General features: G+C 41.1%; 1 protein-coding gene across 1 annotated transcript; it reads left to right on the top strand.

Annotated features, from left to right (window-relative positions):
- Positions 1 to 27862: 27862 nt before the first annotated feature.
- LOC124777824 lies at positions 27863 to 107089 on the top strand. Its single transcript, XM_047253347.1, has 3 exons — positions 27863 to 28649; positions 61727 to 62087; positions 106742 to 107089. The coding sequence occupies exons 1-3, from the start codon at positions 27883 to 27885 to the stop codon at positions 106892 to 106894; spliced, it is 1281 nt and encodes a 426-aa protein (XP_047109303.1). The 5' UTR covers positions 27863 to 27882; the 3' UTR covers positions 106895 to 107089.
- Positions 107090 to 144179: the final 37090 nt, after the last annotated feature.

Here is a 144179-nt window from a genome sequence, read left to right as displayed (position 1 = left end):
TACTTTATTTTCTGTTTCATCTACCAAGTAGAGGATGTTAAAAGTATACCTCCACCAACACCGTATACCGTATTTTTCCGGTACTCTTTTCTGGAAAATTCTTTCTTCTGTTTTATTCATGAAGAAATTTGCAAACTTTTCTGAATTTGGGGATTCTATTGGCAATCCTTCTTCATGTAGGTAGAATTCTTTGCTGAATTCAAAGTAATTTTGCTCAGTAATGAGATACTTGTGTGTTCTTACCTCTGTTATACGTTCCTGGGGTAACTGGTTGTAAGTATCTAGGTCTTGGTCTATTATCTTGGTTGTTTATTTGACTGGGATTGTGAAGTACATGTTTTCTACGTCAAATCAGACCAACACAGCTGTATCTGAAATGTATAACTCTTTTATGTGGTTTATTAGTTCTTCTGTGGTCTTCATTGTTATGTCATCTTGTTTGTTGTGGTGCTGTGTGAGTACGTTTAGCATATGTCTAGCGAGGTGTTCATGCGTGCTTTTCTGTAACTTTACAGCCCTCCCAGGAGTATATACTTTACGGAGCTTTGGTTGGCTCCAGAATTTTGGGACATTAGGTTCCATACATGTCATATGAGCTTTATGGATGTCACCCACTGTGTGTTCAGTTGTCTTTAGTACAATTTTCATTTTTGTGTGGAACCTGTTTGTTGGGTCTGACTTTAGTTGTGTGATTTTATTCTGTGAAATGAATTCTTGCCTCTTGTTATTATGTTGTTATTTATTCCAAGAACAATTGTATCCCCTCATCTGCCTTCGTTATGATTATGTTCTACTGTGTAGCTTTTTACTTTTTTTATTGTAAGCATCTAGTTCCTTAGGACCAAATTGAGAAGCAAATATCCAAGGTCATGGAATGTATCAGTACACAAAATTACAACATGAAGTAACAACAGATAAAATAAAATGTTTATGAACCCAAAAAAAGGCAATCCATAATTTTATGTAAATGCAATCAACAATATAACACACTAATCAGCCTAATTTTTCAAGGAAGTCCTCAATAGAGTAGGAGGAGTGACCCATGAGGAAACTCTTTGTTTTCTATTTGATAGCTCGTGGATTACTACTAAGATTTTTTTAAATTCTTGTGGTAGTTTATTGAAAATAGACTTCAGATCGATTCCGTGTTACTGGATTTCCGGAAGGCCTTTGACACTGTACCACACAAGCGGCTTGTAGTGAAATGGTGTGCTTGTGGAATATCGTCTCAGTTATGTGACTGGATTTATGATTTCCTGTCAGAGAGGACACAGTTCGTAGTAATTGACGTAAAGTCATCGAGTAAAACGGAAGTGATTTCTGGCGTTCCCCAAGGTAGTGTTATACGCCCTTTGCTGTTCCTTACCTATATAAAGGATTTGGGAGACAATCTGAGCACCTGTGTTCGGTTTTTTGCAGATGATGCTGTCGTGTATCGACAAGTTAAGTCATCAGAAAATAAAAAAAATTGCAAAACGATTTAGAAAAGATATCTGAATGGTGCGAAAATTGGCAGTTGACCCTAAATAACGAAAAGTGTGAGGTCATCCACATGAGTGCTAAAAGGGACGCGTTAAACTTCGGTTACACGATAAATTAGTCTAATCTAAAAGCCGTAAATGCTACTAAATACCTAGGTATTAGGTATTACTAATACGAACAACTTAAATTGGAAGGAACACACAGAAAATGTTGTGGGTAAGGCTAACCAAATACTGCGTTTTATTGTCAGGACACTTAGAAAATGTAACAGATTTACTAAGGAGACTGCCTACACTCCGTTTGTTCGTCCTCTTTTAGAATACTGCTGCGCCGTGTGGGATCCTTACCAAACAGGACTGACGGAGTACATCGAAAAAGTTCAAACAAGGGCAGCACGTTTTGTATTATCGCGAAATATGGGGGAGAGTGTCACAGAAATGATACAGAATTTGGGCTGGATTTCATTAAGAGAAAAGCGATTATCGTTGTGACGGAATCTTCTCACGAAATTCCAATCACCAACTTTCTCCTCCGAATGCGAAAATATTTTGTTGACACCGACCTACATAGGGAGAAACGATCACCACGATAAAACAAGGGAAATCAGAGCTCGTACGGAAAGATATAGGTGTTCATTCTTTCCACGCGCTATGCGAGATAGAGAATTGTGAGGGTGGTTCGATGAACCCTCTGCCAGGCACTTTAATGTCATTTGCAAAGTATCCATGTAGATGTAGATGTCCTGTCTCTCTGTACTGCACGACCTGGTGTTTTATCTGTATTTTGCTTTGATTCCCACTGTTTCCTTTTATTAATTGTAGGCGAGTTCCTTGTATTAGTTGAAACGTTATACGGCACATATCATCGTCATTGTCCATTTCGTTGGTTATCATTTCTGTTTGGTCCATCAGTCCGTCGATTACCATGATTACGGTTTTGACTGTCATTGTCATTTTCATTGCTAACTATTTCGGCTATTATTACTTCCATTGTAGCCAGGATGAAATCTATTTCCATTCTTTCTTTTGTGGTTAACTGAATTCTGACCATAATTTCGCAGTGCCGAATTCGCTTGCCTCGGTTGATTCGACAGCGCCACGTAATTGACAAAATTCTATCAACGCGAGTTGTGTTAGTCATACTGGCGCGGCGGGGTCGCATGGCTGGCTGGCCGCTATTGTTATTCCGCGAGCCGTGCACATCTTCCTGTATCAAATCTAACGAAACGAAAATAGACATGAAGTACTCAATATCGTCTCGGTACTTGCACCAGCTTTTTGTGTATCCCGTATTGCAATTTTAAGATGCCCAAAATGTCTCGTTTCGATACTCGGCCGTCCCAGTAATGAGAGATCTACATCTACGTGATTACTCTGCTATTCACAATAAAGTGTTGCCAGACGGCTCAATGAACCACCTTCATGCCGTCTCTCTACCGTTCCACTCTCGAACGGCACGGGGGAAATACGAGGACTTAAATTATTCTGTGCGAGCCCTGACTTCTCTTATTTTATCGTGATGATCATTGCTCCCTTTGTAGGTGGGTGCCAACGGAATGTTTTCGCAATCCGAGGAGAAAACTGATGATTGAAATTTCATGAGAAGATCCCGTCGCAACGAAAAACGTCTTTGTTTTAACGATTGCCACTCCAATCCACGTATCATGCCTGTGACACTATCTCCCCTATTTCGCGAGAGCACAAAACGAGCTGCCCTTCTTTGTACATTTTCGATGTCATCCGCCAATCCCACCTGATGGGGATCCCACACCGCACAGCAATACTCCAGAATAGGGCGGAAAAGCGTGGTGTAAGCAGTCTCTTTAGTAGACCTGCTGCACCTTCTAAGTGTTCTGCCAATGAATCGCAGTCTTTGGTTTGCTCTACCTACAACATTATCTCTGTGATCGTTCCAATTTAGGTTATTTGTAATAACAATCCCTAAGTATTTAGTTGATTTTACAGCCTTCAGATTTGTGTGACTTATCGCGGAATCGAAATTTAGCTGATTTCTTTTAGTACTCATGTAAATAACTTCACACTTTTCCTTATTCACTTTTCACACCATACAGATATCTTACCTAATCATTTTGCAAGTCGTTTTGATCATCTGATGACTTTATAAGACGGTAAATGGCAGCATCATCTGCAAACAATCTAAGACAGCTACTCAGATTGTCTCCTATGCCGTTAATATAGATGAGGAACAATAGAGGGCCTATAACACTTCCTTGGGGAACGCCGGATATTACTTCTGTTTTACTCGATGACTTTCCGTCTATTACTACGAACTGTGACCTTTCTGACAGGAAATCACGAATCCAGTCGCACAACTGAGGCGATACTCCGTAGGCACGCAGTTTGTTTAGAAGACGCTTGTGAGGAACAGTGTAGAAAGCCTTCTGGAAATCTAAAAATATGGAATCAATTTGACATCCCCTGTCAATAGCACTTATTACTTCATGCGCATAAAGAGCTAGCTGTGTTTCACAAGAACGATATTTTCTGAATCTGTGCTGACAATGTGCCAATAAATCGTTTTCTTCGCGTGATGTATGCCTGTAATTCAGCGGATTACTCCTATTTGCCTTTTTGGGTATTGGTGTGACTTGAGCAATTTTCCAGTCTTTAGGTACGGATCTTTCTGTGAGCGAGTGGTTGCATATAACTGCTAAATATGGAGCTATTTTATCAGCATACTCTAAGAGGATCCTGACTGGTATACAATGTGGATCAGAGGCCTTGCCTTTATTAAGTGATTTAAGCTGCTTCGTTACTCCTAGGATGCCTGCTTCTATGTTTCTCATCTTGGCAGTTGTTCTTGATTGGAATTCAGGAATATTTACTTCGTCGTCTTTGGTGAAGGAGTTTCGGAAAACCGTGTTTAATAACTCTGCTTTGGTGGCACTGTCATCAGTGACTTCACCATTGCTATCGCGCAGTGAAGGTATTTACTGCGTCTTGTCACTGCTGTGTTTTATGTATGACCAGAATCTCTTATGGTTTTCTGCCAGATTTCGAGACAGAATTTCGTTGTGGAAATTATTGAAAGCACCTCGCATTGAAGTACGCGCCATATTACGAACTTCTGTAAAACTTTGCCAGTCTTGTGGATTTTGTGTTCTTTTAAATTTGGCATGCATTTCTCACTGCTTCTGCAACAGTGATCTGACCCGTTTTGTATACCATGGGGGATCAGTAGCATCACTTATTAATTTATGTGGTATATATCTCTCAATTGCTGTCGATACTATCTCTTTGAAAACATTCCACGACTTTTCTACACTTACATGATCTGATCGTAAGGAGTGAAGACTATCTCTTAAAAAGGGGTTAAGAGAATTTTTATCAGCTTTTTTAAATAGATATACTTTGCGTTTCTTTTTGATGGCTGTAGGTGTTACGGTATTCAGCCTACTAGCAACTGCTTTGTGGTCGCTAATCCCTGTATTCGTCACAATACTCACTATTTGTCCAGGATTATTTGTTGCTAAAAGGTTAAGTATGCTTTCGCAACCATTTACGCTTCGAGTGGGCTCATGAACTAATTGTTAAAAATAATTTTCTGAGAAAGCATTCAGTACAATTTCGGATGACGTTTTATGCCTCCCGCCGGCTTTAAGCGTATAATTTTTCCAGCATATCGAGGGTAGATTAAAGTCACCACCGACTGTAATTGTATGAGCGGGGTACTTATTTGAAATGAGACTCAAGTTATCTTTGAACTGTTCAGCAACTATATCTTCTGAGTAGGGGGGGGGGGGGGTCGGTAAAACGATCCAATTAATAGTTTAGTCCGATTGTCAGGTATAACCTCTACCCATACTCTTTCACACAAACTATCTACTTCAGTTTCGCTACAAGGCAAACGACTTCTGACAGCAATAAATACTCCACCATCAACTGTATTTAATCTATCCTTTCTGAACACTGTTAGATCGTCTGAAAAAATTTCGCTTAACTTATTTCCGGCTTTAGCCAGCTCTCTGTACCTACAACTATTTAAGCTTCAGTGCTTTCTATTAGGGCTTGGAGCTCTGGTTCTTTCCCAACACAGCTACGACAATTTACAACTACAATTCCAATCGTTTCTACAACTACCTTACCGTGTTTTACCTGCCCACTTTTAGACGGACGTCCCTTCTGTGGTTCCCTGAGACCCTCTAACCTAAAAAACCGCCCAGTCCCTTTCACACAGCTCCCGCTACCCGTGTAGCCGCCTCCTGCGTGCAGTGGACTCCTGACCTGTTAAAGGGAACCCGGAAACCCACCACCCGATGGCGCAAGTCAAAGAATCTGCAGCCTACACGGTCACAGAACTGCCTGACCCTCTGATTCAGACCCTCCACTCGGCTCTGCAACAAAGGACAACAGTCGGTTCTATCGACGATGCAGCAGATGGTGAGCTCCGCCTTAATCTCGGAAGCAAGACTGGCAGTCTTTACCATCTCCGCTAGCCGCCCGAAACCGGACAGAATCTTCTCCGATCCAAAGAGGCACACGTCATAGATACCGACATGAGCAACCACCTGCAGTTGGCTGCACCCTGTACTCTTCATGGCATCTGGAAGCACCCTTTCCACATCCGGAATGACTCCCACTGGAATGCACACGGAGTGCACACTGGCTTCCTTTCCCCTCCTCGGCAGCCATGTTCCTAAAAGGCCCCATTACGCGCCTAACGTTGGAGCTCCCAACTACCAGCAAACCCACCCTCTGTGAATTCCCAGACCTCGCAGGCAGAGAAGCTTCCTCTGGAACAGGGTGGACGATTGCATCCGGCTGAGGGACATCGTCAGACACAGATAACGCCCGAAACCTGTTCGTCAGACAAACTGGGGAGGCCCTACGATCGGCCCCTCGGAAAGTTTTTCGCTGCCTGCCAGACTTTGGAATGATCTCCCACTCGACCACTGGTGAGGGCTCAACCTTAGTGCAGGCAGTACCCTGGGCGGCCACAGCAGTGGGCTGATCGGAGGACACGTGGGACATGCTCGACGTCCCTCGCATCCACGCATTCGATAAAACAAGTAGTGATGCCCCAAGGCAGCAGCCTCAAGCTGTGTGACAGAAGACAAAGCAACCTGGAGCTGTGAGCGAGGACGTGTTAAGGTGTTTCTCAAAATAACGCCGCAAGCTCAGTTAGAAAATTCTGGGTCGAAAATTTATTTTCTAAGTCCCTCTTGGAATGCTCTTGACAAAAACACGTTTAAAAATGTAATTCCAAATTGCTGATAATCATTGGAGTTACCTGCTGGCTCAGTTGCTTATAGAAGCTTCACCTTGAATGTAATCTACAATGTAGTTGATGTATTGTCTATTGGTCCCAGTTATTGGTAAAGCAGTCTTAAACGACTTGAGAAAAACAATGGGGTGTAATGTTTTCTTTTTCTGGATGGATAGTTGGAACTGATGGTGTTGAAGTTGACTTTCATCTAATAGGACTCTAGATAGATTTGGTATGCCCCTGTGTTGTACATCAGATCATGGGTAAGGCTCTGAGTTACATAATTATTCTAATTCCTATAATTGTTTGCAGTTTGCATATGATTAGTATTTTCTGGTGTTCACCATAGGTGATCAGTATACTGTGGCCTCTCTTACTTCCTTTAATTCAATTTTCTGATACGATAGTTGCATCGACACACTCCATTGAGATTTTAGGAAGTCTTTGTCTACAGTTTGTTTAAGTTGTTTAAATTTACTTGACTGTTCTGGCTTTACGATTTCATTATTACTGAGACACTCATTCATCAACCACTGCACTGCATGCAGCAGCTCTTCACTGATACATCACTCAATATGTTTGTCTTTCTCACTTATCCATTCTGATAAATTACTATTAAATGTATTCATCTGTTCATTCGAACTGTGCATTTGGTCGGTAGTAAAATGTCCAGCTTTTGACTGATCTGCATCACTAACGGTGGAATTTTCTGTAGTAAGCTTATCTACTTTACTTGACAGATTCTCACAAACATCAGACAAATTGGACACATTGTTAGTCAATGCCTGCTGTTGTTTCTTTAGAGTGTCATTTTCCAGAATTAACAGATTTACATTTTTCGAAATACTTTCGTACTGTACGCATAGGTTAGATGCGGAAGTTGTTAAGTCAGAGAGTTATGTTGTTAACTTAGTGTTTCTATCATTAAGTTCATCCGATATTTTATTTTTATAAATATTCATTTGAGTTTTACGCACGTCCCGGTCAGCTTTCGTTTCATCTAAAAGGCCTTTAAGCATATTTTGCAAACTAAACTCATCGGAATCCTGTGTTTTTGTGTTCACAAGGTCAGCTGAAGGTCATAGACTTGCACTCGACATTTGATAATCTCTTGTGTATTTGATTTTGGTTCTGTGTGAATATCAGATGAAACTGCAATGTTTTCAATTTGTGTAACGTTTACTGATAAAGCAGCATTAACATCTCACTTCTCGCTATCTGTTATGTATTCATCATCTTCTTCACTCAGAACTATATTGTTTTGATCTGCACAAGCCATATTTGCCTTTTTACGTATTTTTAACATAATATTACGAATTGAATGATTGCAATAAAATGTTTCTTTGAAAAAGTGCTGTAAATAAGAATGGTAGACGTTACTGCTGCAGTTAGCTGTTTATAACACTGGTGTCTTCCGTGTTAATAATTACGACAGGCCATTTTGCTCAAAAAGCAGAAAGATCAGACATTTTGGTCTAGCTAAGTCGCGTATTGTTGGCTTCATTAATATTAATTGTACTATATTCCAAAAAAATATGTAACTATCTATGGCAGGAAAGTAATGTACTGCTGATTTAAACAAATAAGCGTAGGAAAGCAGAAAGGCGCAATCATTAATTTCTCTTACCTTCTTCTGTCTTCAGTCTCCGTCAATTTAAAATTTTCTTTCATGAATGTTCCTTGCTATTTCATTTATTCTCTCCTTTATAACTTCAGTTTAATATGATTACGTCCTTCATATTTGTGTTGCGTCGCCAGTGTTTGTTACCTTTCAATAAAATACAATAATTATCCCTTTCTGATGGAGATGCATATGAAAGTTTTACCTTTTCACTAGTGGTTGTTCCAAGCAGCTGTTCGAAAACACCAAAGCTCCTGATGCGGTCTATCATAATTTAGAAGGCTATTAACAGAAACAATCATTCACTGCTGTAATAATCGTGATATGTTTTCGAGCTTCGTCATTTAAGATGGAGGTACAGCTGTACAACGAAAATAGAATTTTAAGCAAGTTAACAAATGTTGCCAATGGCGGATGAGAGGCCACATCAGTCCTTTGCGTATGCTTCACAACTGATCTGAAAAATATTCTGAAACTGACGAGTAAATTCATCAAAATTGAGAAAACAATGACTGGATCACTACCGAAATGAGTACAGTAAAAATTGTCTTTAAATATCATTATTAATCATGAAGTCACGACGGCACTAGAAAGAGAGGCTTACCTATGGTTGATCAGGTGCAAAAGAGGAAGGAGGAGAGCAAGTACACTCTTTTATTTATTAAGACACAAACTAAAACCTTGAAATTCATTTTAAAAACGTTTTAAATCAAAACTTAAAGGATTTTTCCTTTTTTTGTTAAGAGGTCTCTCAGTTTTCGTCAATGACGCATTCGTATGCAGGGAAGTAGCAATACTAGGAAATTATAGCGAAATGATTATCAGATGACCATCACATAAACAAGTGCGCATAAATAACCATAACTGACAGCAAGCAGTTTCTAAGATTATGCTTATGGGTGATTTAAACTGGAACAATAACACCAAAATTAATCGCAGTTAAGGCAAACGCCAGACTGATTCATAGGAAGAATTCCTCATCTGACTGCTGTTTGAATACTGGTTGTCACTCTGGGTGCGTAGCAGATGGTGTTGACAAAGGAAACAGAGAAGATCTGGTACTCAGATGGAAAAAATTCTTCTTCTTGTTTAGAGATCCAGTCTTCAGATATTAATGAAACTGACTTACTTTCCACTTCATTCCTACTCCAGTGTCATTGAAATTCAAAACGGCTTTATATTTGTTTAGAAAATCTACTCCTAATGTTATTTCAGTGGACAATAAAGGAACGATCAAGAAATTGATCGGAAACTTACAGCCTTGACCCAAAAAGTCTAAATAGGTCTGATGCTTCACATCAATACTTTTTCCAGAAATTGTATCTTAAGTAAAGGAAAAATCTGACAATTTGTTGTTGTCATGCATTTGTCAAATACAGTTTCACTGACCACATAAATAGGGCTACCTGTATCAAGGAAAGTGAAAAGAATGGTCTTGCCTACTGAAATATTTGTTATTGGACGTACTACGGCGTTTTGTTTGTCGTCAGTCTCTTCCACTAAAATGTCTCTAATGTCTTCAAAACGCACAAAATTCAAAGTTTGGGCAGAGGCGTGTTTTGTGTGATTGACAGTATTGTTTGCTACCGGAGTCGGGAGTCATTGTCCTGTTTTGGTTCCTCGTCGTTGATTATTTCGTGAATTTCGTGATCTGATTTTAATTACCTCTGTCTGTCGTTGGGCTTGCCCTTGAAGAATTTTGACGCTGTGAATTACGATGTTCATTACCATTCCTGTGTTGGTTTTGACTGTGTTGTTTGCTGTTTGCATAATTTTTGTTGTGCCATGTATTTTGCGGATTTTGTCTATCTGTTTTGTGCCCATGAGAATTTTCATGATCACCATCTGAGTTAGAGAACTGTCTGTGATTGTTTTGATTCTTATGATAATTATGATCACGCCTGTTCTCATTACCGTAGTTCCTGCGATGCCTGTTATTATGTTCATAATCAGAAATGCGAAAATTACTACTATCACAATAACCATTTTCAAGTGCGAGAACTGTGCGTCATATGAAAGATGTCGGTTACCCAGTCTGTAATCGTTTCTGTGATTGTGCTCGTTATGCGAGTTCCCATTGGTTTCACGCGGTACAAAACCATCCAGCGTGTCACAGTTTCTGTTTTGATTGTTATTGTATCTTCTCTTTAGGTTGCTGTCACTGGCCAATTCCATTGCTGAAGTAATGTTTGGAAGGCTCTTAAACCATATTTACGTCTGCCGGTCGAAATTATGTGTCTCAAATGTATAGGTGACTTTGTTAAACAAGTACGAAGTAGCTCTGACGAACTGCATGGGTTTGATAAGTACTGATTTCTGCGTACCATGTCTTCAAAGTTTGTACTTGGTTAGAGAAGTCAAGCTGTTCGAAGTTTCGTAACATTGGAATGCTATGTTTTATCCGAGCTTGTGTAGCCTGCGACGAGTAGGCTCACAAAAATGCTCGGTAGAAATCATCAACGTATTGTCAACCTCTCGCTATCGGAGCACATTCTTGCTGCATGTTCATTCTCTAATCAACCGCAGCGAAATTCTGATTTGTGTTCATGCTGCCAGTTTGGTGGCAAAGAATATAGGAAGTGATCAGTGGGGGAGGCGGTGTGAATTCCCTTACTGCGTACTGTCAAAAAGAGTTTGTAGTCGAAGTTGCCACTTTTGTGTGAGCTAGGTTGTTCTCTATTGCAACACGTCGGCGATGCATTGTCGTATCTGGATGTGTGGTACTGTTCTCGTGGAAAATCATCTGAACGCCTTAAATTTGTATGGTCACCAAAGTTTTCGTTGGTTGGTTGGTGTGGAAGACGGGACCAAACAGCGAGGTCATCAGTCCCATTAGACTATGGAAGGATGGGAAATGAAATCGACTGTGCCCTTTCATTGGAACCATCCCGGTATTTGCCTAAGGCGATTTAGGGAAACACGGAAAACCTAAATCAGGATGGCAGGACGCGTGTTTGAACCGTCATCCTCCCGAATGATAGTCAAGTGTGCTAACCTCGCTCGGTCACCAAAGTTTTCTGAATATAATGTAAACGGTCAAATTCGTCCTTTTCGTCTTCGAAGTTAAGCTTTCTTCCAAAACACCCAACTTTTTCATTCATAGTATTCCTGCAGCGCTTATTTCCCGGATTAATTTCCACCTCGTTGTCTTGAAAAGTGATTAATGACTGATAATCTACTGTGTCTAATAATTGTACTGGCATTGCGTCATCTGAATCTCTGTCTCCACTGGTTAATGAATTTTCGAGTTTTGTGATCAAGTCATCCATCCTTTCTTTAACTGTGCTTTTTGTTCTGCGCAATTAAGTGTTAAGGTTTCCATACGTTCGCTAATTTCATTAAATTTTGTGTCAATCTGTTTGCACTGTTCGCACACCCGTGTCACTATCGCACTCGGAACCACAGTGTTAATCAGCATTCCGCTGATTTATTTTCAAATTTTGCGCATTAAGTTTCCAGGTTAAGTAATCTGTCATCAATACTGCTAATAATTGGTTCACCATCATTATTCATTTCTTCTCTAAGCACTATTCTGTTCTCTTCCTGCAATTTCCTATTTTCATTCTGTGATTCTTTTATTTCTTTCCTAAGTGAATTACTATTTTCCTCCAGAAATTTTTCTAATATTTTTTCTATTTCATTCTGTGGTTTTTCAAACCTCTGACAAATTGATTCTAACAAATTTACCAGACTCACATTTGTGATACCGTATTATTGCACACTGCAGGTGCTGTGTGTCCTGTTGTTCAAAAGGAATAGACGCAAAACCTGATTCTGACGTATCTCCTACCAGTTATTGCAAAATTTCCCACGACTGTGGTTACTTTTGTAAGCCTTCGCTAGATTGTAGCGACTTACAGCCGACCGACTCAGCATCAGAATTTGCGTTTCATTACCATTGTTTATTCTGTTCCATTGTTGTTCGCTAAATTGTTTAATAATTGAGTATCCGTGCAGTTTCCTGCAGTCTCATGTAAACTATTGGTAGTTGCTAATTGCTCAAGGTGGTTTACCTCATCCCGTAGCGACTCGTTATTTTGTAACACCCTCTGTTGTCTTGTGCTACGACGGACTTCCATATTGTCTTCTGTTGTACCAAACATTATGAAATACTATTTCTTGCAAAAACAGAATTCTACAATGACCAAACAAACAAATAAATGTACTACCGTGTACGCAAACACTCAACCGTGAATGAAATCCACACAGAACTTGTAGTACTGTGCCAACTGTTTAATGTAATAAAGCAATCGACAATCGTCACACGTCACATAATGTCACAAACTGAACACAACATTTTAAATGAACTGTCTGAAAAAGAAGAACAACATTAATAAAATAGGCACAGCGATATTTTTTTGTTTTCGAGAACTCCATATTGTCCAACTGCGCATTACCAAAAGAACCAACGAACTATCCTGGCAGAAGAGGTCGACATATGCATGTTTCCCATTTTCCGTTTGTGTAGGAAATTTAGCCCAAACGTAAGTCCCACTCTGTAAAAGTCTACGTATAACCAAAAGTATGTACCCACAAACTGCTATCCATCTTAAACTCGTATGCTAACCTTTGACTAACCGAACCTGATTTTAATTGAACTGTAACTGGTCTGAATACAGCTTTTCTTTATATTACATGCGCAACTGGAGTAAAACAATTTTCTGGTATTAATCAAATTTTCCACTTACCTCGCGTCTTCACAGCATCCTTGCAGATTTCTGGAAAGCACAACAGAAAAAAGTAAGCCGGCAGTGGCTAAGCTAGATTTCTATCTTAAAATAAACTTTCCAAACAATATTCACTGTTGCATACCACATGGTGCAATGTGGTAATCCGAAATGATGAACCTTCTTTAAACAGTGGGATGTGGAGAGTGACTATTCCTATAAAATGATATTCTAAACAATGATTTAGAATGAAGTATGTATTCAAAAACACGGAGCAAAACTTCACGTATAACACTGGTCTGAACAATACTATGCTTAACAAACCGAACAGTGATTTAAAAAGGGTATAATGTTAACAAAGAAATTCTATAAAAACCAAATAGTTTAATTAATTGATATGTTAATGCAAGGAAGAAGGGCGGTCTTTCTCTCACTTCTGAGCACGTGTACAAAGATAGTAAATTAGAATAAAAAAAGAAAAAAACATTATTCAAAATTCATATTCTTTTCACCTTTCAATTCAATATTTCACATTCATCCTTGCTGTCCTTTACAATATGTCTTTCTTCATCTAACAGATATATTCATAAGTAAACAGAGCACTACTGAGTAGGTCCATCACCTACCGCACTTCTACTAAGAATGAACCAAACTGTACAGAGGCAAGGACTGTGCCACAACAAGAGCAAAGATTGTTTGACAGTAACATAACCTTCTCTCTCTCTCTCTGACGTGTACATCGATAACTTACAAAAATCAAAATGACATGCCCACCTTACAATTTTTCCGAAAGTCTGCTGGTACGTCGCTAGTCTCACAGATTCTAAACACCAGGCTCAATATTCGTTTGGGGTTTGGGTTGAATATTAGTTTGGTTGCCATCCCCCCCCCCCCCCCATGGTTTTAGTAATTATGACGGAGTTTTATATAACCTTTCTACCTCATTTGATCTCACGTCTTCCAGAACTCTTCCAAATTATGACTCTACTACTGGATTCCCTATCTCTTCCTTTTCGTCTCTTGTTTTTCTTCTATCACGTCGTCAATCAAGTGCTCCCTTCCACCTATCCGCTCTCTCCTCTGCATTAACAATGGAATTCCCATCGCACTCTTTGAAGTTACCGTCATTGCTTTTAATTTCACTGAACGCATTTTGACTTTTCTATATGCTATCAGTCCTCCCGACAATCATATCTTTTTCGGTTTCTTCACAGTTTTCATGCAGCCATTTCGCCGTGGCTGTCCTGCACTTCCTATTTATTTCATTCCTAAGTCATTTATATTGCTGTAATCCTGCCTTACACCGAACATTTTTGTAATTATTCATTTCACTATTAAATGCATCAAAATTTCTACGCGATTTTCTAAGAGTGTCGTTGCATGCCTTCTCTATGCAACCAGTGTGTACCGCTTACAGCAACGAACAATGAAACGCCCAGTTTCAGGTATTTCAGAGTACCTGAATTATTTCTGTAATCATTTGGATTTGGAGACTAAAGGCGTAATATGATGTGGAGAATCGTGATTGAAGGTGATTAGAGCAGGACATCAAATCGTGCTATCTTTCTTCGGTGGTCTGCCAACAGATTCTAATCGTACACTCTCGTCGTAACCTCCAGGAACGTGTACGACACGTCATAAATGAGGTCCTGCCACAGTAGTACTAAAAAAGAAGAAGAAGCGTCCTTCCAGAGTGTCAGAGTGCCAGGTGCTGTGTGGCACGAACTTTGGAGTTAAGGTGTTGTATAATGTTTCACTGATAACAAGCACACGTGTAAGTAAAGCCAAGGCCATCTGCTGGATGATTCATATCGTTCTGTTCCAACGTGAGTGCATTTTTTCAGTTTGATTGCTGAATATTTTAGTTTAGCATGACGGATATTGCTTTCGTCGTGACCATAACAGAATTATCCTGGCATGAATATTTTAAAATTTAACGAGACGTAATTCCTTTATTCTCTCTCTCCCTCTCTTTCTCCCTCAACACACGCAACATGTGAATAAGTTATTAGAATAGGTACCTCTGACAGCAATATCCTACTATTAGTAAAGAAACCTCTCTGTTACATTGTGGTGCAGCGAGACTGGCATAAAATTTTACCTTAAAATGAGTTCTCCTGTAGCTCCGCTAAGACACAGACCAGGAAGAAGATGCTCATGCTGCACTGATCATAGTCTTTCAGCATATATCATACGCTGTGTTACGGTACTCACATCTCAGTATGACGCAAAGATAGTCACAGCCTCTGCTACTGACTGTTCGCTTCACTGTAGATTACTGTAATGTGTAGCTGCAGCATGTAGGGGCACAATAACTCCTACCAAGCTAAAAGCTGCATTTTCATGTTTAATTTGTTCTGACTGAGAACCATTCATTTAGATTTACCCAATTATTTTTCCGTTCGAGTAAGAAATTCTAAAATATGCGTGCAGTACGAAGGTAACAGATGAGCAATTTCATCCCTTGTTAACATGTGGTCACTACAGCTTCTTAGGTTTCCAGAAGTTATATTCAACTACATACAATTACAAGCGATTCTGAGCGTAATTAATGGACTACCGAATAGTCAAACACTGTACTATCCAATCCCACTCCCACTGATACGTCGCACTAGCGCACAAACAGAAGATCGAAAAACTCATTCGAAATACTTAAAAAATGTCAACTTCGAAATGTGACATAAAATGCTGAGAGACAGTTAAATAGAGATCCGTTTAATCGTTGAAATGAAGCGACTTATCTCCCTGACGTTGGACCTCAGCTCCACCAAAGTCACTGTTTTTGAGGTTTTTTTTTCCTCGTCAACACAAAATATATGGGGATGACTGGAAGAAATTTTAGTATCAGGTAAAAATGAAACATAAGGGCATTGAAGACTACCCACTCCCCTTACACAGAACATCTAAGAACAGAAAATCACCATCACACTGGAATAAAACGAACGTCGCAATCTTACGTCATAACAACATAAAAGGGAATATTCACTCTCCAGGAAGAGAATTTCTTACAGAAGGCCAGAAAGAACAGTGCACACGTACACAAAGACCACTCTGCAGTGGCGCCATTGGGACACCCAGGCGGGAAGGTGACAGCATGGCCGCGAACTCACTTAGCATGAAACAGCTCTTATCTTTGACAATTTACGCCATCTGGGCGAATATTAAAATTACTTTGACCTCAGCATCCGATGATCGTCTGCACACATAGCTGGTCCAGAATACGGAGGAGCGTTATTACAGTGGAAATTTTCATGTTAAGTTTTCTGACTTTTTAAACATTCACACAATCGGTTCCTGATTGCAGTCGGCAGATTTGTAATTTCGTCTCATATATGAATCTGTGATTGGATTTATAGTTAATGGGCCTCTCGATACGTGTGGGGAAACATTGAGAATCTCCGTTTACAAACTTTCTTAACAGTAACATGACGTGAGGAAACAATACGCAGAACTTCTGGCAATGACACGACACCCTTGGCACTGTGTGTGAGCAACAAATATAGCACTACAACAAATATTACGTAACTTGTCGCAATAAAGATACTAGTTGCTTAGCAACAAGGCATTTCTACGTCCAACTCACTTTTGACATGCTCTGGAGCTTTGTTTTCCATCTTTTGACAGTGTGACTATCGAGTGGAAGAAAATATGGATGTGTCTCAGATTTTGAAGATAATCTTGTGTTTTGTGAATTTTAATTGATAAAAAACTTACATGAATTAATTGTGCAGCAAGATTCGTGTCACTTTGTGGAATAAAAATTTACCATATATATTTCTAAGTCTGGAAGGGCGTGTCGATAAGTGAAACTAACTGTTTCGGAAGAAAATATTGTTCAGTTTCGACGAATTAAGAGGAACATGGAGCAAATGTGACCTGGAGATCTACATCCATATCATTGCATATTGCTTTTATTGTACAGTAAATTAATTACCGCGCTCCACAAAATTACTTTACCCAGCCTGTGTAATTATGTGTGGAACTTTCAGCTTCCTACCTGTAACGATTTAGAGTCTATGACAAAAATTGACAGATTCTGTCACCACCATGTACAAATTTCTCAAGCCATTTGTTTGTCAATTATTGTAAGAGATCAGGAGAAATGAGTTTCCTGTTCTTGTTCACAGCGTTGGTATTTTAGTTGCAGCATACTGTCCAGTTCAGACCTGAGACGCTTCTGATTCCTTACCTACTTCCTGTAGCATATTGGAGGTTTAGACGGCTATATTTCTACATCACTAATAATAGTACTTTGTTTTCTACAGCGTGTGACAGACACAGCCTAGTATTATTTTTCTAAATGCCTTCCTTTTATTACGCTTTTATTGGAACAGCATGAATTATATATGGTGAGGCAGCTAAGACAAGCCACCCCAAATCTATCCAGACTGTATAAATACGTCGATTTTCGGTTTTCGCCAAGTAATAGTGGACAATGTGATAAATTTCCAGAGGTTCGGAAGTAAATTTTATCATCTGTAGTCGCTGAATTTCGACATCGACTTGGTTTTTTTCTAGCAGTGCTACGTAACTCTTTTCTGTCGCATTTGAAAGAAGTTTCTAAGAGAAATTCAAGGACACAACATGCTTGGGACCTGATGAAATAGTATGAAATTCCATCGTCGAAAACCACTGCCCCGCTAACAGGGGAAGTGGTTCCAGAAACGTCTGCCCTGTTATTCCAAGTATAAGCAGTCGTGTGTTTATTATCATGGCTGTCACATCAAGTGCTCAAAATGTTGATGTAGAGCATTGCTGTGCCCTATAAACTGACGGCACAGAAACAGTACTCCACGTTCAGTTTCATGTGGAGTCATCGGCAGCACAGACCTGTGTTACAAGGCATGTCATGCCTCCCGAAGTCGAGGGTCTTTTCCTAACAGGTGTCTTGTTTTAATTTTCGCCACAGATAAAAGTACAGAAGTATTAAGTTGGTGAGTGCGTAGACCATTCTGCGTTTCGTCGACGACCGTTCAACGATTGCCAAATGTTGTGTTAAGTGGGGCGGTCGTTAGATGTGTGCAATGGGAGGAACATTCGTCATGTTGGTACCACAAAGACTGCCTTATGTCCACTAGGATGTTTCCCACTAACTGCGGCAGCAGAGTATCTTAGGAACTCGAGATATATGAGTGTATTTATATACCCATCAATAATGTAGGGACCAATGATGCAGGTCTTGAAAAACACACACCAAACGTTGTTAGACCAAGAGCGTTGTTTTCATTCCATTTCTTTGAGTCAGCGTGGATTTTCAACTGACGATTAGCGCAAACTGCGAAGACTGACTCGCCCACAGTTTGTAAATAATGCTTCTTCCTTAAACAAAATTTTTCATAAATATGCCGCGTCACAATTCATTTTTCGTAGATAACATTCAGTGAAAACTAACCAATTATGGAAACCATTGCTATGAATATGTCGATGCCGCGAAATGTGAAGAGGATGAAATGCAATGGAATGTATTGTTCGCAGAATACTGGTTTGGTTAATACCTCCCTTACTTCCAAGACTCCTCTTCGCGAGATTTCCACTGAGTATTACTGCTGCTCAAATGTTAGTTTCATTTCTTTTATCAGTTTTTCTTGTTTGTTCTTGGCGTATTATATCTCCACACTTCCAGTTTCTTGAACTTCTTTTATAATATTTGCAAAAACAGATCGTGAGTGTTAGGCACGATCTGGACACTCTTCAGCATACAACCTCACCACTGCCCTAACAGTTTCGCGACATTCACCATAAACAGTATTTACTCTTTCGACTGTCGTGTAGATTGTGAATGTCTCAATAGCTTTACTAGTAAGTTATCTCATTGTTACAACAGTGGGACACGGTCTGATGGGATTCAAGCGCATAGGTAAACATGAGAACCATACCTGAGTCACTTGTTTGTTTGCGTTTGGTATAATAGGGCAGATATTATGGAACCTCTTCTCCTCACGGGGGGGACAGTAGTTAGCGCAGCTGTTATCTCGATGCTGTTTGCCGCGCATAGTAGCCGCTCGGTCTCAGGCGCCTTGCTACGGTTCGCGCGGCTCTCCCCGTCGGAGGTTCGAGTCCTCCCTCGGGCACGCGTGTGTGTGTTGTCCTTAGCGTAAGTTAGTTTAAGTTAGATTAAGTAGTGTGTAGGCCTAGGGACCGATGACCTCAGCAGTTTGATCCCATAGGAACATATCAAAAATTTCCAAAAACTGATACTGTTTGATCAAGTTCAACATATATATTGAAATTCTCTTAGAAGCATCTTTCAAATGCCACAGAAAATGGTATATAGTAGATTCATTAGAGGAAAAAGAACAAGGTCGGTGACGTAATTCGACAACTATAAACGATAAAAATTACTTGTGAACGTCAGGAAATTCGCCACATTGTCCACTTGTAGAACAGCGAACCTCGATGTATTTTATTCATTATGGATATATTTGGGGTAGTCTGTCTCAGTTGTCTCACTACGACCTCCATGTGCCTTTTGGACGGTGATCCTGACAGTGGTCTAAAGTGGTTCATGGGGCGGCCTACAAACGTTAATAGAAGTAGGTAGCTGAAAGCATAGAAACCCTTGTTCCTTACCTACATGAGCGTATAACAGGGAAAAGTAGACGAATTTGAATGGTTCACCTTTCGCAGAGTGGACATCTATCGTAACTGTAAAACCTTTGTAGCCGACCGCGGTGGCCACGCGGTTCTAGGCGCTGCAGTCCGGAACCGCGCGACTGCTACGCTCGCAGGTTCGAATCCTGCCTCGGGAATGGATGTGTGTGATGTCCTTAGGTTAGTTAGGTTTAAGTAGTTCTAAGTTCTAGGGGACTGATGAGCTCAGATGTTGAGTCCCATAGTGCTCAGAGCCATTTTTTTAAAACCTTGGAATGGTAAGTAGCAAGAATATACAAAAAAAAAAAATCGCAGTTGCCGGATCGCAATCTGGCTGTGGCTTTTTCTGCTTACAAGTTCTTCGTTCTGCCGTTGCACCAACACACTCATCTCTCCATCTTTTGGGCACTCTCTGATATCTCACGAAATTTTTCTTCAGGCTCCTCTTCTATGCATGCTCCACTCACAGAAGCTCTGACGTTGCAGCCGTAAATGGCTGGTACATACAGTAAGCATTAGGTGAAAAGCATCAGTCGAATTTCCAGCCTGCGGGAGGGGTTGGGGTGTCGACCCTTGCACGACTGTTCTCAGCGGCCAATGCTTCGGATGGCGGTGCGGCAGCCGCCACCTGATGTCACTTCGTCCCACAGCGGCCTGAAGTGACACCCACATTCTTGATGACGTGGTGATGTGCAGCTGCTTCCAGCTCCGTTGCCAGCCTGCAGACGTCGCCAGTTGTTTAAATTAAACAACACACTCTCATACTAGTGCCCCACACACACACACACACACACACACACACAACCCTGCGCGCACGAGCGCACGTTACTGACGGCAGGGCGGAAATGCTTAATTGCTTAAATAAATATGTCGAACACATACCTCATGCTTCAGCTCGTACACAAGGCCCATGTGTTCAAATAAAAACGCTGAATTGGCGGTGGCACAAGAATCTGCGGTGGCTGAGTGTGGGGGGCATGTAGCACAATTGAATTGCTGTTGTGTTAAAACCCCAAGTGTGTCGAAGCTCGCGGAAAAAATAAGAAAATTAAACATGGCAGAGATCAACCTTGAACCTTCCTTCAATGCGATTTTAAACTTAGCACAAGTATGCTGGTCGCGCCATCTCGTATTTTTTTTTAATTTCCCACTCCTTTAAACTTAGAACAACTGGGCTTGGGAAAATTCAGTGGCCTTTCCGAATTTTCTGACATTTTAAACTTAGCGTAAGTGGGCTATACTCCGTTCTTCATATGAATAAACCTGATGTAAACATTACGTCATGTATTCTTCCAGTTTTGCTTGAATCTCATTGGATTTCATTTCAGGTGGAGCGGAGGCCAAACTGTGACCAGTAGAGTCAAGTACGATCCTAAGGATCGTTTTATGCTGCGTTACATACACATAGATACCAGCACAATAAACTTGGGACAGCACTGCCCAACCAGGGGTCCAACCAACCTGTAATGGTTCAAATGGCTCTAAGCACTATGGGACTTAACATCTGAGGTCATCAGTCCCCTAGACGTAGAACTACTTAAACCTAACTAACCTTTGGACATCACACACATCCATGCCCGAGACAGGATTCGAACCTGCGACCGTAGCGGTTGCTCGGTTCCAGACTGAAGATGCAACCTGTAATGAAGAGAGCAGTTGCGGTTCAGACGTAAAAAGAGACGAGCAAAGAAACAACATGGCTTCGAATTTCATTTCATTTTTAAAGAGAATGAAATAATATTCTGCAAAACACCAGCACTATCGCGCACTTCTTAGGTGAACAGACGGAATACATAAAATGCCCTGTTCTCACCTGACATAGTATTCTAATTATAAACAAGAGTGATGAAAATTTCTGGATTAAACACAGGGTAATTTTCCTGAGTAGTGTGTGATGCGAAATTTACTGCAAGGATCTCACCGTACTGTTGAATACTGTAACCACTGAAGGTATTAATTACAGCCAGTCGTCTGGCAATATCTTAACTCCTTCCTTATCCGAATCGCAGAAATACATTTCATTTCTGGAAGTGGAGGCTATCAGCAACAGAATCCACGAAGCCAACCAGGCGCTGCATTTTCTCCTCTTCTTTTATGAGGAGCCGTTCAATATCCCGCCACTGTTCGGCAGTGACACATGGAAAACCTGCGTGCGTTAGTTCCAGTACGTCTGCCAGCTTAATAGTCTTGTTACTTTTCGGCCCAAATTCCGTAACTTGCCTCCAGATCAGTTCTGTTGAGTTCATATTGTAATGGTATACAGTTGCAAATGTAAAAATGCAGCTTTAGTATGGTGTACTCGATGCTGTGAAAATGATTGTTTTTCATGTTTCTACGACACTTATCTACATCTGTGGTATAAAACGATGGACACAGTCCAAATAAAGAGTATTTAGCTTCTCATGTTTGCCTTAAAAAATTTAAGTGTTATGTTTCCTTAATTTAAGCAACTTCTGTTAACAGTCTTTCATAAAATTTCGATAATTAAGAATTTATATTTGCAATTAAAACAGAAATTTCGAGTGCAATAACTAATTAGAAACAAGAAGACGTGCATTATTCACAAAAAGTGATGATGATTTTACAATTACGAGATGTAGGTACTTCAAATTGAACGAGAAAAAACAATGACTCAGACAAGATTTGAACCAGCAAACTATAATCTGTACTAGATTTTCAGTCTACTACGCTACCGATTCCATTACACCTCCTCTTTGTATGTGTCAAATGAATCTAATACAGTCCCTCGGAAAACTTCAAAGCCGACTATCTCTGTAAATTTATAAAAAACAGTAAGAATAACCTATTTTTCGGCGCTTTTTAACGGTGTTCCACACGAATGTTTCACTACGGGACAGGAAGCAGCCTCAGCGATTTTCATACTGCGCATCAACAGCGCGACAATCAGAGTACAACAGTGCAGATGCTGTGACTACACGATTTTTGAAATAAAAATTACGTAGTTAAAGCGTGATTAAGAAAAACGTTGGTGGCTGTTAATACATTTTAATATCATAAAGTTTCATTTAACGTAACTTCGTAATAATATGTCTAACACATAAGGAGGACTAACTTCTGGAACCGCGCGAACGCTACGGTCGCAGGTTCGAATCCTGCCTCGGGCATGGATGTGTGTGATGTCCTTAGGTTAGTTAGGTTTAAATAGCTCTACGTTCTAGGGGACTGATGAACTCAGATGTTAAGTCCCATAGTGCTCAGAGCCATTTGAACCATTTTGACTGACTTCCAAGGGCATAACAACACAAGTGTACGTGTGCTACGGCTTCTAACCAATCATCGTGTTTGTGTTTGCTTACATCAGGTTTATTCTTATGATGAACGGAGTATAGTTCCACTTTCTTAGATTTTTCGAATTTCGCACTAACACAAGTCGGCTTTTCCGCCATCTTTGGTTGTGATGTCAGAGGGATGGGAGAGAAGAATGGGGAATAAAATCTATCAATACTGCACAATGTCATAACCCTAAGGGATTTCTGGCAACCATGCAGGCCGTGCTGAAACTGTCACCAACTACTTACAAACAGTCTGGAGGAAGATTCTCCTCGTTTAAAAATTGACGAATATTTAGGGACCAATGACGTGGAACTCCAGCTTGCTGGAATATTTAGTCGTGTTGCAGGTGTTCAAATTGTGCATCATGCCCAGGTAGACATCACTGTTGAAGGCAACCTCAGTGAAAAAAAATGTACTGACAATACACTTGTACATAAGTCTGCACCCCATTTCACATGTAAAGTAAGAACAATCTGACCCCAATATACGAACATTACGACGTACCAGTTCGCGATAAACATGAAACGTTGACTCACCAGAGGGACAAATCTTTTCCAAATTTCCTATCTTGCAATCGTAAAGACATGACGTTTGTTCCAAGATTTTACACACTGTTGTTCGTGATATTGCCTACTCTCTGGCCACCGTATGGACTGATTTTGTAGAACCTCCCATACTTTCCGTACGTGGATGTTTGAAACACAGAGGAAAACCGCCCCCTGATCACAGAAAACACGATCTGTTTCCATCAATGACGTATGCCAAGCAGAATAGTAGATAGGGATGGTAGGTTCCTTCCATGTCACGTTCATAGGTTCCGTTGCGCTTGAGCGTTGTATTTCGTGTCTATAAACCGGGTTATACACTGAGCTTTTTCCTGTGGCGCCCAAAAATTTCGTCAAATCTGTGAGACCTGAATAATACAAAACTATATGTATTATCTTGTCTCATGATGAAAATGTGTTATTATCTAGTATAATTTTAAAGTTATGAAAGTCTAAGTTAGTAAAGATATTTTATAAACACCATTATTATTATTATTATTATTATTATTATTACAATAGTAAGCACAGCAAATAAAATCACCACATTGGACTTTTTTTTATTTTGTCCCTACTGGGACACTTCCAAGCGTCTAGTAAAGTAGCCTTTGTAGTTGGGTTTTACTGTCAGTGGATTTCAGGTGGAAACCGATGTTTTGTCACTACTCCCAGTATACCGTGAACCGTAGGGATCACTTTCAATGGATTACAGAACAGTACAGTCTGCTATCATGCAGGATGGCAATGTCAACGGAACAAGCTTTCTTTTTCATCAAAGCTGTGGTGTCTGGTGTACTGTGTTCCAATATTCGATCTGCCTGAAGTGGAAAGAACCAAAGTAATTTGGTATGTTTGTTTTCGACAACTTTTTCTGGCTTGTGGTCCCACCAGTTTCTTGCCACCTGTAGATGGTAATATCGGGCTACATTTCAATGAATCATTCGTGCCACTGCCTTGTACCTCTTCTTATAATCAGCATGAGCGATTTTTTTGCAAAAGCTCAAGATATGTTCAGTTGTATAGTCAGCTTCTTTACATTCTGCACTCTGGTTCTTTTGCTGATTTCTCTAGTCTGACTTTGATAGTGTTAGTTTTGATGGCTTTTTTCTGTTTGACAGCAATTAATCCTTTAGTTTCCTTCTTTAGGATTGTGTTGGTCAGCCAAGACCAGGTCTATCCTTACCTACTTTGCGTTTGATCTTCTCCAGTCTTCTCCAAAAACTGCCAATGCCGTGCTTTATCGCGCAGGCCGACAATACGACATTGGAGTGCAGCCTTGCGGCATTGAGTCTTCGTTCGCTGTACTTTGAGAAGCCTTTTGTAGCCGATTTCAGTCAGAGCTGACTCTTGACTACTTCTCACGTATGCTGCCAATCCATGCTTCTCGTCTTCCACTGTCAGTCTCAATTGCAGGTAGTGGCTCTGAGCACTATGGGACTTAACATCTTAGGTCATCAGTCCCCTAGAACTTAGAACTACTTAAACCTAACTAACCTAAAGACATCACACAACACCCAGCCATCACGAGGCAGAGAAAATCCCTGACCCCGCCGGGAATCGATCCCGGGAACCCGGGCGTGGGAAGCGAGAACGCTACCGCACGACCACGAGATGCGGGCAGTCTCAATTGCAAATTGCCTCTACTTCTCTCGACAAGTACAGACTGATGACGTCACAATAACGGTGAGTCACATGGTTAATTGTCATGTGTTTTCTTGTCTTGATTGTCCAATTCTACTTGTGCACAGTTCACGATGCCCATAGTCTATGAGATAAGAGGCATGGTCCAGGCATTACTTGCCTTGATGGTAAAGCTGTCATTCATTTTGCATCTCAATATTTTTTTTTCTGCACTGGTTGCACTCTTTGCTTACCACACTTTCTACATGCCCAAGCTTTATGTTGTCATAATGTAAAGTGCTTAGGTTTTTGTACCCTTTCCGCTTAAGGCCCTTGATGGTTTGCCCATCTGGCATTTTGATGCCTTCACTTTCTGAGGTTTTGCCCTTCCTTAGCGTCAATGTGGCGCTTTTGTCTAAGCCGAATTTTACGTTGATGTCATTGGTGATTCGGGTGTTATTATTCAGAGACTGTATCTCAATTTCAGTTTTTTTGTGGAGCTTAAATTCATTCGTGTGCAAGAGGTGTGATAATTTCTGATAACTTCTCGTTGTTTAATGACTCTGGTTTGTTTTCTGTTAGATGGTTGACAGTGGGACAAAGGCAATAATGAACAGATGAACAGCGGGAAGGGAGGAGGGGGGAGACAAAATGTTCCATTGTAAAACGCCTCTCTTCATGCTTAGTAATCTTTAATATTATTTTCTGAGAAATAGTTCTCTCTCCCATTGCTCCACCGGATTTTCTGTGAAATTCCTGACGTTTTCGCTGACACTACAGATTCCCAGGAACTGAATGATCCAAATAGGTGGTAGTGAATCAAAGGCTTTCGTGTAGTCTATCCAGGTCATGTCTAGACTTATTTTTCAACTTTTTCAGTTCTCCAGGATCATTTTGTCGTAGTCTTTCGTGTCCAATGTTCTTCGCTTGTTACTCTCATGCTCTACTGATCTGATGTTTTGTTGTTTTCTTAAGTAAATTTCTCAGTTCTGTCAGTGATGATGAACGTGGTGGCCCAAAATTTCAGGGAATTACCCCTTCAACTGCGTCCTTCTGTATTAAGTTTTTTTTTCTAGTCGTTATTTCTTCATTTATGTTTTCTGTCTACAGATTTGCGTTAAACAATCCGACCATTTTCTCACGTTAACTGCTCATGTATCTGATCCAGAATCCGTCTGGTTGATCGTCCCACGCGCTGTCCAGTTCTTCACTTCCTTCACTCCTTCGTCGGTCATTTCAAGCGTTATCTCCAGCTGCTGCAGTCTTTTGTTAGAAAATTTATTCTCAAAGTCCTCTATCTACCCAGCAGATTAGTTGCAGTTTTTTACAGTTTTTTAGATAACTGTTCCAGAACTGGCTTTGTTTCCTCATTCTCAGGTTTTCCCAGTTTAGTGTCTGGTGTTGATTTACTGGACTGGAAGATTTGATTTTGCCTGTACTAGGTGATTCTGAGCTCGTATCTTTCGATTTTTCTGGCTGTTAAAATTATCATTATACCTGTTATTATTACTATCTTTAGTATTACAATTACAATTAACATATGTACTGCTCATATACCATGCAGATTGTAATGATGTTTGATCAGACGTAAAGAGGGCTTGAAGAAACGAATCTTGCAAGGAGATATAAATACATAAAAAAGTAAATAAGTTTCCTTCTTGGGGTTCTTATTTTTACAAACTATGGTATATGCTATAATCATAAAAGCAGAGAGAGACCACGCCAGTCCTACTGAATTCTTCTCGGGTTATCAGCCGTTTCAATGAGTTTCGTACTCATCATCTTCTGGTGAACATGACGTTGCGACAAGACGACGCCACCACTCGGCTGATAACCCGAGAAGAATTCATCAGTGAAAAACGCCGAGAAAGACTGCAATCGCATACACGTCAGTCCTTCCTTTGCTCACTTAGGGTGGATGTGGTCTGACAGGCGATGTGACTTTCACATGCTCTGTTTTGTATTTGCTTCTTAGTCGTTGCTGTCGAAGCGTCCATTAACTATCTTGACATCGGTTGTCACCATTTGTATGAGGGACAGACGGACTTGCTCGTCAAAGTAAGCTAGTTAAACGATTTACGTGCTCAGTTGCAAGCAATAACACACAATTTTCTGTCACTGTTTTACGAATATGGATGTATTTTCTGCATGTACCTGTTATTTTCAATATACTAGATGAGAGAAGCACCTAAATCTGCAGCCTGCTTCAGTAATAATACTCACAATAATGATAATAATGTGGGTTACACGTTTTCTTCTTCCGGCGGAAAAGCGAACGATGTCAACGGTATTTTACATAAAACACATGTGTTTTGCATAAAACACTAGTGTTTGTGTTAGTTCTTCTAGTAATGAAAAAGCGCTGGATTCTTCTAACGTAGTGTCAAATCCTGTTCGCATCGCATCTTCTCTCGTATTTTTCTTTTTTAACTGGGAATCCGTGAGTTGTGGGTTGTAGCCAAAATTAGAGGGAAAAACTATGAGTCATGTTTCTTACATGACTCTTGAAGATATCTGCTGCAATAGAAGCTATATGAGACGTGCCGCAGCGTGATAATCTGTTCTTTATATACTCTTGTGACTTAAGTTCTCACTCAAAAATAATAGCCTACGTAACGAACAATGAGTGACTTGATAGCACAAGTACAATGCAAACGCTGCTTTGAGGATCCCTAATCTTTACGTGACACTGTGACAACAGAGATAGAACTGCTGATAAAGCCCTCTACTGCATTTATTACGACGCGTATGTCGGACACCAGTATAAATAAGATCTCTTTTCGGATCCAACTCCTTACTGTGCACTCTCTGACAGTACGGGAGGCAGCTGACGTCAGACATGAGCTCCACGTCATCACTGTCGCGAGAGGAATGTCGACAAATCGTCAAGAGGCACCTGCAGAGGGACGACTTCGAGTTGGCTTGGTTTGCAGTGGCTCCCCTTAGCTCAGACATGAAGGGCTTCATGGGCGATCACCTGAAGCTGCGCGTATCTGTCTCGCTAGGCGACAGGGAGAGGGAAGGTGCCAAGACCACCGAACTGCAGTTCTTTGTCAAGTCGGTGCCTCTAGATGACATCTTCAGGAGGAATTTAGCAATGTCCACTACTGGCTATCAGAAGGAGATCCTCTTCTACGGTGATCTCCTTAGGGACGTGCAGAAACACCTGCGCTGCTCGGAGTACGAGGCTGCTACGTACCTGGGCACCGTCCCTAAGTGCTACTACTTGCGGCCGGATTTGCTGGTGTTGGAGGACCTGGCATTGGCCGGCTACCACATGCTGGACCCCAAAAAGCCACTGGACGTTCGGCAGTGCGAGTGCGTGCTGAAGGCGCTGGCGCGGCTCCAAGCCACGTCCATCGTGTTCGAGGAGCGAGAGGGCCGGCGACTATCTGATAAGTACCCGCTGCTTGCGGAGGAGTCTCTCTTCTGCAGCAAATCGGACTCTCAACTTTACATCGCACACTCCATCAGCCGCCGCGATACGCACGATTTGCTGGACCTCGTACCTCGCTTCGCACCGGGCACGCCGCACAACAGAAGTCTACACAGTCTCCTCGACACTGCTATGGAATCGGTTTATGAACTCTTGAAACCAAGTGGCAAGTAAGTCGTAGTCAGAAAAATATAGCTGTAGTATAGTCCGTCTGATGCAGGCTCTTTGTAACGGTTGTAAAGTACAAAAAGTGTGAGCTGCATCACCAGGTAAGTGCTGCGCCAAAAGTAATGCAACGTTCGTAACTTCTTCACTAACTCATACAGTTCAAAGTGAAAATGTAGTTGCCGCGCCTCTAGACTTACTGCTTGACTTTTTTTTTCAATTCCAATGCGTCAATATTGAAAATTACTACAACCGAAGACAAATTCTGTCTTTAGTATAATCTTTTCAGTTCACTTTCAATAAAGAATTGTAATATATTTGCTACCCTACCCTTTTCTAATATTGTAATAATTTCTTCTTTAATGTTATCATCTTTATTTTTCAACTGATCGAAACGAAGGATCAGGTCTCTATAGAAAAAGGGTTCGAAAAGTCGAGAACATAGTTCTGAATTAATGTGGCGATGTTTTATTCAACAAAGTAATCAGAAGGCGAGTGCTAGCGGAGCCCAGGAAACTGGTACACCTCCGTAATGCCGTGTAGAGCCCCCGTGAGCACACAGAAGCGCCGCAACACGACGTGATATGGACTCAGCTAATGTCTGAGGTAGTGCTGGAGGGAACTGACACCATGAATTCTACACGGCTGTCCATAAATCCGTCAGAGGACGACAGGATGGAGATCTCTTCTGAACAGTACCGTCCAAGGCACCCCATATATGCTCAATAATGTTCTTTTCTGGGGAGTCTGGTGACCAGCGGAAGTGTTTAAACTCAGAATAGTGTTCCTGGAGGCACTCTGTAGCAATTCCGGAGGACGGGGTGTCGCACTGTCCTTCTGGAACTGCCCAAGTCCGTCGGAGTGCACGATGGACATGAATGGATGCAAGTGATCACACAGGACGCTTACGCACGTTTTGAAACGTCCCCTTTTGATCATTTATACATGACTGTGCTTAAACTGACACACAATATTTTGTTAGCGCAACGCAATCTGACTTTCAAAATTCCCTACAAAAGAATGGCCCTGACTAACATTAAACTATACCTTTCACAAATCACTTACCTCACAAAAATCTTCGCTGCTCAAGCTACTGCAATACAGCGAGCGCCACTACTGCCAGCTAAATAAAAGATTCAAACTATGGAAGGCACTAACTACTGATAGGGATAGTTAGCAAATGAAAGATATTAATAGAGAACAAACAATGTATTTACCTTGATATCATCATATATAAAAATAGCAGTTCATGACAAATTTCAAAACTCCGCCATCTCTCTCCCCACATCCACCACTGCTGGCGGCTCACCTCCAACTGCGCAACGCTACGCGCTGTTCACATCCAGCTGCCGCTGCCCAACACTACAATGGCGAGTATTACAACAATGCAAAGCAGCCACAGACGGCCCACAGCACAGCCAGTGATTTTCATACAGAGGTGGCGTTACCAATAAAAAAACCTAAACAGCCTACTTACATAGAGAAAACATAAACAGCCTACTTACATAGAGAAAACATAAACAGCCTACTTACATAGCCCCCATGCTCCCCACAAAAATTTTTTTACAAATGGTGTTGGGCACTGGCCAATACAGATTTGACAAAAATTTTTCACAATTACAGTAACAAAGATATAAAATGCACACACTTATTGATACAATGTTGGTCAAAAGCTAAAATTTTCTCACAGTCCATAAAGACAGTCCTGATCATTCACCACAGTAAAACTGCCGTTTCTTTTATCAAAGTCTGAGCAGTAAAAGACAATGCACACGGAAGTAGTGGATGTCCATGTAGTCTTGAAGAAGTAGTGTTGTCCTTCCAACAGAAAGACAGTGCTGACTCTTGACATGCTGACAGATAATGGGCCACAACAGAGCAAACCCACAGCAGAGTCAGTTGTAGTTTGGAAGAATATTGGTAGGTAGGTCATCACAGAGCAGACCCACTGTAGTCCTGGTAGAGAGTATGGTATTGGTGGGTCATCAAAGATGCAGACCCACTGTAGTCCTTATAGAGATGGCCAGCAGCCATGTGTTGTGACTGTGCAGGTGCACAATCACCATCGAAGAGTCTTGCGGATAATATAGCAAGTCCATAAACCACCACTTGTTCACTCACAAAGTTTTTGAAATAGTCCTTAGAACCAGCAATGCTGTTATCCAGTCCCTTGCTGAGTTATTAACACACGTGCAAACACTAACAGTCCCAACTTCTCACATATTGTCCATATACTATGACCAACAGAAACGTGTGCAGTGAAATGTAACTAACAAGTTAATAATATCATGAACTGGTGACAATTACAATTTTATAACATAAGAATACAATAACAAAGGTACAAAATACATAATTAAAAACATAACAATACAGATAACATTTGTAGTACCGGCTTTACAACAGAATAGAAATAAACATATACATCAGTGGAATTATGACATGAGTACATACATAAAAGATCACAATAACTTTTGAAACATCAACTTCACACATGAGCATTAAACAGAACAGAATTAATAATGTCTAACATCTTTACAAAGTAAATAACATAGTATCAGAAAAATTCTACAATGTAACTCATATCCGCTAAACACGTAAGGACAGGAAAAACACAAATATACAAGAGTACACAAACACATAGCAGAATAACACAAGAGGAAAGGGCAGGGTTTGTTTTCAGTGTAACATTTGGTACTGCAGTCCAACCTAAAACTTCATTCCATAGATCTTTCGTCTTATTTCGAAATTTGTTTCCACCAGAAAAATCCTATCAAAGCATGCTTTCTGTATTTATATGTTCACATATTTCTTACCTCATTATTTATTTCCAAGAAAATCCTACGTAAACCTGTTGTCCCTAAACCCTACTTTTTTGCTCATATCCTCTTTCAAAATACTTTTTTTGGCCAAACCATTTTCTTATAGCTTCTCAATGCATTTCTTCCAATTCATCACATCTCGTTCTCTCATATAGCCTACCCCATCTTAAGCTAACTTAAATCTACTGAGCTCAGATGCTAAACTAAGGGACGAGGCAATGCAGCAGCACAAAACAATTAACACAAGCAGCAATGACAAAAAATACAGATTGGCAAAGCTAGCAGCAGCAAATGTAATAACTTATATCATAACATGACATAGCTCAAGCAGAAAAAAATATTACACTAAAAATGGCCATGTCTAATACCTATGTCACATCTTAACACTAGAGTGATGCATCACAATTTATTCTACAAAAGAAATTACCAAGTACTTGAAAAGAAAATTATGAATGCAGTTCCTGTGAAGATAAATGTCGCTTTGTGCTGCCTCATTTTTTTGAAAAAAATTATTATATACTCGATCTGTAGACAGAAAATATTTATATTAGTACATCTATAAAATTTTATTTTAACCAATGCTGCAGTGCAGCTAGAAACTAGATATCAAATGAAATAAGCAACTATGTACAAAGCAAAGCGTAAGAACATCGTTCAATAGTCATGTGGCATTTCATAAGTAGTAAAAAAATCTCTCATCTAGAAAGACAGTAGTCATAGTCAGGTGTGTAGACAAACTATTTCTTGTCATTTCATTAGGCATTTCAGTAAATATCAGAAAGTACGATATGTTTCCAAGTAATTAGCGTGTCGGATTTGCGATGCTTTCTCTAAAGGAATGACAATGGCCAGGATAATGGCCTCCCTTTTTTTTTCCTTCCTGTGCTCTGAAAGGCACGCGCCAATGGCCCTCTCTCCAGGCGTCCGACACAGCTGGGTGCCCACGACGCATTACGTGCAGGTGGTCACTTAACTTTCTTACGGAAATATTTACGACAGCAGTTTCCACTACAGTGACAGTCTCACATAAAAATATTTCACAGGTCAAGAATTAGCATTGCAAATCTGTAGAAAGAAAATCCTATAAATATAAGTGTCCAAATAAAATATTCGTCAGCATTGTGATACAGTCACGCATTTACGCACATTTCATAACTCTTAAAGTACGATTCTTGGTTTCCAACATCCTTCTTATTCCTCATATACGGTAGCAACATCTTATTGATCATAAACATATCTCAACAGCATAGTACACATCGTCGTCGTAATAATAACATCATAACACCTCAGACAAATCTCAAAATCGTCGTAGCTTCCTCCAATAATTTCAAAACCTAAAAAAAATTCTCTGCTCATTTCAATAGTGTCATCTACCTCAAACGTACTTTAAAATCATGCTCCCTTACCAAATACGTCATTCAAAGCTCTCATAGTATCACAATGATTCCGAAAAAATATGAACAGTTTACAAAGTACAGACAAAATACAGTTTCATAAGTGTGAAGTTACCCAACTGTGTATTGCGTGTAGTAAAAAAATGTTTATCTCTCAGTTAAATGATCAGATAGCTGTGTAATTTGTGTGTTAGAGAAATATGGTACCGATGTGTAAAGTTGTATAAGCAAACACCATATTAGCTAGGGTTCCTTGTGGTTGCCACACACATGGTACACAAAGTAAGCGTGTACCCCCCTGAGGATTAATGTAATTATACCCTCAGGTGTTATAGATTATCGCAATGGAATGAAATGTATCACGGAAAACCTTCTTTGTAATTCAAAAATCTTTAAAAATAAATGGCTTAAGTACAAAATTAATCTCTCAAATGCGTGTCCTGTAGCGCTAAATGTGCGTCTTGCTGTAAGATAATTCTGTGGAAGTGTCGTAGTTATCGTCCTCCGAAAGCTAAGTTCTGCAGAAGTCAATGTACTTACCTCATGATAAACAAAAGTGAAATGCTTTGCATATAGATATCGTAGTTATTACGCTTATTGTTGTGATGAAGAAAGTACTGTACAGTAACGTATTGTTGTGCCACGAAAAAGGCTGTCTCATTGTTGCTATACCACAAAAATTACTACTAAAACATGTTTTACTTTCCAGAATAAAACAGAAAAACTGTGCAGATATAAAACAGAAACACCACAAAAGCAACATTGTATATTGTCACTCATTAGTAGCGTCGTGATAAAATCGTGTAGCTGTGACATAAACTAACCACTGTGTCATCTGGTATCTCACAGAAAGTACTTTCAATCCAGAATATATTTTCAAGTAAACCAAAATGTTGCATTAAAATCTCATTAGCAGTACTAATAAATGTTCTAAGTATGTAAGCCTTATAGTCGTTCCATAATCGTGCAACTAACAAGCAAGAATGTACACACACAATAACACTGTGACGTCTGTTCACTATAACAATGCATTCGTCATTTCTGTTTAAATAAGTTCTCTTGGTTCTTGATTGGATATTTAACTTCAAACATTGTTGTATGTTAACAGATTTTAAGTCTGACAAAGCATACTAGAAATGTGAAGTGAAAAGTTTTATGGCAAAGACAAAGTTAAAAAGCAGATTATCTTTCTATAAACGGTTTTACATGTGAAGTGTGGTGCAATCCTTTACTCTTCGTAGTACTCAGAGTTTGAACTTGAATGCAATTGTCAGGCGGTATACGTCGGTAAAGAATACTGAAATTTTTTTTTTCAAGGTTAGCGTCTATGTTATTTTTCCCTGAGCCAGCCGGCGCTGATGGCTGCCTGCGGTGCGAGTCATTGTCTGTTTCTTTGTTGGCGCGCGCCGTTATTGGGATTTGGAGACCTAACTTCTACAAATTCACCTTGCCGAGAGGGCCCAGCTCTGTTAGAATCCCGCCAGTTCTGATGAAATTCACGTCTGTCGTTTTGTCGGTAGTTTCCATAGTTTCTTTCTTGTCGGTCACATGGTGGAGAATTTCTCCCTGAATCGTAACTGCGCGCTGGTCCGTTGCGTCTAAAGTTATTCTGTCTCCCTTGATAATAATTGTTTTGGTTCCCATATTGTCTGTTTCTCTGATTGTCTCTGTGATAGTCATTACCACGGAGAGGTGATCTTTCCCTGTAATTATTACTACTCTGCCAACGGTTGTCATATGGGTGGTGTCTGTTTTGGTCACGATTTGCGTTGTAAGAATAGCCTTTTCGTGTCCAGTTATTGTTTCTGTCATCACGGAATTGTGACGTATGTGACCTGCAGTGATTGTTTTCCTGTTTTCGCATCCGGCGACTGTCTGTGTCAATTTCTAATTCTTGTAGGAGTCCCTGAAATGCTTCAATGTCGTCTTTGCAACGTCCTGCCAAAATAATATGTCGTAAATGTTCAGGCAGTTTGATTAAGCAAATGCGGATGAGTTCTGAGGGGCTGTATGGGTTTGAAAGATACTGATTCTTATGCAACATGTCTTCAAAATATTTCACAAGACTGGAAAATTCAGATTGTTCGAAATGTTTCATCATTATGATGCCATGTTTTACTCGGTCTTGTGTGGCTTGAGACCAATATGCTGAGAGGAAGGCATGGTAAAACTCTCCTTCACTGTGGCAATCGTGAATTACCGATCGCATTCTTACAGCTGGTTCATTCTTCAAGTAGCCACACATAAATTCTAATCTGTGTTCTAACGACCAGTTGGGAGGAAAACAATGCGAGAATTGATGGAGCCATGCTTGTGGATGAATGTCGTTGCCAGAATTCTTAAATGTTTTGAATTTACGTGTAGTAATGAACAGCTTATAGTCAAAATCGTCATGTCGGCGAGTCGCATGTCGGTCATTGTTACTTCGTTTCGGCGGTTCCATCTCAAAATCCAATGCGCCTTGCCAATTTCTTTCATAATTTCCGAAGTGTCCTGTGTTATTATTTTGTGGTTGTTCCGCATTTCTATGTCCCTCTTCCCGTATTGGAGTGCGAGTGTCCTCTGAAATACGTAATTCTTGTATTACCTGCGTCAACTGATCTTGTACTTCCCGGATTTCTCTTTTGTACTGTGTATTGATTTGATTTTGATTTTGTTTGAATTTTCTTATTTGTTCATACTCTTCTGTGTCAGTGAAGGCTACAGGTCTTGTGTCATTCAGATCATCATCTACCTTTGTAGATAAGTTAGTAACCTGATCCGAAAGTTCGGCTACTTTCTCCGATAGTGAACACATTTCCTCAGTGTGTTTTTCTGAACCAAGTTTCAGAGTGTCCATTTGTGTTGAAATCGAATCTACTGTGTCCTTCAAGTTTTCCTGAGTTTTTGCAAGTTGCGTAACCGAATTGGTAGATGCAACTGAGTCAAATTTAGCTTGCAAGGTCTCATGATTTTCATGAACAGTATTTTGCAGTTCTTTTATGGCTGCTTCGTGATTCTGTAGTGCATTTTCATGACGCGAAAAAATAGGTTGAAAATGCTCACAAATTTGTGTTTTTACGTCATTACAGACTTTTTGACATTTCGATTCAATGTTATGTAACTCAGTAGTTAAATCTTCATGTGTTTGTTCAAGAGTTTGTTCCAATGAGTCTAACTTTTTAAGATTTTGTTCCACTGTGTCTAACTTTTGCTGTGTTTGTCTCTGATTTTGTTCCATTGTGTCTAACTTTAGACGATTTTGTCCCATTTGTTTCTGATTTTGTTCAAGCGTTGTGTCTAACTTTTGTAGCTCTTGTCCCATTTGTTGCATTAACTGTAATAACAATGCACTGGTGTCTGAAACATGTTCCTCAGTGCTTTTCGGCAGTGAATTTGCACCGGAAACATTCACATTTTAACCAGCAGAAAATGTGTCTTGACTTATTTGAGAAAACGGTGAGGATCCAAAACCTGAATCTACAGTATTTACGAGATCGCGTCGTGTCATTTCGGCTTCCTGAGGCGAGCTATTGCCGACCGATCGATCGATAATGCTTCCCTCTCCACTAATTGTTTCACTGTCCACGCCATTGTTTGACGCCCGCTCCATTTCCCTGTGCACAGTTACAAATTACTACTTTGAACATTAGTTAATTCATTACTCGGCGGCGCTGATAAGCTGCGCTCGTCGTCACTACTATTTCTCAGTTTAGTTTGGAGCCTAGTGTTACGTTTTTCACACGCCATAATTGTCACAATATTTCACACGATAACATAGAAAAGCACAATTTGAAGTGCAAAAATAGGAGAACACATTAACATAGCACTGAAAATAATATCTAGTTAATTGCAAGCGTAGCTGCGAAATATTTGGTGCAAATCTACATGCATGCCACAACTGTTTTACTGTACAACAATGAAAGGCTACAACTACAAAGGAGATTCTCTCTACAATTACGCGCTAGCAATAAACAAAATCTACACTAATTAAACAAACTACAACAAAAGATCAGAAGATTCCAGTGAGGTATCCTCGGCTAAGGGTCGACATATGAAACGTCCCCTTAGAACAATTATACATGACTGTCCTTAAACTGACACACAATATTTTGTTAGCGCAACGCAATCTGACTTTCAAAATTCCCTACAAAAGAATGGCCCTGACTAACATTAACCTATACCTTTCACAAATCACTTACCTCACAAAAATCTTCGCTGCTCAAGCTACTGCAATACAGCGAGCGCCACTACTGCCAGCTAAATAAAAGATTCAAACTATGGAAGGCACTAACTACTGATAGGGATAGTTAGCAAATGAAAGATATTAATAGAGAACAAACAATGTATTTACCTTGATATCATCATATATAAAAATAGCAGTTCATGACAAATTTCAAAACTCCGCCATCTCTCTCCCCACATCCACCACTGCTGGCGGCTCACCTCCAACTGCGCAACGCTACGCGCTGTTCACATCCAGCTGCCGCTGCCCAACACTACAATGGCGAGTATTACAACAATGCAAAGCAGCCACAGACTGCCCACAGCACAGCCAGTGATTTTCATACAGAGGTGGCGTTACCAATAAAAAAACCTAAACAGCCTACTTACATATAGAAAACATAAACAGCCTACTTACATAGAGAAAACATAAACAGCCTACTTACAGTTTCACCCGTCAGAGTCGTATCTAGACGTATCAGTGGCCTCACATCACTCCAACAGCACGTGCCCCACACCATTAGAGAGCCTCCACCAGCTTTACCAGTCCTCTGCTGACATGAAGGGTCCATGGATTCATGAGGTTGTCTCCATACACGTACACGCCCATCCGCTCGATACAATCTGAAGCGAGACTCGTCCGACCAGGCAACAACAGTCATCAACAGTCCAATATCGATGTTGATGGGCCCAGGTGAGGCGTAATGCTTTGTGTCATGCAGTCATCAAGGCCACATGAGTGGGCCTTCGGCTCCGAAATCCTATATCGGTGATGTTTCGTTGAATCGTTCACACGCTAACACTTGTTGACGGCCCAGAGTTGAAACCTGCAGCAATTTGCGGAAGGGTTGCACTTCTGTCACGTTGAATGATTCTCTTCAGTCGTCGTTGGTCCCGTTATTGCAGGATCTTTTTCCGGCCGCAGCGATGTGGGAGATTTGATGTTTGACCGGATTCCTGAATTCACAGTACGCTCGTGAAATGGGCGTACGGGAAAATTCCCACTTCATCGCTACTTCGGACAGGCTGTGTCCCGTCGCTCTTGCATCGACTGTAACACTACGTTCAGACCCACTTAAATCTTGATAAGCTGCCGTTGTAGCAAAAACTGCGCCGGACACTTGTCTTTTATGGCGTTGCCGAAAGCAGGGCCATATTCTGCCTGTTTGCATATCTCTGTAATTGAATAAGCATGCCTATACCAGTTTCTTTCGCGCTTCAGTGTACTATCTATCTGACCCCTATAAGAAAATTACTGGTGCCATCACCACTTGAGCCCTCGACTTAACTGACGCAAACTAAGTTCAGGTTGGCGACTGGTGCCACTTTACCCCAATAATGTTACAGAAGACCTTGTTGTTCGCCACAGTTTTCTCTAAGCGAACACTAGCGCGGAACGTATTTCTGTCTAATGGTTCCTTTAGTGAAATCTTCAAAAGGATAACCGGAAAAATTTCTTATCCGTATTGGCAATAATACAGTACCACTAATTTCAAGTTCCGTAACCACCTGAATGGTGCCTGGTCGAAAAAATATACAGCACTTGCGTCGTTCGTGTGTACTTATTGCAACCTTCACAGCAAAACAGTATCATTTACAAACTGAAATTATTCTGTCTCTCAAGAAGCATGTGCAGGCCAACCATTCCAGTGACACAGAATCAAAATCGAAACCAATGTCGATTACTGACAATCCTATAATCAAACGCATTCTACCAACGAAGTGAATAGTCACTCTACAGCAGTAAACGTAATCCCTAAAGGACTCAACCTCCAAGCTGCTCCTAACGTAATTACTTAATTGATATATTGCCAAATTTACAATTACTTCTAACCTTATCAGAGTCCCGATATTAACAAAGTATTAGCATAACCTAGGCTAAAATCTTACTACATTAGCCTCAGTCACTTTAAGAACTATGTTATCGACGAGTGGTCAAATTGACAAGTAGACTTACGCGACCTCGTCATCAAACCCGGCTGTATCTGGAGCCGCACGGTCAGATACCTCCTGAATGGACCTACTTCCACACAGGCTCTACTTATTAAACCCATCTTAAAACCATGAGGAGCCATTAAAATTAATAAATGAACAGCCCTAACATCTCTTCTAACTACTAAGTCATTGTGAATCTTCAGCCGTCGGATTTTATTCTAGCGGCCCACTGCAGGTCGATGTAAGTTCTTGGCTCGCCGCGAAATAGATGGCAGCTCCTTTTTTTCCACCATCTTTCTACAATATTTCATACACAACAAGTTATGAAACAAGAACAGTACATCACAATAATTATACATTCTCAGTACATTATCTTACAAATGATTTGTAATGGGTTGTGGCGGCAATCTGATCTATAACACACACCACAATAAATTTTTGGCACGTTATAAGCTTCCTCCTCGCCTCAACGTGCTACAGAGCAGCTGTTAAACAAATTGTGTTTACTTATCTACTTATAGTTCTAGTAGCTTACTCCTTAAACCTTGGACACTATTTATGAGACTGTATTTTATAGTAAGCAGTATTGAACATTACCTCAAAAAATAGGTGGCGTGAGAAGACAAGCTAAACATTTTACCTATTCCTTAAAAATGCACCTCTTATTTTTCCAATTTAATAGCTGTAGAGGTATCGCAAGCAATAAATATGTAAATTAACGTTAGCTTCTCCTAAAATCCTTAGGTCATAAGGATTTGTGACTGCTGTTGACGGTAACCAATTTGGCCTTCAGGAACCTCGTTACTGTTGAATATAACCGTCCTCTCCGCCTCCTCCACTTTTAAACGTCCCATGTCAGGTTTCTCGTTCTTGTAGACTCTCCTTCTCTAGTGAGGTGTGGATGAATTCCCAAGGTCATGTAACTATCATTCTGCATTAAACCTATGAATAATACCTTGACTTAGGAGAAGAAAGAAAGGAAAATTACGAATTGACATCAGTGCCGAAGAAGAATGAAGACAGGTCCCAAAGACAGGTTATACCATCCTCCAAGGATTCCCACCCTGGGCGTTTCTTCAGTGGGAGCCGGAGTATGAAGATGGCTGTCGACCCTACAGACCTATGATGCCCAGTGTTACAGCATCAGGCCCCGAAAGTAGCCCTGATCCTCACTATTGTATAATCCACTAACTCCTGTAACTCAGGTTTACTTCTTTGCAGTTCGGAGATTGCTCTCCTCTATTCAGTCCATTGTAATTACTTCAATCTTAAGGACCAGTGTTGCCTAGCAATTACTGTTCAATAAAATTGGTCAAATAGCATCTATCACGCTCATCAACTGCTTCAAGCAGTCTATGTTCTGAAAACAATATATTAAACAGTTCTGATTTTATAAACTTACACTCTGTTAGCTAGAAAAGGTACTTTAATAATTCCCTGTACCCTGCGGCTTCTGTGAAATAACTAGGAACCTTTACTGCTCGCTTCATTGAACCAAAATTCAAACTTCATACATTTGGTACGCTTGAAGTCTGCGTCCTTCAACTTTGAACTTCTTTGGACTCTCTTATATTCTAATTTTATTCTACTTTACTTTAACGTGCTAGATTACACTTTTCTGAAACGTTTGCACCTATAAAGTGACCTCCTCGTCGTCTGTTTAAACATAGTTTTCCATCTTATGGTGTTAACGCTTAACCACAATGCTTTGATTCGTACGTAATTCTTTAATAGTGACAGATACAAATCAAATTTCCACATCCTCTTTACCATAACTGTATCATTCATTTCACATGCACACGTAAACACTTTGATTGAGAACCCTCCTAAAATGAACTGGCTGATGAATCAACTTCATCACCAATCTCTTCCAGCCGACTTCCTACTGTCGTTGCTACAATCTGAATATAAGGTGTATTTCCTTACGCACTGTAAGTGATACTTTCCTACTTCCTTATCTTAATTCATTTTCCTTAAGAGCACTGTGGTGTGACGTGCTATGTCCTTTAATCAGAACGGTCCATCAGACATGTAGATATTCTGTTTTATCCATCAACCAGTCTCCTTTCACTTTTCTTTCACCAATCTTGCTAGAAGCCATCCCTGTGCTGTCAGGCTGGAGATCGCCGAGTATTCTTTCTAAGTCCTCTAAGAACGTTCGGCACTTGATATACAAATTTTTGAAACAGTAAGTAAGGCTAAAAAAACAGCATTCATGATATATTCGTTGGACCATGTTACCTTTCATATGATATTTAGTAATTAACACAATTTAAACATTTTATAGATCCTACAGTTCTAATACAGCTTGAGCCTAAGTTCACTTCTCTCATGGTAAACGTTTCCTAGGTTTGTCGGCAGGTATTTTATTCATTCACTGGTTCATCCAAGTAAAAAGCTTGATGTAAGTGATACTGTACAAAATTCCTAGCCGTCCCAACTCTCGTTATACCTCTAAGGACCAAAGAGTTCTCGCCCCTGTTTCTGTTGAGCATTTTCTGACCAGTATCTGGGTTTAAAGGCTCTAGAAAGGCTTTAGAAAATCTTTCTAAATTCATCATTCCCACTGCAAAGTGTGTTCTTATAAACGACTAACAATATACCATATACTCTTATTACGGCACCAAGTAAAAGGTAAATTTCCCGGAAAACACTTTGAAAAATAATTGGATGGACAATTCCTTCGGCTTAAACGAGATAAATTATTCCCATCATTTTTTATCGCTTGCTTCAACTCCTCCAACCTGTCCCATGCACTCATATCTGATGTATACGTTTGCGCTCTGTCTGCATTATTGTACAACGATGTTTGGATCTCAGAATCTGTGATATCATTATGATTATATGAACTACTCGCGTCCCTGATAGCTGAGTTGACGTTAGACAAATATCTGTACTTAAACCAGACACACTTTCCACATTATTCTTACTTCAGAAAAGAGCAAGTCTGCTTCCAAAATCTTTTCGGTTGACCACCTTTGTGCCCTTTCTATAAATCCACGACTTTATTTAAGTGGCCGGCCGTGGTGGCCGAGCGGTTCTAGGCGCTACAGTCAGCAAATGAAAACTTAGAGTAGAGACATAAATAATGGTTCAAATAGCTCTGAGCACTATGCGACTTAACTTCTGAGGTCATCAGTCGCCTAGAACTTAGAACTACTTAAACCTAACTAACCTAAGGACATCACACACATCCATGCCCGAGGCAGGATTCGAACCTGCGACCGTAGCGGTCGCTCGGTTCCAGACTGTAGCGCCTATAACCGCACGGCCACTCCGGCCGGCACACTAGAACTAGTAAACCAACAAACCTCTTAAAGAATACAAAATTAATATATTCTTGAAACAAGGAAATCACTCTGATGTTTGTATAATTATAAAACATTCTGAATATTCAATGTTTCTTTTAAGTTCTTTGTTACTCCGTGTCATCGTCTCGTAGTGTTGCTGCATTTCTGTCCGTGCTGTGGCGAACGTTCGCTGCTAGGAGCGCCACCAGACACGCTACTCTGTGGTGCAGTTAGCAGCCCGAGACAGAACGTACAGCTATTGCTGAAGCATTGATACTATTACTTTCATTAGATTTAACCAAGTTTCATTAAATAGCTGGGTCTACCATTACTTATAAATTACTTCCTATTCAACATTGGTTGAAGGGTTCCATTATTATTTGAATTTTAAAAAGACACACACACACAGGGACCATAATGTTAAACTTCAGTTTAATTTTTTCTAGTAATGTCTAGTATAGGGAAGACGTTCCACAATCATTATATTGCCAAATAGTATATACGATTATTGTTCTTCCCAAAAAAATTGTTTTTAGTTCATTCGATATCAAACTGGTGGTTCAGAATGTATTCGTGTTAGAATACATTCTGTAACGCAGGATAGGCAAAATTTCTGAAAATTATACGCGAAGGTTAAGTTCTGTTATATACTGTAAACATACTCCTTTCCAAAACAGCATTTATTTTTAATGTTTTATTGAACGTATCAGCATCTTTGGTATAAACTTCACTTTTTCGTGAAATGATTCTAAGCTTTTTGAGTTCTTAAAGTGATGGCATGCTGTTAGTACTATAATATTCTTAAACATCCCCTAACAACTAATTACCAGCGTAATACTGTCACTTTTAACTGTAGTTATCGGGAAACCTTTGGAAGCCTCAATTAACATAGATAGGTATGTCTGGCTGAAGCCATCAGCAATCCTACACTAATCGTCTTAAGAAATCGTTAGCATCTATTTCTTTTTGTACAGTTTGCATCAATAATATAATGGTAATGGAACTAGTCTTTTCATATTTCAACACGCTCTCTTACGCAGGACTGATAACAATAGGCTAATGGAATCGGTCTAGTTAAGTTTCTGATAGACACATACAGCAGCGTCGTCGAACTTATACCGCGTCATTGAAAAGGAGTAAATAATTTTTTATCCCTGTCTTTGTTCATGAAAAATTCCAAATTTATCGCCCCATTACGGATTCAATGACGCTGTTATCAACCAATCCTAATGTATTTTAAGGTTTAAGACTACAAATTACCATATTATTCATGTTTTCATCTTTATCGTAGCACAAAAATCAGTAACACAGTCTTTTGTCAATGCTTACTTCAACTTGGAGGCAAAGATTTGCCTATTAACAGAGTTAGTGATACAGTATTTTCTCTTATTGAATGTCTGTCCCCACGATTCGTAAATATCTTTCAATATATTCTTTTATTTTATATTATCGTCCTTTTAGGATTCAACAGTATTTTTCTACGTCTCTTATTTTTAACAAACTTTCAGTATATTATTTTTCTCCTCTCCTTACGTTTTTCGTTATCATTACGTCAATAAAGAAAATACTAGACAGCAAAGACCCTCTCTGTCTTTGCTCTAATCTCTCCAGAGGTCACTTTCAGAAAAGAACAGTAATATCTTTTCCTACTCTTCCCTTTACTTAATATATTCATATTCCCTTATTTCTATGATGTTACGAGGGCTGTTCAGTAACAAATGATCATAATTTTTATGGCCACAATTTCTCGAGGTAAAATTTAATCTTATGACATTCTGTTAGCTTAATGTGCAACGAACACGCTGTAGTAGTTCCATTTTTGGGATGCCTGGTTCCCGCCTGTAAGATGCAGGCAGGGTCAGACATATTCAGTATCGCCTACCTCTGCAAGGGAGTTAACACGCGAGGAACAACATGCGGCTTTGAAATTCTGCTTTCGTCTCAACACATCTTCAGCTGAGGCCTATACAATGTTACAGGAGACCTATGGAGAATCTTTTCTTCCCTACAGCACAGCTCAAAGGTGGATTAAAATGTTTAAAGAAGAGAGACGATCAATTTAAAAGGAAGGTGGGCCCGGTGCTCCAGTTGTTACTCTTACGGAAGAAAACGTCAACACTGCTGCTGTTATTGTGAGAGAGGATCGACGAATTACGTTAAGATCACCTTCTGAAATACTGAACATTTGATTGGGTGCCACCCACACTTTGGTGACAGAAAAATTACACGTTATACGTGTTCGTGCGCGATGGTTTCCAAGACCGTTGATTCCTGAACAAAAGGACATTCGCGTGCCGGTCTGCATGTAGTTCAAGTTGATGTTAGAGGAAGATGCGGAGTTTCTTTCAAATTTAATCACTGCTGATGAAACTTGGCTACATCATTTTGATCCTGAGAGCAAATAGCAAAATTCAGTGTGGAAATCTCCTGCATCACCAACGCCCCGGAAAAGCAAATGTGGTTGCTTCTGCTGGGAATGTTATGGTCATCTCAGTCTTTGACATTCGTGGAATGGTTTATCAGCATGTTGTACCTGCACGCACATCAGTAATTGGACAATACTACAGGGATGTCCTGGAAACATTGCAAAAGCCCATATCAGGCGTAAAAGACGACACTTCCGAGAAGCAGGCTGGATGCTGACCTCGATAATGCGCGGCCGCATATTGCCAATGTTGTTGCTAAATATCTTGCAAAAATCAACGAGAAGCTCATCCCTCACCTTCCCTATAGTCCGAATTTGGCCCCATGTGACTTTTTGCTATTCCCCAACATGAAGAAAAGCCTTCGCGGGAGGCATTATCAATCATCAGAAGCAGTGGTGAAGGCTGTGGAGGCGATTTTGAAGGACCTCTCTGAATATGGTTTCCAGCTTATATTTGAAGACTGGCAGAAACACTGGGACAAGTGCACCGCATTCATGGGAGACTACTTTGAGGAGGACTATCAAAATTATGAGGATGAGTAAAGATATGTCGTCACAGAAGAATATGATCATTCTTCATTGAAAAGCCCGCCTGCTAATCTTTACTTTTAAATTGATCAGAATCAAGGATCAGAATTATAGAAAAAAGAGATTGAAAAGACGGGAATCTAGTTTTGAATTGATGTGGCGAACTTCTATTTAACACTGTAAATTATACAGCAACAAATCTGTAGACGAGTGCCATCGTACCCCGAACCTATTATCTATCTGGCTAGTGCCACGTCCACTTTAACTGTCGAGTTAACACATGCAGACAACGTGCGACATCTTCGGACATTGGAGACTATCATCCGAATAGTGTTACAGTGTTACAGAAGACTTAGATACTCGTAACAGATTTCTCTAAGTTTAATGGTTGTTGTTGTTGTTGTTGTTGTTGTGGTCTTCAGTACAGAGACTGGTTTGATGCAGCTCTCCATGCAACTCTATCCCGTGCAAGCTTCTTCATTTCCGGGTAACTACTGCAACCTACATCCTTTTGAATATGCTGACTTTATTCATCTCTTGGTCTCCCTCTACGATTTTTACACTCCACACTTCCCTCCAATACTAAATTGCTGATCCCATGATGCCTCAGAACATGTTTTACCAACCGTTCCTTCTTCTAGTCAAGTTGTGCCACAAATTACTCTTCTCCCCAGTTCTACCCCTCTAATCTTCAGCATTTTTCTTAGCACCACATTTCGAAAACTTCTATTATCTTTTTGTCTACACTGTTTATCGTCCATGTTTCACTTCCTCACATGGCTACATTCCATACAAATACTTTCAGACAAGACTTCCTGACACTTAAAATCTATACTTGATGTTAACAAATTTCTCTTCTTCAGAAACGCTTTCCTTGCCGTGGCCAGTCTGCATTTTATATCCTCTCTACTTCGACCAGCATCAGTTATTTTGGTCCCCAATTAGCAAAACTTAACTACTACTTTAAGTGTCTCATTTCCTAATTTAATTCGCTCAGCGTCACCTGACTTCATTCAACTACTTTCCATTATCCTCGTTTTGTTTTATTGATGTTTAATGGTTCCTTAATGAAATCCTTAATAGGACAATACGGAAAGATCCTTATTCACATTAGGGCAATATGTGCTGTACCACAATTTTGACAACTTACAGCAGTTGTGCCGTTCCTACGTACTCAGTGCAATATCCACAACCAAGCATTAGCACTTACAAACCGAAACCACTCTGTCTCTTGAGAGGGTTCTGTGCAGGCCTACCATTTCAGTAACATAGAAACAAAATAGCAAACAATGTCGCTTACCAACAATCGTAAAATCTAACACTTTTCATCAACAAACTGATAGTGACTGTACAGCAATGAACGCAATCCCTGAAGGATTAAACCTGCAAATTGCTCCGAGCCCATTACGTAATTGACAGACTGTCAAATTTACGATTCCTCCGGATTTTCTCAGAGCCCCGCCATTAACGGAACTTGGGCTGAAATGTTGCTAGATCAGCCGCTTTGAGAACCACGTATCGACAGGTAGTCAAAATAACAATTCGACTTCGTGACGTTGTCAACAAACCCAAGTGGGTCTGGAGCGAGAGACACAAATGGCCAGAAAACCTTTCCTTACTCTGACCTCAACGAAACTACGTCCAATCTAGAAGTACTAAGTAAAATCATGTGGAAACATTAAAATTAATACCTAAACAGTTCTATATCCGTCGATACAATTACATCGTTATGAATCACCGGCCATCGGATTTTGTTCTAGCGACCGACTGCAGCTCGATGTACGCTCTTTGTTGCTCGGGACGCTGCCTGGCTGGTACCAAATGTCCACAAATAGACGGAAGCTCCCTTTCATCCACCAGCTTTCTACAACATTTTTATATACAAGTTATAGGACAGGAAAACTACATCTCAATAATTAGACCTTTTCCATGAAAAATATTACAGATGATTCGAAAAGAGTTATGGTTTCAATGTGACCCACAATATCTACCACAACAGATTGTTGACACATTACAAGCTCGACTACTCTCCGCTCAAATTGGCTGTAAATTCTCCACACATATTTTCCGACACTCCATCCTTCCCACCATCATCCACATCGCATCGTGATGACAGAAATTAGCGCAGCAAGCTCAGTTATGGTGGCAATGCACGCTACAGTCTCTGCTTGCCTCTTAGCAAGCAGGTGATCAGACAATACCTAGGAGAGGCAAGGCAGTCGCCTTCTTGCTGACGATTCGTGTCAGTGGTGGCGGCACTGCATAATTTAATACTGGTTTCAAAAATGGTTCAAATGGCTCTGAGCACTATGAGACTTAACATCTGAGGTCATCAGTCCCCTAGAACTTAGAACTATTTAAACCTAACTAACCTAAGGACATCACACACATCCATGCCCGAGGCAGGATTCGAACCTGCAACCGTAGCGGTCGCGAGGTTACAGACTGAAGCGCCTAGAACCGCTCGGCCACACCGGCCGACAATATTGGTTTCCCTTCGTGCAAACTTCATCTGTGCACGATACAAGTCGTTCTTATCAAGGATGTCATTCCCACATCGGTTCTTCAAATTTCAGCTTACGTTCTTCCTTCGCTAGGAACCCAATAATATATCTGTGTTTCCCCTTCCTATTCATCATTCAGCTGCAACGAAAACAGAAGATCTTGTATAACTGTATATAAGAGAAACACCAGGTACACATGCGCTTTGAATGATGTATATAATAATAAAGATGTTATGGATATTTTTGCACTAGCTGCGGTACGGTCGTCGTATACGATGGCATGCTGAAAAGTAATGCCTGTTTATTTTAAATAAAATAGATGTAAACTTTATTAACATTCTACATTTTTATTCTTCCTATCTACATATTTATTTCCGAACATAGTCACTCTGACAACGAACACATTTCTCCCAATTAGAGACACGTTTCTTGAGAACGTCATTGCACAGTGTTTGAGTTTGTTGACGGAGCCACAACCTCACTTCTGATTGCACAGTTTCATCACTATCAAAGCTAAGTTCCTGAAGATGTTCTTCAGGTTTTGGAAACAGATGAAAGTCGGATGGGGCCAATTCGTAACTGTACGAAGGATGACCAATGACAGTGGTTGTCGCAGCGCTCGTGTGTTGTCTGGCATCGTCATGCTGAAAGGGAGAGTTCTCCATGTGGTTGTGGTAAGTTCCCCTGGGCTCAAACTTCTGAGGTCATCGGTCCCTAGGCTTAAACACACTACTTAATCTGACTCAAACTAACTTACGCTAAGGACAACACACACACCCTTGCCCGAGGGAGGACTCAAAACTCCGATAGGGGCAGCCGCGCGAACTGTGGCAAAGCTCCTCAGACAACGCGCTGTTACTGCGGGCGGCTCTCCATGTGTGAAAGAAGTCTTCGAATTCGGTACTCGATTACAGCAAACTGATTCTTAGAGAGTGACAGAGTTTCTAAGGGTACGTTTATGCTGCATACCTGTTACTGGCACATCGCAATTCACTGCAGCACCACACACCTCGTTGCTAGCCAGTGGCGTTGTTGCATTTAAGCTGCTGCCTGCCAGGAACAGCTTTTCACATATCGAGCCAGAAGGCTTTTGACACTGTACCACACAAGCTGCTTGTAGTGAAATTGCCTGCTTATGCAATATCGTCTCAGTTATGTGACTGAATTCTTGATTTCTGTGAGAGAGGTCAAAGTTCGTAGTAATTGACGGAAAGTCATCGAGAAAAAACAGAAATGATGTCTGGCGTTTTCCAAGGTAGTGTTATACGCCCTTTGCTGTTCCTTTCTATATAAACGGATTTAGAAGACAATCGGAGCAACCGTCTTAAGTTTTTTGCAGATGATACTGTCGTTTATCGACTAGTAAAGTCATCAGAAGATTAAAACAAATTGCAAAACGATTTAGAAAAAGATATCTGTATGGTGCGAAAATTGGAAATTGATCCTAAATAACGAAAAGTGTGAGGTCATTCACATGAGTGTCAAAAGGAATCCGTTAAACTTCGGTTACACGATATATCAGTCAAATCCAAACGCTATAAATTCAACTAAATAGCTAGGAATTAAAATTATGAGCAACTTAAAATGGAAGGAACACATAGATAATGTTCTGGGGAAGGCTAACCAAAGGCTCCGTTTTTATGACAGGACACTTATGAAATGTAACATATCTACTAAAGAGGCTGCCTACATTACGCTTGTCCATCCTCTTTTAGAATACTGCCACGTGATGTGGGATCCTTACCAGATAGAATTGACGGAGTACAGCGAGAAAGTTCAGAGACGGGCAGTACGTATTGTGTACATAGAGGAGCGAGTGTCAATGAAATGATACAGGATTTTGGATGGACATCATTAAAACAAAGGCGTTTTCCGTTGCGGTGGAGTCTTCTCACGAAATTTTAATCAACAAATTTCTCCTTCGAATGCGAAAATATTTACGCCGACCTACATAGGGAGAAACGATCATCATAATAAAATAAGGGAAATCAAAGCTCGCACGGAAAGATATAGGTGTTCGTTTCTTCCGCGCGCTGTAGGAGATTGGAATAATACAGAATTGCTGTGAAGGTGGTTCGATGAACTCTCCGCCAGGCACTTAAATATGATTTTCAGAGTATCCATGCAGATACAGATGTAGAGCAGAGTGCTAGTAGCATCAAACGCAGCCTATTGAAGTGATCTTGAAGCAGCCAATCATGGCTCACGTTTCAGGACATTATGACCGCCGTGTGAATCACAAGCCAACTTGTTATCGCCTCGCGAGGATCGTAGCCATTAGAACTGGTATCCACGAACACTGTTGTCGCCCAAGTCCTAAGAAAGAGAGTATATGTACTGAACCGACTTAAACTATTCCCTATTGTAGAAATCATGCCCTTAAGAGCGCTTGCTTTGTTATGCACACAAAAAAGAACACTGGAAATTGTGCTAAAACAGCTGTCATAAAGTAAGAATACAACCTGCACTTGGAAAAAGAATAAAGCTGTTGCTGATGTGCAAGCAAGAATTACGTATGTCCTTAAACACAGTGCATGACGATATCCGGCTAGGTGTGAGGAATATAAAATATCTGTGTTTACAGTGAACGTGTTGGAGTACTAGCCAAATTGAATGGAATCGAGAATGTTTACTACCTGTAGAATCTGCTTGTAAAGAATGGTTATATCCTACCTGACCCTAGAGGTCAGAATGTTGTGCACCTAACAGCTTAAGGAATAACAACAATCTTAATTGACATTCGTTTACAAAAATTGGAAACTTTTAAGTTATATGCAGAAATTCCGAAAGAATGTGGAAATGAAGAGTTGCTAATGTACAGTCACAAATATGTGGAGGGTTTTGACGAAAGTGCTATGTACGAAATAAGAGGCAATGTTAAACTGCCTGAATGCTCTCGCATAGATGAACTGCAGGAAGGAAGAGGGCTAATTGTTAAAGCCATAAGGCAGAAAATTAGATATGTAGAGGAATTCGGGAATATTCCTAGTTTGTATTTCTCGCATTACTGGCTGGAGACGGGAATGGGTGATTCAAATCAAGATTAAAATTATAAGGTAAGAATTAAGCTGGATGTCATTAAAACTGCACCAAACAAAAATAAAGAAATAATTTTAATAAAGTTACAGAATAGATTACGCTTTCCTATTCGCTGCCCTGACAAAAATCTTAAAAAGTCTCCTATCTACAATTATCTACGTGTGTGGGAAATGGGTAGTTGTATTACCCTGAAAATTAGTTGAAGCTAGGTAGTTGAAGGCGTGGTTTATCATGCAGTGGTATGCTTACAGAGAAAGCCTTGTGTCACATGATAGGTGTTTTGCATTCCGTGTGTTTGATGCCTCATGGTGCTTATGAGGTGCGCGAAATCGACTTTTCGTACACGCTAAAACATACCCTTAGAAAAATTTATGAATTACAGTGCTGATAAACCTCTTACGTCATTTGATTTTCAAACAGCTGAGCAGAACTGAACGTACTCAGACATTTCTCTCTTTACTTATTCTGATCAACACCAAAATGACACACAATATTTTTAGCGCAACGCAATCTGACTTTCAATAATCCCTACAAAATAATGGCCGTGTCTAACAATAACCTATACCTTTCATGAATCACTTACAAAAATCTTTTTTAGTCGAACTACTGCAATACAGGGAGCGTTAATACTGCCAGCTAAATAAAGGATTCTAACTACTGAAGGCACTGACTACTGATAGGCATAGTTAGCAAATGAAAGATTTTGATAGAGAACAAACAATGTATTTACCTTAATAATATTCAAAAGTCATCATGTATAAATCAGTTCATGATATACAGTATTACAAATTTACTCTTTCTGATGGAAACACGTCCAGATCGTCCGCTCTCAAAATTCTGCCATCTCTCTCCCCACATCCACCACTGCTGGCAGCTCACCTCCAACTGCACAACGCTACGCGATGTTCACGTCCAACCAGTCTTGCCAAATCTAAAAAACCCGAGTCGCTAGATTCAATGTCAAAAGTCGCTAAAACTGATTTTACTGGGGATGTACTGAAAATTTCGTGCTGTGAATGGTGCAATAAGCCAGTGGGGCGGGGGGTTATATTAATAAAAATTCTCACATACGTAATTGCTATATTGTCTTAATTAAATGACGCTTCGCTTGCAACAACGTACATATAAAATACGCTAACATTTAATTAAACATGTTATCATAATTGAAACAACAATTTATGTGTTGCGTCAATCACAGTAGCCAAATATACTAGAAACATACAACTATATTTGTAACATAAGATAGCAAGAACTCAAATTAGGTTACAAAATATATACATACCGGTATGTGAGCTATTCATCGTCGTCACTCAGAAGATCGAATAACTATTACGTTCCATGCTCTGACAGAACTGTAGTTGATGTTGAGGGTTGAACGTCGCTCAAAAGATGATGTTGCAGTTCGACTGGTTTTGTCGCAAAAGAGTAACTTTCGTTCGTTCCAATAAGCTGCAATACGTATGACGGTATGTCAAAAGATGCACAATCTTTATTTTGTTTCTTCAGCTGGTTTCTCAATATGATCAAAGCATTAATTGTCTTTAACGATAATCTGTTACGTTGTTTAGTTTTTATAATGTTCATAGAACTGAATATTCTTTCCACTTCTGCATTTGAGTGTTGTAGGCATAAAACAGTCATTGCTAGCTGTGAAATCAAAGAAAAAGGTTTCTCCCCTGCAGCATTTTTATACTGCAAAACCTCACTCAAAAATCGAACAGTGTTAGTAGTGTTATTCCACCTAATGAAGTTAAGTTGATATTATGCCATTCTTGCAGCATACCGTCTATGAAATCGCCACTAAAACCCAATTCTTTGGCTACATCCGCTGCAGCATTATTTTTATTCACTTTTAGTGTTTCTTCAACATCCAACATTGGCATTTTTTTCAGGATCGTAACGTTACTTGGCAGTCTTTGTTGAATTTCTTTTATGCGTTTGACTAAACTGAATGCATCTCTTCTTCAAATAAACCTTATGTTTGAACTGAAATTGTCTGAGTCAAGTTTGTCTGAAGAAAATAAAGCCAAGGTTCGGATTTGCTTACATACATTTGCTTGGAACTGGTGTTGTCAACAAATCAACAGTTGGAAAAACTACGTTTTGTCCGAGTGACTGCATGAGAAATACAAGTGTATCTAGTAATTTAGTAGGGTCATTGTCTTCTCCTTCAAAAGCTTTTATTGCTATTTGTACGTCTTTTAAAGCATGTTTAAGGTAACACATGTAAAGAGTCGTCAGAATCCATCTTGTACAAAAGATCGGCAGTGTAACAATTGTCTTGAACCATTGCAAGTGAAAAATGTAGCTTTAGTTCTTCCCACTGCTCCAGAATTCTTCGTATTGCTGGTTCAATTAAAAGCCAACGTGTCGCACAGACCTTGAAAATTTTTAGTGGCTGTTTTCCACAATTTATTGTCTCATAAACCTTTTTATATTCCTCTTGTCTTTTGGGTGAAATGGAGAAGCAATTGTTGGTTTCCCGTGCAAGAAACTCTATGTTTCTAGGTATGGTATTCACTGAGGCGTGCGAAACTGCAAGCTGAAGAGAGTGACAAATGCAACGGATCAATACCAAATGCTTCAAACCATATTCTCTCTTGAGTTGTTCGAAAAGCCCATTTATTGTTTATTCCAACCATTGCAGAAGCATTATCTGTGCCAATTCCTACCATATTAGCGATTGGAAGTTTGAGATCTTTCAAAGAATTCACAAGAACAGCAGCCAGATTTCTTGCATCTGCAGTTACTACTACAGCGAGTTTGAGAAATGCTGATCTAATGGTTTGGTTGCTTACACTACAGTACCGTATAACGATACCTAGCATTTTAGATATTGATGCATCTGTGGATTCATCTATTAGTACGCTGTATTTTTGGTTGCCTATATCTCCAACCAATGATTGTGTAAAATATGGAGCCAAAACTTCAGTTATAATGTTAGTGCACTTTGTACGATGTAATTGGATGTTTTTAGTGCCCTCATCACCGGAAAACACCATCTTGCACAGTATTCCTAAATCATCTACAGATAAAATAGAACAATGTTCAGCAATAAATACAGAAAGGGCACGTTCCGCTCTGCTTGCTATTGTAACTGTAGTTGTCGGAACAATTTTCACAGGTAAGGTGGTTTGTGTTTTTTTAAATCAATTTTTTGTTTACGCTTAATAGTTTTCGAATTTTTTCTAATATCACACAATTTAGCATAAAACTCTGTTCCACATACTTGACATCTTGCCTTCGACAAGTCACCAACGACTGGTTTCCGCCACCCATTGAATCAGGTTCTGCTTCCCACGCATCTCGATATTTTTGAGCGTACTGCTGCTTCTTCTTCTGCGGCAAATGCATTATGTAAGCCACCACAACATAAGTTTCACCAATTTATAATCACTGAAAATACATTAAAACTCAGGCGAACTAGAGGTCATGAAACAAACTACTCACTCAGTCATATTGTTCATTGTTAAAACGTAATAATGTCTGAGATACCCCCACCGACTTGTTCTTGCGTTACCACTGTGCATGTGGTAATAATTTGACTGCGAGTTAACATTTCGAAAAATTAGACGCTGCTGGACAGAAATGTATTTTATTATACGGGGGTTGTTTTTTAAGTAAGGGCCGTTCGCGCGTATAGTCCCGTAGTTCGCGCGGACGCCGCAACAAGCCACCACGCCACTTGCCGGCATCCATCCCGTTCACACTGATGCAAGTTGCAGCTCTGTAGCTGACGTGTACGCATCGCTGTGCTACTTTATAATGTTTACGATTATTGAATCGCCCGCCGCGTGTGAGATACGGTCAGTGGTACGTTTTTTGACCGCGAGAAGCCTATCAGTTGCAGAAATTCATCGTCAGTTAACAGAAGTTTATGGCTTGAATACAATGAGTGAAGGTAAAGTGCGTCAATGGGTTAGAGAGTTTAAAAATGGCCGTCAAAACATCCATGACGAAGAACGCTCAGGCCGGCCCTCTGTGTTCACTGATGATTTGGTGGCTGCAGTCGAAACAAAGATTCGTGAGGACAGAAGATTCACAATTTCCAGTCTTTCTTTGGAATTTCCACAAGTTTCAAGATCGGTTTTTGTACAAAATTGTGTCTGAAAACCTAAACTTTAAGAAACTGTGTTCTCGGTGTGTACCCAGACTTCTCACAGAGGACCACAAAGGGAAGAGATTTGCCACTTCATTGGACTTTTTGATTCGTTACGAGGAAGAAGGGGTTGACATGTTGAGTCAAATTGTCACTGGAGATGAAACATAGGTATCCCATATCACTCCCGAAAGCAAGCGACAATCGATGGAATGGCGGCACACAACCTCACCTGTCAAGGTCAATGCCAAACAGACACTGTCAAAGCGCAAGATTATGGCAACTGTGTTCTGGGACCAGCGCGGTGTTTTGCTAGTGAACTTTATGCCACGAGGAACGACAATCAACTCAGATGCCTACTGTGCAATTCAAAACAAAAGGCGCGGCATGCTGACAAATGGAGTTTTGCTCCTGCACGATAACGCTAGGCCTCACACCTCTCAAAAGACTCGGGATTTGATTGATTCTTTTGGCTGGGAAGTTTTGGACCATGCACCATACAGCCCCGACCTTGCTCCTAGCGATTTTCACCTTTTCCGGTACCTGAAACACCATCTTGGCGGGCAGCGCTTCAATGACGACGATGAAGTGAAAGCGGCCGTGAACTCTTGGCTGTCGGAGCAGGCGGCCGAATTCTTCGAAGAGGGAATTAAAAACTTAGTTGTACAGTGTGACAAGTGCTTAAATAAACAACTCAACTATGTAGAAAAATAGGTAAAAGTGTGTAGAATCATAAAATAAAAGTTTTTTTACGAAAGTATTTGTTTTTTTTTTAAATAATAACGGCCCTTACTTAAAAAACAACCCTCGTACATATGTATGTTTTTTGTCAATTCGAAAAATAAAGGGAGTTCAAAAGTTGAAGAATTATAGATCGATATGCTATCGACGATAACAGGCTAGTGGGTAATGAATAATGAACTGTTCTGTAGTCAAGGTTTTCTTACTCTGTAGGCAATTCCCACATTCAGGTTTACTAAATGCTACACGATCTGCTAAGAACTTAATTTAACTTAGCAAATCTAGAACAACGTCAGTGTAGTACCCATTCTATAGTTAAAATCTTAGTTTTGTTAATGAAAATACTGGCCCAAAATAGTTTTGATTTGTACTTCAAAAGTCGTCAGTACTCCAAAAGGCGCCAGATGAGTCGCTAAATAATTTTTGTCGCAAAAAAGTTTTTTTGTCGCTAAGACGAAGGCAAAAGTCGCCATTTCTAGCGACAAAGTCGCTAAATTGGCAACACTGCATCCAACTGCGCAGCACTACAATAGCAAATATTCCAACAATGCAAAACAGCCTCAGACTTCACACAGCACAGTCAGTGATTTTCATATAAAGCGCTATGTGGCGTTACCAACATAAAAACCTAAACAGCCTACTTACAAGGTTTTGCATACTACGATAAGCATGCATTTTAAAAAAGTTATAAAGACAATTTCGATGCGACAATATTTACTTTTTGAAGATTCATTGAACTTGCAATGTGTAAGATGTCACACAATAAATGGTAAGTAAGTTCATTTATTACTCTTACATTCTCTTTGGAGGTGCTATATCTCTCACTGTTACTATCTTTGATCATTTCCCGTGTGTTCATAGACTTCGCATTTTACTCACCTTTAAATGATAAATCATAATAAAGCACCTTATTCCCTCCAAAAATCGAACACCTTATTCCTTCCTTCCATAATAAGACAACTGTGTTGTCGGTGTGTGTCGGTAGTACTTCAATATGGTGTTTGTGTTTCTACTCTGCTCTGTGTACCGAGTACTTTTTTTACATGATGGTGTTATTTATTAGGTAATTGCAAGAAATATATTCTATAAAGCTTTCAGAGAGCCTTTGTGCCATAGTTCCAATTGCAAACTTCGTCGATAGTTTTTAACGTACTTAGCACCCAGTTGGGATGTGTCGTTTGTAATAATAGTAATAACTGGCAATCAAAAGCACCGATTATATTTTTTGTAGTTAACGACAAAATGTATTATCTTTGTTTCTCCTAAAATGGATCTTGAGAAGAATTTCAATGTGCAAATACTTAATTTTAGGCTATATTGTGAATTACATCAAGGGCAGCTCTAATTAGTTACATTCAGGCTGTCAATTGGCTTCTGTGCATGCCTGCTCAGTGTAATATTTTAACTGACATGTATTTTTCTGCAGTTATAAGCCTGGTCAGGTTCGTTTTACGACTACGAATCCTTAGACCTACCTTCTACAATGTCAGCTGTTATTAGACATTGAAATCTAGCATTGGAGAGCTTTAGAATTTTGGTCACTATTTTGTCGAATATGTTTATATGTCGAAATTAACTTCCACTTTCTTTTCCACTGCAGATGTAGTTTTGCAGAGATTTTAGAATATTGCGACATCACATTAACTGATTTCAATCTTACAGCATTTTTTCGTAATCTTAACCACAACTAGGTCCTAGGTAATTGCACTCTTCGCGCTGTCTATGTGATTTGTAGACCTTTTAGACTATTGCAACATTTTATATATAAAAAAAAAATTAAGTTAAGAATGTTTTGTATTTTATTAACAGTGGAACCATATGTTGGTGACACAGAATTCTCATGGAACAGAGAATGAATGAACTGTCCACATTTCTATAGTACAGCAATTCACTGGTGGCAGTAATTTTTTCTACAGTGCAGCCGTCTGTTGTTGTGCAGGAGCAACTGGAATGAGACACAGAACTTGATTTTATTTTTGTGTTCTCAGAGTTGGTGTTATAGTATTAAGGTAAAACTCATTTGCAAGAAATACGAATTCCTAATTCGTTATTCCCCCCATGAACCATGCACCTTGCCGCTGGTGGGGAGGCTTGCGTGCCTCAACGATACAGATAGCCGTACCGCAAGTGCAGCCACAACGGAGGGGTATCTGTTGAGACAGCAGACAAATGTGGGTTCCTGAAGAGGGGCAGCAGCCTTTTCAGTAGTTGCAGGGGCAACAGTCTGGATGATTGACTGATCTGGCCTTGTAACACTAACCAGAAGAGCCTTGCTGTGCTGGTACTGCGAACGGCTGAAAGCAACGGGAAACTACAGCCGTAATTTTTCCCGAGGGCATGCAGCTTTACTGTATGGTTAAATGATGATGGCGTCCTCTTGGGTAAAATATTCCGGAGGTTAGTCCCCCATTCGGATCTCTGGGCGGGGACTATTCAGGAGGACGTTGTTATCAAGAGAAGGAAAACTGGCGTTCTACGGGTCGGAGCGTGGAATGTCAGATCCCTTAATCGGGTAGATAAGTTAGAAAATTTAAAAAGGGAATTAGTGAAGTTCGGTGGCAAGAGGAACAAGACTTCTGGTCAGGTGAACACAGGGTTATAAATACAAAATCAAATAGGGGTAATGCAGTAGTAGGTTTAATAATGAATAAAAAATTGGAATGCGGGTAAGCTACTACGAACAGCATAGTGAACGCATTATTGTGGCCAAGATAGATACAAAGCCCACGCCTACCACAGTAGTACAAGTTTATATGCCGACTAGCTCCGCAGATGACGAAGAGATTGATGAAATGTATGATGAGATAAAAGAAATTATTCATATAGTGAAGGGAGACGGAAATTTAATAGTCATGAGTGACTGGAATTCGATAGCAGGAAAAGGAAGAGTAGGTAACGTCGTAGGTGAATATGGAGTGGGGATAAGGAATGAAAGAGGAAGCCACCTGGTAGAATTTTGCACAGAGCGTAACTTAATCATAACTAACACTTGGTTCAAGAATCATAAAAGAAGACTGTATACATGGAAGAAGCCTGGAGATACTGACAGGTTTCAGATAGATTATAAAATGGTAAGACAGAGATTTAGGAACCAGGTTTTAAATTGTAAGACATTTCCAGGGGCAGATATGGGCTCTGACCACTATTTATTGGTTGTCAACTGTAGATTAAAACTAAAGAAACTGCAAAAAGGTAGGAATTTAAGGAGATGGGACCTGGATAAACTGACAGAACCAGAGGTTGTAGAGAGTTTCAGGGAGAGAATTAGGGAACGGTTGACAAGAATGGGAGAAAGAAATACAGTAGAAGAAGAATGGGTAGCTTTGAGAGATGAAATAGTGAAGGCAGCAGAGGATCAAGTAGGTAAAAAGACGAGAGCTAAAAGAAATCCTTGGGTAACAGAAGATATATTGAATTTAATTGATGAAAAGAGAAAATACAAAAATGCGGTAAATGAAGCAGGCAAAAAGGAATACAAACGTCTCAAAAATGAGATCGACAGAAAGTGCAAAATGGCTAAGCAGGGATGGCTAGAAGACAAATGTAAGGATGTAGAGCCATATATCACTATGGGTAAGACAGATACTGCCTACAGGAAAATTAAAGAGACCTTTGGAGAAAAGAGAACCACTTGCATGAATATCAAGAGCTCAGATGGAAACCCAGTTCTAAGCAAAGAAGGGAAAGGAGAAATGTGGAAGGAGTATATAGAGGGTCTATACAAGGGTGATGTACTTGAGGACAATATTATGGAAATGGAAGAGTATGTAGATGTAGATGAAATAGGAGATATGATACTGCATGAAGAGATTGACAAAGCACTGAAAGACGTAAGTCGAGACAAGGCCCGGGGAGTAGACAACATTCCATTAGAACTACTGATAGCCTTGGGAGAGCCAGCCCTGACAAAACTCTACCATCTGGTGAGCAAGATGTATGAGACAGGCGAAATACCCTCAGACTTCAAGAAGAATATAATAATTCCAATCCCAAAGAAAACAGGTCTTGACAGATGTGAAAATTTACCGAACTATCAGTTTAATAAGTCATAGCTGCAAAATTCTAACACGAATTCTTTGCAGACGAACGGAAAAACTGGTAGAAGCCGACCTCAGGGAAGATCGATTTGGATTCCATAGAAATGTTGGAACACGTGAGGCAATACTGACCCTACGAGGTATCTTAGAAAATAGATTAAGGAAAGACAAACCTACGTTTCTAGGATTTGTAGACTTAGAGAAAGTTTTTGACAATGTTGACTGGAATACTCCCTTTCAAATTCTGAAGGTGGCAGGGAGCGAAAGGATATTTACAATTTGTACATAAACCAGATGGCAGTTATGAGTCGAGGGGCATGAAAGGAAAGTAGTGGTTGGGAAGGGAGTGAGACAGGGTTGTAGCCTCTCCCCGATGTTATTCAATCTGTATATTGAGCAAGCAGTAAAGGAAACAAGAGGAAAAATTCGGAGTAGGAATTAAAATCCATGGAGAAGACATTAAAAATTTGAGGTTCGCCGATGACATTGTAATTGTGTCAGACACAGCAAAGGACCTGGAAGAGCAGCCGAACGGGATTGACAGTGTCTTGGAAGGAGGATATAAGATGAACATCAACAAAAGCCAAACGGGGATAATGGAATGTAGTCGAATTAAATCGGGTGATGCTGAGGATATTAGATTAGGAAACGAAATGCTTAAAGTAGTAAATGAGTTTTGCTATTTGGGGAGCAAAATAACTGATGATGGTCGAAGTAGAGAAAATATAAAATGTAGACTGGCAATGGCAAGGAAAGTGTTTCTGAAAAAGAGAAATATGATAACGTCGAGTATAGATTTAAGTGTTAGGATGTCTTTTCTGAAAGCATTTGTATGGAGTGTAGTCATGTATGGAAGTGAAACGTGGACGATAAATAGTTTAGACAAAAAGACAATAGAAGCTTTCGAAATGTGGTGCTACAGAGGAATGCTGAAGATTAGGTGGGTAGATCACATAACTAATGAGGAGGTACTGAATAGAACTGGGGAGAAGAGAAATTTGTGGCACAACTTGACTAGAAGAAGGGATCAGTTGGTAGGACATATTCTGAGGCATCAAGGGATCACCAATTTATTATTTGAGGGCAGCGTGGAGGGTAAAAATTGTAGAGGGAGATCAAGAGATGAATACACTAAACAGATTCAGAAGGATGTAGGCTGCAGTAGATATTGGGATATGAAGAAGCTTGCACAGGATAGAGTAGGATGGACACCTGCATCAAAAAGGAAGGTAACGGGAAACCACCACTGGAATCACTTCCCTAGACAGTCACATGGTGGACCTATCTGACGAGGCTTCCCCCATGACAAGACCTGCCGTAAGGCGGCACAAAAAGTTTCATACATTGGACCAGAAGCCATACCTTTCTAGTCACTGGAGAGAAGCTGATAAAGTGGTCTATGCTGACCTAAATGGAGACTAAATAGAAAAATCAATGTTTCTCACAAAAATTTTTCACCCAAATGTTGAGAAAATTTCTTGAACTCGTATGTTACGTAGTCCAGAAGCTTCATTTAATGTTAGTAAACTTCGATAGAAAAAGATATGTGAATGACATTTCAGCGGGTCATGTGGTAGAGAGTAGCTGCTAGTCAATCTCCGTTCCTTCCTGAGCTCGAAGTGCTCGCTGTGTTTCCTGCAAAGATAATTTAGGTCAAATCCTTGTACTAAAAGAAATTAGCTACTTAATAGCTCATTTCTTTGTCTCCATCCAAAGATCTATCTTCCTCTCCATTCTGCCGATGCAATTCTCCATGTATAGCTGTCAGACAATAATTAGTTCCTCGATCACGATAATACTTTTTAAACTCTGGTTTCTATTGATTTGTTCTCTGATTTGACGCCTATCCCACAACTCTATCTTGTCCTAGTACACACTAACCAGAACATTTTTTAGCAAGCATTACTCATATTTAACGTCCTTGTCACCTACATATTGTGGCTTTTAAAGTGTAGTAGGAAGTACCTATCGGTTTGCTGCAGCATTGGCTGTAGCGCTTACTACAGCCACTGTTGCTATTGAACATTATTTGATGCTCGTTGATGCAGTGTTTATGTTTTTCGTGCAGGTATCGCAATGTGCTGTGCCACAGAGACCTGTGGCTAAACAACATGCTGTTTGCGGAGAACGCCAAGGGGGAGCTGTCGGTGCGGCTTCTGGACTTCCAGACACTTCACCTAGAACCTCCAGCACATGACGTTGTGACGTTCCTGCACTTGACCACGATGCGCGACATGCGGCAAGCTCATGGCCGGCAGCTGCTGGAATTGTACCACCAGACACTGGGTGATGTGCTGTGCCAGCACGACCTCAACATTGACTCCATTCTTCCGTTGCAAGTCTTCCTGCAGTCATGCGAGGAAACCAAGCCGGTGGCCGTCGTCATCGCCGTCTACATCTTGCAAGTCACCATGCTGAGTCTACAAAAGGTACCAATTCTTCATCCCACAAAGACCTTAGTAACGACTCTGTCCTGCCCTTGGAAGTCTTCCAGCAATCTCGCGCAGACGCTAAGCTTGTGGCCACCGTCAGTGCCATGTACATCCTCCAAACCATGTTGAGGCCAGACCTGGCCACAGTAGCCAGAGATAGTAGTCATGTGTGTGTGAATTGCATTTGCGTATGTCTGTGAATGTTGTCTAATTCTAAAGAAGGCCTTTTAGCCGAAAACTTAGTTGTTAATACTCTGCGACCCAAAATCTCCGCTACATGGTGAGTAGCAATCTAACTTATTCATAATATTGACATTATTCCATTCTGGATTTTCCATCAGATGGAACACATTAGTTACTAGGATTACTTTACTGCTCGCAACATTCTTTTCTATGGAGATTTCACGAGTAGCCACTTCTACAAACCCCATAATATCACAAACATCTGCCACATCTACAATATCCGCGGCAATTAGTATGGGCAGTGCACCAATACAGCCGTTAATGATAAAGACCGTTCCAAAATGATCTTTGCGACTTTGATGACATATAAGACAGAAATCGAGACTGGTAGGAAGTTCCGGTCTGCGGCGTAATGTTCACACATATCCACAGTTTTAGTAGACGTTTAACAGAGTGTTTGTCCGCTCTCCAGTATGAAGAATACGTAAACGATGTTCCAGTTCATCTCATGTTTGGCCCTGCATGTCCTCATTAACGTGTACGATTGCTGATCTCATGCAAGCTCCCAGTTCTTACAGGGCCCCATAAAAAAATAAATCTGGTGCGGTTATATCTCGAGCCTTTGTAGCCCAGGGAATCGGTCCTCCTCTGCCAGTCCAGTGACCTGGAAATGTGTAATCCTTATTCTTCCTAGCCATTGATGCCCAGTGAAGAAAGGCTCCATCAAGCTGCAGCACGATGTCGAGATAAACAGTCGAGGTTATCGACGCGTTGGCAAAGAAAAATGGTCCCATCACACAATCGTGAAGCGGACAACACCGCACGTTTACCTCTAGACCGTCACGCACAATTTCCATGCTAAAGTCGGATTTCTCAGAGCCTCACATTCGCTCATTCTGTCGGTTTACCTTGTTGGACGCTTGAAAGCGAGCTTCGTCTGTGACCTTTTATAAGTGCGACTCAGTATCTCAATCGAAAATGTTTTGCGCTTTGGCCTATCAGAAAATGCAGCACCAGTTTGTGCAGGAGCAAAGCTTCTCTTTCATAGCACCCTGCGTACCATGGTTTGTGGTAGCTGGAACTGTCGCAACTCTTGATGGACAGATTTGGATGGACCCCTGATAATGTTCCACATCTGCATCAGTCGTGCTCAGTCACCCGGAACTCATCCTCCTTATGACTCTTCACGATTCCTTGAACCTCGTATACCACTGTCTGATGGTCAGGCGTGATGGTGGTGTGCTTCTGTAGCGTTTCTGGAAGTACTGCTGGACCTGGTGTTAGATTTGGTTTCCGTCAAGCATTCCACACACTGTACCGCCTGCTGGGATGAGGTAGTTGCCAATTCAATAATTAACTCTGCAAAAAGTAGGCATAACAATACTTCAGGTATGTGTGAACATTATGCCACAAACCTCACCTTTCTTCTGATCCCTACTTTTGAAACATACGTCATCAGAGTTATAAAGCTGGTTTTAGAATACCTACATTATTAATCACTGGCAGCTGCAAAAGTCTTTCAGTCATATAGAACGATTCATATCACATAATGGATGGTCTTTGAATTAATTTGAGATCTGATCCTTTTCTTATCACTTGCTGCTACAAGGCTTTAAACATTACACTCCTTTTCACTGCAGTGATCTATCAAGTAGTTTGTCAGTCTTTTCAGTAGACTTATTTTCTGTGAAATTACACATAGGGGCAAAACGCGATTTAATACTTTCTTCTGAACGCTATTTATATTGCTTTAACCACTGCAGCATAGTCATTATAAGACATGTCCAAAAAAATATTCGTTTGAATGACGAAAAAATGATTGCTGGTGCTAACAAATAGTCTACATTTTTGGCCAGCATCGAAGGTGTATATTTTGTTTTCAACCTTGATCTTTCAAAGAATTTAGTATCGATATTAAAAATCAATTTTTAAACTCCCAACATCTATAGTTTCAAACGTCTAAGATCATCGAACATCCCTAGTTTGAAGTGCGACAAATTTTGCTACAGCAATCACATGTCGAATGGGGGATCGTCCATGACTTCTTCACGTCCATGTACAAATCGACAGAAACCTGGATCAATGTGTTCTGCAATTTATAATATCATAGTGATGGTCATTTGGAATAAAAGATATAAAACAGTGCAACTCCAATTTTAACCTTCATTAATTCTCACTGGTAACGACGACATCACAAATTTTGAATTTACAGAGTTGTATGGATCATCTAAATCAAATGACTACGCTGCCGTTCACACTCATGTGAGTGGCAGAGGGTTCAACTAACCACTTTCACTCTATTTCTCTATCGTTCCACTCTCTAAACGCGCGCAGGAAAAACGAACACTTCAGTCTTTCCTCACGAGCTCTCACTTATTTTATTACAATAGGCATTTCCCCCCTATGTAGGGTGGTGACAAAAAAAATATTCTCGCATTCGAAGAAGAACGTTCTAGATTACAACTTCGTGAAAAGATTTCTCCCTACCAAAACCTCCTTCGTTTCAACGATTGCCAGCCAAACTCGTGTATCATATCCGTGACACCCTGTCTCCTATTACCCGATAACACAAAACGAGCTACTCTTCTTTGAACATTATCGATGTCCGTCAATCCTATGTGTTAAGGACACCATACTGCAGAGCAGTAACCCAGCAATACCGACAAGCGTAGACCATGCAATCTCTTTAGTAGATCTGTTGCATCTTCCTAGTGTTCTGTCAATAAAACGCAGTCATTGCTCTGCCTTCCCCACAACATTACCTGTGCGATCGATCCAATTTAACCCCACAAGTATACCCTTGAATCAGTTTGACCCTGGAGTTTTCTGTTTGTTACCGTGCATGCGCCACCACACTTACACAGCCCACTGCAACCAATGTAAATTCAGCCTTGAACGAGACCTAGCAGACTACGGATATTCGAAGTTGTGAAACATTGTTGTTTAATTAATATGACAGAGATGTGTTTTGAAGGGTCATTGTGACGCTGGAATACACACTGTGTAACTGTTCAGTCGCTGAATGTGAAGTACACCTACGTGAAAATGGCACGTATAAGTGACATTTTACTAGTGGAAGATGCTGTATGGGAAGCGTTGTTAAGGCACTCAATCTTGAACGTCACCTAAGTGACTTTTCTGATGAAAGTAATTCTCATGGCGAGGTTCCTGCAGCATTTATGGACAATGCCGGAACTGATCAGTCTGTCGAATCTTCAGACAGCGAGGAAGAAAATTCAGTCGTCCACGTGGAACACAGCTGTCCCTAACAGAAGAGGCCGGCCAGTTGACGGTAACTCTGTAGACCATATTTCAAGGAAGTGAAAATAGCGAATAAATGGATTTGTGAATAACTGAGAACACCTCACAATTCGTAATACGTGCATTTCATTAAATAACTGCATTTAAAATTTTTGGGCCACATTAGTTTCAAGTTTCAATATCAAAAAGCTTCCATGACAGTTTTACCTTTGTCTCAAATTTTGGATGAATTAATATTATTATTGAATGAAAAAGTACATAACACAGATGAAAAAAAGTGCGTTTAATATATGAGGGTTAAATTTCATTATAAAATATTCTATATTCAGTCAGTTTTGTGAGCGTGGGATTCATCGGAGATGTCCCTTTACCCTGTGGCTCCTGCAAGATGCAATTTTCACCCCCACACTACTACAGAAGTCAGAAAGACGCTCCTAACGTTCTAAAGAGAAATGCCTGAAAAACTTTCAGCAATAAATATCTTCTGGAGTTGTCTGCTGTAAGGAAATGACACAAAAATTCACAACATTTCTTATGTACATAGTGGGATACTTGGGTACTGGAGTAGTGCTAGCTAGTGTAAGAAAAACATGAAACTAACGAAAATTATTATTCATTTTGCAAAAATTCTGAGAAAATCATAATGGCACTTTTAATTATGAACCGAACACGTTACTTCCGTGTTCTTTTGGGAATGTGAAGTTACCTCTTAAGGATAGGATTCGCTAATGAAATTTCTATATAAAGTTCAATTGTCATTGACTTGGCAGAATGGCTGAGAGCCGCGCCTACTCAACTTGAATAATCACCCGTTAGAATGTTGCTAGGTACGATCGAGGCTGTCGCGTGTGAAATGCAGTGAAGTGTACTGTTGTGGAGGAAATATGGGGCTCGCAATAGCTGTAGCACACAATACCGTAAGCTGCGATGCCTGCTGTCTGCGCCGCTCGCTGCTAACAAATATCTGGATTGACCTTCGCCAATCAAACTCTCCCTACGCCTTGATGAAGTCAAGGTCTCCTATTGGCGTGGTACACCGGTCAGATAACCAGTCCACCGCGATGCCACTCAAAAATTCGCTCGCAGGCGTTTAACTATAACTCTGTCTGTTCACACCGCACAAGAAGTGTGGTGGCCAACACAGTGAACAATGCTTAATCGTAAGGACTCAATATAGAGTCGCACTTCGATTTGCTCTCGACATAGGTGCTCTCCCAGTGAAGTACTGAGAAGACACTTGTTCCTCGCTCTTTGAGTACACATACGAGCGCACACGCTCTCGTTGCGTGTTCTCGCTCCAAGAGCGACAATGGAATGGCCCGTCTCCACGCCAGACGTGAAGGGGTATATCTTCCCGTCTCTTCCATTACTCCTTCAGCTCAAGGCGTCAGGACTATCGTCTGCCAATCAGCATTGCTCTTCTAAAACGGGAGAATGACGTTTCGTTTAAGGCGACCAATCCGGAAATCTGTAGTATCGGCGTTTGGCGTTTGCTGTGTCCCTGTGAAAATCTCTGAAACTGCGTGCTATGTGTAACGAATGCGTAGGCTGGCCGCTCCCACACAATGTAGCAGAATTTGCTTTTAAGCCAAACACGGGGTCGTCCTTTCACTCGGGCAAAAGCTACCTGCTCTACGGGCGGTCACCGGCCGATGTAGATGGGTTGGGACCTGCCTCCCAGCGTGCGATTGCCTCTCTCGAACTAACAGCTCCTGTGACTGTCGTGTCTGGAATGTATGTGTGTACGCCAGCCTCGAGTATTTCAACCAAGGTGCGCACTTGCGGTTTATTAGTTATTTGCATATCGTTTACATGAATTCATACAACATTGACTTTATCTTATCGTGTTTGGGTTCGAATGAAGCGTCTTGATGTGCGGAATATGATTGTGAGGGCGGAATATGTAAGCAATGAAGGTCAGGAGACCACAATGTTTTATCTATCTCCCTCCTGACAAAATTTATATCTGGGATTTGTCAATGCCGAGGAAAACATTGACAAAGTCAGGTAGAAGTTGTTCTTATAGATTTTCTAACAAACTTTATTCAGCCATTCTTACTAATTTTTTCTAATGATTTCTTTTTAGCTACTGTTTCTATTTTTTAATTCTACAATTTATGTTTTGTTGTTAGGCACATATAGAGTTTACAAAGGTTGTTATTCTTTGTCGTTGCCAGTACATGTCTCTGTTTTTCTTTTTCATTTCCAAAAATTGTTTTTACAATATTAGTTTTTCTAAACTCGTTAGTGTACAGTGTATCATGTTTTAGTGTGGTTATGTCTTTTCTTTAGTTAAGCTTCGCGTGAATGTTCGCAAAACCTCTGTTGTGTTACTTTGTTTTATTTATATAGGCATTATCTTTTTCTTTGTGTGTCACTTTTTTTTTTGTAAGAATGAAGAAGCGTTTCCTCTTAATTCTATCCTCGATATTAATATTATTACTCCAAAAAGGTGTTTTTGAATGTTACTTAAAGAAGAAAAATCCTGCACGAATCCTTTTCTAATTTTATATATCAAAGAAATAAATAGACTTTCCATGAGTTTGTGAGATTATATAACTATACTAACTAAGTTTCTTTACAAAAGGTTTTAAGGTGTCTATAAATTATGGACTTAACATACATAATAAAAATAATTACTTTTACAAAAAAAGGGAAAAAAATATGTTTACAAATTATCATATTCTTAACTCTACATTTGTTTTTATCAGTCTTTTCCTTTTTTGCTGCATCAGTTTCAGTGCTCGACGATCCCCACTGAAATACTGGAAGGCGTTGACTCATTTGTATGGGTGTCACAAATCATGAGAGAAGCACTCTAGCATGCGATGCCAGGTCTTACTTGTTGACATTGTAGTCATGGAGTGGTACTTTTAACCGATGATGATGACTGTGGTTTACTGCATTAACAGTGATGTCTTGGTACTCTTTTGTTGTCACACCTGGGACGGTATGGCAGTTCGATTATTGTAGTTGACTACCGACGATCGTCACCCAATATTGTGCTGTGACGACTTGGTACTTCACACCTGGTTCGGTATGGCGATTTGATGATGTGGTTGGGAGAGTACTGTTCATTTTGCTGCAACTATTTCTAAATAATGTTGGTTGGTACTACTTAATATTCCGTTTGCCATTCGCTTGTATTTGTTTGATGATTCAAGGTTTATTTTTGGAGAGTTGGTTGTAGTAGTTGCCATGCCTCAAAGTTCATGGAAAGACGTTTGTAGCAATTTGCTTTGTATGATAGGAGAGAAAGTTATCTTGCTGTTTTCTGCCCTTCTTCGTCTTGCATCTTCTGTTCTTCTCTTCTTTCTTGCATTCTTCTGTTCTTCTTGGGCTAGGAATATGTGAATTTTAGTATAAGAGTGATATAGGATTTGTAGGATCTGACTGCCTTTCCAAATGTTACTTGAAGAATTTGTAGATCTTAGTAATTTTTTGTACTTTCGTTGTCGTCTCATCGTGTTATGATTCTCCCCAAACTCTCCCATTGTGTAGCAGTGTCGTGACATATGAAATGTCTGTGCTGCACGTTGTCCTCCTGAAGTCCAACCTGGTTGCAACCTGCATTTCCAGTGTGGCGTTGGTCTTCATGTTGTTGTTATTGCCCTAAGTGCTTTCTCAACATGTCTGTATCCTCTCCGTCGCTATCTCGAAGCATTTGTTGTTATGCGAGCTTGTGATTGGTGTTGGTGGCGATGTCCCTCTGACGCGTAGAAATATTTACAATTTTTGTTTTACATATATTTGTTATTTACAAAAAAAAACTCGATTTTATATAATGCAAAAATTTTCTGATAGTGGCAAAAATTATTGTACATATATTATTTCTTTTCTTTGTTCTAATTATGTCCTACCACTTCTTCATTCTTTTAATTGTTGTGTACCATTTATTGTTTGTGTGCATGTTGTAGTGTACTTGATACTACAAGAGATTGTTAGTGTGTATTGTGTCTCTTTTTCTTTTAATTAATGAGTTATTTTGTTGATTCTTAATTTATTTTTTGATTTAGTGGTTAGTAAACGATTTGCGATTGCCCCTCTGTTTCCTTTTCTTCTTTTTTTTAGCATTTCTTTCATTCACATTCTTTTAGGTGGCTCACGTGGTAGATGCCAATACTTTTACCTGTTTTTGGGTTCGTTAGCTCTACGGCATTTTCGTGAGCGATCCTGGAAATTATCATTGGCCCTTTATAGATTGCATAAAATTTTCTGCATTTATTTTGACTCTTATGTGAAAGGTAATGAGTTTTTACGAATAGCTTTTGGCCCAGTGTGAAGCGTTTCTTTGTGGCAGATTTGTCTTGAGTGATTTTACGTCTCACTGCTGCTGAGCGAATGTTTTGTAGGGCAGAAGCGACGATTTGTCTATGTTGCTTTCGGGGAATAATTGGAAATTTAATGATTTCTTTTATTTTTTCTGGTGGATCTATATTCTTTAATACTGTAATTGGAGGATACGTCGTGGTACTATGTGGTGTCTCATTAATTACTTCTTGGAAGTCTCGTAGATATAGGTCCCAAGTACAATGGTTCTTTCTGCAAAATAGTCTACAAAGTGTTCCTAATCTTTCATGGTACGTTCGTCCAGATTTCCACTTGGTTCATATTTGGAAATAAAGGTGGGTTTGATTTTTAATTTGTCTAATGTGTTTTTCCAATGCACTGATCTGTATTGGGGCCCATTATCTGAGATGATTCTTTTCACTCTCCCAACTTGTTGTATAAAGTCCTTTTGAAATGCTTTACTAATTGTAAATCCAGTGGCTTTCTTTAAGGGTGTAAGTATAGTGTATTTTGATGCTAGTTCAATTACAACAAATATGTAGGTGAAGCCTCTCCTTGTTCGTAGAATTGGACCATTAATATTGGTTGCAGCAATCTGTCTTAATTTATCAGGGACAATTGGATACATTGGGGGTCTGGTCTGATATGTCACATGTTTTGACTTTACGCATTTTTATAACTTTTAAGGACGCGTCCAATACGTCGCTCCATATTTGGGAAGTGTACTGTTTGTTTCATTTTTAGATAGCATTTCTTGGGTAAAGTGGGTATACCAAATGTATTTATTAATAAGTTCATCAGGGATGTATGCTAACCATTGTGCAGTATCATTATTACGTTTGAAAAATAGGATATTATCTTTTACTATGTAATTTTTTCTAATTTCTGTGTTGGTTTTTCGGTAAGTTGGTATTTAATCTTGAGGAGGATCTGATCTTTGTTTTGTTCGTCAGATAAATTTTTTAAAGCATTTGTGATAAAATTTTCTAATGGGACGTTTTTTAGATAGTGGATAGTCCGTTCTTCATCTTCAATGTTGATTTTCTGGTCCTCTGCCATTCTCTGTGGTGAACGAGACAGTGCATCAGCCAGAATATTTTCAGGTCCTGGTATGCATGTGATTGAAAAGTCTTACTCCTGCAGTACTTGTTCCATCTTGCCGAACATCCGTGGGTTAATTTGGAGGAGATTAAAGACTCTAATGCTTTATGGTCTGCGTAAACTTGTGTTTTTCTGCCAAACAGAAAATGTCGAAATTTTTGAAATGCCCATACCATGGCTAGAGCTTCTAATTCTGTTATAGAATAATTCTTTTCTGCTTTCGATGGTACTCTACTTGCAAAGGCTATTGTTTTATGTATTTTATTACCGTTTTCCTCAATTTGTTGAAATAGTACCGCCCCTAGCCCGGTCTTTGCACTATCAGTTACTAGACAGAACTCCTGACTTAAATCTGGGTGTGATAAAATCGGAGCATTATTCAATGCCTCCTTCAACTTATGAAATTCTTCATCTGCTTGTTTATCCCATATCCAGGGTACATTTTTTCCAGTTAGTGCACACAGTCTAGGTGCTGCAAGTGTGTCTATCCATATACATTTTTGTAAAAACTTATCAACCCCAAGAATCTCCTTAGACTTTTCTTGTTGTAGGGAGTAGGAATATTACGAATAGCGTCTATCTTCTTCTCGTCTGGCGTTATACCTTTTGCAGATATGTTATGACCTAAAGATTTAATTTCTGATTTTCCAAAATGCGATTTAGTAATGTTGACGGTGACCCCATGTTTTTTCATAATTTGTAGGAAATTATCCAGTATATAATTATGTTGTGCCCAAGTTGCCTCCGCAACAAGAACGTCCTCCACATAGCAAGTAATTTTCTGAAGTATGTCGAGATTCAGTATAGAATTCAGACCACGAATAAAGGCAGCTGACGAAATTTTGAGGCCAAACGGTAAATGTTTGAATTGGTAGCAACGACCAAAGACAATAAAGGCTGTGTATTTTCGACATGAAGGCCCCAATTCTATTTGCGAAAAACTTGGACGCAAATCGATGGATGAAAAAATCTCTACTCCATGAAACTTCTGAATCAACTCTTCCAATTTCTCTGGTCTATCTGTTTCCGAAATTATAATTGTATTTATTTGTCTTAAATCGAGTACCAAACGTATGCACCCATCCTTCTTACTTACAACGTGTAAGGGTGAATTATATGGTGACTTGGAGGGTTCAATTATGTCATCATCCAACATTGTTCTGATTTCAAGATAGAGTTGCTCTCGATAACTATACGGTATGGAATAAGGTGGAACACAAAAGGGTTTATAATCTTTGACCTCAAATTCGAATTGAAAATCTGTAATGCTACCTGTCTTTCGTGCAAATACCTCCGCATGTGACTCAATATGCCTTCTAAATTTTTTTTATCATGGAGCGAAATATCATCTATTTCCTCTATCTTCTTACTAATCTCTTGATGAATTTCTTCTATTATTTCTGGTGGGAGTGGGTTAAGGTTTTCCTCAAACTTATATCTAGGGTGTCTCTCCTCCTCTATTTCATTCCCTTCTTGACTTAAATGCAATTGCTTTACTTTTCCCTGTTCTTTTTCACCGTTCAGAGTTTGAATAAAATATAGTATTACATCATCTATTGTTACGAAGCCTTGTGGTATGCAAATGTGAACCTTACGCTCATTAATGAAATCTACACCGATTACCATATTAGCTGTAAGTTTTGGTATGATTATAAAATTGTTCTTAAATTCGTAACCTTGGCAATTGAATGAAAGACGTGTTTTGTATTTCACCTCTGTTGCATTTTTTCCTAAGGCTCCAAAAACTCTTATCCTTTTTGTCCTTAAAATCGGTATTTCTTTCTCTCTATTGCATCTTTCAAATAGACTTTGTGATATAGCCGTCACTTGACTCCCACTATCTACGATTGCTTGTGTTGTGATTTCACCAATGTTTATCTTTAATATGGGTTGTATAATTGTGGATGTTACGATTTCCTTTTCTTGCATCAAATCCTCTGCTATAGCTTCATAGCTTAGCCTGTGGATAATTGTACTTTCCCTTTGTGTTTGTGTTTGCTTTGGTGTTAACTCCGTGATCAAAACCGTTTGCGACCTATCTACCTCTTTTCGTCTGTTTTCGAGCTCCTGTCTCTCCTTTTCCTTCATTTCCAAACATTCCCGAAAGTACTCTATCTCCTCATAGTCCGGCCATCCTGATTTAGGTTTTACGCGATTTCCCCAAATCGCTCCAGGCAAATGCCGGGATGGTTCCTTTGAAAGGGCACGGCCGACTTCCTTCCCCGTCCTTCCATAATCCGATGAGACCGATGACCTCGCTGTCTGGTCTCCTTTCCCAAACAACCCCCCAAATCCTCATAGTCACCCATGCTGTATACATTATACGTCTTTTGTGTTCGTGGCGTCTGTGTTGTGTTTTTATCTAGGATACTCTGCTCTGTTTTATCGCGTTCATTTACTTGCTTCTCGTCAAATATATTGCTAAGTCCGGTTAACAATTCTTCATCGCTTAATTCTTTAATACACGGAAGTGGTGGCAGTTCATCCTCACTTTCAGAATTTTCCCATTCTATGCTGATTTCCCAGGCTATGTAGCGTAATTCAAGTGTATCTCGTGCTCACTCTTTATCGAAAATTTTCGTAAGTCCCTGTTTGTCTGAATTTTGGCTATTTTCAGTTTTTTCTGATTTTAATCTAGCTACTTCCAAAACATGAATGTCCTTTTTTGATTGTGTTAGTGAATGGACGTCAGTTTGCATAACCTCTCCCGGATTTTCCCGTCAACCTTTACGTTTTTCAGGATTTGGTGGCCTAATTTCTACTTCTGGTTTTCCTTTGCTGTGTTGTTCTTGTCTTTGTGGACCATAATTTCCTCGGTAATTATTCGCACCTTGGTCTCGCCAGTTGCTGTTTCTAACATCGTGACCTCTTTCAAAGTATCCTTGACCGTTGGCATTTTGATTCCTAAACCCATATCCGCCACTGTATGAGTGTCCATTACCGTTCCTATTTCGGCACCAATTATTCTGGTTATCGTTTCTATGCCAGTTGTCTCCATTGTGCCACTGTCCTTGTTTGTTAAATTGCCTCAAATTATTGGTGTTAGGATTACGATTATTATTATTATTATTGGAATATTCGTTCCTTGTCCTCTCCTTTTGCTGTTCCCTTTCCTTTCTTTTTTCTTTCACCTCGTCTACTTTAAATATAAATTCAAGTTCCCTTCGAACCTCTTTGAATTCTTCAGTATTTTCATTTTTTCCTACTGTCGGTTTCTGATACTTTACCGGTAATTTCATTCTACATAGACGTATCAGCTCTCCGTTACTGTATGGTTTGTCTAGGCATTGATTCTATTTGTCCATTGTATCAAAGAATTTTACCATGGTTTTCTCTCCTGAGTTTTCATATGGTGTCATCTGAAATAACTCTTATTTAATTTTCCTTTACACCTCCTTAAACCAATATCTTTCGATAAATGCTGTTCTGAACTGTAGGTAAGACGTACAGGTAGCCGCAATCCTTTGCATCACCTCTGCTACTGTCGCTGACATGTATGCACAAATGAAGTCAAGTTTGTGAGCTACGCTCCAATGGTTTGGTAAGTCTAGTTGAAACTGGTCGATGAATGTGTGTGCATGCAAGCTACCGCCTTCTTCCTTGAAATGTTGAAATTTTCTAACTGTAAGGAAGTGGTCTGTATCATATATACTCATAAATCCGGTTTGTGGCTGATTCATGGACTCAAATAATCTGCCACTGTTTGTGTCGTCGTGTTTATTCTCTGGTAAATTACTGCCTGTCTGCCTATTCTCAATTTCCTGATTCATATCCGCGTCATATCGTATCATTGGTGAACAAAAGTGTTGTTCGTGTGTTTCTACTCTCGTCGTTCGTGGTATAGTACCTATGCTGCTATTATGTTGTGTCATTGGATTTACTGGTTCAGTTGCCTGTCTTTCGATTGGTATCGGCTGAATGTATGTGTTCCGTTTTTCTAGATACTGTGCCTGGTCCTGCGGCATGTCCTGCATTTTTTAATCGGGGTTTTCTGTTTCGATTTCTGCGCAAGTGTTACGTCTAGCCTTGGTTCTACTTGAACTTTCTTAGACGGCGCGTGTTCGTGTACTGAATTAATGCTCGACGTGTCAGTAGTTTCGCTACAGGTGTAATCGGTCTCTATCTTTTCTTCGATAGTTTGTATCAACTCTGTTCGAAGTTTTCAAACTGATCTTTGTCTTTAAGTTCTATTTTATTGATCCGCTGATCATATTTTTGCAGTGCAACCTTTGCGACCTTGCTTTGAATTGCTTGTTCTTCCGAAATTTGTATTGCTGTTCGAGTGGCTTTTTTCGTAAAACGTTTCACCTTTTTGTCAACGTTTACGATGTCCAATTGGACCTTGTCCACGTCAGTGCGTAATTGCTGCTGATCTTGTGGTAGTACCTGAATTCTTTCTCTAGATTCTCTAGCGTCTTTGTTTATCTGAGTGATCTATCAATTCTGGCGATCCCTTCTTCCATCTGAATTTTAACCTGTTTGATCTGTGTCTTAATCGCCTGATTATCTTGTTGGATCTGTGTCTTAATAGCCTGATTATCCTGTTTCAATTCCTGATGCTGTTTTGTCATCTGTGTATTCTGTTTCGTTATCTGTGTATTAATAAAATTAATATCCTGATTTTGTTTCGTCCTACTAGCGTTCATTTTTTGTAACATCTCCATGATCGCGTCCTGTCCTGTAACACTACCTTCTGCTGAACTATGTTTTCTACTCGATCAGTTACGTCGTTTACTGGGCTATGCTGTGGCGTTTCTTAGTTTTATAACTGCAATAACCCGTGCTGTGTGTGTTGAGGACTAGTTGCGTTTGTCATTGAACCAGTACGTGGCGCAAACAACTGCGCATTCTGCCCTCTCTTTTGTGTATGTCTTGTGTTTGCAGGTACAGTTGCGTCTCTTACGGAACCTTTTCGTGGCGCTCGTAACTCCGCAAAATTCTGTGTCTACTGTTGGGGCATATTTAGAATGTGTACGATAGGTTCGACGTATTCTAAATGTTCCCCTTCTTCCTCACTGTCTACTCCTCTTTGAGCGTTAGCTAACTGCCGGTTCGTTGATTGTATTGACGCGTATTCTGTCCCTGAATATGCAGCAAACGAACGCATTTCCTGTGTTCGTTTTGCTTCTAATCTTTGCCTACATGGGCTGTCGAAGGCTCAGAATGTGCCCTACCTGGAATTTCATATTGTGGAAATTCGATGTTCTCGTCCCTTCGATTCCCATCTGTCTGATCTGTCTCAATTTCACCCCAGTCTAACTGAACCCGCTCATTCTGCATCTCCCCGACTGTCCTATTCTCTGATTCACCGTCTGTCCTATTCTCAGGTTCACCTTCTGTCCTTTTCTCAATAAGCTCGTTTACTTGCTGTCTATCTGGTTGATTCTCCCCCATCTTGTCTACTTGCTGTCTCCCACGTAACCTTTTGGGTTGTGCTTTCGTTAACATGGAAATTCTTTCAACACACCACAACCCTATCTACAAAACTGTACGACCACTGACCAGTTGGTTGAACCAACAATAATAACAACAACGTCGTGACTTCTCGGCTAATGTTCTGTCTGCTCTGCTACAGTCTCCAACCTCCACCTGTGCGCTTGGAAAGGGAGAAAAATGTTATTTCTTAATTCTAACTTATATGCTGCTGCGTCATACTGCGTCTCCGCGTCACTCTGCGTCTGTACTTATCACCTGAAAATCCTATGCCCTAACAGCTACACAAAAATCGTAAAAAAATGCAAAATTTTCCAACACAATAACACACGCCCTTTTCCCTACAATTCTGCTTTCTTCACTGCCTGTATCTATTCTGATCCTAATCTTTGCAAATAGTTATTTAATACATGGAAGAAAGTTCTTCAAACTGCTTCTGCTGCGACCTGCTGTACCTAACTATCGTGACACTTTCCTATCCTGGTAGCTTACCTATTTTACCTATCCTGGAGGGGTCGCCATTTTCTGTGAGCAGCGGGGTGCTATTCTGTCTTTCTGTGCAACGGATTAATCTGAGATGTACCCTTTACCCTGTGGCTCTTGCAAGATGTGATTTCCACCCCCACACTACTACAGAAGTCAGACAGACACTCCTAACGTTCTAAAGAGAAATGCCTGAAAAACTTTCATCAATAAAAATCTTCTGGAGTCATCCGCTGTAAGGGAATGACACAACAATTCACAACATTTCTAACGTAACTAGTTGGATACTTGGGTACTGGAGTAGTGCTAGTTAGTGTAAGAAAAACATGAAACTAACGAAAATTATTATTCATTTTGCAAAAATTCTGAGAAAATCATAATGGCACTTTAATTATGAACCGAATACGTTACTTCTGTGTTCTTTTGGGAATGTGAAGTTAGCTCTTAAGGATAGGATTCGCTAATGAAATTTCTATACAAAGTTTAATTGTTATTGACTTGGCAGAATGGCTGAGAGCCGCTCCTACTCAACTGGAATAATTATGCATTAGAACGTTGCTAGGTACGATCGAGGCTGTTGCGTATGAAATGCAGTGAAGTGTACTGTTGTGGAGGAAATATGGGGCTCGCAATAGCTGTAGCGCACAATACCGTAAGCTGCGATGACTGCTGTCTGCGCCGCTCGCTGCTAACAAATATCTGGATTGACCTTCGCCAATCAAACTCTCCCTACGCCTTGATGAAGCCAAGGACTCCTATTCGCCCCTATTCTAACTACTGGCTTGGTACACCGGTCAGATAACCAGTCCACCGCGATGCCACTCAAAAATTCGCTCGCACAAGAAGTGTGGCGGCCAACACAGTGAACAACGCTTAATCGCAAGGACTCAATATAGAGTCGCACTTCGATTTGCTCTCGACATAGGTGCTCTCCCAGTGAAGTACTGAGGAGACACTTGTTCCTCGCGCTTTGAGTACACGTACGACCGTGCACGCTGTTGTTATGTCTTCTCGCTCCAAGAGCAACAACGCAATGGCCCCTCTCCACGCCATACGTGAAGTTGTATATCTTTCCGTCTCTTCCATTACTCCTTCAGCTCAAGGCGTCAGGACTATCGTCTACCAATCATCATTGCTCTTCTAAAACGGGAGAATGACGTTTCATTTAAGGCGACCAATCCAGAAATCTGTAGTATCGGCGTTTGGCGTTTGCTGTCTCCCTGTGAAAATCTCTGAAACTGCGTGCTATGTGTAAAAAATGTCGTAGTCTGGACGCTCCCACACAATGTAGCGGAATTTGCTTTTAAGCCGAACACAGGGTCCTCCTTTCACTCGGGCAAACGCTGTCTGCTCTACGGGCGGATACCGGCCAATGTAGATGGGTTGGGGCCGGCCTTCTGGCGTGCAGTTGCCTCTCTCGAACTGAAAGCTCCTGTGACCGTCGTGTCTGGAATGTATGTGTGTACGCCAGCCTCGAGTACTTCAACCAAGGTGCGCACTTGCGATTTATTAGTTATTTGCATATCGTTTACATGAATTCATTCAACATTGACTTTATCTTATCGAGTTTGGGTTGGAATGAAGCGTCTTTATGTGCGGAATATGATCGTGAGGGCGGAATATGTAAGCAATGGAGGTCAGGAGACCACTACGTCTTACAGTTTCTCCAGCAAATAATTGAGAATCACTGTGATCCTGGTGTACAGAGCGTGTGACAATGTCAGAGGTCTCCACTACTATGGATAAGTAAGTTGTTTTAGATGGATTGACAGCTTTTAGATTTGTCTGTATCATGTAACCGAAATTTAATAGATTCCTCTAAGAATCCATGTGAATGAGCTCATAATTTCAATCATTTAGGGTCAATTGCCACTTTTCGCACCATGTAGACATCTCGTCTAAATCATTTTTCAAGAGAATTAAATTTTCACTCTGCACCGAAGTGTGCGCTGATATGAAACTTCCTAGCAGGCTAAAACTGTGTGCAAGGGTTTCGAGTTCAAGTATCGGTCCGACACATTGTTCTAATCTGCCATGAAGTTTCATTTTGCAATAGCTTTTGATTTTCTGATGATTTCATTTCAGAGAGAGTTTCTCAGATTATCTCCTAAATTGTTTACATAGATTAGGAACGGCAGAAGGTCTATACAACTTCTATGGGAAAAGCCAGGTTCCGTTCGGTTTCTACTCGATGACTTCCCATCAGTTCCCACGAACTGTGACCTTTCTGAGAGCAAACCACAACTCCATTTGCACAGATGAGATGATACTGCATAGGCATGCAATTTTGTTAGGAGCCACGTATGAGAAACTGTATCAAAAGCCTTTTGGGAATCTAGAAATATGGAATCGATCTGAGGTCCCCTGTCCATAGCACTCATTACTCCATGAGAATAAACAGCTAGCTGTGTGTCACAATGGCGATATTTTCTGGATCCGTGCTGACTGTGTGTCAAAAGATCGTTTTCCTCGAAGTAATTCATAATATTCGAACGCAATATATGTTCCATAATCATACTGCAAATCGACGTCAGTGATAAGGGTCTGTAATTCATCAGATTACTCTTACTTCCTCCCTGGAGTCACCACTGTAACTTTCCAGACTTTAGGCACGGTATTCCGTCGAGCGAGCTTTTGAAGTACAGAGCTATTATGTCAGCGTCCTCTGAAAGGAATCTAATTAGTATACAATGTGGACCGGAGGTCAAATTATTAAGTGATTTAAGCTGCTTTGCTACACTGAGGATATGTACTTCTAAGGGACTCATATTGGTAACAGTTCTTGATGCGAATTGTGGAATATTTACTTCATCTTCTTTGGTGAAGGAATTTCGGAAAATCGTATCTAGTAACCTCCCTTTAGTGGCACTGTCATCCGTAACATCACCGTTGTTATTGCACAGTGAAGTACTGTCTGTGTCTAGCCCTTGGTATACCTCACATACGACATGAATCTCTTTGAATTTTCCGTCCGATTTCGAGACAGTGCTTTGTTGTAGAAACTACTGAATGCATTTCGCGTTAATGTTCGCACTAATTGTCGAGCTTGTGTTAAAACTTCGCAAATCTTGGGGATTTAGCAGTCTGTTAAATTTTCATGATCTTTGCGTTGCTTCTAGAAAAACCTTCTGACCTGTTTTGTTTACCATAGTTTGTCAATTTCATCTCTTACTAATTTAATTGTTATAAATCTCTCAACTGTTGTAAATAATGTTTCTTTGAATCCAAGCCTCGTCTGATATACAGTTTCACAGTTAGTTCGGAGAGAATGGAGGCTGTCTCTTAGGAAGTCATCATGAGAATATTTTTCTGCTCTTTTAAACAGCTATATTTTGCGTTTATTTTTGGTGGGTTTGGACTTTACAGTATTCATTCTCGCTACAAACGACCTCATGGACGCACAACGCTCCGCACTTTCTCGGGATTATTTGTTGCTACCATTTATACTTCGAGCGAGTACTTGAACTACTGTAATTGTTCAAATAATTGTCGTAGAAAGCATTTAGTATGATTTCGCACGATGTTTTGTGTCTACCACCACGTGTAATTGTATGGGCGGAGTATATATCTGAAATTAGACTCAAGTCTTCTTTGAACCGTTTAGCGTCTGTATTTTCCGAGTCGGGAGGTTGCTAAAAGAAACTAATTATTAATTTATTCCGGTTGTCAAGTATAGCTTCTTGCCGTATTAACAGGAAATATCTGCTTCAGTTTCGTTACAAGAAATACTACTTCTAACAGAAGGTCCTTCGTAAAAATTTAGTTTGATCTAATCTCCGACTTCAGCCAGCTTTAAGTTCGTATAACGAATTTTTGTTCTTCAGTTCTTTCTATTAGCACATGGAGCTCTGGTTCTTTCCCAAAATAGCTACGACAGTCTTCGACTATAGTACCTATGGTTCCTAGGTCAACCCTTGTTCTAAGCATGACTTGCACCCTTTGAGACAAACACCTTTTCTTTCTTTCCCGAGACCCTCTAACATAAAAAACCGCCCAGTCAATACAACACAGCCCCCAGAACCCTAGTACCTTGATCTTGTGTGATGGATCCCTGACCCATTAAGCGGAACCCGTCAACCCACCACCCTATGGCGCAAGTCGAAGAATCTGCAGCCCATACGATTGCAGAACCGTCTGAGCCTCTGATTCCGGCCCTCCTTTCGGCTCTGAACCAAAAGTCTGCAATTGGTCCTATCATCGATACTGTAGATGGTGAGCTCTGCCTTCATCTCGCAAGCAGTATTGGCAATCTTTACCAGTTCAGATGGTCGTCCGAAACAAGAGAGAATCTCTTCCAATCTAAAGTGGTACGCGTCATTAGTAACTACATGAGCCATTTGGCGTGATCAGTTTCACAAATCTGCTTAAACTGGGCCATATATTATTAGTGTCAAATTAATCCTCCAAATAACTTAAAGTACAGGATAAGATAGCCTGTTCACTCGCACAGAAAGTTAGGTTCCATGAGCCATGAGACTTAGAGTCATTCGAGAAACCTGACAACTTAATCATAAGTCCCATATTATCACCATACTGTCGAACAATACAAATCTGAGCTGCTTCAAAGACGAAGTCTTCCGTTATTGCAGAATGTTACTGGCGACATCGCCTTAAAGTCACGTGCCGTCTCAAAAACCGAGCAGATATTGAGTAGATCACTGAACAATGGCCGATTTTTCTAAATTCAGCTATGACCATACACATGAGAAGTAGAGTGCCAAGTCCTTTAAGCCTTAACGTGAGAAACCAATTGCATTTTGTGAGACTCCCAAAAAGTAACACACAAAGTATATGGGGCGATCAAAAAGTTTAGGTTCGAAAGCAACACTAACCCTTTGCTTACATGTCGTTGCTTATATATCCGCATCAGAGTCGCACTGGATTGCAACACACTGCAGGAACGCCAGCAAACGGAAACTTTTTGATCTCCCTTTACGTTTCTGTGTGGATCGTTAAATTTCAGATTACTCTCTTAGCCGCCAATTATTATGAAACCATCTTAGGAAAATTATCAAAATAGGACATCACTGAAAATTAGCATGTAGTTCATATACGTTTTACGTGCCGAAAGATGTGTGTTTAACCTGCAGTTCTCTTTGGGTCTATATGATCCGAAAGCAATATTGTTTTATTATTCTCTTTCTTGATGAAATGGAACATGTTTGTTAAATTCACTGACTACGTTCATAATTTTTACAGCTGCTTGCAGCTCATAAAAGTTTGTTTTATTTTAAACTAGCTTGATTCTAATTGGTAATTGCTGTATATATAGATGTTTGGGACAATATGATCCAAAAGTGTGTATCTCTACCATCTACAGTTTAATAATTAAGGGATTTACTGTCATGTTACATCTGTATCTAATCTACGACTTACAAGGAGACGGCACGAGCGTGGGGTCGCGGATTTCTCCGAAATTTTTTGTGGTGAAAGAGGACCCCTAACACCTCACGTGGTTAAAATATTAGGACGCACTACCCGGAACATCCCGGGAAAAATCGATCCAAAGTTTCTTAGGTGCCTTATGAGTATAAAATGTTAGTCCAATATCGAGCCGCTGTCTGGCCTGAATGTTTAGGGCTCGGACTCTTACGCCAGAGGTCTCGGGTTCTGTTCCTCCTCTGTTACTTTTTTTTCTTCTGTTTCATTTTCTTTTGTTATTTCACCAATTATTCAGAAAGTTTCCCAAACCTACATTATCTTTAAAAATTACTTACATTATTGAATAAAAATTATTTTCTGTTTGTCCAACAACACAATTCATGGGGGTGGGTTTTCCATTTTTAATTGTAAAATATATAAGGAGACTCGTTGGGTTTTTAATCAGAATAACAAATTCGATTGGGAAACATTCAATTTTATACATATAATAATTATAATAAAGAACTGCAGTGGTAATTATCGTAAAAACAAACAATGCAATAATTATTGCGACATCTTGCACAACATACAAAAGCAGATTTTTTTACAATCACAGGGCGTTTGCAATAAATCTGTACAAAACTATGCCCTATTAACATTTACGAAAATGTTTTGAGTTTCTGATAATTTTGAGGCAAACCAGGAATATTGACTCATGTCTCGGAATATTGGTGACGATAACTGATGATGAATTATAGAATGAATTTTTATACAGTCTTCCCGGGAATTAATTTCATGATTCCCCTGTAAGAATGCGCTGCAATTTTGCAAGCAACAGAAGAAATGCCAGAGTTTTTTTTATTTTTCTTTGGTTGATCGTTGTATTTGGTCACTGCGGACGTCACATGACATCTGGTCAAGTTCGCTTGTTGATCCTTGCACTCAGTTTTTTTTTATTACAGAGGCCAAGCAGCTCTCTGACCGAACACGCTGAGCTACCGTGCCGGCAACCATGTTGGCCAGACGGCGGCACGGCAATGGACTAACATTTTATACTCATAAGGCACCTAAGAAACTTTGGATCGATTTTTCTCGGGATTTTCCGAGTAGTGCGTCCTAATATTTCAACCACGTGAGGTGTTAGGGGTCCTCTTTCACCACACAAAATTTCGGACAAATCCTGGACCCCACGGTCGTGCTGTCTCCTCGTTAGTTTCATATAATAATGCATTTATTGTCAACTGGTGACTTGTTGCTCACATGAATTCTCACTGGAGAAAGTTCATTCAGTTGCTAATCTGTTGTTGTAATGTTTTATTTTTGTACTTTCAACATTGCAGCACAGTCAGTTATCGAAACAACCGCTGGAGTTACAATGTATACAGCCGCCAGAAGAGAAATAATCTTTTGTACAGCAACTGAAAATGAAATTATTGGAATGAGAATCACTGAAGGTCAGTGGCGCCCATCCGATAGTTTGTAGGTGAAAGGGGAGGGAGGGCTCGGGGGAGTATACCTAGAGGTATAGTGCTTTTAATATTTTGGAATAGGGATGACGACTCATCAGTAACTATAAAAAAGGTCCAGTTCAGACACAGTTAAAACATTGTGTAATAGCGTCTTTCAAATCATTTTCTTACAAGAAAAACACCTCACTACACAACAAGAGAGCTAGAAGGGGTGTCCTTGCTGAAGGTGAACAAATTCATAGTCGATTAAAACTGCGTGCCCGACCGACACTCGAACTCGGGACCTTTGCCTTTTGCAGGCAAGCGCTCTACCAACTGAGCTACCGAAGCACGACTTACGCCTGGTACTCACAGCTTTACTTCTGCCAGTACCTCGTCTCCTACTTTCCAAACTTTACAGAAGCTCTCCTGCGAACCTTGCAGAACTAGCACTCCTGAAAGAAAGTAGGAGACGAGGTACTGGCAGAAGTAAAGCTGTGAGTACCGGCCGTAAGTTGTGCTTCGGTAGCTCAGTTGGTAGAGCACTTGCCCGCGAAAGGCAAATGTCACGAGTTCGAGTCTCAGTCGGGCACACAGTTTTAATCTGCCAGGAAGTTTCATATCAGCGCACACTCCGCTGCAGAGTGAAAATCTCATTCTGGAAATTCATAGTCAATTGTAGATAAATACTGACGGGTTTCTGTTTCGGTCATATGTCGTGTTGTTGTTTCTTGATGGCGGAAATCGATTGTACTGCGGGCCTACAAAAATCTGAATGGGAACTTGAGGTGAATTTTACGTTACGCATCGGAACTAGCCATTCATCTTGGCGCCAGTTGTGAGTTGGCGCTCATGTAGTTACAGGTAGGGGTCTCCCTGGCGCAGCTAGCTCACTATCTCACTTATTCATCACCCAGTTGGTATACAGCACTTTCTTTTACATTGTTATAAGAACTGCAATTCTAAAATTTCAAAAGTTTAAAGAACATTTTTATAAAAGGTTTCTTGTTATTCCAATATACTCCGGTTTGGATTACTTGTTTTATTTTATTATATACAAACTTTGTATATTACACTGTTTTGTGTACTCCTTGGACAGAATTTCTTCCTTATTCTTTATGTGTTACAACTGTATTTCTGTATGATTACAATTGCAGTGCCATCTGCTCGTAGTTCGTAACATTTTTATTTCTGACTAGGGGATACTGAGCCTCTTCCACCTATTGTACGAATATGAGCTTGTGCAGTCGGTGTAACATGCATGAATTTTAGGTAAATCTTGTTGCATTATTGATATGCCAATGCATCACTTTCTTCCTGTTCCTGGAATTACGAGTTACGACTTGTGCGTATGATGGAGATTTATATAAGTTTATTTACATCAGGCATGTTGCATATATTCGTGTTGTGCAAATACTGCACGTTCCCCCACCTTATTAGATCTGACCGAACTAAGCTTTAGTTTCAATCTCTATGCTTTACACATCCGATTATTACAACTTAGATTCACCGAAACTGGTCATCATTAATGAAATTATAATTTGCGATCTTGACCGTAGCAGTTTTACTTCTGTATTTCATTTCAATTTTCACTCCATAAATCAAACCCAGATTCTCTGTTATCGTATGATGTACAGTCATGCTGTCCAGCCTCACTGACAGTCGTTTCAACAGCTACAAGGAAGTCCTTAACGATTTTGACTGCCTTCAAACATGTTTTAAGGTTTGTTGCAACTTTTTGTTTTTGAATGCACGAGCAAACAGCGTTGACACGACTAATACGTGAAGACGCTCAGTCAGTAGAAAGCGCTTTTTGATTTTTATTACGATGTTAACTCTTCAGACCATCTCCGGTAGTCTACACTGGTTGTACGCCTCATATTTTAATACTGAACGTATTAGTTAGTCAGATTAGTTTACCATTTCCACGTACTTTACTACGCAAATCTCACAAGCTGCAGAATGTTATAGACATCCGCCAGGTCTACAAAATTTGTCGCAGTTAACAATGGTGGTGTACTAACATGGAAATTAAATTATTAATCACTGGCCGCAGCTACACAAACGTTTCAGTCGTATAGTAAGTTGAATACCCTCTGGTGGCTACTTGAATTAGTTTGAGGCTAATCACTTGCTGCTATACTTTGTTTAAATAAAATAACATTTCTTTTATAGTTCGATTCACGGACGATGGCGGTTCACGCATGTCGAGGCACGGACGGGAATGGCATTGTTGACGATTGCAAGCGACAGTTGAGGTACGCGAATGCGCGTGTTTCCGCTTGAAGGAACCGTATATCCAGCAAATTATATTTCTCGCTTGCTTATGCAGAATTTATCACTTACCACCACCATCAGCAGTGATAACTCGCAACAAATGAAATACAAATTCACTAAACAACTCGCTACGATCACGTTTAATGCTCGCATTGGCTATAGCGTTCCGAGCAGAGCGCTCGGAACACTGCATTGGCCGTCGGAGTATGCGTGACGTAAGTGCGCAGAACAAGCCTAAACTCGATCGCCATCGTTTGTGACTCCAACTACAGTTATCTCAGACAGTTTGACATTCTTTTTGATCGATTAATAGGATTGATGCATAAGTTGGTAGCTTTTTTCCGTGAGTTTAATAAACGCAGCAGATACAAATAACAGACAATAGTCTTCAACAATATAGTCTCCTTTACTGTTTATAACAGTATGCCAATGTTACGGTAAATTTTCGATTCCGCGACTGTAGAAATCACGTGATTTTGAGGCGAAGAACTCGTCCAGCCATGTTCGGAGCGCATTTCCATCCAGAAAGAAGTTCAAAGGTTGTTCAAAGGTTGTTCGAGAGAGAGTGGGAAACGTAACAATCTGAGGGTGCAGATCAGGTGAATAAGGTGGGTGCGGAATGACTTCCCAACCCAGCTACTGTATAGTGTTTATTGTCAGTCTAGCAGAATGCGATTTATATTGGAGTAGCAGCACTTCACGTAGTCTTCCTGTCATTGTTATTGGACTGCGTCCGCAAGAAGTCTCAGTTATTGACAATAAATGTCAGCAGTGATGGTTACATGACGGGGAAACAATTTGTACCACACCACATCGTCGCGTTTCACCAGATGCGTAACATTGTCTTTGGGGATGTGCACAGCTCTTTGCATGGCTAGCTGCTGCATTGTTTGGACTCAGTCATTCCTTTCTTTCCTTATGTTAGCATGCAGACACCATTTCTTGTGACCAGGAACGATACAGGATAGGAATGGTCGGCGTTTTTCAAGAACCAATTATGATGAGCAAGCAGTGATGAACATATGGCCACCTGCTGGTTTTCACTTAGCGCAGTCGATAGCCATACACCCGATTTTTGAACCTTTCCACAGCATGCAAATGTCGCACGATGAGGGAATGATCACAGTTGATCACACTTGCCTGCTCTTGAGTACCGTGACGTGGATCATTGTGGATTAATGCGTTTAACCGTCTCCATCACACCCCAAATGTCTTCCTGAAAGTGGAGAGTCACTAATGTCAAAACAGTCCTCCTTAAAACGACAAAACTATTTTCTTGCCGTGCTCTGCCCAATGGCATTATCCTTATGCGAGGGTTGGAACTTTAATAGTGATAACTATTTATTTACAACTCGTACAAAATAGATACATGTTTCAAAGCGATGACATTTTCTGCAGAACCTGACCATCATTTTGAAGGAAAATGTTCAAGCATGTACAGTGCAAGCTGTTACTTATTTGTTTGACTGATGGGGCTGCTAAGTGCTATACCACCTACTGCACTCCCCTGACTTAAGCCCTCATGAGTTCAACTCCATTTCTAAACTCAAGGAAACACTTCACGGCATTCGCTTCAGAAGCGCTACAAATTCGCGGGCAATAGACCACGCTGCTCGAACTGTCAACACAACTGGCACTGCTAAGAGTTTCCTACGACTTCCACATGGCTGGCAACGGGTTATACACAATGCTGGTGACTACTTTGAAGGTCAGTAAAACTTCGAAACACGTTTCTGTTTTGTACGAGATGTAAATAAATAGTTGCCACTGTTAAAGTTTCAACCCTCGTACATTGCGCAAATGTTTCTGGTTGCCTCCAATGCTGTTACCCCTCCACTGAACTCAGACGGAAGAACATGTCGTAAATGTTTCGAACTCTCCATTTGTCACTCCATTTTCTAGAGTCGATCGATCCACTAGCTATCTCCAAATGACAATATGTAAACTAAAACAGCAGCAGTGAATCACAAATAAAAATTACAGTCGATAAAGAAACCCATAGCAACCAGAATGCCACCATGTAAAATTAAAAGGCTACGAACTTACGCAACAACCTTGTAACCCCTCAACAGACTATTTCCTTAACCTTGGAATAAATGGTGACTAACCTCTCAATAAAATTGTGACTCATATATAACCTTTCAATAATTAACTGACTGTGAATCCAAACTGGTAAATCTACATGTCAGCAGTGCTGCGTCATGGCCCTGAAAAGTCATGCTGAATAAACTGAAGATCTTACCTCAATTATGTTGCCGGATAACGCGTATATATCTGCTCCTATAAGAAGTTTTTCTGGTACAGCCCCGTGCAATGCTGGCCACTAGATTTTGTTATGTATGAAAAACAATTGATTTTATTTACGATAATTGACATGGCTATGGATAGGAGAAATTAGTAAAAACATTAAATTCAGATAAATGACTGTGAAAAGTTATCTTTATAAGAAAGATTATTATTGAAAAATATTTACAATAGTACAAAATGAGTTGTTGCAATTTACATATGCGCGCGGCAATAAATAATAATTTTTTGCTTTTACCTTATAATACATCACTCAGGCACCGCCATCATTCTCCACTACCGGCCTTGGTAATTCCACACAGGACACAAGTGCTCTCTGTGGGCTATACAATCTTTGGCATTTTGCAAGAACTGAACTCATTTAGAAATGAAATAATGTGCACACGCACTGTACAAGTCTTAAGCGTTTTACAAGAACTGAACACATTGATAAATGAAATTAAGTGCACACACACTGTATAAGTCTTTAGCATTTTTACAAGAACTGATCATATTAACAAATGAACTGAAGTGCACACGCACTGTATACGTCTTTAGCATTTTAAGAAAACTGATCATATTAAAAAATGAAATAAAGTGCACATGCACTGTAAAAGTCTTTAGCATTTTACAAGAACTAGGAAAGGAATTGGAAGGCTAGCATCATGGTTGTAGCACAGTGGGTTGCACATAGCTGCACTAAAAGTCCATATTTGTCTACAGAAGCACAACACCAAGTGAGACAATCTGAAGTTCTCTTCCCTGAAGTATTCATCAGTGTAGCCAAGACACTGAAATGTTGTAATAATATTCTATGTTATCATTTTGGTAGTACATTAGGTACACCAAACAGTAGGATCATAATAACATCTCAGTCGTTCAAGGTGGTTGACAGCTTGGTATGTAAACACCACATTCTTGTAGAATCCATAATCTTACATCAACACAGAATTAGTGCAAAAACCAAACAGTGTGCTCCATGATCATGAGGATGGACAGGACATATGGATATCGCAGTAATTGGTGGTAACTAGGTCAGAAGATGAAGGATACATTAAGTCTTATGCTAGTCATTATTCAGAACTACACTAGTGAGTCATCCGATTTGAACAATTATTGGCACTCATTGGCCAGTTACAAAGCATGTATGGAGTATTGCATAACATTATTTATAAGTCATCTCATTGCAGTAATTATTGGTACAGCATTTGTGGAGTATTACAAAACATTATTCATAAGTCGTCTCATTACAGTGATTATTGGCATAGTATTTATGGGGTATTACAAAACATTATTCGTAAGTCAACTCATTTCAATAATTATCGGCACTCATTGGCCAGTTACAAAGCATTTATTATGCATTATTCAGAAGTCATCATTCAAAACAGGAGTTATTGCAGTAGCAACAAACTGCTAGTGACTATACAGGGTGAAAAGTATTTAAACCGACAAACTCCAGAAGGTTGTAGGGGATATCAAAACAAATATTTTTCCCTAATGTCATTTTTTCCTATGAGGATTATTTAAACCGGTGGAGGCCGTATTACGCTCTTCCGTTGTTAGAGGCCATATTACGATCTTCAGTTGTCACAGGGCGCATTACGCTCTTCAGTTGTAGGCAACTGCTGTCCACCAGTGTAGTAGTGCATTGTCTGTTTACTAAAGGAGCGATACACCTAGAGTGAGTACACTGACATGCTTGGTGCATACTACATAGCGCACCACAGCGGACGAGCTGCACAGCGAGTTTATCAACAAAAATTTCCTAATCACCGTATCCCGCATCATACGACCTTTGCTGCTGTGTACCAACGTCTGCGTGAGACCGGGTCATTTAGCAGATTACCTGGACAGGGACGCCGTCGCACGGTAAGAACGCTGCAATTTGAGGAAGCTGTCTTGCAGCATCTGGATCGGGATCCTTCAGTCAGTACTCGTGCAATTGCACGTAACATGGGTACGAATCAGACGAATGTAAGAACAGTCCTTCGACAGCAATGTCTGTTTCACTTACAGCGTGTCTACAACCTGGAACCAGTTGATTATTCACCCAGAGCATAGTTTTCACAGTGGTACCTGGAACAGTGTGAAATGCATCCTACATTTCAATCCTCTGTGTTGTTTACCTATGAAGCAACGTTCGGGAGTGATGGAGTCTTCAACACGCACAATTCGCACGTTGGAGTGAAGATAACCCACATGCCACAGTTACTAGCGCTTATCAACTGTGGTTCTTCGTTAATGTGTGGGTCGGTGTTATTGGGGACTGTTTAATTGTAACGTATCTGCTACCTGGGCCATTAAATGGCAAGCACTGTTACAATTTTATCGCCAGAGCATTGCCAGAATTGCTGGAAGACGACCCGCTCCCTACAAAACAACGCATGTGGTTCCAACATGACGGGGCGCCGGCACGTTTCAGTCGCAGTGTGCATCGATTCCTGGACCGACGGTTCGCAGAAACGTGGATTGGCAGAGGTAGTCCTGTACCACGGCCTGCTCGATTCCCAGATATGCTCCCTCTGGACTCTTTTGTGTGGTGAGAGATGCCCAACCATATTTACACAAGTCCTGTTGCATCAGAAGAGGATCTGGTTGCCCGGATAGTAGCAGCAGCAGGAACAATTCAGGATACTCCTGGAGTTTTTGCTTGTGTCAGACAGAACATGATCCGACTGTGTAACCTTTGTTTACGTGTCAATGGAGGCATTTTTGAAAATCTATTGAAATTGGGTTGTGTTAATGTGTTGTCTCGTAGTAATAAAAAAATGGAAAAGTGTTTGTTGGTTTAATTAATTTGCCGCCAGAGAAATCTTCCTCTACCGGTTTAAATACTCCTCATAGGAAAAAATGAAATTAGGGAAAACTGTTTGTTTTGATGTCCCCTACAACCTCCCACAGTTTGTCGGTTTAAATACTTTTCACCCTGTATTTGATATCATGCAAGTGACATAAGACATATTTAAAATGTAAGACATTGGAACTAGTACTCAACGTGTTTAGTCCAATAATACATAGACATAATGGAATTAATACGTCAGAAAAATTTGCATTATATTTAGGACAAGAAATGTATCTGAAATTGTAGCATTATTTAGTTTTACGCTAGTAGTAGTTGGGACTAGTAATAATTTTTTCGTGCTAGCGATGCATTGCGTTGGGATCAATAGTCAATTGGTGGGGCATGAAAATATTTGCTTTTGACTTATTGCTGGAAATAAGGGTTATTAACATCATTCGTCATGAGTCAGCTGTAGCAAGGTTATGAAATAAGTAGATTATATTTGATCACATCATGAATGACACAGACAACCAGGTAAGTAAAAAAATGCAAGTACTAGAACAGATTTAATAACTAAGTGATTGTAGCATATAACACAACGACATATTTCAGAAATCATTTTAATGTCATAAAAAGCTTCCCCAGAAAAAAATTCAAGTAGGATTATTAAGGTGAAACAAGAAATGTATATTATGCTGAAAAGTGGTAAACTTCTAATTAACAGGTAATGACGTATCTGCTTAGCATGCATTTACTCTTGCTGTCTCTTTCCAAAACTTTCAGTCATTATACAATGCAATATACGACATACTGTCAAATAGATCTACAACAAATACCTAAATAACTACACAAACGTCATCATTATCATCTGCAAAAAAGAAAAAAACTTCATTATTCATTACCATTTTCTTCATATAACTAGACATCATTTATTATCCTCTGCAAAAATATTTCATTATTCATTATCTTATTTATCAGCATCATTCATCAGTGTCATCATTTCATATATAACTAAGTTTCTTCCTTGTAGCATACTTCATCACTAAAATTAACATACATAGCTCCACTTGACGGTCCGCCGCAATTGCGTCTGAAAGAAAAGTAATTACTCAAGGTTGCTGTCTCACGGTGCATAACCTATATTTTCGTAATCTTTGTTAATTCTAATCCATTTACTCTTCATGACAAGGTATTGCATTTTCTTTTGTTCATTCTGATGGTGAAATTTCCATTTCATAGTAAACCACTGTGGTTGTTTAATTTATTTCTTTTACACGGTATTGCTTTCTGAAAATGATGAATATGGATTAATATCTTGCATTTAAATCATATACCCATTAAATGAAAACTTGTTTCTAGTGATGTGACTAAGCTTACAGCAAAGAATAACAGAAAATGTATTAGGTCAAAACCATAGACAATTTTCAAGTACAAAAATGTACACACAATATCATAATGTAGTAGCAAAAAAATGTAGAATAGTCAAGATATTGGAATATCATAAGGCAAAATGTCAAAGTCAACTGGTGTTTGTTATATCTTAAAGATTTCATAGTGCATACAGAGAAAATTCTACTTTCGATGGGAAAACCATCAATATACATAAAAAATGGGAAATGTGCACAGTTTGATATATAACGACAAGAAAAGCGACCTGCTAACCTTACCTTGCCGGGCACTTGCCAAGAAAAAATATGATCACCATCAGTAAGTAATCATATAGATATAAGTGCATAAGTGGTCACATAACATGTAAGTTTATATGGAAAAAATGTGCACGGTCCGAGGTATAACGACAAGAAAATCGACCTGATGACCTTACCTTGCCGGGCACTTGCCAAGAAAAAATATAATCATCATTCATAAGTGGTCACATAAATGTCTGTAAATTGCATTACAGTGTGATAAGTCATAAAATATGTTAATTAATAAAGGGTTTAATATTAGAAATATGGTGATTGCCCTTGGTTTTTCTGGTTCTCAAAGTTTTGGCAAGTACTACATTGGGGTGAGGAATGCTGCGAATTCTATATGGACCAGCGTATAGAAGCTCAAATTTACTGCATCTGCTCTTTCCTCTGTTGGATAAATTGTGTGTGTGTACGAATATCTTCTGTCCTATGTGAAATTCACGGCGTGTACAAACCCGCTTTTGTTGTATTCTGCGGCACGTTTGATGTTGTTGAGCACAATGTCAATTATTTCATGGTGGCGTAGTCGACGAGATGTAGGAAAAGATACCAATTCTTTAATTTTGTTGGGTGGTTCAACGTTTATCAAAATAACAGTCGGGAGATAGCTTAGTAGATTCATTTGGTATGGAGTTAATTACGTCCTGGAATGAGAGTATGTGTGTGTCCCAATCAATATGTCTTCTGTGGCAGTATATTCTACATAGTTAACCAATTTCTTTCATCAATCCTTCAGAAGGGTTCGAAGAAGCGTGATACCTGGATATGTAGATCGGAGAAATGTTTCTAGCTTGTAACATGTGTGTCCATATCGCAGATCGAAATTGTGGTCCATTGTCGGAAATTGCTTTCAATACACGCCCTACATGAAATAGAAAATGTTTTACAAATGCATTCGAAATAGATTTAGCAGCAGCTTTGCGTAACGAAGTGAAGGTAACAAATTTCGAAGTGAGTTCAACAATGACAAAAATGTAACAAAAACCTCTATTACATCTGGGAATCGTTCCAGAAATGTCTACAGCGGCCGTATGTCCCAATATAATGGATAGAATGGGATGTAACGGAGGAATATGTGAAGTCGTGTCTGATTTAGCTTTCTGGCAAATTTTACATGACGCTAAAACTCGTCGAATACGTTTCTCCATGTTGGCAAAATAACAGTTCTGTCTCAGTATAAGAAAACATTTTATGGTTCCATAATGTGCGTAACTGAAATGTGCATACCAAATTAATTTGTTAACAAGCTCGTCAGGAATAGATAATAAACAGTTGTTATTGTCAGGGTGAGAGCAGCGAAACAGAATGTTGTTGCGTACAGTATAACTGTTTCTCATGGTGACGTTATTCCTATCTTGCCAAAGGTGTTTAATTTCTTTCCATACATTGTCTTTGCTCTGCTCTGTGTTATGTCTCGTAATGATGACGAAATGAAATTTTCACAACTTGTTGAATATACATGAGGCTAAAATTTGCTTGGCAGAAATCGGTTGCAATGTTTTGCTGATTGTTGCCGAGAGAACGGAATAGTGCGTTCGCTACAATATTTTGTGCTCCTGGAATGTGAACAATTGTAAAATTAAATTCCTGTAAATAAAGCTTCCATCTGCTTCACCTGTCATGTGTAAATTTAGCGGAAAGTAAAAACTGTATAGCTCTATAATCTGTGTAAACGGTAGTATGTTTTCCATAAAGAAAATTCCTAAATCTGGAAAATGCCCATACAACACATAATGTTTCAAGTTCTGTAACAGAATAATTGCGTTCAGCAAGCGACAGAATTCGATTTACAAAGGCGATGTTTTTAATTACTGTAGTACCGTCTTCTTCAGTTTCCTGAAAAATGTGTGTACGCCTAAAGCTGTATTAGAACTGTCGGTGGCAATGGAAAAATTTTGGGTAGGATCTGGGTGTGATAAAAGTGGTGCATTTAACAAGGCATGTTTCAGATTAACAAACTCAGACTGTGCTTGACTATCCCAGGACCAAATAGCGTTTTTACCCGTCAACTGGCATAATCTAGGGCTGTCTAAACCAGAGTAATGAATAAATTTACGGAAAAAGTTAATTAAACCCAGAAAGCTGCGTAGTTGTTTCTTGGTCGTTGGAACAGTAATGTCACGTAAGGCTTGAAGTTTTTCCGGGTCAGGCGCGATGCCTTCTGCTGAAATTACATGTCCAAGAAATGTCATGGAAGTTTTGCCAAAGTGCGATTTGCTAAGATTAACTGTGAGTCCTTGTGCATGAAAAGTTTGCAACACTTGTTCAAGAATCGAATTGTGCTCAGACCAGTTAGCTTCTGCGATAAGGATGTCGTCTACATACGTTGCGATTCTGTCTTTAAGTTCTGCCGGAACTATAGTATTCAAAACGCGAATAAATGCTGCTGAAGAAATTGTTAGACCGAGCGATAGTTTACAAAATTGATAACATTCACCAAAACAGAGAAATGCTATGTACTTTTTGCAGTTCGGATGGAGCTGAATTTGCCAAAATTCCGATTTTAAATCTAATTTGGAATAAACAGCAGTACCATGAAATTTCTGTAGAAGTTCTTCTAGTGTCTGTGGGCGATCTGTTTCATTAATAATAATGTCGTTGACATGACGCTAATCAAGTACGAGGGGAAGTGAGCCTTCCTTTTTCTCAACAATATGGAGCGGGTTTATGTACGGACTAACAGCCGGTTCAATTATTCCTTGGTCAAACATAGTTTGCAATTCTTTCCTGACTTGTTCTCTGTGGAAATATGGAATAGGATAATGTTTGGCTTTAAACGTGTCGTGCTGTTTAACTTGAAATTTATACATAAAACCGGACATAGTACCAGGAATGTTGTCAAAAACTGGAGCTTGCTGTAAAAGAATTTTGCGTAGCTCTGTACGTTCGTCATCTGTATTTCCACTGCTCTGTTTTACCTCCTCAGAAATCATTTGCATAATGTCATATTCGGCTTCGTCTGGTGTATTGTATTGTGTACATACGTATCTGTGAACAATGTGGAATAACAGTCTATGTTACGCGATGTAGAAATGACCTCTGTCCGATTAATTGCTGTTCTTCTGCTGATAAAGCGTGCTGAAATTCTAATCCCAGTTGTACCTTTTCATCCTTTAGCATCAAATAGGAACTTTGAAAGTCAATAATTGCGTCATGTTGTACCAAAAAATTCGTACCTAAAATAACGCCTGTTGTCAATAAGCGAACAATCCAAAGATTTGTGTGGAACGTATGATCTGCAATACAAAATGATAAGTGTGTCTGTAATTTTACATCTGCTCCTTTACCAGGTACCGCTCCTTTTACTTTAGTTTTGCCTAATGGTATCGTAGGATAGGTATATTCTTTGTTACATTCTTTTAAGTTTCTTCATTTATGACTGACACAGGTGATCCAGAATCGATTAATGATGAAAATGTGGGTGATCCAATCTTTACTTCAAATAACAGGGTGGGAAATGGTTTTTTGTATAACTTGTTTTTCATGTAAAAGTGTGTCTCGGATGTCGTCAAAAGCAATAACATTTTCGTGAACAAGATTCTGTGTATCAAAAGTATTGCTTACGTTGCTGGAAGATGCAGCCTGTACTGTATCTAGTCACATTCTTTCTGACGTGCTGTTATTTGCACGAGGATGCTGTAGCATTTCGACTATTTGTACTGTTCTGTTATTTCGTCCTGACGTATTAGGTTGGGGACGATATCGACTGTCTGGTTCATGCATGATAGTCTGCGGTTGTGGATGATTCTGCTGCTGACAAAACTTGCTGTTATTAAATGTACGCTGAAAACTGTGCTCATTACTTTTACGTCTGTCATGATAGTCATTACTATACGGCGCGTTGCGACAGGAGTGATTTCCTTGTTGCTGTGCGTTACTATTTGGCGGAGCCGACGCTATACGTATAGGCGGCGAAATATTAAAGCTTGGTTGACCTTCCACATTACATTGTTGGTTAGGTATGCTAACCGGCTGGTTTTGTTGTTGTTGTGGGGAAAAGCCTCTATTGTTGCCAAAATATGTTTGCTGTTGCTGATAATTATGAGGATACCGTTGATTAAAATTCTGTCTGTTATTAAAATTATACTGGTAGTTCTTGTTATTTCGGGAGTGTCTAATGAAAACTGTCACTTTCAGGTAAAACTTGTCATATCAGATTTTCTTTACTCATTCCTAATCCTAGATAGATCGATAGCTGAAGAGTTGTTTTGATATATATAAAGGATAGTAAAAGAGTAGGCAGCAGTGCAGAAAACTAAAGACGAAATAGCACTACTACGGTTCGGGGCCCTGTGCACGCTACAGCACATATTCATCGAAGTGTAATGAATCCCCTGAGGTCAAAAGCTGCAAATAAATTTTAGTTTCTGCGTTACAGGCCAAGCCGGTGGGAATGCAAAAGCAAACTGTTGTATCCAGTCCAAAGGGTGTATTTGTGTTCTGTCATTTCAAATACCTTAAATTTTCTCACGGATAGAAAGTGCTTGTAATCAAAATTATCGTCTCTGAATGTCTGAGCAGGTTCAGGATTGTATGAGAATCTGTTTTTCTGTCTCTGTTCAGAATCTGTCACGTACTCTCTGTAAATTACCTAAGTTATACTGGCTGTGTGAGTGTGATAAATGTTCAGAATGTGGCGTATGCTGTGACTTGTTAGAGGAGAGGCTGAAACATTTTTCATTTCTGTCACTTCTCGCTGTAAAGATGACAATTTTCTACGTAATGTATTACTGGACGTACCTATCTCACTGACTGTCTGCTGTATATTTTGGAATTCGGATGTTTGATTGAACCAAACTGGTGACGTATCGTCTGATTTGGTGTCATTGTAATTTTCGATAACGTCAATACAATTGGCCAATTCAACAAATTTTTCAGTCAGTGTTTTTACCTGATCGTCATTTTTAGTGTCACAAGTATTAATTTGTTTTTGCATTTTACGTGTGATTCTGTTTAATTTCTTTAATGTCTGTTTTAATGGCATCGAGATTCTGTATTAATTCCAATTGTTCAAGCCTGCTGGTCACTGTCAAAGTCTACTGTGTATTTATTTTCCAAATTCTGAATATTAGTGTCTGTTTTTGTTTTTAGATCGGAGATTTCATCATGCAATTCAGTGTTCAACTGTTTGATAGTATTGATTTCGTCTGATACTGTAGCAATGTTGGTGTCTACGTATGATTTTGCTTTCGTAAGCAACTTACGCTTGTCTTCCTGTATCGGTGTAGTAATTGTTTCCATGACTTGTTTCTTTACTTTTTCTGTTTCTGTACGAATTTACGGCAACGCGTTTCACTGTTTTGTAGATGGTGATTAAAACGTTCTTCAATTTGGCTGTTCTGTTGTTCAAATTTCTTGTCGGCTTTCGCATCCAGAGTGCGTGAAAGTTCTGCTGACATTAAACTCGTCGTGTAACTATGTTGCATTTTCTGAACATTGTTTAGCAACTGCACTGATTTCATCTCTAAGTAATTTTGTTGTGGCTGCATGTGTATTACGTAATTCTTGTGCAACGTATCTAATTTCTTCACTACTATTCCTAGGACAAGCCTTAATTTCCCCACACAACTGTTCTTTGGTATCATGATACTTCACGGCAACGGCTGTAATCTGTTCACTAAGTTGTTTGTAACTGCTGTCTTGTTTTTCATTCAACTGTTTGAAATAGTAGTCGTGTTTTTCATTTAGTTGTCTATAATTGTTGTCTTGTTTTTCATTCGACTGTTTGAGATTTTCATTAAGTTGTAGCAATACTGCCATAACTTGATCCATTCCAAAATTAGCGACTCTATTCTCCGTGCTGTGTAATAGTGTCTCTGCATTTGTCCCGTTTTGTGTGACCATTTGGTCATTGTCTGATTCGCGAAAAGGTTTGCTAATTGGAAGTGCACTGTTGGTCACTACATCGGAATCAAATAAATCTGACGTACTTTGAGTACATTGTTCATCTTCGTTAGAAACATTTATCTGTTCACTGTGTAAATTTTGCAGATCAGGTGTGCCAATTTGGGCAGCGTTCATGGTAACAGAACGTGCCGCGTCATCAATTGTGGTTAAACTGACTGTGGACATAATTGAATTTGTTTGCTCGTCATTTAGATAAGAATAATTACTGGTGGTCGGCACGCAGATATATAAGTGACTATTTCTCAGAAATTCACAAAAAATATGATCCTGGCTGGCTGCCGACAAGTGTAACCTCCCAACAGATTATTTCCTCAACCTCGGAATAAATGGTGACTAACCTCTCAATAAAATTGAAACTCATATATAACCTTTCAATAATTAACTGACTGTGAATCCAAACTGGTAAATCTACATGTCAGCAGTGCTGCGTCATGGCCCTGAAAAGTCATTCTGAATAAACTGAAGATTCTTACCTCAATTATGTTGCCGGATAAGGCGTATGTATCTGCTCTTATAAGAAATTTTTCTGGCACAGCCCTGTGCATTGCTGGCCGCTAGATTTTGTTATGTATGAAAAACAACTGATTTTATTTATGATAATTGGCATGACTATGGATAGGAGGAAGTGGTAAAAACTTTAAATTCAGATAAATGACTGTCAAAAGTTATCTTTATCAGAAAGATTATTATTGAAAAATTATTGAAAAATATTTACATGTGACTTTGACATAACAATAGTACAAAATGAGTTGTTGCAAATTACATATGTGCGCGGCAATAAATAATAATAATTTTTGCTTTTACCTTATAGTACATCGCTCAGGCACCACCATCGTTCTCCACAACCGGCCTTGATAATTCCATACAGGACACAAGTGCTCTCTGTGAGCTATACAACTAGACAACTGCTCTCTAAGAGCGACTTGACAGAACCGCCCGACTGCGAGCTACTACCACTACTGCTGCCGACACTACTCTCTGGTCTGCGTGTCTCTTATAGCTTACACGTCGCAGGCAGCGCGTGAGCAATCCATCCAAGTTACATCTGCTCGAGTGAGTTAGCAACAAATTCCTTAGTCATGGCCCTCTTACAACCTAATACGTGCTAACGAACTGATGATATGGGAAAAACGCGAGGTACGAATTTTTCTTCTAAATGATACTTCCGTTACTTTAATCACTGCAATGACGCAGTCATGAGTGTCAAATGATTTTTTCCCAGGATGAGGCAAACTGGCAGATTGCGTATATAGGGATTCGACAAAAATATGGAAACACGGCTAGAAATGCATGCTTGAACATAATTCAGATGCTAACCCACCTTGCAAGCTGCACTGCAGTATTTGTCCACGAACGGTACCTCTGCAATACCCTCGATACGCAGCAATCAGTCGTGGTCAAAACATCTACATTTTGTATACTCTGCGAACCACCGCGAAGTGCATGGCCGACAGTACGTCCCACTGTACCCGTTACGAGAGTTCCTTCCCGTTCTATTCACGTACAGAGCACCGGGAGAACAACTTTTTGCATAGTTGTGAGAGCATTATGTCGGAACTAAGTGAATACGAATGTGGAAAAATTGTTGGTGCTCGCAGGTTTGGCTCTTTCGTAAGCAAAGAAACAAAAGAGTTTGCTGTTTCAAGAGGCAACTAATTAAATATTTATTCCACATACAAGGAAAGCTGAAAAAGCATTCTCCATTAAGTCACAACTGGAAGAAAATATATGTTGAGTGGTCGTGAAGGACGGTCATTGAAGAGCACGACAGCTGCAAAAAAACACTGCAGACCTGAATGTCGCACTCGCGAACCGTGTCAGCACAAAAATAATACCAAGAAAACTCCATCAGCAGCGAATTGCATGGCGAGCAGGAATTCCTGCAACATAGAAACGTGGTGCCAAAGCCATAGAACCTCGACTACGGAGCAATGGAAGAAAGTCACATGATCGGATGAGTCTTGTTTCATACTGTTTCTAATTTCTGACCAAATCGGCGTGGGATCGGTGATGATCTGGGCAGCCATATGGTAATGTTCCACGGGCACCAAGGTTACTCGGAAATGTAGCATTACTGCCAAGGATTATGTGACCATTTTGGCTGTGTTCCGAAGACGTTAGGCCCTCTCTTCACACAGATTTCATCGTCCAGGACTGCTTCTAGGGCGCAAGGATGAATTATTCCATCTCCCTTGGCCGCCACAGTCGCCAATTTCAATATTATCGAGCTTTCGCAGTATACTTTGGAGAGAAGGTTTAAGTATGATCGCTATATACCTCCATTATCGTTACGTGAACTTACAACTATTTTGCAGGAAGAACGGTACAAGATTCGCTCGAAAACCATGCAGGTCCTGTATTTATCCAATTAGAGATGAGTGGAAGCTATTTTGAATGCCAACGGGTTTTCTACACCGTATTACGCATTGTGATATGTTGTGTTTTTTGCGTTTCCATATTTTTGTGCACCCCCTGTGACTGATTCGGTGTGTTGAAAACGTCACATGCCCCAAAAACTAAATTAGACAAGAAATACACAAAACTTATTGTATCTCAAAAGGTCGGTAGGTATTTATCTACTATTTTTAAGGCAAATTGTTTCGGTACCTAAACATTATAAACATTTCAATATTATATGGATACGTTTTTTGTTACTGAAATGATCATATGGCACTGTTGGGCAGTAGTCCACCTGGGGAAGTGCGGCTGCCGAGTTGCAAGTGTTTTCAGTTGACGCCACTTGAGCGATCTGCATGTCGATGAAGGTGAAATTATGACGAAATGATCACGGGAATAACACAACACCCAGTCCCTGAGGGGAGAAAATCTCTGACCCAGGTCCCACTGCGTGGCAGTCAGATGTGCTGACCACCCACTTAAGGACGCGGACTTTCATGTTATTAATATGAATGTGGGTGCCAACTTTTTGATCCAGCGATCTGAAAGTACATCCTCATATATTTAAATCCTTGTATCCAACGAGTAATGCAATAAATCTAGAAAATATTCACAAAAAATGATTTCCGATCCCTTAATACTAGGTTCAAACAGAGAATTCAAAATTGTAAATAGAAAATAACGCAGCTTGATTCAGAAAATACCACATTAATTCTTCTTGATGTGGAGAAACAGGGGATAAACTTTTGAAAGAAGACTCACTTACTTTAAAGCCAATTAAAAAATTTTATTTGCTTATAAAACTTTACATCTGATGGCGTTAATGTATTTATGACATTGCTTTCATGCTTTATAATTTTTATTTTGAGTGGCGTAATTGAAGCTGAACAAAATATATTTTACAGGCTACATTTGTTGTTGCTGGTTAGGTTAAGTGTATCCAATGGCCGTATTCTGCTTGGATTTGGGAATCTCCAATTTGTCACACTGTTGTGCACCAATGCCAATTGGAATTCTAAATTCGCAACTCTGTGTGACTGTATGATGTGCTGTGTTGCACCCATCCATTTTGAGAACGGCCCCACCCTGAAGAGTTAGTTCTCTCGAGTTCACACGTAGTATTTGGGATCATGTGTACATGTACACATCTGTAGTATAGATTGACTGTGTTTTTACGAGTGTACTACCATAGCTCTGTTGTGTGAAACTGAATGAAGAGTTAGCAAGCCATTATGAGTTTTCGTTCTGCACAGGCAAATGGTATGCTCTCCATTGTGGAGCAAGAAGCGTGTGACGTTACAATAATTGTGGAAGAATGATTGTCACACGTGCTACTGACGTTTTAATGCTGTGAAAGTAGTTGCTGATGATGGAATCCGTGCACCAAGTTGCTAGACCGTTTTCTTTCTGCAGTTCGGTAAGGAATTTACGAGGAAGTGATAGAAAGAGGCTGTCCCGCAGACCCACCAAAGAATCGGCATAATTACCCACGAGCAGAGTGACAACGACGGACAGCCATGAATACAGTGATTGCTACAGCTGCAGTATTCTCCGTCGCCGTCGGCAGTGATAAAACTGCAGCTTAGTGGAGTCTCAGATAAACATTGCTAGTACTTGGAGAAAATTCTGTTACGACTAAAAATCCCGTAGCTAACTCCAAGTGACGCCCCCCCCCCTCCCCATTGTGGTCACCTATGGATATCTTTATGAGATATGATCAGAAAAAAATTCGTTTATGAAGAAAAAGTTATTGACTCTGGTGAAGAGTAGCCTGAATTTATTGCCAACATCGAAGGTCTATGTTTTCTCTTTAAAATCGATGTCATGATCTTTCAAAGACTTTAGTATCGATATTGAAACTGATGCTTAAACTCGCAACATCGATATTATGTAAACATTGTTGATCGGCAAATATTTCTACTTTGCAGCTTGACAATTTTTGCTAGAACAATCAAATGTTGAATGGGAAATCGTCCACGAATATTTCACTTCCGAGTGCAAACTGGGAGAAATCTAGATCAATGTAAACTAAAAATTCCGATGTTCAAATAACATTTGTGTAGAATAAACTGTTTAAATCAAATGTGTCAATTCTAGCCTTCAGTAGTTCCCATTACTAACCACGGTCTTACAAAATTTGAATTTACAGGTTTCGACTGTTCGTTCCGCTTAATCAATCTCACTAATTTTCTTAAATTGAGCCAAATATTGTTACTGTTCAGTTCATCGTCCAAATATTTCAAATTTCTGATACAACATTACTTAAGGCTTACGTTACGTTCACTTACACAGAAAATAAGTTCCATGAGCCTCACCAGAGTTTGTCATTCAATAAACTTGACTACTTTTTCATGTAATTATAAGTCTGACATAGTCATCACACAGTCCAACAGCACAACTCTGAGCTACTTCAGAAATGAAGCCCGCCGTTAACTCAAATTGTCGCTGGCGACATCGCATTAAAGTCGCTTGTCCTCTCAAAAACAGAGTCTGAGCTGACATTGAGCATAGCTACCGCGGATTTTTTGAATTCTATGATGGATCATCACGGCCATATAAATCAGAAGTTGAATCCCAAGACCTACAAGCGTTAATGCCAGAAACCGACTGCAACTTGTGTGACGCCCAAAAAGTAAGACACGAAGTAATTGCGAGCAGTTCGTTAACACTAGATTAGTCTCCCAATTGCTGGTTCTTACCCAACCGCCTTTATGTGTGTAAGATAAATAATGATAGCACATATATCGAAAAGTTCTCGACCTTTTTACTACAATTTTTTACACTACACTGCTATACTGTAATATTCTGAAGGACATGGACTACATATTTTAACTGTATACCATATAAATATATTTATTATATAAAGAGGAAGGTAGTTAGCCAGAAGTCTCTAAATGTTTCTGACTGACTTATTTTAGATTTTTACATGCCACTCCTATGACCATTCAGATGGACATGGACTTCGCCTCTTTTAATATATATTGTACACGAATATCTATATCTACACTACCACTACATAAAAATAAGTTGTATTTCAACATTATTGCCAAAGCTCTAGAAAGTTCTTGGCCAATTTAGATTTTTATACACTACTCTAAAAACATTCATCCAGGTGTAGTATACATATTTTTAATATATATGGTACATAAATATGTATATCTACAACACACAAAAGGATAGGCTGCTAGCAAAAGTTTCAAAAAGTTATTGATGATTTACTTCAGATGTTTACATGACTTGCTGCTAAATTTTCAGACACACATAGGTTACATGCTTTTAAATATATATTGTATATAATGCGTGTGTGTGTGCGAAAGTTGTCACAGGCAGACACTGCCACCAAAAATCTTAAATATTTCATAATATTGCATTGTCCAAAACTTCGTAATCCTATCGAGAACGTCTTGTCGACCCCTATTCAATAGTCTGGGAATTCTGACATTGCCCTCACAGTATATATTTTCTTTAACGTCGTTTCTTGTTAGCAACATTAGCCTATTCCCAAGAGATAGCAGCTTTCACTCAGTTAATACTAGGCAGAAATCCAATCTGCATGTGGAATGCACTTCCTTGACTCTTGTGCAGAAAGGAGTGCAGTATTCTGCTGCATCCATTTTCAATAAGCTACCATAAGAACTCAAAAATCTTAGCAGTAGCCCAAACTCTTTTAAGTCTAAACTGAAGAGTTTCCTCATGGCTCACTCCTTCCATTCTGTCGAGGAGCTCCTGGAAGAGCTAAAAAATTAAGCAAATTCCAGTGTTACACTGTTGATTTTCTTTATTTAAACTTACGACTTGTCACCTGAATGTGTTTTTTTATATTTCATTTTATCTGTTTCTAATATCGTGTTATAATTTCATGTATTGACTCGTTCCAAGACCATGGAGACTTCTCCTTAATTTGGTCCCACGGAACAATAAATAAATAAAATAAAATCTGTTTGCAAATTAAAATCATGCAATAAACAGTCGTTGAAGGTACTATTCTCACAGATCATCAGATGGAGAGGTTTGTGTCACACCCCATACACCAAAGATCCCAACAGATTTACTCACTCATTTTAAGCGACTTCAATTCCCAATCAAGTTTTCCTTTTCAACACCTGTACACATGGCTAAAATTCAAAGAGAGGGGTAAGAGGATGTGGGCAGAGGGATGAGAGGAAATGAATTTAGAGAGGAGGAAGGAGGAGACAGACAAAGAGAGGGGGAGGAGGCGATCGCCAAAAAGAGAGAGGGAGATGGCGATTAGCATGTACATCCAATTCCCACATATAATTAGTAAATACGAAGCATTGCACGATTTGCTATTTTGGTATAAATGTCTCCATTAAAGTCGATACTAGAAAAAATTTAAGCCACTTACAGAGCTAGTTTGGAAGGAAGACGTCAAGTGAATTTTTATTTGATTTTTTAGATAGACATATTTTGTGATTATTTTTTGTGGATTTGGATGTTACTATATTCAGTCTTGCTGCAACGACCTTGTGGTCACTTATCTGTGTATCAGTCATGATGCTCTCTATTTGGTCAGGATTATTTGTTTTCAACAGGTCAAGTATGTTTTCGCATCTGTTTACACTTAGATTGGACTCCTGAACTAATTAGTCGGAATAATTTTCGGAGAAAGCATTCAGTATGATTCTGGACATTTTATGCCTACCATCGATTTTAAACATGTATTTTTGCCAACATATTTAGGGTAGATTGAAGTCACCGCCAATTATAATTGAATGAGTGGGTACCTATTTGAAATGAGACAAGTCTTCTATGGACTGATCAACAACTGAATCATGTGAGTCGAGATATCGATGGAAAGAACCAATTGTTAATTTGTTCCGGTTTCAAGTACAATTTCTACCCATAATAAATTACAGGAACTAACTTCTTCATTTTCACTACAAGGTAAACTACTTCTAACAGCAATAAATAGTCCACCACCAACTGTATTTAACGTATCCTTTCTAAACGTCATTAGGTGTAACTGTGCAGCATAATTTTTCATAGAATGAATGGCTCATAGAATTAGGTCACAGCACCAGCTGTTTAAAGAAGTTGTTGTTTATGTATGCAAGGAATACACAGGTCACTCCCCTGTGCTCCTCCAAAACATGGAGCACATTCAGCAAATTTTTGCACGTGCTCCATAGCAATTTACTCATCGTTTCAGCCGAGAGTTATCCATGCCTCACGTGTCCGTCTGCATTGCTTTGCAGCGAAGTTTAAGTTTCTAATCAAACATAATTCAACTGCCACAAGCTCTTCTTAATTGTGATGGAAATTTGTGAATTCATTCCCGACACGTAAATGGAAGCTAACATTTTACTTACGTGGAACAGCGTTCGATGATGAGACAATGTTCCATTTAAGTTTGAATTGCCACACTCAAAGAATTTGCGGAACATAGCAGTCACATACTTCACTTGAACACAGGCATGTTTCTAGCAAGGATAGTAATTCCAGCCGCAAGCTTTTATTTGATCTCCTTGGCTTTTATGCTCGTTGCGATCTTCTGCTACTTGCCTTATTGCATCTTCGTGTAGGGCTCGGTAAAGAGAAAATGTGATAATGCCATTTTAAAATAGGAATTTGATTGTCTTTAGAATCCATTTCTTCATCCTTGCTAGAAATCCCTCATCCGTGTCTCTACTAGCTCTCCATCAACGAAAGACATACGAGTTTGTTAGGACTATTATCGAAGTCTAGGATATGAAAACTGCAGAAGATATGTGAATACGTTTTTCTTGTCCACAGGATATCGACCTGGAGAATTACGTGACGGTGCGGAAGGATTTTGTCAAAGACGCATACCAGCATGATGAACGCTTTCGTTCGAGGATGACAGAGGCGATGGAGGAGCTGGTTGAGACCTGCCTCATGCCGCGCCTACGGCAGCAGCAACGGTGACAACCCGGGAGTACTGTGCATAAAAGAAGTATGCGACCAGTGGCTCATGGCGCTTATCAAAACAAGATCATCTCTTCTGTTGTTACAACAGGAGAAATATCTATGACTCCCTGCTCTCCTTCCACATTGTTTTAAAAATATATCTTGTTGTATTAAAATTTGCAAACATTCAATAAAAACGTTTCGTGAATTTTATGACAGCGAAGCACATGTTTTCTGCTCAACCCTGAGTTTCTTTCTCCATGCTTACACTTCCCCTGTAACTACTTCTATCAGGCAGTTCCTGTATGTCACTGCCACAGTAGAGCTCACCAGTCTCTTCAGTATCTTGATCAGGAAGTGTGTTTCTGTTCACAACAGCGGTTCTCAGTGGGGCAATAATGGCCACTGGTGGGTGGTGATGCGGTCGAGGATGAGAGGTGGTTTTGGTCCAAAGCAAATTTGGGGAGCACTGAGGGCCACTTACCGCCCCCCCCCCCCCCAATCGCCATCCAGGGAAACATTTGCAAAGCTGCGACTGAATATCGTCATTCACGAGTTTCTGCTCCATTCACAGCCATTGTCCCTCAGGATGGCTGTAGGTCTGAAGATGGTCATGTGATGATCGAAACTGGACACCTTTTAATATTGAAACCTCACCTTAGAAAAATTAGTGAATTACTGTGCTGGTAAACCTCTTACGTTATTTGATTTTCAAACAGTTGAACAGAACTGAACGTACTCAGACATTTCTCTCTTTACTTATTCTGATCAACACTAAACTGACACACAATATTTTTAGCGCAAAGCAATCTGACTTTCTATAATCCCTACAAAAGAATGGCCCTGACTAACAATAACCTATACGTTTCATAAATCACTTAACTCACAAAAATCTTCGCTACCCGAACTACTGCAATACAGCGAGCGCCAATACTGCCAACTAAATAAAGGATTCTAACTACTGAAGGCACTAACTACTGATAGGCATAGTTAGCAAATGAAAGATTTTGATAGAGAACAAACAATCTATTTACCTTAATAATGTTCAAAAGTGATCATATATATCAGTTCATGATATCCAGTATTACAAATTTACTCTTTCTGATGGACACACGTCCAGATCGTCCGCTCTCAAGATTCTGCCATCTCTCTTCCCACATCCACCGCTGCTGGCGCCTCACCTCCAACTGTGCAACGCTACGCGATGTTCCCATCCAACTGCCCAACACTACAATAGCGAATATTCCAACAATGCCAACCAGCCACAGACTGCACACAGCACAGCCAGTGATATTCATACAGGGCGCTATGTGGCGTTTCCAACATAAAAAACTATACAGCCTACTTACAATATACGTGCCTTGCGATCTAGACTGCTATATTTACTTTTTAGACACTATATTTTGACCTCTGATAAAGTTATCAAAAATCATTAATTCACATATGCTCATATATGTACAGGGCGTTTCAAAATTACACCAACAAACTTTCAGAGGATGTAGAAGGCGTCACCAGGAACGATATGAGGGATAGGAAAATGTATCCGGAAGTGTCATCTGACGATGCTGCAGAGCGTCGAAAAGTTGTAGGGCCTGTGTCTGCCTGGCCTTCCCTCCAGCAGCAGGCATGGGGTTGTACGTGAACAGACAGCGGGCAGGTCGAGATCTGTGGTGTTTGGTATTTGGTGATCGCAACAGATTGGAAAGGTAACCAGTGGAGCAGATGGAGCTAGCTGTTGCACAGACGGGTCTTGTCTCCCATGAGTGAGATTCTCTGTTGCCACAGGTTTCTATCTACAGTGTACTGTTTCCTGGAACCCTCTATATAATATCCAATATTTTGCCATGTGGTAAATACCGAATGTAATAGACGAAGCACGACAGCGTGGAAATTATGGGGGCGATTGTCAGCCTAAGCAGCAGACAGCGCCGTCTACTCCACTGGAGTGTGCGCCCATCAGCCGCATCACATGAATAGCTGCGGACATTCCGAAGTGTCAGCGTCTTTGTTGAATTTAAAGGATAGGAACCATGAACGCAAAAAAGCGGAGAGGAGCCTTACATGTAGGCACTATGGGAGGCATCAGACAACAAGATACAAGGAATATACACTACCATTTATTCTGGTGGTAACGGAAATTAAATATATTGTAATAAGCAAACAAACCTTAGAAACTAAATGTTTCACAGCGATTGATAATGTTTTCTTCACTTGTTTAAATTACTTAATCGGATCGCTTACACTCCCCACAACAACGCTTTCACCACTTACGAATTAATCACAATTACAGTAGGTGCTCAGAATGCCTTCTCTGGTGTCGCGGCTTTCCTGCTCAAAAACATGAGGCATGGTGTGAACGTTGTCATATGTTCATGTAGCCTCGCCATTCGGTCTTCTGCCGACTCCCGTGTTGTTTTCATACACCACTTTCTCCAAATGGCCCCACAAGAATGAGCCCACGACCGAGGTGGCAACGTTAAAAAGCCATCACAACCAATCCAGCAATCCCCGAAGATCCATCTAATATGGGGTCTGGCAGCTTGACTGAAGTGTGTGGGCGCCCAATAGTGCTGGAACCATATCTTTTGACGGTCTACAAGTCACACCATCTCCATTAATTCCTGCATCGCTTCCTGGAAGGTGTTGTGTAATTGTCACCTTTGAGCCGAAGGGGAAAAGTGTAGCAACTAACCAAGCAAAAATGTAAAAGTCGTGTAACTACGACCTCCTGTCGGGTAGACTGTTCGCTGGGTGCAAGTCTTTCGATCTGACGCCACTTTGGTGACTTGAAAGTTGATGGGGATGAAATGATGATGATTGGGACAACACAACTTCCAGGCCCTGAGCGGAGAAAATCTCCGACCCAGCCGGGAATCGAACCCAGGCCCTTAGGACTAACATTCTGTCGCACTGATCACTAAGCTACCGGGGGCGGACACCAACTGAGTAATCGTAGACCATGTACACTGATGGTGAACTTTCCCTGATGGCCTTGTTTGTGGGTGGTGTGGAGGTTCGCCTCTGCCCAAATATGGCAGTTGTTGGCGTTGAACACACACTCATGGGTGAAGGACGACACGCCCATGAAAAACACATACGCAGCGTAACACAGCTGCCTGGCATTAGCTTTATAACATATATATCATACAGCTGCCTGAACTCCACATGTGCAGCAAACTTGTAGACCAACGGCAGCTGTGTGTTCTGAAGATTGTAGCACACTTTCCCTCTTTACGCAGCTGATTGCGAGCTTTGCACTGCATATGAGACAGCGCGGGTGCTTTCGGACGTGTCTATGTCGAACCTCTCTAGGTTGTGGTGTGCATATGCCTCACGTGCAATCTCTGTCATGTCGATGCTCTGTTTTCACTGTTTCACCCAGATCTCGACCAATGCCCAAAAATTTTGAGTGGTGAAACAGACGCCTATTGTGACTTTGTTGCCTGCAGATGCGTAATGCTGTGTGCCCATTGCCACTCTTTTCACCATATGCAAAATGTATGTCAAGCTGCTCGGACCAGGTGAACGTCTCCATAATGCGGCACACCAGCACGCGATAAACCTCGAATGAGTGCTTGTTCCTACTACACATGTTTGTTGTTTGCCCAGCCACTACCGCTGTTAATGGTCTCTACGGCGTTGATTTGACAGGCGTGGTCGCGTTCAGTGCAGTCTAACGTCTAGACACTGTTAGGTACTGTGTGAGCTGTTCAGCCTGCAGCCTGTCCATGACAGAGTCATATCATAAAGCTTCCATTCGAAGGCCGTACAACCCAGAATCGGTAAGTCACTCAGGCAAAGTCGCAATGTGTACTGAGGCAATCATCCCACTGATGTTGGCAAAACACCATGTCCTGCTATGTGAACAAATCCTAACTACATGCTCCACATCCTCATCTCATGTAATTTTTTTCTTTATATATTTCAGATAAATAATACACTGAAGCGCCAAAGAAACTCGAATGGGCATGTGTATTCAAATACAGAGATATGTAAGCAGGCAGAATATTCCGCCGTGGTTGGCAACGCCTATATAATACAACATGTGTCTGGCACAGTCGTTAGCTCGGTTACTGCTCCTACAGTGGCAGGTTAGCAAGATTTAAGTGAGTTTGAACGTGATGTCATAGTCACCGCACGGGCAGTGGGACACAGCATCTCTGAGGTAACGAGCGATGGGACACAGCATCTCTGAGGTAACAATGAAGTGGTAATTTTTCCGTAAGACCATTTCACCAGTGTACCATCAGAATCAGGAATCCGGTAAAACATCGAATCTCCGACATTGCTTTGGGCGGAAAAAGATCCTGCAAGAACGGGACCAGTGAGGACTGAAGACAATCGTTCAACATGACAGAAGTGCAACCCTTCCGCAAATTGTTGTAGATTTCAATACTGTGCCACCAAGAAGTGACAGCGTGTGAACCAGTCAACGAAACATCACCGATATGGGTTTTCGGAGCTGGAGGCCTGCTCATACAAAGCTTTTGCCTCACCATGGTCCATCAACAATGACATTCGACTGTTGATGACTGGAAACACGTTGCCTCGTCGGACGAGTCTCGTTTCAAATCGTATTGAGCGGATGGACGTGTACGCGTATGGAGACAACCTCATGAATGCGTGACAGCAGGAGCTGTTCAAGCTGATGCAGACTCTGTAATGGTGTGGGGCCTGTGCAGTTTTAGTGATATGGGACCCCGGATGCGTCTAGATACGACTCTGACAGGTGATACATACGTAAGCATCCTGTCTGATCACCTTAAACCCCTCATGTCTAATGTGCATTCCGACAGAGTTGGGCAACTCCAGCAGGACAATGCTACACCCCACACGTCTATAATTGCTGCAGAGTGGCTCCAGCAATACTCTTCTGAGTTTAAACACTTCCGCTGGCGACCAAACTCCCAAGACATGAACATTATTGAGCATATCTGGGATGCCTTGCAACGTGCTGTGTAGAAGAGATCTCCACCCTCTCGTCCTCTTACGGATTTATGGACAGCTAGGCAGGTTTCATGGTATCAGTTCCCTCCACCACTTCTTCAGACATTAGTCGAGTCCTTGCCACGTCGTGTTGCAGCACTTCCGCGTGCTCGCGGGGACGGTACACGATATTAGGCTGGTGTACCAGTTTCTTTGGCTCTTCAGGGTATATTTTGTGTGTGTATGTATGTATGTTCCATCTCCTAAACCACTGAGCCGATTTCAATCAAACGTGGTACACATATTCCTTACAGTCAGGTAACAATCACTATAGGGGTAAAAACCGTCTACTTATCGTAGATCAGGAGAAGTGACGTCATAAAACAATGACATACCTGAAAAGCTCATCATGCATAACGTTTAACATTTATTACTTCTTTCCTACTATCTATTTACAATATATTTTGCTGACAATATCCACATATGTCCCTGAGTGTACCTACACAAATGGATCTTTGTACAACAAATAGTTCACGAGATATGACGTCATAGACACTGAGATACGTGAAAAAATGCCGCATCATGCAAGAAGTTTTAATATGTTGATCCCTTACTACTAAGACACTCTTAAGAGTCGAGACAGCTTCAGGAAATCCCCGTCATATAGAAAGCGCTTTAGGCAGCTTATAACTATGAAGTGCAAACAGCAGTAGGTGAAAACGGTAGCCGTCTGTAGAGCTATGAAGTGGATTTGCTGTAGAGACGTTTACAAAATCGCGTTGCAGGCACGCGAAGCAGCTGCGCTCACCTTACAGAAACTGTCCAGGATCATGCTTCTTAATCTGGATACTGTACTTACACATTTGAATATTTTTTGTATGACTGTTTCATAATTTTAAAGGTGTTTTCACGAAGAAATGTGAGTGAAATTTTTTCGATGCTTCACTATAAAGACACTTCTTTTTTTTGTTTTCGTTTCTATTAGGAAACTGGAAAATTAATACCCTGGCAATACCAGGTTTGTCATCTAGTAAAGTACAAAAGTATCTATAATCAAATGGAAATGTCCAAGTCCTTGGAGTCTTCACATCGGCGTCAGATGCTCGAAGTGGGCTCTCCTTAACAATGTGTTGCATTGTTTGCAACTCCTCCTCTATGCGGTCACAGTAAGCAGATAAACGGAAACTACTTCTTCAAGGTGTAACCACACCTCTTTTGACCTGTCCTAATGCAACTCACTTTCGACTGTGTTTGGCGCAGTAGCTCAACGTTCTTTGTTGGAAACATAATCGGGTGAGCAATGTTTTGTGGCTGTTTGAGCCAGTATTGGCGCTACTTGGAAGTCACATCCAAGGAACTGACACACTCTGAATCAACCTAAGGTGTGTTAAAGAACAATGATGCAATCCTTGCTGGTTTTATCAGATCCACATGCTTTCCATCAACGTTACATCTACATCTACATGATTACTCTGCAATTCACATTTAAGTGCTTGGCAGAGGGTTCATTGAACCACAATCATACTATCTCTCTACCACTTCACTCCCGAACAGCGCGCGGGAAAAACGAAAACCTAAACCTTTCTGTTCGAGCTCTGATTTCTCTTATTTTATTTTGATGATCATTCCTACCTACGTAGGTTGGGCTCAACAAAATATTTTCGCATTCGGAAGAGAAAGTTGGTGACTGAAATAGATCTCGCCGCGACGAAAAACGTCTTTGCTTTAATGACTTCCATCCCAACTCGCGTATCATATCTGCCACACTCTCTCCCCTATTACGTGATAATACAAAACGAACTGCCCTTTTTTGCACCCTTTCGATGTCCTCCGGCAATCCCACCTGGTAAGGATCCCACACCGCGCAGCAATATTCCAACAGAGGACGAACGAGTGTAGTGTAAGCTGTCTCTTGAGTGGACTTGTTGCATCTTCTAAGTGTCCTGCCAATGAAACGCAACCTTTGGCTTGCCTTCCCCACAACATTATCTATGTGGTCTTTCCAACTGCAGTTGTTCGTAATTTTAAAACCCAGGTACTAAGTTGAATTGACAGCCTTGAGAATTGTACTATTTATCGAGTAATCGAATTCCAACGGATTTCTTTTGGAACTCATGTGGATCACCTCACACTTTTCGTTATTTAGCGTCAACTGCCACCTGCCACACCATACAGCAATCTTTTCTAAATCGCTTTGCAACTGATACTGGTCTTCGGATGACCTTACTAGACGGTAAATTACATCATCATCTGCGAACAACCTAAGAGAACTGCTCAGATTGTCACCCAGGTCATTTATATAGATCAGGAATAGCAGAGGTCCAGGACGCTTCCCTGGGGAACACCTGATATCACTTCGGTTTTACTCGATGATTTGCCGTCTATTACTACGAACTGCGACCTTCCTGACGAAATCACGAATCCAGTCCCACAACTGAGACTGTACACCATAGGCCCGCAGCTTGATTAGAAGTAGCTTCTGAGGAACGGTGTCAAAAGCTTTCCGGAAATCTAGAAATACGGAATCAACTTGAGATCCCCTGTCGATAGCGGCCATTACTTCGTGCGAATAAAGAGCTAGCTACGTTGCACAAGATCGATGTTTTCTGAAACCATGCTGATTACGTATCAATAGATCGTTCCCTTCGAGGTGATTCATAATGTTTGAATACAGTATATGCTCGAAAACCCTACTGCAAACCGACGTCAATGATATAAGTCTGTAGTTAGATGGATTACTCCTACTACCCTTCCTAAACACTGGTGCGACCTGCGCAATTTTCCAATCTGTAGGTACGGATCTATCGGTGAGCGAGCGGTTGTATATGATTGCTAAGTAGGGAGCTATTGTATCAGCGTAATTTGAAAGGAACCTAATCGGTATACAAACTTGACCTGAAGACTTGCCCATATCAAGAGATTTGAGTTGCTTCACAACCCCTAAGGTATCTACTTCTAAGAAACTCATGCTAGCAGCTGTTCGTGTTTCAAATTCTGGAATATTCCATTCGTCTTCCCTGGTGAAGGAATTTCGGAAAACTGCGTTCAATAACTCCGCTTTAGCGGCACAGTCGTCGGTAACAGTACCATCGGCACTGCGCAGTGAAGGTATTGACTGCGTCTTGTCGCTTGTGTACTTTACGTACGACCAGAATTTCTTCGTATTTTCTACCAAATTTCGAGACAATGTTTCGTTGTGGAACCTATTAAATGCATCTTGCATTGAAGTCCGTGCCAAATTTCGCGCGTCTGTAAATTTTAGCCAATCTTCGGGATTTCGCGTTCTTCTGAACTTCGCATGCTTTTTCCGTTGCCTCTGCAACAGCGTTCGGACCTGTTTTGTGTTGTAAGTAGGCTGTTTATGTTTTCTTATTGGCAACGTTACATAGCGCTCTGTGTGAAAATCACTGGCTGTGCTGTGTGCAGTCTGTGGCTAGTTTGCATTGTTGTTTGCCATTGTAGTGTTGGGCAGCGGCAGCTGGATGTGAACAGCGCGTAGCGTTGTGCAGTTGGAGGTGAGCCGCCAGCAGTGGTGGATGTGGGGAGAGAGATGGCGGAGTTTTGAAATTTGTAAGACTGGATGTCATGAACTGCTATGTATATTATGAGTTTTCAACACTATTAAGGTAAATACATTGTTTGTTCTCTATTAAAATCTTTCGTTTGCTAACTATGCCTATCAGTAGTTAGTGCCTTCCGTAGTTTGAATCTTTTATTTAGCTGGCAGTAGTGGCGCTCGCTGTATTGCAGTAGTCCGAGTAACGAAGATTTTTGTGAGGTAAGTGATTTGTGAAAGGTATAGGTTAATGTTAGTCAGGGCCATTCTTTTGTAGGGATTGTTGAAAGTCAGATTGCGTTGCGCTTAAAATATTGTTTGTCAGTTTAAGCACACTCTTGTATAATTGTTCGAAGGGGACGTTTCATATGTCGACCCTTAGCTGAGGATACCTCACTGGTATCTTCTGATTTTTTCTTGTAGTTTGTGTAATTAGTGTAGCTATTGTTTATTGCTAGCGCGTAATTATAGAGAGAATTTCCTTTGAAGTTGCACTCTTTCATTGTTGTACAGTAAAACAGGTGTGGCACGCATGTAGATTTGCACCAAGTATTTCGCAGCTGCAATTAACTAGATATTATTTTCAGTGCTATGTTAATGTGTTCTCTTATATTTGCTCTTCAAATTGTGTTTTTCTGTGTTGACGTGTGAAATATTGCGACAATAATGGCGTGTGAAAAACGTAATACTAGGCTCCAAAGTAAACTGAGAAATGACAGTGAAGACGAAAGCAGTGTGTTAGCGCCACCATGTAATGAATTAACTAATATTCAAAGTAGTAATTTGGTAACTGTGCATACGGAAATGGAGCGGGCGTCAAATAATGGTGTAGACAGTGAAACAGGTAGTGAACAGGGAAGCATTATCGATCGATCGGTCGGCAACAGCTCGCCTCAGGAATCGGGAATGACAGAACACAATATTGCAAATACTGTAGACTCAGGTTTTAGGTTCTCACCGTTTTCTCAAATGAGTCAAGACACACTTTCCGCTTGTCAAAATGTGAATGTTGCCGGTGCAAATTCACTGCCGAAAAGCACTGAGGAACATGTTTCAGACACCAGTGCATTGTTATTACAATTAATGCAACAAATGGGACAAAAGCTTCAAATGTTAGACACAATGGAACAACACCAGAGACAAACACAGCAAAAGCTTCAAAAGTTAGACACAATGGAACAAAATCTTCGGAAGTTAGACACCACGCTTGAACAAACACGTGAAGATTTAACTACTGAGTTACATAACATTGAATCGAAATGTCAAAAAGTCTGTAATGACGTAAAAACACAAATTTGTGAGCATTTTCAACCTATTTTTTCTCTGCATGAAAATGCATTACAGAATCACGAAGCAGCCATAAAAGAACTGCAAACTATTGTTCATGAAAATCATGAGACCTTGCAAGCTAAAATTGACTCAGTTGCATCTACCGATTCGGTTATGCAACTTGCAAAAACTCAGGATAATTTAAAGGACACAGTAGATACTCTGAAAATTGGTTCAGAAAGGCACATGGAGGAAATTAGTTCATTATCAGAGAAAGTAGTTGAACTTTCGGATCAGCTAAATAATTTATCTACGAAGGTAGATAATAATCTGAATGACACAAAACCGGTAGTCTTTAATGACACAGAAGAGTGCGAACAAATTAGGAAATTCAAACAAAATCAGAATCAAATTAATACGCAACACCAAAGAGAAATCCGGGAAGTACAAGATCAGCTGACACAGGTAATACAAGAATTACGTATTTCAGAGGACACTCGCGCCCCAAAACGGGAAGAGGGACATAGAAATACGGAACAGCCACAAAATAATAACACAGAGCATTTCGGAAGTTATGAAAGAAATTGGCAATGTGCACCGAATTTTGAGATCGAACCGCCGACACGACGTAACAATGACCGACATGCGACTCGCCGACATGATGATTTTGACTATAAGCTGTTCATTACTAGACGTAAATTTAAAACATTTAAGAATTCTGGCAATGACATTCATCCACAAGCGTGTCTCCATCAATTCTCTCATTGTTTTCCTCCCAACTGGTCATTAGAGCACAGATTAGAATTTATGTGTGGCTATTTAGAGAATGAACCAGCTGTAAGAATGCGATCGGTCATTCACGATTGTCACAGTGAAGGAGAATTTTACCATGCCTTCCTCTCAGCATATTGGTCTCAAGCTACACAAGACCGAGTAAAACATAGCATCATAATGATGAAACATTTCGAACAATCTGAATTTTCCAGTCTTGTGAAATATTTTGAAGACATGTTGCACAAGAATCAGTACCTGTCAAATCCATTCAGCCCCTCAGAACTCATCCACATTTGCTTAATCAAATTGCCTGAACATTTACGACATATTATTTTGGCAGGACGTTGCAAAGACGACATTGAAGCTTTTCAGGGACTGCTACAAGAACTGGAAATTGACACTGACAATCGCGGAACGCGAAAACAGGAGCACAACAATTACAGGTCACGTCTGTCACAATTCCGCGATGACAGAAATAATACACGGCAAGGCTAGTCTTACAATGCAAATCGTGACCAAAACAGACACCACCCATATGACAACCACTGGCAGAGTAATAATAGTTACAAAGAAAGATCGCATTTCCGTAGTAATGAATATGACAGAGATTACCATAGAAACAGACAATATGGGAACAAAAACAATTATTATCAAGGGAGACAGAATAATTTCAGACGCAACAGTTCAGCGCGCAGTTACGATTCAGGGAGAAATTCTCCACCATGTGACCGGCAAGAAAGAAACTATCGAATCTACCGACATGCCGACAGACGATATAATCGTAACGACAGACCTGAATTGCATCAGAACTGGCGGGATTCAGACAGAGCAGGGCACTCTCGACAAGGTGAATTTACAGAAGTTAGGTCTCCTAGTCCTAACGATGCGCGCCAACAAAGAGACAGACAATGACCCGCACCGCAAGCAGCCACGTGCGCCGGCTGGCTCAGTGAAAAATAACATAGACGCTAACCTTGAGAAAAATTTTAGTATTCCTTACCGACGTATACCGCATGATAATTGCGTTCAAGTTGAAACTCTGCGTACTAGGAAGAGTAAAGGATTGCACCACTTTTCACATGTAAAACCGTTTCTTGAGAGATAATCTGTTTTTTTAACTTAATTTTTGCTACAAAATTTTTCACTTTAATTACTAGTATGCTTCGTCAGACTTAGAATCTGTTAAGGTGCAACAATGTTTGAAGTTAAATATCCAGTCAAGAACCAAGAGAACTTATTTAAACAGAAATTACGAATGCATTGTTATAGTGAACAGACGACACAGTGTTGTTGTTTGTACATTCTGGCTTGTTAGTTGCACGATTACGTAACGACTATCAGGCTTACATACTTAGAACATATACTGGTACTGCTAATGAGATTTTAATGCAACATTTTGGTTTACTTGAAAAATACATTCTGGATTTAAAGTACTTTCAGTGAGATACCAGATGACACAGTGGTTAGTTTGTGTGACAGCTACACGATTTTATCACGACGCTACTAATGAGCGACAATATACAATGTTGCTTTTGCAGTGTTTGTTTTATATCTGCACAGTTTTTCTGTATTATTCTGGAAAGTAATACATGTTTTAGTAGTAACTTTTGTGGTATAGCTACAATGAGACAGCCTTTTCCACAGCACAACAATACGTTACAGCACAGTACTTTCTTTATCATGGCAATAAGCGTAATAACTAAGATATCCATACGCAAAGCATTTCACTTTTGTTTATCATGAGGTAAGTCCATTGGCTTCTGCAGAACTTAGCTTTCGGAGGAAAATAACTACGACACTTCCACAGAGATTATCTTACAGCAAGATGCACATTTAGCGCTACAGGACACGTATTTGAGTGATTAATTTTGTACTTAAATCATTTATTTTTAAAGACATTTGAAGTACAATGATACAAAGGTTTTCCGTGGTACATTTCATTCCATTGCTGTAATCTGTAACACCTGAGGGTATAATTACATTAATCCTCAGGGGGGTACACACTTACTTTGTGTATCATGTGTTTGGCAAGCACAAGGAGCCCTAGCTAATATGGTATTTGCTTACACAACTTTACACATCGGTACCATATTTCTCTAACACATAATTACACAGCTATCTGATCATTTAACTGAGAGAGACAAACTTTTTTACTACGGCAGTGACAGATGTTTACGCTGGATAACTTCACACTTACGAAATTGTATTTTATCTGTACTTTGTGAACTGTTCATATTTTTTCGGCCCCATTGTGATATTATGAGAGCTTTGAATGATATATTTGGTATGGGAAAACGATTTTTAAAGTACGTTTGAGGCAGATGACACTTTTGACATGAGCAGAGAATTTTTTTTAGGTTTTGAAATTATTGGAGGAAGCTACAACGATTTTGAGATTTGGCTGAGGTTTTATGATGTTATGATGGCGATGTGTATTACGCTGTTGCGGTATGTTTATGACCAATAAGCTGATGCTATATGAGGAATTTGATTATGCTACATATTTATTATGATGAAATACTGAAGAAGTGCCTACGAATATGTATATGTGTAATAAAGCAAGGAATAATGAGTAGTGGTTAGGGACTCTGGTTTGTGAAAAAGGTTGTTGGAAACCAAGAATTGTACTTTAAGAGTTATGAAATGTATGTAAATGTGTGAATGTATTACAATGCCGACGAAAATTTTTTGGACACTGTTATATTTATAGGATTTTGTTTCTACACATTTGTAACGCAAATTCTCGACCTGTGAAATTTTTTATATGAGACTGTCACTGTAGCGGAAACTGCTGTTGTAAATATTTCGGTAAGAAAGTTAAGTGACCACCTTCACGTAATGCGCCATGGGCACCCAGTTGTATGACAACCGCCTGGAAAAAAGCCATTAGTGTGTGCCTTTCAGAGGCACAGGTGGAGAAAAAAAAAGGGGAGGCCATTAGCCTCGCTATTGACATTCCTTTGTAGAAAGCATCCTAAATACGACACCCTGAAACTTGAAAACATGATTACACTGTAGAGTTCTTAATTTATGATATTTACTGAAATGAAATGAAGAGAAACATTTCATATCTATTGTCTTGCTAGTTGGAAGATTGTTTACTGCATTATGAAATGCCTTATGGCTAGCGAATGACGTTTCACGCCTTACTTTGCCCATTTTGTTTAATATCTAGTTTCTAGCTGCACTGCAGCATTGGCTAAAATAAAATTTTATAGATGTACTAATATAAATATTCTATGCCTACAGATCCAGTGAAAAATAACTTTATGATGGATGTACTCCAAAAAAATGAGGGAGCACAAAAAGACATTTCCACTTCACAGGAATAGCATACATAATTTTTGTCAGTGACTTGGTAACTTGTCTGCTTGAGCAAGTTACAGTGATGCATCACTCTAGTGTTAAGATGTGACATAGGTATTAAACATGGCCATTTTTACTGTAATATTTTTTTGCTTGAGCTATGTCATTTTTAGATATAAGTTATTGCATTTGCTGCTGCTGTTTGCCAGGCATAGTGCTACTAAATTTCACTTTACATTACTCTGTTAAGCCAGTTTTGCTACTGATTTATTTTTCTTGTTTGCTGCTCATTGCCTTATATTAGTTGTAATATTGCTGCTTGCTTTGCCAATTTGAATTTTCTTGTCATTGCTGTTCGTGTTAATTTGTTATGTACTGCTGAATTGCCTCGTCCCTTGATATATATATCTGAGCTCAGTAGATTTAAGTTAGCTTAAGATGGGGTAAGCTATATAAGAAACTAACTATGATGAATTGGAAGAAATGCATTGAGAAGCTATAAGAAAATGGTTTGGCCAAAAAAGTAGTGTACAGTGGAGAAAAACTATTTTTGAAAGAGGATGTGAACAGAATACAGAAAGCACGCTTGGATAGGATTTTTTTGGTGGAAACAAATGTTTTGGGTTGGACTGCAGTACCAACTGTTACACTGCAAACAAACCCTGTCCTTTCCTTTCGTATTATTCCGCTATATGTTCATGTATCCTTGTGTATTTGTCTTTTTCCTGTCTTTATGTGTTTATCTAATAAGATTTATGTTGTAGAATTTTTCAAATACTATGTTATTTTCTTTGTAAAGATGTTTAGACATTATTTATTCTGTTTTGTTTTAACGCTCATGTTGATGTTTCGAAAGTCATTCTGATCTTTTATGTATGTACTTATGTCATAATTCTTGTAACACTGATGTACATGTTTATTTCTACTCTTTTGTAAAGCCTGTTTTACTACAAATGTTATCTGTATTGTTATGTTCTTTAATGATGTATTTTGTACCTTTGGTATTGTATTATTATGTTATAAAATTGTAATTGACACCAGTTCATCAAATTTAGTAACTTGTAAGTTACATTTCACTGCACACGTTTCTGTTGGTCATAGTATATGGACAATACATGAGAAGTAGGGACTGTTAGTGTTTGCACGTGTGTTAATAATTCAGCAAGGGACTGGATAACAGCATTGCTGGTTCTAAGGACAATTTCAAAAACTTTGTGAGCGCACAAGTGGTGGTTTATGGACTTGCTATATTGTCCGCAAGACTCTTCGATGGTGATTGTGCACCTACACAGTTGCAACAGATGGCTGCTGGCCATCTCTACAAGGACTACAGTGGGTCTGCATCTTTGATGGCCCACCATTACCATTATTTCCACAAGGACTGCAGTGGGTCTGCACCTCTGGTGGCCCACCAATACCGTAATCTCTACCAGGACTACAGTGGGTCTGCTCTGTGATGACCTACCAACCAATATTCTTCCAAACTTCGACTGGCTCTGCTGTGGGTTTGCTCTGTTGTGACCCATTACCTGTCAGCATCTCAAGAGTCAGCATTGTCTTTCTGTTGGAAGGACAACACTACTTCTTCAAGACTGCATGGAAATCCACTACTTCTGTGTGCATTTTCTTTTACTGCTCAGCCTTTGAGAAAAACACTGCCAATTTTACTGTGATGAATGATCAGGACTGTCTTTATGGACTGTGAGAAAATTTTAGCTTTTGACCAACATTGTATCAATAAGTGTGTGCATTTGATATCTTTGTTATTGTAATTATGAAAAATTTTATCAAATCATTATTGGCCACTGCCCAAAACAATTTGTAAAATTTTTTCTGGGGAGCATGGGGGCTATGTAAGTAGGCTGTTTATGTTTTCTTACTGGCAACGTTACATAGCGCTCTGTATGAAAATCATTGGCTGTGCTGTGTGCAGTCTGTGGCTAGTTTGCATTGTTGTTTGCCATTGTAGTGTAGGGCAGCGGCAGCTGGATGTGAACAGCGTGTAGCGTTGTGCAGTTGGAGGTGAGCCGCCAGCAGTGGTGGATGTGGGGAGAGAGATGGCGGAGTTTTGAAATTTGTAAGACTGGATGTCATGAACTGCTATGTATATCATGAGTTTTCAACACTATTAAGGTAAATACATTGTTTGTTCTCTATTAAAATCTTTCATTTGCTAAATATGCCTATCAGTAGTTAGTGCCTTCCGTAGTTTGAATCTTTTATTTAGCTGGCAGTAGTGGCGCTCGCTGTATTGCAGTAGTTCGAGTAACGAAGATTTTTGTGAGGTAAGTGATTTGTGAAAGGTATAGGTTAATGTTAGTCAGGGCCATTCTTTTGTAGGGATTATTTAAAGTCAGATTGCGTTGCGCTAAAAATATTGTTTCTCAGTTTAAGCACAGTCTTGCATAATTGTTCAAAGGGGACGTTTCAGTGTACCATGTGGTATCAGTTCCATCTCTTACCAATTTATGAGATATGAATCTCTCAATTGCTGATGCTACTATATCTTTGAATTTACGCCACATCTCGTCTACATTTGCATAGCCAGTTCAGAAGGAATGGAGATTGTCTCTTAGGAAGGCTTCTAGTGACACTTTATCCGCTTTTTTAACTAAAATTATTTTGCGTTTGTTTCTGGTGGATTTGGAAGAAACGGTATTGAGCCTAGCTACAACGACCTTGTGATCACTAATTCCTGTATCGGTCATGATGCTCTCTATTAGCTCTGGATTGTTTGTGGCTAAGAGGTCAAGTGTGTTTTCGCAACCATTTACAATTCGCATGGGTTCGTGGAATAACTGCTCGAAATAATTTTCGGAGACAGCATTTAGGACAATCTCGGAAGATGTTTTCTGCCCACCACCGTTTTTTAACAAGTATTTTTGCCAACATATCGAGGGAAGGTTGAAGTCCCCACCAACTATAACCGTATGAGTGGGGTATTTATTTGTTACGAGACTCAAATTTTCTCTGAACTGTTCAGCAACTATATCATCAGAGTCTGGGGGTCGGTAGAAGGAGCCAATTACTAACTTAGTTCGGCTGCTAAGTATAGCCTCCACCCATATCAATTCGCACGGAGTATCTACTTCGACTTCACTACAAGATAAACCACTACTGACAGACACAAACACTCCACCACCAATTCTGCCTAATCTATATTTCCTGAACAGCGTCTGAGACTTTGTAAAAATTTCTGCAGAACTTCTTTCAGGCTTTAGCCAGCTTTCTGTACCTATAACGATTTCAGCTTCTGTGCTTTCTATTAGCGCTTGAAGCTCAGGGACTTTCACAGCATAACTACAACAATTTACAACTACAATTCCGACTGTTCCTTGATCCAAGCACGTCCTGTATTTGCCATGCACCCTTTGAGATTGCAGCCCACTCTGTACTTTCCTGAGGCCTTCTAACCTAAAAAAAACCGCCCAGTCCACGCCACACAGCCTCCGCTACCCGTGTAACCGTCAGCGGAGTGTAGTGAACTCCTGACCTATTCAGCGGTACCCAAAACCCCACCATCCTATGGCGCAAGTCAAGGAATCTGCAGCCAACACAGTCGCAAAATCGTCTGAGCCTCTGATTCACGCCCTCCACCCGGCTCTGCACCAAAGGTCCACAGTCGGTTCTGTCAACGATGCTGCAGATGGTGAGCTCTGCCTTCATCTCGTAAGCAAGAGCGGCAGCCTTCACCAAATCAGATAGCCGCTGGAATCCAGAGAGAATTTCCTCAGATCCAAAGCGACACACGTCATTAGTGCCGACATGTGCCACCACCTGCAGCTGGCTGTTCCCTGTGTTCTTCATGGCATCCGGAAGGACCCGTTCCACATCAGGAATGACTCGACCCGGAATGCACACGGAGTGAACACTGGATTTCTTCCCCTCCTCAGCTGCCATATCCCTAAGGGGACCCATTACGTGCCTAACATTGGAGTTCCCAACTACCAATAAGCCCACCCTTGGCGATTGCCCGGACCTTGAAGGCTGAGAATCATCCTCTGAAACAGGGCAGGCAGCTGCATCTGGCTCAGCCGGAGACAGTACCTGAAACCTGTTTGACAGACGCACAGGGGAGGCTTTCTGATCAGCCTCTGGGGACGTCTTTCGCTGCTTGCCACGCCTCGGAACGACCTCCCAATCAACCACAGGCGAGGGCTCAGCCCCACTGTGGGCAGCAACCGGGGCAGCCACAGCGGAAAATTAGCCATAGTTTCAAAATATTTTGTTATTTACAACATTGTTTTTGGACGGTCGACAAAATCTTTGTTTTTCTTGATAATTTAGAGTAACTAACAAACTCTTATTACACTTTCTGATTGTTGTAAGTACACTTCCCAGGTCTGTTAAGGTAGTTACAATGGGATCAAGTAACACTTGTCTGGTCCAATTAAGAAGTAATAGCGAATGGTAAATTAGAGACTTCACTTCTGTTTGATATCTAATTCTGAGTATTTGTGAAATTCTTTGTCTGAACAAATTCCTTAAAAGTTTATTACTGCATGTACTACAGTACTGAATTATCATAACCGTACTAGACCTATCTTTAAAACCTAAATTATGTTGGTCTCATCATTCTATGTCAGCCTGGGAGTAAAATCACACTTCTGTCCTTTCTGAAGGATTTTGACAGAATCATTGTGGCCTCATTGTCTTCTGGCGAGGTAGTTTTCGATTTTCATTCTGTCTTTGAACTTGCTAGAATTCAATCTCAGGGCGGTGGGGAGGCGGGCGGGCAATGGGGCGGATGCCTCAAATGCAAAATTTTTTGGGGGACAAAAACAATTATAAGAGACAATTTTTATCATAAAATAAATTGCGATATTTCAGTGCTACATAGTTGATGTCCTTTTCAACAGTTATTATTTTACACATTAGGTCATAGCAGTAGGGGGGGGGCGTTTCCGCCCTCAAAAAGACGGTCGTGAGGGCGATTGTTTGGAGTGGCCCATTTTTGCTCATGGCGTGTGTACAAAACAAGTGCTCTGGCTTGCTTCATGACTCCATTGTTGTGAAAATACATCATAGAAAGTAGCCTTTCGATACAATGCATAGGTAAATAATATTTCTACATTGTATAATGATGCATAATAAAGTTTATTTACTGATAAATTTGTTTTTAAACTGTGAGAAAAGCAGTTTTTTATTGATAACGCTTGGCTGTTCCAAAAATAGCTTTGGCGACTTTCCCATAGGAAACACTAGCTACTGAAGCTGATCTTAATCCTTGCATACCTGAGAGTTGTTTATGAGTCCCCTCATGGACGTTTCTTGTACGTAATTTGCTAGTTGTTGTAAATAATGAATTACATTTTTTTGCATTTGTCCACTGAAATGCCTGTTAAGGCACACATTTTTTGTAAATTAATGTAAACTGGAAAAATTAATGAACTAAAGAAAAAAGCTGTGGTAGCTTCACAGTGAGTTCTGGCTAGCTAAAGGGCTTACTGTGCACGTCCCGTCCTGTTTACCATTACTGTCGTGACTTGTAGATAGGTACCGCCCCCAATTGTTGTTTCCACTTCCTTCTTGCCTTCAGTAGTGCCACTATGTCGACTGATAAGTTTTTACCCTAGCGGCTGGCTGGCTGGCTGGCTGGCTGGCACCTGCAACCCTAACACTTCGATTAGTGACCGGCACGACTCAAAGGGCGGTACTCATTGCGAGGTACCGCCGGAGATGTGATTTCGCCGCTTTTTTTCTTTTCTTTATTGTGATTTTAAACACCTTGTACAAAGGTGGGCTGTCAGCAGCGTAGTACGCTGCTCTTCAGCCGCAAGTGGCACAATATAAGACATAAGGGAGGCACAGATGATACAATAAAAATGGCGGGCAAAAAACTGTAGACACAGAAAACAATATACATGAAGCCATTCACTGGACAAGAAGACACTAAAACCTGTTGACACGACGCACAAATACTGACGACTGCGACGGCACAGGTGAACAGTGCAGCTGATGGCGAAAGAACACTAAACACAAACACAAAGGTACACACACGAGACACTGATGGTGGTGATCTCCGGGGCGAGAATGTCCACTGAGCGTGTACGACTCCAGGGACCTGCCAAGAGAGGAGGAGGGGGGTGGGAGAGGGAGAGGGGAGAGCAGAGATGCCAAGGGCAGGGGAGAAAAGGGGGGAGGAAGGAATGGAGGGAGGAGGGGGGAGGGGAAGCCCGGGGGAAGAGGGGTGGAGGAAGGGGGGGAGGGAGGGAAAAGGAGAGAGAAGAGAGGGAGGGTACCCAAAGAAAAAAACACAGGAAGTGGGAGGGAGGATCAAAGTTGATAGGAGGGGTAGATGGAGGGGAGGAGGGCATCATCAGGGAGGGGGAGCTGGCGGAAGCCACCTTGGGAGAGGGTAAGGAGGGTGGAGAGATAGAGAGCCGTATACAAAGGTACAGAAGGGAGGAGAGGATGGAGCCTTGGGGCACAACGGCAGAGGGAAAAAAAGTGTAGGAATCCGTGTTATGGATGATGATGTAGGAAGGACGGTGAAAGAGAAAGGAGCTGATCAGACGGACGTAGTTAATGGGAAGGACGAAAGTTTGGAGCTTGAAGAGGAGGCCGGAATGCCATACACGGTCATAAGCACGTTCGAGGTCCAGGGACAGGAAGATAGTGGAGCGACGGGAATTAAGCTGTTCGGAAAAGGAGATGAGTGAGGTGAAGGAGAAGGTCATCGGAAGAGAAGGACGGCCGAAAGCCACACTGGGTAACGGGAAGGAAGCAGTGCTGGTGGACATGGTGGTGGATGCGGCGGGTAAGAATGGATTCCAGGACCTTGCTGATGACCGAGGTAAGGCTGATGGGATGGTAGGAGGAGACAGCGGATGGCGGTTTAACGGGTGTAAGGAACATCAGGATACAGGAGGCTTTCCACAGGTTGGGGTAGTAGCCAGTGGACAGGACTACATTGTAGAGCCTGGCCAGGGTGGAGAGGAAAGAGACAGGAGCTTCACGAAGGTGGCGGTAGGTGACACGATCGTGACCATGAGGGGGTGTTGCGTTTCATGCAGAGTGTAGCAATGAGATTCTGTGTAGTGATAGGGACATTGAGTTCCGTGTGTGCTATGTTGTCCAAGTACTGGAAACCAGGTGTGAGGGGGAGGACACAGGTGTCAGTTCGATCGCAGATATCCGGGAAGAGGGAGTAATTGAACTGGGGATCGTCAGGGATGGAAAAGGCTTCGGTAGGAGGCAAAGTGATTGACCTTCCTAAGGGTGTCAGGGAAAGGGTGATCATCATGGAGAAGAGGATAGTAGGGGGAAGGTTTCGTTCCAGTAAGGCGACAGAAGGCTGACCAGAACTTGGACGAGTTGATAGGTAGGGTAGACTTTAAATGGGCGTATGTCTCTCGGCAGCCTCGGCGTTTCTTAGCCGCGAGCAAGTTTCGGATGTGTCGCTGAAGTTGCCAGTGGCGTCGTAGTGTATCCGGGGCACGCGTGTGGAGGAAGGCACGTAAGAGACAGAGGGATTCACGGGGGAGGACGGCCTGTGGGGGTAAAGTAGGATTGTGGGGGTGGACGGCGACAGTAGGGATGTGGGCCTCCATGGCCTCAGACAAGGTCTACTGGAGAAAGGAGGTGGCATGGGTAATATCATCAGGGTGGTGGTAGGTGAAGGGGTGGCTATCGACCTGTGTGGAGAGGGTATCCCGGTAGGCATTCTAGTCAGCACGGGAGTAATCATGGACGTACTTTGGGGGAGGGTCATTACGAGGGTCGGGGCGGGTGCGACGACCGCCTGAAACGGTGAGGACAGGGAGATGGTTGCTACCAATGGGGTCCAGGACGTCCACCGCTACGCGGCCAAGGAGGTTACGAGAGGAGAGGATGACATCGGGAGTGGAGTTGAATTCGGGCGGGTGTGCTAGGGAATGGGGACGAGGTCGCCTTGGAGGAAGGAGAGGCACCGATGCCACCACCGTAACTGGGTGGCGGAATGACTATGCATGTCGAGGACGGCGGCGATCACATAGGAGGAGAAGGTACAGTCAATGTGGGAGAGGAACTCGAAAGGAATAGGGGCGTTAGGATGGACTTACATGGTGGCGCAGGTGACGGTAAGGCCGGGGAAGAAGAGACTAAGGATCAGGTGTTCGGTGGGGTCGAGAAGAGCGGTTGGAGCAGAACTGGGATCTGGCGGTGGTGACCAATGGCAACTCCGCCATGCGCTATCGGGAAGGGATTATCGGAGCGATGGAGAAGTTAGGGCGAAGTGTGAATGGTGTGGTGGGGTTGGAGGAAGGTTCCATTGAGGAGGAAGGCATCCTAGCGGTGGGTTGCAAGGGTGTGCATGAAGAGGTTCTTGTTGGCGGGAAGGGAACGGATGTGATTGAAGCTTTCGTCGCTTTTTTTTCTTTATTGTTATTTTTAAACCTGTTTACAGGCAGGACAGCAACAGCATACTATGCCGCTCTTTGGCCATAGAGAAACACTTTTTAAAATACATGGAGCCGTTCACAGGCGTAGAAGATAAAATTTGTTCACACATTTGGACACATACAGAGACGAAAATTGTCACACGCGAACGTAGGTGCACAAAACGAATAACACTGAACCACTGAAGGACAAACAACGGCACACACAGAAACACAAGGCGTTGATCTCCGGCGCCCTAAAGTTCACTAAACGTGTACCAGTCCGGGGACCTGCCAAGAGAGGAGGAGGCGGGGTGGGAGAAAGAGAGGGGAGAGCACAGACGCCACAGGGGGAGAGAGAGAGAGAGACACTTGCTTCCGGCCCCCTCATGTACCTGGCCACAGACGACAAAGCGTTCGGCTGGGCGACGCCTCGTGTACGCCGGCTCGCACCACCGCGGTCGCCGTGCGTGCAGGGAATGCCGCCGTCCAATTGCGTTTGGCGCGCATTCCCCTGATGGACAGAGAAAGCCAAAAGTCGCCGTTCGGCCATTAATGTGGATGTCGTACCCGAGTTAGACCGCTTGTGCTTGTGTGTGTGTGTGTTTTTGTGTGTCTGTGTTTTTGTGTGTGATGTGTGTGTGTGTTTTTTGTGTGTGTGTGTGTGTGTGTGTGTGTGTGTGTGTGTGTGTTTTTGTATGTGTGTGTGTGTGAGTGTGTGTGTGTGTTTTTGTGTGTGTGTGTGTGTTTTTGTGTGTGTGTGTGTTTTTGTGTGTGTGTGTGTGTTTGTGTGTGTGTGTGTGTGTGTGTGTGTTTTTGTGTGTGTGTGTGTGTGTGTGTGTTTTGAGTGTGTGTGTGTGTGTGTGTTTGTGTGTGTGTGTGTGTGTGTGTGTGTGTGTGTCTGTGTGTGTTTTTGTGTGTGATGTGTGTGTGTGTGTTTGTGTGTGTGTGTGTGTGTGTTTTTTTGTGTGTGTGTGTGTGTGTTGTTGTTGTGTGTGTGTGTGTGTGTGTGTGTGTTTGTGTGTGTGTGTGTGTGTGTGTGTGTGTGTGTGTGTGTGTTTTTGTGTGTGTGTGTGTGTGTGTGTGTGTGTGTGTGTGTGTGTGTTTTTGTGTGTGTGTGTGTTTGTGTGTGTGTGTGTGTGTGTGTGTGTGTGTGTGTGTGTATGTGTTTTTGTGTGTGTGTGTGTGTGTGTGTGTATGTGTGTGTGTGTGTGTGTTTGTGTGTGTGTTTGTGTGTGCTTTTGTGTGTGTGTGTGTGTTTTGTGTGTGTGTGTGTTTTTGTGTGTGTGTGCGCGCGCGATGTTTTCGTACTGCTAATTAACCAATCTTGACTCAATAACAGCGTATTCTAAATGTTTATAAAGTTCCATAATGCCAATATCCAGCTCTGCAGTGGGTGTTATTACAGACATCTCGTAACAAAAATCTGGATTATGTGGTCACTGTTTCTTTTGTATCGTACTATTGCATTGTGGAGACACAGAAATAGATGTAACGTGTGCGGTTGTTGCCTTCGGCAAGTGTTCTTACTTTGCCATTTCTCTGTGGGTTATTCATTTAATTCAACATCTACAGCTCGATGTGGAATAAGGTAAATACGTAAAACACAGTATCTTTTATTTTGGGAAATGTTTACACGAATGTAGTACCCTCTTACGAACTTGTGCTTCTGTACACTTGACTCTGTTACCCTTCGAAGAGAGACAGTACACAAATGCAGATCATCACAGAGGATAGGCTCCATGAGATCTACAACAAGTGATCGTGTTTTAAAATAATTTTTAAGTCCTAGACCTTCAGATTTGTTCGTTTGACCTGGGAGATCATTCCCGGGTAACTGCTTAGTACGACTTGGTCACCTCCACGCTGCTCTTTACTTCATTTCGTCTCATGGATGTCTTAAACCAGTGGTGATCAAACGTTTTTGCTCAAGAACCAATAATAACGTTGTAGACGTTGTAGAGCGGCACCTCGGGCCGCGTATTTACCGGCATTATTATTAATTGGTAACCTACATAAATCACTGTGCTGAGAGACCCCAGTAAGCTGTCTATTGTGAGGGCGGAGTAAGTTGGCCGCCGGCTCCCCATGCTCCCACCTTCAGCGGCCTTGTAGTTGCTGCCACTGTAACTGCTAGCGATCACTGTGCTGTCTATGCGAATGAATGAGCAACTAATTAGTAACACGTTACTTAGGTGTAACTGCATTAACCCATACGAGACACGATCACAAATGTTTACTAGATGCTTACTCACTGCTTTTCAGTACAACAGACATCATTTAATTTCGTATTCCTTGCTACACATACATACCATAGATGAATTCTTGCATAGCAATAAATAAATCTGTAGGCATAGTATATGCATTTTGTGCCATTTAAGAGAGTGGAGTAGATAACAAATTTTTTAAGTTTTAAAAAGGACACTTCATTCATGAGTGCATTTCTTATGGATTTGAGACTTTCCACATCATAACGGTCACCATGAGACTGATCAATGAAACACATAACTAATTAATTACCACGTTTGAAGATAATCGCCACTGAAATGCACTTTCGGGAATCTGTTACCTCTGTGTCAAAATGTGTACCACAGCAACTGATCAGGATGAGTAGCCCACGCCCATGAGATGGCAGTACTGGAAGAACAGTAAAACATTCCTCCTCCCACATACTCTAGTCCCCAAAATGACCGCGCTACTTTCTCTGCTCCTGAGGTATGAGGCTGAATTAACCAACGTCACTTAATAAGCACCTTAAAATTACCGTCTCGGTATGATTTTGCTTGTTACTGACCAGAACAAAAACACTCTTACGAAGCTATTGACATTAGTTAGTTGCTAGAGACACATTATCATAAAATACTTCTGAGAACCGTGGGCAGCACGAATACTTTATTCATGCTACAGTTCGACGACCAGTCTTACACCACTCTGTATAACAAATGCAGATAAAAATTGAGACCAAATGACGGTAAGAAACATTGAGCCGGAAAAAAGTGACAACCATATCTGAGAAAAGCGTCGCTATGTAGGCGTGTCGACAAAACAGCACATAGTCGTGGATGCGTGCGTGCAAGTCAGTACTAGTGAAGTAAAGTTTGTGCAAGGGAAGAATTATTTTACAGAGATGGGGCAATTACTTGCCTGAGGATGTCTACTTAGTAGAAACTTCAGACCCAGAAATTTTGAATATTCAATGTAGAAACTAGTGCTGGACACGTCTTAACTTACATTCTTTTTTCGTCAGTTATACCAATTTTCAAATGGTTGGCTCTCTGAGTAAAAATTAACTGTCCGTGTCTTCTCAGTATATGAGGTACCCTTCCAAATTTCATTATACACGGTGGAGAAAAATTGTAGCGAAATTTTAACCCTGGATAGCTGATGCCACTAACAACCAAAATTATTAATATTGTGCAGGTCGACAGTCCACAATTTAACTATGGAAACTTGGTGCCACGCGCTCCGATTGGCCGCGGGATTGCCCTGTTGCCGGATGCTGTGGACAACGCATGATCGCGAACGCTTTCTCTGCCAGAGATCGCTATGTATCGAGAGACGCTCTATGGTAGCGCGCCAACCTTCCACTCTGGGGGCTTGGAGGCGAATCCGCCGCGGTCCCAACACATCCATTCTAGTTTCATGATAATTCGTACCGAGAACAAACCCGTCAACAACTGTTAGTTCGTGTACAGAAAGTATTTTACAAATTGTCTGCCCTGAAAAGGGCCTTTTTTTGTAGCTAGGACATTGTTTACTTAAAGCAGGTGCTCTAACTGGAGACCCTTTGACCCGACACATGCTTGGTAACGTCGAACGGTGTTCTGCCGAACCTTTTCAAATATTCCTGCCATTGCCCTGATGTAATTGGTGGCATGTTGAATGCGATACATCAATTCCTCTTCGTTTCTAGGTGGTTCGCTTCCGGTTGGTTGAACTAGAACCTTGAAGAATCCCCACAGGAAAAAGTCTGGTGGTGTGAGATCTGCTGATCGCGAGGGCCATGTCCTTCGAGCGCCTCTGCCAATTACCCGGCTGTCATTTCAATATCCACGCACAGCACGACTGTTCTGTGCGGATGCCCCATCTTGTAACCACACGGGTAGCCGTCTGTTCAAGGGAACATCTTCCAGCAGGGCGAGCAGTCTCCTCCATAAAGTAAAGGTAATTTGCCCCAGTTAGTCGAGAAGGTAGACGTACCGGCCCAATCAGAAGGCCACCCACAATGCCTGCCCAAATATTGAGCGAAAATAGTTCCTTGTGTCTGGGGACGTACGTGATGTGAGGATTTCCCGTTGCCCAGTAACGAACGTTTCGAGTGCTGTAAAGGCCATCCCACGAAAGGTGCACCTGTCGATGAACAACACGACAGGGAAGTTGGGATGTCGTGCAACACGTCGCAGAAACCCCCGGCAAAACCCTAGCCTATGTTCATAGTACGCCACAAGGTTTAGGTCTTAGACAGGGTGGAAACTAAATGGATGCTGGCCGTCACCCCTCAAAACCTACCACACTAACAGATGAGTGACCCCCATGTTGTGTCCAACCGTTAGAGTACATTCCATAGGTGCTTCCTCGAAGCGCTCGAGATAAGTCTCTACAAACGCAGCTTCCTGTCGTGTTCGAGGTCTTCCTGCATCACCATTCTATTGCGCTAACGAGCCTGTTTCACCAAGTCGCCACTGAATTGCTGTAAATGTTTGCGGGTGTGGGTGGCGTCTTGCTGGGTACCGTTCCTCATGCAAGCGTCGAGCTTCATGCGCATTACCGTCGGCTAGTCCATAAACAAAAACCATATCTCGTTCTTCAAAGGAATACTGTGCCGCCATGCTTGCTTTATGACTAAATTGCGGATGATGTGTGTGTGCTCTGTAGCGAAGCTTACGTGTGGATACCTCTGACGTGAGTAGAGATAAACAGCAATGCCTATTCGACACGTGTGCGTATCATGTTGGGGCAATGACGGGCCGAGGCATGTTTGTATGTGTGAACAGACAACCACAGCGCTGCCCGTCAACCGACGAACGGCAACAGGGCAATCCCACGGCCAATCGGAGCGCGTAGCGCCTAGTTTAGTTTTAAAAAAATGGTTCAAATGGCTCTGAGCACTATGGGACTTAACATCTGTGGTCATCAGTCCCCTAGAACTTAGAACTACTGAAACCTAACTAACCTAAGGACATCACACACATCCATGCCCGAGGCAGGATTCGAACCTGCGACCGTAGCAGTCGCGCGGTTCCGGACTGAGCGCCTAGAACCGCTAGACCACCGCGGCCGGCTGTTTAGTTTTAAAATGGTGCGTTGTCGACCTACACAACATTAGCAATTTTGGTTCCTCTGGCATCAGCTATCCAGGGTTAAAATTTCGTGACAGTTTTTCTCTATACTGTTTAAATGAAATGCATCTCTCTCTTGTCTGCGGCCTTATTATTTTTATTTTTGTAGTGCAACTTAGTTTCACAAGCTAATAGGTTTACCAAGATCGGCAATGTTCTACACAATTATAAAGTTAGCGAGTGTAATTTTTCCTCCTATCTACGTGATTATGTAGCTCTCAATTCGTTCGAGCAATCAATCATTCATAATAGGAAACATAGTCATAGCTCAGTCACTCAAAATGATTCAGAAATATTACTTGTTAGAATGAAATCAGGCGATGATTCTTCTTCTCTTGAGGCTCGTGCTTTGCGGCAATCTGCTAATCTGTAGAAATAAAATGCCTCGTAATTCTGGAGTGTTGTGTAATCAGTCGGGAAACCTCAGATCAAGCAGATATTTGGCTTTGATGTTTAACCTTCCGAAGAAGAAATGGAGATCTTGGATTATTAAACGCAGGTTCGTATCCAGTCTTTCGGAAGTTCCCTTCTGATTAACAACTACGCAATATATCAATGAATATCATCAATTCTCAGATGTCAAATACACACCTTTTATATGAAGGAGCAATATGTATTTCCCTTTTAATCGTACAGTTCGTATCAGTTATCTTCTGTCATAAATCTCAATAATCAGATTACAGTTCTTCAAATAAAGCTCAGGCTAATCGGCACGAAGACAATCTCGGAAGCTTTTTCCTTCTAACAACCACCAGAGAGAGTACTACAAAGAATAGTTATGCGCTCATGGCATAGCTATTGTATGAAACTACTTTGCGCATGGATTCTGCGAGTATGAAGATAGAAAATTAGTAAACGTCATTCAAGGGTAGAACTGTATCGGAATAATTCATCGAATATAAAGAGATATTACACGCGTTTTCGAGTTTCCACAACGAAACTGTCTAGAAATCTGGCAGATAATCCAGATATTCGGGTCGTATGTAACGGACACGAGCGGAAAGACACAATTAATATGCTCAATGCTCGATAACAATGGTGGCGTTACTGATGATAGCGTAACTAAAGCAAAGTTACTAAAGTTTTCCGAAATTACTTCACCAAAGAAGACGAAGCAAATATTCCAGAATTAGCGTATTGTCTCAACTGTGTGACTAGATTCGTGATTTCGTGTCAGAAAGATCAGTCCTCAGTAACTGAAGGAAGGTTGTAGAGTAACACACAACCAATATTTGGCGTTCCCCAGGGTAGTGTTACAGGCCCTGTGCAGTTCCTAATCCACATAAACGATTTAAGAGACAATCTGGGTAGCCCACTTACACTGCATGTAGGAAACCCTGCGATTTACTGTCTTAAAAAGTCATGAGATGATCAAAACGATTTGGGCAAGATACCTGTGTAGTAAAGAAAGTGGCAGTTAGCCGGCTGGAGTGGCCGAGCGGTTCTAGGCGCTTCAGTCTGCAACCGCGCGACCGCTACGGTCGCACGTTCAAATCCTGCCTCGGGCATGGATGTGTGTGTTGTCCTTAGGTTAGTTAGGTTTAAGTAGTTCTAAGTTCTAGGGGACTGATGACCTCAGATGTTAAGTCCCATAGTGCTCAGAGCCATTTGAACCAAAGTGGCAGTTAACTCTAAATAGTGAAAAGTGGGAAATCATCTACATGTGTAGCAAAAGTAATCCGCTAAATTTCGGTTACAGGATAAAACACACAAATGTAAATGCTGTAAATTCAACAAAATACTTAGATTACGTTTAACAATAACTTAAATTGGAACGATGACATAGATAATGTTGTGGGGAAAGCAGACCAAACACGGCTATTTATTGGCAGTGTATTTACAAATGCAACTAGTCTGCTAAAGCAGGGAGGGGCGCGTGAGCTGTCTGGCTGCACCTCGGCACGTGTATCACCATGTGGGCAACATACGCGCGCAGTCGCAGTTTCCTACTAACGAACAGGACTGAAGGCTGTCGGTAATATACCATCGACACCTGACGCTTGAGCCTGTAGTCACGTCAGTGTTCCTTGCATTGTCGTAACTATTACAGTACGATAGTGCAAGGAATATTCACTACTCTGTAAAACACGCGCATAGTATTAGCGGAAGTGGAAGAACAATCGTCTGTTGCGCAAAATGGCCATCGAATGAAAAATTAACTTAAGTTAGCTTATAACAACTGCTTCACGGCAGAAATTTACTCTAATGTGCATGCTTCTATGCTACATCTCTTCATGTAAGGCTTCACGTGTCAAAAACCATGTTGGTTTCCTATGTTTGTCAGTGAAAGAAATTTTACTTATGATTTTTTTTTTAAATAGCTTCCCAGGAGCTCGTACTTCATATTCAGCCATCTTCCCCCCCCCCCCCCCTCCCCCCAGAGGGCTCAGAGTTATTTCGTGAGTTCGTGCGTGGCGCACACGGGATCCCAAGCTTTTGCAGCCCATTCTTCCTTCCCTGCCCTTCCATACTGTTCTCCCTCCGTCCCCTCTCACGGTGTTGTGATTTATATCGATCTGGCTATTAACCCGGTTCCCTGTATTGCTTGCAATTTTGTTCCTTCCGCCTGTTCTTTCATCCTTTCTATTTTAGGTCCTCGCTTGAGGTTGACCTTCACTTCTAAATTTCCTGTTTTTAGTGTGAGCCATTTGGGGGAGAGCTTCCTCCCTAGCGTTTCCATTCCTTCCTCTCTTCTTCCCCTCCACTAAGGTCACCAGAATTTTTAGTCAGTCTGCGTGGTGGGGCTGTTACGTATCCATCTGGCTGAGGCCCTTGACGACACAGGGATCACACTACTGATACTTGAGCTGTTCCCTCCCCATGTATGCCGAGGAGTGGTTGCTTGTCTTTCTGGAGCATCGGACCTCTGGGCAATGGGTGCTGAATGGCGGCCGTGGGAGAGCCTCTGATCGGAGTAGGTGGTAAAAGGGCGGATGCTTGGCGCATTAAGTGTACCAAGCCGCAAAAATCTGGCCATTCTCGAATGGCCGTCTCTTCGAATGGTGAAGGATCTTTGAATGCTCATTCGGATGAGTTGGCAGCCTTTCGTTCACTGGCTACATAATGAGAGAAGGGTGAAGCTTGCCGTCTTGGGATGAAATACTTTCCGTATTACGTCATCTTTAACAGGACGGATTGGAACACACTTACCGCCACAAAGCTATCGTTTTTTTGTGTGGAGAATATTGACAAGTTTGGTGAAGTGGAGTCTCTCAGTAAGATATAGTCGAGCTCCTTATTGATCAATGCTTCTTCTGCTGCCCAATCTGCAGCTCTTCGTGCTTCTGATCATTTTGGCTATGTCCCAGGGTCTATTACCCCCACCAATCTCTGAATATAGTCTGGGGAGTGATTTTTTCGTAGGGACCTCATCCTGCAAACTAATGAACTCCGGTCTGATTTGGAAAGATGTGGCGTTCATTTTGTTCAACGCATGCAGCAGGGTCGCAAAGACAACAGCACCGACGCCAGCGCCTTCATTCTCTCTTTCGAGAGGGATACTGTCCACCCTCTGTGTGGTGACTGAACACCATGAGGGAATTCCTGTGTTCCACCACCTGTGTTCAACTGCCATGACCGCCACTGCCCTCACTTGCCAGATTGCCTGGCTTACGAGAAAAGAAGATGCAAGACTAAAAGTCCCTGTATCGCCTGTCTTACGCTGGGGCTCGCCAAAAATGAGACTATACCCAGTATCACTTTCTTCAATTTGTGCTTAAATCACATCCTTTCCTCCTCCTACTTGTTCCTTACCCTAGCCCCTCCCCTATATCCACTCCCTCTTCCTGGCAGTTCCCACGACCTCCCGTCTGGGAACCACTCGCCCTCTCAAGCCAAAGTGCCTCCCTTCTTTGGCACCTGCCAGTAAGGGGGCTCCCTCCCTGGGACCCCTCTCCCTGGCATCTCTCACGCCAAAATCATCCTACCACAACTAGGCCACAAGACATACCATCTGTGAACCCCATGATTGCCAGTCTCTTTTGGTTCCAGATCTTGCAGACGCCTGTACTCTGTGCACTGCCCTCCTACAGCTCAGAAAGAAGAGAAGAAGAAAAATCGTAAGTTCCAGGACAAGAACCACCCCAGTGCCTCTGGAGGTGCCATTCCTCCCCCCCCCCCCCCCCGCCCTCTCCCCAAGACCTGAGTCTGGCCTCTTATTTACGAGCGTCACTCATACTTGTCGATGACGACCATTGACTGACATTACGTCCTCTCGGCTTCTTTGTCCAACGTGGACTCCCGCCACACAATCGTCCAGTGGAATTGCAATGGATACTGTAGTCACCTACCGGAAATACGTCTTATTTCCTCTCTTGCTCTTCAAGAAATGCACTTCCATGATGACCACTCTCCAGCATTTTGCGGTTATCAGGCGTTCTGTTAGAACCATGCCAGCCCCAGGGTAGCCTTCAGTGGGGTCTGCACTTTAGTTTATTCCGATGTAATGAGTGACTGGATTTTCATTCATGCCAAGCTGGAAGCAAAAGTGGTTAGAATGCAAACGATTCCAGCAATCACTGTTTGCAATGTCTACCTCCTTCCAGGTGGGCCATTTCCTTATGTTGAACTGTCTACCTTATTACATCACTTCCTGCCCCGTTTCTCCTCCTTGGAGACTTCAATGACCACCACCCAATGTGGGGGGAGTGCCACTTGAAGGGGTACGTGTCTCCAAATTGGCGAACTTGATACAGACTTCAATTTGTCTCTTCTCAATGATGGTTTCCCTACCCATCTCAGTGGCGCTCATGGCACCTTCACTGCTGTCGATCTGTCTTCTCCCCAACTCTCGTGGCTTCCCTACAATGGTCATCCCATGATCATCTTCGTGACAGTGACCACTTCAAAGTGATTCTACCGTTCCTCTGTTGCCACCAGGTAGTCAGGGCCCCCTGTTCGTCTTTCTGCAGGCCCAGTTGGCCTTTATATATGCCTGCTGTGCACTTAGACGCCTGCCTCTCAAATTGCACTGATGTGGTCGTGCAGTGCGTCTCTGTCTATTCTTCATGCTGGTGGCACTGCTATCCCCCCACCCCCACCCCACCCACAGGTCCCAGTCATCAACAACTGGTACTGTGGTGGATGAAGGGTGTAGCAGTTTCTGTTCAGGACCACAGCTGGGCACTGCAGCGATTTAAATGAAACCCTTCATAGACGAGCCTCCTAGGTTTCAAGTGTCCCAGTGCTAAGGCTCATTACCTTTTAAGCTGAGTAAAAAGGAATCTTGGAAGCACTGTGTTTCCTCCCTAGGGACATATGCCTCTTCATCGCAGGTTTGGTCAAAGCTCCATAGCCTTCTAGGCTGCCACTGACAGTCAAATGTCCAGGTTCTTAACATCCAAGGTTGATCTGTGAACTGATCCATTGGTCCTTGCAGAACACCTCGCGATGGCACTGGCGTCTGCTTCCTATCCTGCTACATTCTTCGGCAGAAACGTTGAGTTGAACAAATCCCCTCTGCTCAAACTCAAGCCCCATAATGAACCCTTTACCGAATGGGAATTTTTGCAGGCTCATACCTCTTCACGTGACATGGCCCTAGGCCCAGGTTCTATCCTGTCAGATGATCCAACACTTGGACGTTCCCCAGAGGCAACATCCGCTGAGGTTCTTTAACTGCATTTGGCTCATGGGTGCTTTCCAGTCACAATGGCGAGACAGCATAATTATCTCCATCCTTATGCCTGGGAAGAACCCAACCTCTCTTGACAGGTACTGCCTGATTAGTCTGACGAATGGACTTCGTAAAATAATCGAGAGGACGGTTAGCTTCAGATTATGTTGGGTACTCGAATCTCGGGGCTTTTGTTCCCGTATCAGTGTGGCTTCTGGGAAGGACGATCTCCAACTGAGCATTTATTCAGATTGGAAACAGCAATGTGACAGTCTCTCACTTACCGCTGGCACCTTTTCGTGGTCTTCTTTGACCTATAGGAGGCATAAAACATGGCTTGGCGCCATTACATCTCAAAGACTGGGATTTTGCGGCTCACTTTACATTTTTATCCACGAGTTTTTATCTCACAACCTCTTCCAGGTTCGAGTTGGTACTTCACCCAGCGCCCCTCGGATTCAGGAGAAAGGTATCCTACAGGGTTCTGTGTTAAGTGTCACACTCTTCTTCATAGCCATCAATGGGTTTGTAACCTCTATTGGGCCTGTGGTTACTCCAGGGTTGTAAGTCGACGATTTTTGCATCTGGTGCAGTTCCCCCTCGGTGGCATCTGCTGAGTGCTGGCTCCAAGGCGCCATCCTATGGGCATCTGCATGAGCCATCTCCCATGGCTTCGTTTTCTCCCTCCAAAACGCGGGTTATGCATTTTTGTTGTCGACGCACAGTACACCCCGACCCAGAATTTTATTTAGGCGGCCAGCTCGTCGACGTTGCAGCACAGACCCGTTTCTTGGGCTTTATTTTTGGCAAAAAGCTGATGTGACTGCCCCATATTCGCCACCTAAAGACTACATGCATGCAGAAGCTAAATGTTCATGGCATCCAGGCACACACATCTTGGGGTGCAGACCACACCACCCTCCTCCATCTTCACCATCCTCTTATCTTGTGCAGACTAGATTATGGTGGTCAGGTTTATTGCTCAGCAGATACTTCAACTCTGCAAATACTTTACCCTGTTCACCGTTGTGGGGTGTGTCTGCCTACTGGTGCCTTTCGCACTACTCCCATTGAGTCACCTCAAAGGCACCGAGTGATTCCTGCTCTACAAATACGATGGAGCCAACTCCTGGTTTCTTACGCAATCGCCATTCCCCTGACTATCCCATGTACCCTGTCCTCTTTGCAAATTAGGGATGTCTCCCTCCTGACAATCGCTCATTGGTGGGATTACCGGTTCGAATGTGTCCGACTTCCTCTGCTGGGATATCCATCTCCACTTCCTGGAATGGGCCCTCTGGAGTCTCGGGGTCTTTTTGCTCTGTCTCAGGGTGGGTTCCGTAAAGGCCCCTCCTCCGCCGACAATCTGGTGAGCCTGGAGTCGGCCATCCGTACTGCCTTTGCCCTCCGTCAGCACCTAGTCGCTGTCTTTTTCGACATGCGGAAGGCGTACGATACGACATGGCGTCATCACATCCTTTCTACACTTCATGGATGGGGTCTTCGGGGCCCTCTGCCGATCTCTATCCGAAATTTTCTGTCGTATCGTACCTTCAGCGCGCAAGTCGCGGCCTCATATAGTTCCTCCCAAGTTTAGGAGAACGGTGTGCCACAGAGTTCTGTTTTAAGTGTCTGCCTGTTTTTAATAGCCATTAACGGGCTCGCTGCGGTGGTGGGAACGTCCTTGTATGCTGACGACTTCTGCCTTTACTACAGCTCTATTGGCATTGCAGCTGCTGAATGTCAGCTACAGGGCGCTATCCGTAAGGCGCAGTCTTGGGCTGTAGCTCATGGGTTCCAGTTTCTGGCGGCCAAGACCTGCGTTATGCATTTCTCCCGGCGACGCACTGTTCACCCGGGGCCGCGGCTTTATCTTGATGGCGAACTTCTTGCTGTGGAGGAGTCACATAGGATTTTGGGTGTGGTATTTGATGCCCGGTTGACTTGGCTGCCTCATATTCGGCAGCTTAAACAGATGTGTTCGCGGCATCTAAATGTTCTGCGATGCTTGAGCGACACCCGCTGGGGCGGCGACCGATCTACCCTGTTACAGCTCTACCAGGCATTAATCCAGTCCCGCCTGGATTATGGGAGCCTGGCTTATGGCTCAGCATCCCCATCTGCGTTGCGGGTGCTGGAACCTATCCTCCACAGTGGGATACGCCTTGCCACAGGTGCTTTGCGGACCAGCCCTGTGGACAGCATACTTGTGGAGGCAGGTGTCCCTCCATTGCGGTTACGGCGTCAAAGTTTGCTGGCCGCTTATGCTGCCCATGTTTCCAGCTTGCCCAGGCATCCTAACTATCGGCTACTGTTCCCACAGTCGCACGTCCATCTTCCAGAACGTCGGCCCAGGGCTGGATGTAAGATCGCGGTCCGCGTCAGAGCGCTTCTCTCTGGGCTTGGGGCTTTACCTCTTCCGCCTCCTTTCCGGGCACTTCTGCGTACACCCCCGTGGTGTGTGCCTCGCCCTCGCCTTCAGCTGGAATTGGCACAGGGCCCGAAGGACTCAGTCCCTCCAGAGGCCTTCCGCCGCCGCTTTCTTTCCATCCTCGCAACATTTCAGGGCTCTGGCATTGTTTACAGTGACGGCTCGATGGTTGCTGGTCGTGTCGGTTATGCGCTAACTCTAGGGACCGTTCCAAACAACGTTCATTGCCGGATGGCTGCAGCGTTTACACTGCTGAGCTGGTCGCCATCTTTCGTACCCTAGAGTATATCTGCTCCAGCTCAGGTGAGTCCTTCGTGATCTGTAGCGATTCCCTGAGCGGTTTACGAGCTCTCGACCAGTGTTTCCCTCGTTCTCGTCTGGTGATGGCTATCCAGGAGTCCCTGCATACTCTTGCCCGTTGCCGCCGCTCTGTGGTCTTTGTGTGGACCCCGGGCCATGTTGGGATAACCGGCAATGAAAATGTTGACTGCCTGGCGAAAGAGGACACCAGTAAACCATCTCTGGATGTTGGCCTCCCAGAGACTGATTTGAGGGTAGTCTTAAGCCGCAAAGTTTTTGCGCTATGGGATGATGAATGGCGCGGCCTGACCACGCGTAATAAACTCTGCTGTCAAGGAGACGACGGCTGTGTGGCGGTCATCCCTGCGAGCCACTCGCAGGGACTCAGTAGTCCTTTGCCGGCTCCGCATTGGCCACTCCCGGCTGACAGTTATTTACTCGCCGGGAGGACCCTCCTCTATGTCGCTGTGGGGCGGCTTTGACAGTGGCCCACATTTTGTTGGCCTGCCCCCTTTTAGCTGTGGTCAGGCAGACATTTGCGCTACCTGATACGCTCCCTGCCCTTTTAACTGATGACCCTGCTATGGCTGGCTTAGCTTTACGTTTTATTCAGGTAGAGGATTTTTATCGTTTAATCTGAGTGTTTATGTTTTTTGTTGATTCTGGCCTTTGGCCTACGATTTTAGTCTGAGTTTTTGTGTTTCTCGGTGGTTGGCTTTTCCTTTTTTGTTTCTATGGATGGCCAACCACCGTCACTCTCTGTGTGGTTCTAGTTCGTCTTGTCTGGTCTTTGTCTAAGTTTCTCTAGTTCTGTGTCGTCTGTGATGTGTTCTGTTAATCGTTTTTATTCTCTGTGGGTATTTTTAGTATTTGGAAAAGGGACCAATGACCGTAGCAGTTTGGTCCCTTTAATCCCACAAACCAACCAACAACTGCAAGAGAAAGGACGGCTAGAGGCCCTGGAGACGTGGTGCTATAGAAGGATGATGATCAGCTGGAGAGACAAAGTAACAAATGAAGAGGAGCTTAGAAGAGTACAGGAAACCAGATCTTTGTGGAGACACACCCAAACAAGAAGAGACCAACTTGTAGGGCACATCCTACGACACAACACACCATTGGAACAATAGCAGGAGGACCTATTCAGGGAAGGAATCAGCGGGGGCGAACAAGGATACCATACATGCAACAGATCATGAATGGCGCTGGATGAAACACATACGTGGAAATGTAGAGGAAGGCAGACACAAGAGAGGAATGGCGCGCTGCTGCAAACCCACCTCAGGGTTGAACACTAAAAGAAAACTCAGTACAATCTTCTTGATTCCTTAAAATTAACACTGGCAGACTTTTTACGAATGGCTGAACTGGTCCTCAGTTTCCTCCCATGGAAGTGCTTTTATTTTCAGATGTAACATTTTGCTTCAC

Source organism: Schistocerca piceifrons, chromosome 2 (genome assembly GCF_021461385.2).
Source record: "Schistocerca piceifrons isolate TAMUIC-IGC-003096 chromosome 2, iqSchPice1.1, whole genome shotgun sequence".
In the NCBI taxonomy this organism is placed as follows: domain Eukaryota; kingdom Metazoa; phylum Arthropoda; class Insecta; order Orthoptera; family Acrididae; genus Schistocerca; species Schistocerca piceifrons.
Note: the sequence above shows the minus strand (reverse complement) of the source record. Positions and strands in the feature narration are given on the sequence as shown.

Bases quoted from the DNA above. Each gene is read 5' to 3' on its own strand.
- LOC124777824 (XM_047253347.1), top strand. From the start codon at position 27,883: ATGAGCTCCACGTCATCACTGTCGCGAGAGGAATGTCGACAAATCGTC. The intron at 28,650-61,726 runs GTAAGTCGTAGT...TTTTTCGTGCAG, and splicing joins CTCTTGAAACCAAGTGGCAA to GTATCGCAATGTGCTGTGCC. The intron at 62,088-106,741 runs GTACCAATTCTT...TCTTGTCCACAG, and splicing joins CCATGCTGAGTCTACAAAAG to GATATCGACCTGGAGAATTA.